This window comes from Camellia sinensis, chromosome 5, assembly GCF_055761805.1.
Source record: "Camellia sinensis isolate YWXY chromosome 5, ASM5576180v1, whole genome shotgun sequence".
NCBI lineage: Eukaryota > Viridiplantae > Streptophyta > Magnoliopsida > Ericales > Theaceae > Camellia > Camellia sinensis.
The window spans coordinates 121,157,933-121,288,549 of NC_138965.1; the positions used below are offsets into that span (position 1 = coordinate 121,157,933).

At 39.9% G+C, this 130,617-nt stretch overlaps 6 protein-coding genes across 15 annotated transcripts; 3 read left to right on the plus strand and 3 right to left on the minus strand.

The window, feature by feature from the left end:
* The first annotated feature begins 40,004 nt into the window (after window positions 1–40,004).
* LOC114295712 (uncharacterized) lies at window positions 40,005–43,198 on the plus strand. The gene is made up of 5 exons (XM_028240019.2): window positions 40,005–40,057; window positions 40,580–40,674; window positions 40,778–40,881; window positions 41,203–41,331; window positions 41,838–43,198. Exons 1-5 carry the CDS (start codon window positions 40,051–40,053, stop codon window positions 43,117–43,119), a joined length of 1,617 nt encoding a protein of 538 aa, XP_028095820.2. The 5' UTR covers window positions 40,005–40,050; the 3' UTR covers window positions 43,120–43,198.
* Window positions 43,199–46,987: 3,789 nt separating this feature from the next.
* On the plus strand, window positions 46,988–49,019 carry LOC114295701 (shaggy-related protein kinase theta-like). The gene is made up of 5 exons (XM_028240009.2): window positions 46,988–47,140; window positions 47,766–47,816; window positions 47,887–47,982; window positions 48,088–48,171; window positions 48,780–49,019. The coding sequence occupies exons 1-5, from the start codon at window positions 46,988–46,990 to the stop codon at window positions 49,017–49,019; spliced, it is 624 nt and encodes a 207-aa protein (XP_028095810.2).
* A 965-nt stretch (window positions 49,020–49,984) lies between these two features.
* LOC114295686 (Tetratricopeptide repeat (TPR)-like superfamily protein) lies at window positions 49,985–53,524 on the minus strand. Its single transcript, XM_028239984.2, has 2 exons — window positions 50,449–53,524; window positions 49,985–50,344 (listed from the first exon to the last, which is right to left on the minus strand). The coding sequence occupies exon 1, from the start codon at window positions 52,960–52,962 to the stop codon at window positions 50,533–50,535; it is 2,430 nt and encodes an 809-aa protein (XP_028095785.2). The 5' UTR covers window positions 52,963–53,524; the 3' UTR covers window positions 49,985–50,344; window positions 50,449–50,532.
* Window positions 53,525–55,721: 2,197 nt separating this feature from the next.
* LOC114295685 (elicitor-responsive protein 3) lies at window positions 55,722–71,217 on the plus strand. Its single transcript, XM_082869696.1, has 6 exons — window positions 55,722–55,940; window positions 57,337–57,402; window positions 57,629–57,755; window positions 58,498–58,612; window positions 69,838–69,907; window positions 70,851–71,217. Exons 1-5 carry the CDS (start codon window positions 55,874–55,876, stop codon window positions 69,901–69,903), a joined length of 441 nt encoding a protein of 146 aa, XP_082725822.1. The 5' UTR covers window positions 55,722–55,873; the 3' UTR covers window positions 69,904–69,907; window positions 70,851–71,217.
* A 1,993-nt stretch (window positions 71,218–73,210) lies between these two features.
* On the minus strand, window positions 73,211–121,665 carry LOC114317811 (uncharacterized). 10 transcript variants are annotated; one of them, XR_014330089.1, is made up of 8 exons: window positions 121,284–121,659; window positions 121,068–121,149; window positions 119,435–119,499; window positions 89,424–89,516; window positions 83,765–83,863; window positions 76,239–76,286; window positions 75,182–75,272; window positions 73,211–73,662 (listed from the first exon to the last, which is right to left on the minus strand). XR_014330089.1 is itself a non-coding variant. In XM_082869700.1 (8 exons), exons 1-4 carry the CDS (start codon window positions 113,166–113,168, stop codon window positions 83,845–83,847), a joined length of 753 nt encoding a protein of 250 aa, XP_082725826.1. In that variant the 5' UTR covers window positions 113,169–113,771; the 3' UTR covers window positions 73,211–73,662; window positions 75,182–75,272; window positions 76,239–76,286; window positions 77,688–77,825; window positions 83,765–83,844. The 10 variants fall into 10 exon arrangements, 3 of the variants coding, with proteins under 3 accessions (XP_082725826.1, XP_082725825.1, XP_082725827.1); XR_014330088.1 differs by having other exon boundaries at window positions 89,424–89,512; window positions 119,435–119,472; window positions 121,284–121,658; XR_014330087.1 differs by having other exon boundaries at window positions 119,435–119,472; window positions 121,284–121,658.
* On the minus strand, window positions 102,191–103,619 carry LOC145790835 (uncharacterized). The gene has a single exon (XM_082869698.1). It carries the CDS (start codon window positions 102,990–102,992, stop codon window positions 102,210–102,212), a length of 783 nt encoding a protein of 260 aa, XP_082725824.1. The 5' UTR covers window positions 102,993–103,619; the 3' UTR covers window positions 102,191–102,209.
* Window positions 121,666–130,617: the final 8,952 nt, after the last annotated feature.

Sequence of the window (130,617 nt, forward strand, 5' to 3'; positions counted from 1 at the left end):
AACCTATCTCCAAAACACCCTATAGAATGGCCCCAGCTGAACTTAAGGAACTAAAACTACAACTACAAGAATTGTTGGATAAAGGATTCATTAGGCCGAGCACTTCACCATGGGGAGCCCCGGTTCTATTTGTTAAGAAAAAGGATGGCACACTTCGCCTTTGCATTGATTACCGGGAACTTAATAAAGTAACCATTAAGAACAAGTACCCGTTGCCTAGGATTGATGATTTGCTTGATCAACTACAAGGAGCACGAGTCTTTTCCAAGATTGACCTTAGGTCGGGCTACCATCAGCTGAAAGTTAAAGCCGAGGATATTGAGAAGACTACTTTTCGGACAAGGTATGGCCACTACGAATTTTTGGTAATGCCTTTCGGAGTGACCAATGCTCCCGCAGCATTCATGGACTTGATGAACAGAGTCTTTAAGCCGTATCTAGATGAGTTCGTAGTTGTTTTTATTGACGACATATTGATCTATTCCAAGAGTACAATTGAACACGAGAATCATCTGAGACTTGCCCTGCAAATCTTGAGAGATAAGAAGTTGTATGCCAAGTTGAACAAGTGCGAGTTTTGGCTTTTCAGCATTTCATTTTTAGGGCATCTGATTAATGAAGAGGGTATATCAGTTGATCCCAGTAAGATTGAAGCCATTGTGAATTGGCCGACGCCGACCAACGTGTCCGAGGTTCGTAGTTTTCTAGGCTTGGCAAGTTATTACAAAAAGTTTGTGAAGGACTTCTCAAGGATTGTAGTACTGTTGACATAACTAACTAGGAAGGGAGCAGCATATGAATGAACAGATGATAGAGAATCAGCCTTCCAAGAGTTGAAGACGAGGTTAGTGACGACACCAGTTCTTGTACTTCCATCAGGTAATGAGGTGTAGACACTCCATTTTTGACCGTCCTCAAGACTTGGACGTCACCGCTTGAACACTCGGTGATCATCCATGTTTGTGTTCGTCTTGAGTTCCCGGAGGCCTCGGTTACGCGTCTTGCCTTAGAATCTCTCGACTCGACCGTTTTGTGTCTGGTTTTGCACCAAACACTTGTTTTTTTGCTTTGGAGGGTAGGGAATGGCTTTTGGGACATCCCTACACTCCACCGGCCATGGCTTGAGGCCACCGGCTGTGTCTTGTTGCCATCGGCCAAATGTGATGGCCGGCCGGCCAATTTGACTGCCGGTCGGCCAAATGTGGTTTTCAACAGATATTTCTACAGACAGCTGGCAACTATCATTCCAAGCCATACCCCAGCCCATGCCTGGACGTGGGACTTCTGAGGGGGGTGCAGATTGATATATCTATATCAATCAAGCTCTCTCAAAGGAGGAGAGATATACAAAAGGAAGGGGAGGAGATATACAACCTAAGGAGCAAAAATCTCCCTCTCTCTCTACATTTTTCTGTCTCTCTCTCTCTCTAAGGTTTAGGGCTTGTTTGTGCTCAAAAGTGCATTTTCTTTGCACTTTTGCATACAAACACCTAGTTCTCTACTCCCTTTATTGAGTTAACGTCCTTGAAGGTGATTTTTGGGGTGATTTGAAGCCTTTTCTTGGTCCAAAAGTTGCTGATTTGCTGCTGTGCTACAAGGGTAAGACTTTTGTCCCTTTTTACCCCTTTTTTGCAAAGCTTTTTAGCCTATCTTGCATCTATTTTTGAGCTTAGCATATAACATAGAAAAGTCTTTTTTTTGAGTGCTCTAAATAGTTTGTTAAGGGTGTTTTAAGCTTTGGCGTTGTTTGACACCTCTTAAGGCTTGTTTGGCCTTTGTTTTGTGCCATTTCGGTTGAGCTCCGGGACCATTGTGTTTGGGCCTCCTCACCACTGAAATCTTGAGGGATTTCAGAGGTGAGGATGGTGCCTTGAGGTCCTAAGAAGGAGAGGGCCACCCCCTCTCCTTGTTGTCCTTGAAAAGGGCCATTTTTAGCCTCTTGAGGGAGCATATAGTTGAGTGTGTATTGACTATGCCTTGACTGATTTTCATGCTTATTATGTCATAATATAGCATTGTTGTATGTTGGTTTTGGTACACCATGCTTGCTTAGCATACATGCCTTGTAATGCCTTGTTTTAGCCTTAACATGTCCTATGCTTTGAGCCCTTGTTCAAGCATGTTTTTGGCCTAGCTTTGTGAAGCTTTTGTGCTTGTTTTAGCATGCTTAAGTTCTGTTTTTGATTTCTTTGGTCGACCATAACATGCTTGGTATAGCCACCTTGCATTTTGGCTTGTTAGCCTTGGGTGTATGAATGTGGAGCATGCTTTACTTGCTTTGATTTAGTGAGTTGGAGCCATTTTCCATGTCATTTTAGTCCACTTAGCATGCTTGTATGCTTGCATTTCATGGCCCCTTTGATGCTCCAAGAGGTTGTGTCTTATGCTCCATGTTTGGTCATTGTGTATGCTTCCATGTGTAAGTCATTTAGATGCCATCTAAGTGGTCTTTTGGCTTTGTTTTAGCATGCTAAAACTCTGGTTTTGGTCATTTAATTCATGTCGTGTGCGGTTGCATTAAGTGTAGTTCAATCCCCCTTGGGCTTGCCTTGAATCTTGGACCATTGTTGCATGCCATGCTTACCTTGTTTACTTGGTTTAATACCATTCTTAACATGATTTTCAAAGCTTATAATGCATGCCATTAGCCCATGTTGCATCCTCTTAAGTGTGTTTGAGAGTTGTTCCTATATGTCTAGGTGTTGGTCCTTGTGTGCATGAATGCTTGCATGTCATTCGTCCTTCCATTCTTGAGCATGTTAGCCATTGTTTTGGGCCTAGTTGAGAGCTGCCTAATTCAGTTTAAATCCACCTTTTGCATGCTATTCAAATGTTGTTTCATTAATCCACGTTTGCATGTTTTGGTTGCATGTGATGTATGCTTGAAATCACTTGCATTTGGCATGCATTCCCTTGGTCAAGTTGCTAGCATGTTTGCATGTCTTGCACACTTGCATGATTATATCACATCTCGCATGCTTTATTAGCTTGCATAGTTATGACATGCTTGTTTGCCTTGTTTGCTTAGGTTGCGTACCTAGTGTACATCGCATGTTTGCATGCTCCCCTCCATACCATATAGCATACTAGTTTGCATGCCTAGGTTGCATTCCATCTAGCATGCATGCTTTGTCCCTTGATCTAGTGATAGGGATTGGGCCTTTGTTTGTGTGTGTGTGCATTGCATTTGAAATCAAAATGCATACTTGGTCTCTTGGGCCATCATGCATCGAAATGCGCGATTGATGGTCCGAGAACCAAGAAGCACACCCCTTTGAGTCATAAATATGATAAGAGGTGTGATTGGTCCATACATTGCTTGAAATGCATTGCCATGCCATGTTTTGTCCTCTGTTGCTGTCAAACCAGTTTTTGTAGGAAGATTTGGCCGGCTGGTAGTGTTGAGTGCCGACCGGCAAAGAGTGTTTGGCCGAGAGCATAATTTTTAGCCGATGACCATTCTAAATGGCCGGTGATGATATCACTCAGCCGGTAATGTCCCAAAACACTCAGAGAAGCAACCTTGGGAGTTGTGCAATTTTCAGAGAAGCAGAACAGTCAAAGCAGAGGCAAACTTGTGTATGGCGTTGGATTTCCGAGCAAACCCAAGCACGCACGCATTGGATCCTCTTCCCGAGGCCTTTACTGCTTTCTTAGCTTAGTTAATTTGCTTAATTAATTAGGTGGTCTGTAATAATTAATTAACTTATAGGTTAATTAATTTGTATTATTCTTTTGGTCCCTCCGAGCGAGGGTGAATTTGTAATAAGTGTGGGTGCGTGTGTGCTTGTCTCCTAACCCCACGTCTTTCTTCCCTTTTATTTACCCGCTTATGATGGTAGACTAGGGCATATTTAAATTAGCATACCTTATGCTATGCATGCGTGCATCATTCATTAGTCTTGCATGCACCAGGCTCGGCACATCATACTAACTGCATAAGTATTTCAAATCTAACTTGAATACGTGCTACTTGTGCATTTTCACATGTCATTTATAGACTAGCCGAGCCTACTCTAGTGACATTTCGTATGCGTTGCATTAGGCATTTAAACATGGACTTGGATCATGCATGATTGCTAACATGTTCTTGTTTTGGCTTGGAGTACTTGGTAAGTATTTATGCTTTAGCATACCGCATGCGTGCGAGTGTTGCCATAACAGCATGATTACCATGAGGCTAGCTGCTTATGTGATATAACTGCTTGAATGCCTGTGGATGGAGGTTGAATTACCTAAATTGGAATAATGCATTAAAACTGTGAGTTTTAAGCCCACTAGATAGTGGCAAAACCATCTTTTCTAAAAGCCCACTCGAGGGTGGCAAAACCTGCATTTTAGCCTACTTGCGAGTAGCAAATCATCTTCAAAACGAACATGCAATATTTTGTTCCAATTTAGGCGATTTGGTCTATACTTGTTTGCTGTGCACATAACATAGTAATTCTAGGCTAATAACCGGAATAAGAACACATAACGTTTTCAAAAATGGATATCACGGTTAGTAGAGGCCGATCTTTGGATCGGGCGAGAGAGGGTGCTCATAGCTGACCTTCCCCAATCATACCCAAGCTCCCGAGCCGAGGTAACTTTGGTGATGACGGACACATGGCCTTTGGCACTGAGTCAGGGTTTCCTAAATTCCCCCATAAAAAATATTTAGGTGACGACTCTGTATCTGGCAAAGCAGTCCATGTTTGGCACTTCTTTTCAAAAAATCTGTTTCTCAAAACGATTTGCCGGATTTGAACTCTTTGGTTCAGATTAAGGACCGTGACACAAGTTGAGTCCGAACTGTAGCGAGGCCCACGGTCGCGTCTACATGAAGAATTTCAGATTTTCAGTGATGCTTCACATAAGGGTTTGGGTTGTGTATTAATGCAAGGGGGCAAGGTCATAGCATATGCATCTCGTCAGTTGATGCTTCATGAAAAGAACTATCCAACCCATGACCTAGAGCTTGCAGCCGTAGTGTTTGCTTTGAAGATTTGGCGTCACTACTTGTATGGAGCCTCTTGCCAAGTTTTTACAGATCACAAGAGTTTGAAGTACTTGTTCACTCAAAAGGAACTAAATTTGAGGCAGAGAAGATGGCTTGAATTATTGAAGGACTACGACATGCAAATTCAGTATCACCCAGGTAAAGCAAACTCGGTAGCCGACGCATTGAGTAGAAAGTCAGTGGGAAGTTTGGCATGCTAGCTATGATTTCAGTGGAGCCGACTACTATTGGGGAAGTAAAGGCAAGGCAAATGGAGGATGAATTCCTGAAGAAGGTGGCCGACGAGATTATCACCAGGCCGAGGTCAGGTTACACCCTTGAGAATGGAGTGCTTAAGTTTGAAGAAAGATTGTGCGTGGCCGACGTCCCAGAGTTGAAAGGAAAGATTTTGCAAGACTCTCATGGATCCAGATTTGCAGTTCATCCAGGGAACACCAAGATGTATCAGGATGTAAAACAGACTTTTTGGTGGCCGAATATGAAAAGAGAGATAGCCGAGTTCGTGTCCCAGTGTTTGTATTGTCAACAAGTGAAAGCAGAACATCAGAGGCCAGCAGGACTTCTTCAACCTTTGCCGATTCCTGAATGGAAATGGGAACGCATCTCCATGGACTTTGTGATTGGTTTGCCGAAGACACAGAAAGGAATGGATTCGATCTGGGTTATAATCGACAGGTTAACTAAGTCAGCACACTTCTTGCCTGTTCAGACTACATTCAATGCTGACCGACTTGCTGTACTCTACATGAATGAGATTGTGAGACTTCATGGAGTGCCGATGTCCATTGTATCAGACCGGGATCCGAAGTTTGTTTCTAGGCTTTGGCAGAGTTTACAAAGAGCTTTGGGGACTGAGTTGAAGTTTAGCACAGCTTTTCATCCCCAGACCGATGGCCAAACAGAGAGAACAATTCAGACACTTGAGGACATGCTTAGATTATGTATATTAGACTTCAAGGGAAGCTGGGAAGTGCATTTACCATTAGTAGAATTCACTTACAACAACAGTTATCAAGCTAGCATTGGCATGGCGCCGTATGAAGCCCTGTATGGAAGAAAGTGCAGATCGCCGATATGTTGGACCGAGGTAGGGGATAAAGCTTTGATCGGCCCCGATCTAGTTCAAAGGACAACCGAAAAGATCAAGCTTATCCAACAGAGAATCAGAACCGCTCAGAGTCAATAGAAGAGCTATGCCGACCAGAGAAGAAGAGAGTTGGAATTTGAAGTTGGGGATCATGTATTCCTGAAGGTTTCACCAATGAAAGGAACTTCCAGATTTGGGAAGAAAGGTAAGTTAGCACCTCGTTACATCAGGCCGTTTGAAATACTTGAGAAGGTTAACCCAGCCGCCTATAGACTGGTTTTACCGCCGGAACTAAGTCAAGTTCACAATGTGTTCCATATTTCGATTCTGAGGAAGTATATTCGGGATCCACCGCATGTAATCGATCATTCCGGGATTGTGGTTAGTGAAGATTTAGACTACAAGGAGAAGCCGATAAAAATTATTGACAGACAAGTGAAACAGTTTAGGAACAAATCGATACCAATGGTGAAAATTGAATGGAAAGAGCATTACGGCAAGGATGCTACATGGGAAATGGAAGAAGAAATGAGAATCCGTCATCCGGGGTTATTCGTAGAGCAAGGTAATTTAAGTTTGGGGACCAAACTTCTTTAAGGAGGGTAGGATGTAACGACCCTCACTCCACCCTAGTCATGCTTGCATATATTACATGATCTTGTCTTGATATATTGCATCTTTGCAAATCTTGATTTGACTTGCTTAAGTGTTTCTCGCATGTTTTGTACCTTGCTTGGTGTGAGTTTAGCCGAGGTCATCTTCAGTCTAGAATTATCTTGGAACCACTTTGTTTGACCCCCACCTTCGCCCTGACATATTGGCCAAGATCTCATTATCTAGGCCGAGGTGTTCATCACCAAGGCCGAGATGTGTATTATCTAGGCCGAGATGTTACCTTTGCACCTAAGTGATCTTGTCCTGGAGTGGTATGACCTAGACTGAGGTGTGGCACATCTAGGCCAAGGTGTGGCACAGCTTAGTCGAGTGTTGTCCTTCCTAGCCAAGATCATTGTTCCCCTACTTGCCGATGTCTTGTTCTTAGTCGAGGTCATTACCCGCCGGAGTGCCTATGCCATTTTGCTTGTAGAGCACACTTTGTAATAGTCTTGTCTTTTCGCTCAGTCACTTTTTGAGTAGAACCAACCAGTCGCTGCCACGTGCCCCTGCAGAGGGTTAAGTCAGCCGACAGACCCAGAAAATATACATTTTTGTATTACATCTTTGCCTTGTAGAGAGAGAGGCTCTAGGAAGAAGAAGAAGTCTTAGAGTGAGAGAGTAGACTTTCGAGCTTGATTTCTAGAGATCAAACCGTTAGATTCGTGTATTGAGGTTAGATTCTTGATTCACTCTTGTCGTTCTTATTGATCATCCAGCTGCATTGCACGATCAAACCTGTTTTGCACGTCATGCATTGATTTAAATTTTGGTTTTAGAAAGAGAAAATAGTGCTCATGTGTTCTTGAAGAAAAAGCCTTGGTTGATCCAAAAACTCGCATCGAGATTCATATTTTTGTGTTCGTTTTCATAAAATCTTCAAGTATGGGTACCCAGGTCCATGTTTTTGAATTCATATCATGAAAACTCAGATTTTGTAATAATAAGGTATGATCTCCGCATCCATGTTCTTCATGTTCTTATTCTTTAAGAAAAGGGAACCCAGTTTTTCCTGACTTCATTTCCTTGAATGTGGCCATCGAGACCACACCTCGGCCAAGATCTGGTTGGTGCCCATTATGTTTTCCCGAGATCAGGAACAGTGTTTTGTTTTGGATCGCCTTAGTTTTGAAAGAATGCCGAGGTCACCTGCATTCATATAAAGCTTGTTTGATAGTGCATTCAATGGGATTTGTTATGTGCTTGTAGGACTTGGATCCTTGCTTGTAGCCCCGACGTTTGAAGAACTATGTGAGTGGTATTTTTAATAAAGCTATGTTATCAATGTTTTGATGAGCTCTGCTTTGGTTTGTTTTGAAAAGTATTTGTTAAGCATGAATGATTGTCCTTAGTTTTGTATCTTGTATTATACTTGCTTTGATGACCTCCTCGGAAAATCCGTACGTGCTAGGGGACTATAAGCATTTGTAGCATAACCTTTGAAAGTCCATACGTGCTAGGGGACTATAAGCATTTGTAGCACAACCTTTGAAAGTCTGTACGTGCTAGGGGACTATAAGCATTTGTAGCACAACCTTTGTTAATGTCATCCCTTGGAACTTGAAAGCCTTGAAAGACTTTAATTGTTGAGACTTGAAAGAATTGTTAGATAAACCTGAATTGCCCTTGGACTTTGTACAAGATGTGATGTGCCTTGATTTGATAAAGATTCCGGATGTCATTCATGTAAACCCCTTTATTATTTGTACCATTCACTGAGTATCCAAGCTCACCCCTCTCTATATATATGTAGGTGACGAGCAGGACGGCAGTGACGCCTAGATGTACTTGCTACTTGTTTTGGATCTTGCACTATTGCAGCATCTTGAAGATTATGCTTCTTAGTTGTGTTTCATTGTATTTTGTATTTGATGGCTGAGAAGCCTTTTGGTCAAGATGTATTTTTGTACTTCATTTTGTTGTATTAAAGCTACGTAAAGATGTATGCCATTCCATTAACTTATGCACTGCTCTTATGGACCACTTGTATTTTAGATTATTGCTTCCGCACTTGTGAGCCCCATATATTTATACTCTGATTGTGTGTGAATTTTTGAATGTTGGCCTTCGGTAATTCTCGGATTACTGGCCATCATGGCACCAAACTACTAGGGGCGGTTTGGGGTTGTGACAATATGTCCAGGATTTTTGCACTCATAGCAAATTATAGGCTCTTTTTTGTTATCTTTGTTGCACTCTTTCTTGAAAGGTCTTCTTTCTCCATAATTGTTTTTCTTGAAGTGCCTTTTGAGATTTCTACTAAACATGGCATAGCTTTCATCTTCACTGGAGTTTTCATGTTCTTCTTCATTTGATGAGGCTTTGAATACAATTCCACTTTTCTTTTTGTTTTCAACATCCTCTTGTCCTTTCATGGTGATCTCCTGAGTCATAAGGGAACTCGACAGCTCATCTAATTCAAGTGTGGAGAGATTTTTGGCTTCTATAATGGCCGTGACCTTTGCTTTCCAATTCTTTGGTAAACATTTAAGAATTTTTCTTACCAACTCACTGTTAGTATAAGTTTTGTTAAGAGATTTCAAAGAGTTTACCATTTCAGTAAATCTAGTAAACATACTTGAAATAGATTCATCAGAGTTCATTTTAAACAATTCATACTTATGAACAAGCATATCAATACGAGATTCCTTCACTTGATTTGTACCTTCATACGTTACCTCAAGTTTGTCCCAAATTTCTTTTGCCGAATCACAACTTGAAATTCTATTATACTCCTTAGAGTCTAATCCACAAACAAGGGTGAGTTTGACTTTAGCATTGGCTTGCAATAATTTATGATCTCTCTCATCACATTCATCTTCAGTTTTAGGTACACTAATATTGTCTACTAGTTTGGTAGGAATTTTTGGACCTTTGGTGACAATAATTCACATGGCATAATCAGTGGCTTGTAGGTATAGGGTCATCTTATCCTTCCAATGACTATAGTTGTTTTCGTCCAACAATAGTAGCCTATTTGTGGCTTGTCCTTCAGCTAATGTTGCCATGGATCGAAACTCCTAGATGGTTAAATCTAAAACAAGAGTCTAGGCTCTGATACCAATTGTTACCCAAAAGACAACCTAAGTGGGGGGTGAATTAGGTTTTAATAATTTAAATTAATAATACCCTAATAAAAATTATGACTAGCACAATAGATAAATAAAATTAATGAAATAAAAATAATTAAAACAATTGTCTTAACAACTATGTCAGTTAATGATTTTAGCATAGTAAAAATGTGAAATATAACTATGGCAATTTAAAATAAAATATAGAGATAGGGGAGAGAGAGACAAACAAATTTATAGTGGTTCGGCTTCAACTCGGCCTACATTCACTCCTCAAGCTTCACTTGAGATTTTTCACTATACTCTAGCTTCATAGGGTGCTGTAGACACCCCATTTTTGATCGACCTTGAGACTCAGACGTCACCAGTTGAGCGCTCGGTGATATTGCATATTGTGCTCGTTCAGAAGTTTCTGAGTCTCGGCTGCGAGCCTTGCCTCCGGACTTCCGGACTCTTTTGTGCTTTGCCTCGGTTTGCGAACCAGGCTCCGTTTTCTCTGTTTTCTCTTCCCGAAGGAAGGGAGAGGTCTCGTAGATCATCTTTCAGTGGCCGTAGGCTACGTTTCGTGGCCGTAGGCCATTTTGCCCGTTTGGAGTCCGGTTTCTGGTTTTTCGGAGCCGTTGGCCGTGTGCCTCGGTTCGGGACCGCTTAACCATCTCCGTTTGCTCCGGTTCTTGGCATACATCTTATTTACTCCCTTTTGAGGGACACTGCGGCCTAAGAGACCAACTTCGTGGTCAGACACCGCTTCCGGTGTCTAACAGTCAGTTTTCGGGGCCTCGGGCTGCGCGTTCCGGCCCCCTAACCTTCATTTTGCGTCGGTTTTGGTTCATTTTTGGCAGGGACCTCTGTTTCATTGCTAGGAAGGTCATAGAAGGATGAGAGGCCAGTAATTGTTCTGTCAGCCAACTTTATCCCTTCATCGCCCTCCGTCGCCCGATTTTTCTCACTTCAAAGCCAATGTTGACCACCCTTGGGCCATTTTCTTGCACCCTAAACCCCATATTTGTGATGTGCACATCTGGGAGGCCACCAATATTTGGTGGCCGGCCAGTAATTGCTTTTGAACCTTTTGAACCCCTTTGAAAAGTGGGTTGTTCTCTCTCTTGGTTCACTTTCTCTAGTTTTTTGACCACAGGGTTGTGTTGTGCACACATGGGAGGCCCTCTTTCTGTGGTGGCCGGCCACTAATCATGATTGACCCTTTTGACCCTTGGCCGGCCGGCCATGGGGAAAGCCGGCCGGCCACCTTCAACCTCAATAACTGGCCGGCCAGAATCCTTGCATCAAGTACAGTGCAGATACACCCTCATTTTCCCCCCAGATTCTGTATCTGGGGGGCTGCATTTTGGGGGGAAACTTGAATTGTTTCCCCCCCCTTTTTTCCCCTCTTTTCCACCCTTCTTTGTCTATATAACAGCAGCTCCAGCTCTGGTTTAGGGGTTAGAAAAATCACCTTTGAGCTCCCATATTGTATCTCTCTCCCTCTACACTTCCAAGCTTCAAACCTCTCAAGTCTTACACTCATTTCTTCACCAACCCATAGCCCCACCCTTCCATCCTCCATTCCAGCAACTTGAGGTTGTTCTTCAGAGCCTAGGAGTGCTGCATCTTAGTCCAAAAGGCTGTCAAAGACTAGTCTTCAAGGGTGAGTCCCTATTCTCATTTTTTGTGCTTTATTTTGTTCAATACATTAGCCATACTTGCTTGCTGTTTTGGGCTCCGACCCTAACTGGAGCTAGGCTTATTTTGAGCTATTTTTCATGTTTGTTTAAGGGCCTCTCACTGTTTGAGGCCTCCTTGTTGCACTTGCTTCATTGCCTCCCTTGTATGCCATTTTCTTGTGTAGTATTTTTGGCCAATGTATAAATTGTTTTGAGGCATGTCATAAACTGTAAAGTGGCTTATTTTGAGCCCTTATTCAAAATTGTTGAAGGGCTCATCACTGTTTGTGGCTTCCATTTGCCACTTGCCTTTATATCCCTCTTTTGGCCTCATTTTTGCATGATTTGTTAGCCCCTTGTGCTTATATTTTTGGGCCCTGGTCCGAACTATAAATGGCCTTATTTTGACCCCCTCTTCATGTTTCATTAAGGGTATTTTACTGTTTGAGGCATCCTTTTTGTACTTTGTGTTATACCTCTCTTTTTGGCCTTGTTTTGCATAGTATTTTGAGCATGCTTTTGTACTGTTTTTGGCTCGGCCACCAACTGTAGAATACCATATTTTGGGCCCCTATTAAACATTGTAGAAGGGCCCTTCTCTGTTTAGAGCCAGAAGCTGCCACTTGCTTCATTACCTCTCTTTCGGGGCCATTTTTGCATGCTAGCTTACCCCCATTTGCGTTCACTGTTTGGCCTTCCTTAACACTGTAAACATGCTTGTTTTGGGTCTGGCTTGAATCTGTATTCACATTTTATGTTCAAATAATGCATGCTTTGTATAGCTGTAGGCCATTGCGTGTGCCTAGTTTTGCATTTCGGGTCTCATTCCATGCTTCGGGTGCCATGCTTTTATGATTCGGGGCTGTTTCGGGTCATATTTTAGCACTGAAATTTTCATGCTAGTATGCCATGTTCCATGCCTTGCCATGTCTTGTTAGAATGGCATTTGGTGCCCTAGGGTCGGTCCTCGGTTTGCGTGCATGCGTGCACGCATCTCGAGTGTCTCATTTTCATCTAATGGCCTCTTATGTGAGTGTGGCTGAGGTCCACTCATGTTGGTGTAAGTCCATTATGCATTGCGTATGCCATTTCATTTCATAGCATTGCGTATGCTAGGTTGTATGTTAGTGCATTGTGTATGCCATGTTATCTCGTGCATCGTGTATGCCATTCCATAGCATTGTGTATGTTAGGTTGTATCTTAGTTGCATTTCATGCATATCATGCATATTGCATCGTGCTTGGGATAGGAGTTAGCCCGAGCACGGGAAATGAGGTACGTTTCGTACTCCGAGTGGCGGAACGTGTCTCAATTCCCAGTCGCCGACACTCCGAATTATCTATGATGGAGTTTAGGTTTTGTTTTGTTTTCATGTGCATTCATTCTATATTGAGTTACACAATTCGACTCCTCAGCCATCATGCATCGAGAAGCGTGATGGGTGGCACGAGGATCGAGACATGCATACATTTGTGAAAATACATTGCCATGCCCTTTTCCTGCTCTCTGTTGCAGCAAATCAAGAGTCAACAGTCTTCCGGGACTTGGCGTGCTTTCCAAGAAATCATCGTAAAAAGAGGCTAATTGGGGCATCGCAGTGGATTTCCGCGCAAGGCAGCCCAAACATACATTATTCATCAGAGTCGAGGCAGTCCCTGGCTTGCATGCCAGTTTATAGCTTTCTTAGATTAATTTGTAAATTAATTAGGATTTTATAATTATTTGGACTGTAATATTTATTCGGGACTGTATTATTCTTTTGGACCCTCTGCGCGAGGGCAATATTGTAATAAGTGTGTGTGTGTGATGCATGTCTTCCAACCCCACGTCTTTCTCCCTTTTATTTATCCGCTTATGATGGTTAGATTAGGGCATGTTTCAATTAGCATGCAGTATGATAGCATGTTTGCATTCATTCATCTGTTTTGCATGCACCGGGCTCTCCGCATCATACTAACTGCATCGTATTTTCAATTCCAAGTTGAATACATGTTAGCTGTAGCATTTCATATGCCATGTTTAGAATAGCCGAGCCTGCTATAGTTGCATTTTTGCATGTGTTGCATTAGGCACTTCTGTACAGTTAGGATCATGCATGGATTTCTAATTAGTTTCTGTTTTGGCTTGGAGTACTCGGTAAGTTTTCTGCTTTAGCATCCTTGCATGCGTGTGAGTGACTGCCATGAATAGCATGCTTACCATGGGGCTATATGCTTATGTGATATAACTGCCTGAGTGCCTGTGGGTGAAGGTTGGGTTATTTGAATTGGAACAATTCATTAATTGTGAGTTTTAAGCCCACTAGATAGTGGCAAAATCATGTTTTCTAAGCCCACCTGAGGGTGGCAAATCCACGTCTTAGCCTACTTGCGGGTAGCACCATCAAACCATTTTCAAAATAAACAAACATGAAATGTTTTGTTCCAATTCAGGCGATCCAGTCTATACTTGTATGTTGTGCGCATCACATAGTAATCTAGGCTAATAACCGGAATAAGAACGCATAATGTTTTCAAAAATAGATATCATGGTTAGTAGAGACCGATCTTTGATCGGGCGAGTGGGGGTGCTCACGAAGTGACCTTCCCCAATCATACCCAAGTTCCCGAGCCGAGGCAACTTTGGTGATGGCAGACACGTGGCCTTAGGCAACGATTCAGGGTTTCCTAAATTTCCCAAAATAAAATATTTAGGTGGCGACTCTGTATCTGGCAAAGCAGTCCATGTTTGGCACTTCTTTTCTAAAAATCTGTTTTCTCAAAACGATTTGCCAGATTTGGACTCTTTGGTTCAGATTAAGAACCGTGACATTTTAGAGTCCTGAACTGTAGTGAGCCCAATATCGAACGGCACGGGGGACTCGTTCCTCCTGGGGCGTTCGGGGACGTCTACAGTTTCTGGCGACTCCGCTGGGGATTTATAGAACTTGACTCGAACTCATGATATCTGGTTTTGACTACACTTGTGTGTTTCTTTGCATTGCATTTGCATTGGTGCGCCTAGGACACCGTGTTTGCCATCTGCTATTCCTGAACGGTTTGCCGGAGGCTTGTCTTGTCAAGGCATGACCATAAGGCTGACCGGTTGTGTGCTCTGCCAGTATGGGAACACAAACCCCGGTTTTACCGGGGCACCTTTTACCGGGGCACCCTTTTTGACCATTCGACCTAGTGCATATTCGGATCCATAGTGACCATTCCAAACTAGGACAGGTTGCTTACCCGTTTATAGGTTGTTTGAAACCGCTACGTACGTAGTGAAACCCTAGCTCCTGACAAAATAGGACAGGGAAAACCCTACCCCAACATAGGGGTATTTTGGCTCTCAATTATCTGTTATGTGCTGTCAGAGTGTGTCTCTACTGGAGTTACATGTATCAGTTTGCAAATTTCGGGCATCAGGCCTGCGGGCATCAGTCAGTATTTGAGAATCAGTTATCTGCGGATATCAGAGATTCAGTTTTGGGGGCAGTGATTCAGGGATAATAATCAGTGATTGAGAACAGTGTGTATTCAGCTTATCGACTGTGTGTTGTTATGCCCGGCTGTGTGTCATGCATTTACTTTAAGCTGTTATGCTGTCCGTTTATCTGTTTATTTATTTCCTTATTGCTTTATTTATCTTTTTACTAGGGCAGTTTTAGCACAATTGCTTCTAACCCAGTAGATATTCCCCAAGCACTTTGGACACAAGGTCGTCGACTCAATCGATCTGAGGATCTAATTGACGGACAGCCAGTGTTCCGTTCTCTACCCCCCGTTGTCAGAAGAAGGCCAAGAAAGCGCAGTGTGTCAGAACAGAGGTTGCCAGAACAGTGGGTTACTCCATCAGAGGACAATAGGACTGAGGTCTCAATTGTTGCTATAGAAATAGACATACCAGTTAGTCGGATGGATCAGCAAAATACATCAGGGATGGAAGCCCTGATGCGCCAAATGCAGGAGAGCATGAGACAAATGCAGGAGGATGCAGCCCGTCAAGCGGAGTTCTCCAAACAGCAGGCCGAGCTAATCACTAGACTGCAACAGCAGAATGCGGCATCTGCTTCACATCAAGTTCCTCCTCCGCCAGGGGCTCCATTACCCGAGCAGGCAACTACTGTCCAGAATGCTCTGCCAAACACCCAAAACACCGTGCCAAATGTCCAGAACATACAAGAGGACACGAACCTTCCAACGGGGCCAGCTCCGCCCCCGCTTCCGCCTCAACTGTCCAAGACCCATACACCTAACCACCCGGACTCCCCCTTCGAGTTCGAAATAGACCGTACAGCTCTGAAACTGAGCAGCTTGAGAAGCTCTTCAAGAAATCACAAGGAGTAAAGGCTATTCCGGATATCGAGGATGGATATACCGACGTGGCCGTGACATTGCCCGATAGGTTCAAGATGCCGCAAATTGACCGCTTCGACGGGTCCGGAGACCGCATGGTCCATCTTCGGCTATTCTCAGACATCCTGCGGCCAATGGGCCTAACCCGACCACAAAAGCTTTCGCTGTTCGGCCGAACCCTATTGGGTGTGGCCGTCATCTGGTACGCGAAGTTAGAGGATGAGGTAAAAAGAAGCTGGGGTGAAATGGCTAAGGCCTTTGTCGCACAGTACTCGTACAATACCCAGATTGAGATTACAACTCGTGATCTCGAAACGACGAGGCAGGAGCCCAAAGAGACTTTCTCAGATTTTGTAACTCGATGGAGGGGCGAAGGCATCAATGATGACTTTGAGGCCCACTGATAAAGACCAAATCAGGATGATTGTGCGCAATCTCCAACCGAAATTGATGCAGAAGATGATTGTACTCCCCTTTCCCACCTTCTCAGATTTACACGAGATGGGGGTACAAATCGAGGATGCGATGAAGCAAGGTCTGATTGACCAGGATAGGGAGCAACCAAGGAGGACTTTCAACCGCAACAACAATGCAGGCCCGAGTGGCGCTGCAACTACAAGAGCTTCAGAGGTGAGCATGGTCACCACCATTCCCCCTCCCCTTCCGAGACCCATGGCAGCCACACCCTTCTCCGGTGCATCCGGAAGTAATACCCAAACCACTAAATACCAGCCCAGTGGCCAAAGAACCTTCACCCCACTATACATGCCTTTGTCTAAGGCTCTGGGGGTCTTAATCAGAAAGGGGCATCTGAAACCCCTAGAGCCGAGGCCATTACCAAATCCACTTCCACCCTCTCACAACCCAGCCAAGTACTGTGCATATCACCAGCAGCACGGTCATGATACTGACCAATGTTTCAGGCTGCGTCACGAGATTCAAGACCTCGTTGACAAAAATGTGATTCTACCTCCAGAGAAACCTAACGTCACAACCAATCCACTCCCTACACACAACCAAGCTCCATCTCCCAAAAGAGTCAATCTTATCCAGACTGGGGTCGTGTCCTACGATCCTAGCATCTATATTACTCCTACCCATCTACCTAAGCCAGAGGTGCTCCTTCCCGACTGCACTGACTCTTTGTGCATGTTGGACATCTCCACAACCCAACCAGAGCCGACGGTGGTGACCATCGAAGATGGGGCAAGGCAGACTTCAGAAAATGATGGAATTGTTGAGTTTGAGATTGAACAGAGTTTTGCTGGGGAAGTCTATGATTCGAGTGAGTATATCTTGTCAACAGGCCAGATTGGGCTGGGTTTAGAATTGCCAGAAAAGGAAGAGCTGTGTGTGATCCAGGGGGATGGATTTGAGCAAGGGGCAAATAATTTGACGGCTGTGGAGGAGGACTTTGCCAACCTACAGTTTTTCGATGACCAAGAATCAGGGGGCGCGGTAGTCAACTGGTTTGATTATGAGGAATCGGCAGAGGCTACTGGATGGCTGGATGATCAGCCAGATGTGGTGGAAGAATCCCAACCAGAACAGGGCCCGGCAGAGGCGAGAGTATCAACTGTGGCCGGAAGGGCCGGAAGTCAGATTACATTGCCGGAGAGCGCCATTACAAAGAATTTCGCTCAGGACAGAAGCACTGTGAATGCGGGGGAAGTTGAGCAACAAACTGCACTGACGCAGGTAGAACAACAGGGTTCTGAGAGAACCAGGAAAGCCAAAATTCATGAGGGGATCGAAAGTGCTGTAGGCACAAGAACGGAGGATGCTGTGAGCATGCAGGCTGAGAGTGCTGTGAGTACAAACATGCCCGAGCCAGACAGGTGCCTTTTGAATGCCAACGGAATGTGGTGGGAAGACGATGACTTATGTCTTGCCCACACAGACGAAGACTGGGGAAGCAATCAACCGGATGACACCTGGTACCTCGACGGGTTGATCACATGACAAGAAGCGGGCGGTACTTCAAGCCCCCGCACCTAGACCAACCCGAGACATCTGGAAAGGACAAAGAAGCCGAGAGACAGAAAGAGAAGCAGATCAAAGAGGAGGCTGTACTGAAACAGCTGAAGAAGATACAAGCAGACATCTCCATCTGGGGGCTGCTTATGGCTTCACGAGTACACAAATAGGCTTTCTTATCTGCCATGGACAAGGCCAAACTCTCTATAGATACTACACCAGAACAGCTGGTTGGGCTGGTTTTTCCGGGAGGAGGTTCCCCGACATTGACCTTTTCAGACAAAGAACTACCGCCTGAGGGCACAAATCATAACAAACCCCTCTATGTTTCCGTGGAATGTAGAGACAAGTGGATACTGGTGGTACTTGTTGATACCGGGTCCGCCATCAATGTCTGCCCAGCCAGAACAGCGTATGCAATCGGGTTGAAGCCCGCGGACTTCGTGCCGACTATTCAGGTGATCAGGGCATATGACAATACTAGCAAGGAAGTGATGGGGACTGTCAAAATTCAGACTCAGGTTGGTCCAGGATAACACAACATTGAATTCCATGTCTTGGACGTTCCTGCAACCTTCAACCTACTCTTGGGGCGGCCGTGGTTGCACCAAGTAAAAGCAGTCTCTTCCACTTTACATCAGATGTTGAAGTACCCTCACGGGAAGGGGGTGGCTATTGTCTTCGGGAATTCATCAATCCATCCGCCGCCGGAAGTGTCCACACCAGTCTTAGAAATTGAGCACGGCACTGAGGATGTGTTCTTATCAGGGTTCACTTTGGCCGAGGCTCGAGTGGTGCAGAATATTATGGCTGTGAATGAGGGGGTGTACGTCAGTGCTCAATCCGTCTACCTCATGAACAAATTGCAACACATCCCCGGGATGGGATTGGGAAAGAACGGCCGAAAGGGCGTCGCAGCATTGGCCGAAGTGCCACATAACCCTCATACCTTTGGCTTGGGTTATCTGCCCACCAAAGAGGACTGGGTAAGGAAGGGTAATGAAATGGTCGGAAGAGCCAGAACAAAGCAGGCTGGGAAGCCTTTCGAATTAATGCATAGGCCCATTCAGGGTACCCTGAACGGACGCTTCGTCCGGGAGGGGGAGAACTTTCCGTTTTGCGGCTTCCCAGAGCCGTGGCTAAACGCAGAGAAGAAGCGCGTGCCAGGTTTCAAGATCTTCTTCGACCAGCAACTACCCAGGGATGACGTTGCCGAAGAGCAAACAGACCCATCAGCTGAATTTGAACAGAGCAACAAAGTGCAGTCTGAGGACACCGAACTTGAAATGGGGGTAGCGCTGGCAAGTCTACTCTCAGATCCTCCGATCGACCATAAGTGCTTGGGGGAAAACTTCTCGGTATACGTGATCGGGGATGAAACGGCTGCGGGCCTACCAGCAACTATTTTGGATGCATCTATCGCACCCTCTCTCACTTGGCAGTACGAGGAAGGATTTTTGTCCAACAGCACCGGGTCAGGTAGTGAGCCGGAATCTGATTCCACCGAGTCTTGTGAGTCGGAATCAGGTTCCAGCTCGACTGAGTCTGAGTCTGGTAATCCTGGGGATGATAACCCGGATGCCACAGTTATGTCCAGGTCGTCTTTTTCTTTCTCGTTTGAGTCTGTTGTAACCGAGAATTCGGACGATTTGGATGTGCTTAATGAGAATCAAGTAACTGTGGTTTCTGAGTACTTTTCTGTGCCCTTAATTTATTGCATAAACTCAGACTTTCAAAATTTTGATGAAAACGACGAGGAAGAAATTGCTCCGGTTTTGCAACGTTTAATTGAGCAGGAGCAGGAGAGATTTGTCAAACCCTTAACGGATGAAATCATTACCGTGAATATTGGTACTGAGAAGGACCTGCGACTGGTCCAGATCGGGTCCACGTTGTCTTCGGAGGAACGCGAGCGCTTAGTCGCTTTGTTAAAAGATTTCAAAGATGTTTTCGCGTGGTCCTACGAAGACATGCCTGGGATCGATCCTGAGATTGTACAGCACCAGATCCCCCTTGACCCCAAGGCCCGACCTGTCAAACAGAAACTCAGGAGGATCCGCCCGGACTGGGCTCTCAAGATTAAGGAAGAGGTCACCAAGCAAATCGATGCAGGCTTCCTGCTGGTTTCCGAATACCCGACTTGGTTGGCCAACATCGTTCCAGTGCCGAAGAAGGCTGGCAAGATCCGGGTGTGCGTGGATTTCAGGGATTTAAACAGAGCTAGTCCGAATGACGACTTTCTCTTACCGCATATCGATGAGTTGGTGGATTTCACAGCAGGGCATGCTTTGCTCTCATTCATGGATGGCTTCTCAGGGTACAATCAGATAGTAATGGCACCAGAAGACAAAGAAAAGACTGCTTTCACCACCCTGTGGGGGACATACTGTTACAGGGTAATGCCGTTTGGGTTGAAGAATGCCGGAGCTACCTATCAACGGGCCGCGACCACAATATTGCACGACATGATCCATAAAGAGGTTGAGGTGTATGTGGACGACATGATTGTCAAGTCCAAAGAAAGAGAGGGCCACTACACCGCCTTGCAAAAGTTCTTCCAAAGGATCAGGGAATTCCGGTTGCGGCTGAATCCTCAGAAGTGTACGTTCGGTGTTACAGCGGGAAAAATGCTGGGATTTCTGATTACACAAAGGGGCATCGAGGTCGACCCTTCAAAAATCAAGGCCATCTTAGAAATGCCACCACCAAGGACTGAAAAGGAGGTGTGAGGCTTTCTGGGTAAAGTGCAATTCATAAGACGGTTTATCTCGAAATTAACCTTGACTTGTGAACCACTTTTTGGTCTCCTGAAGAAAGGTAAGAAATTCCAATGGGACGGCCGATGCCAAGCTACTTTTGAACAGATCAAAGAATACTTGCAGAACCCGCCTGTGTTGTCACCGCCAGAGCCGGGGAAACCGTTGATATTGTACCTCTCAGTGACTGAGACCACAATGGGCTGCATGCTCGCACAGGAATCAGAGGATAAGGTGGAGAGGGCCATCTACTATCTGAGCAAGAAGATGTTGGATTATGAGACTCGCTACACACCATTAGAGAAGGCTTGCTTAGCTTTGGTATGGGCTACCAGGAAGCTGCGGCACTACCTGTTAGCTCACTCCGTAATGTTGGTTTCACGACTCGATCCCATCAAATATCTTTTCGAGAAACCGGCACTTACGAGTAGGCTAGCTCGTTGGCTGCTGTTGCTCTCCGAATTCGATCTGAAATATGTAACACGCAAGTCAGTCAAGGGAAGAGCAGTGGCAGACTTCTTAGCCGATCATCCAGTGGAAGGAGGTGAAGTAGTTGAGTACTTATTCCCAGATGAAGCCATTTTGCACATCGACGACGAATATTGGACGATGTACTTTGACGGAGCGTCAAATCAATACGGGTATGGGATAGGAGTGTTGCTGATAGCACCCGACAATTCCCGTATCCCTCTAGCCTTCAAACTCCAGTTCAAAGTCTCGAACAACGAAGCTGAATATGAGACATGTATTGCCGGTCTAGAAGCAGCCCTAGAACTAGGGGCAAGACGGTTGGATGTCATCGGGGATTCGAACCTTGTTGTGTCTGAAGCAAAAGGAGACTGGAAAGTCAAAGAAGAAAAGATGATGATGTATCACCAGACCTTGGACTTGTTAATTCCTAGGTTCGAGAAGCTAAACTTTGCTCATCTTCCAAGAGAGAACAACAGATTCGCAGATTCTTTAGCAACTCTATCTTCCATGATAGACATCCCGTTTGGAATCCAGATGCGTCCAGTCGTCATTGACTAGAAATTTACGCCAGCCTATGAGTCGATCGCTGCTATAGATGAGGTTTAGGATGAAAACCCCTGGTATTATGACATTTGGAATTTCTTAGAGAAAGAAGCATACCCACCAGGGGTAAATGCCAAGGATAAAAGGGCAATCAGAAGAATGGTCGTTCAATTCATCATCTGTGGGGGGTAAGCTGTATAAGAGAGGTCATCTGGGAATGCATAAGTTGTGTGTCGAAGCCGAGGAATCAAAGCGCCTGATAGAGGCCATCCATGGAGGAGAATGCGGTGCACATATGAACAGAGTAATGCTAGCACGGGAGATCCTCAGACAGGGTTACTACTGGTCCACCATGGAGGAGGATTGTATCGGTTTTGTCCGGCGATGCCACAAGTGTCAAATTCATGCAAATCGCATGAACATCCTGCCATCAAAGCTGTACAATATGACTTCGCCATGGCCATTTTCAGTTTGGGGAATTGATGTGATCGGGGCTGTCACTCCAAAGGGGTCGAATGGGCATGAGTTCATCCTGGTCGCGATAAATTACTTCACAAAGTAGGTCGAGGCCCAATCATATGCGGTGTTGAAGGCGTCGCACGTTGCGAAGTTTATCAGAAACAACATCATCTGTCACTATGGGGTCCCAAACGAGGTCATTTCAGATAATGGTTCCCACTTCAAGAAGGAAGTGATTGACTTGTTGGAGAAATACAACGTGGCTTTTCATAAGTCATCCACATACCGACCGCAAACCAACGGAGCGGTCGAGGCCGCCAACAAGAATATCAAACACATACTGCAGAAGATGGTGGAAACCTACCGGGATTGGCCAGATAAGTTGCCATTTGCTCTGTGGGGCTACAGGACTTCAATTAGAACTTCTACCGGAGCAACTCCGTATTCATTGGTTTATGGAATGGAGGCCGTTCTATCTATCGAGATTGAGGTTCCGTCATTACGAGTATTGGCTGAGTGTCAAATAGCCGAAGCAGATTGGCAGCAGAGCAGGTTTGAGGAACTCATGCTTTTTGATGAGAGGAGACTGAAAGCACTGTACCATGTTCAAGGCTATCAGCGCAGAATTGCCCGGGCTTTCAACAAGAAAGTTAAGTCTAGGAATCTAAAGGAAGGAGATTTAGTGCTCAAGGACAACCGAGCTCCCATCCATGACCCAAGGGGCAAGTTCAAACCTAATTGGACTGGTCCCTATATCATCAAAGCTATCTGGTCAGGTGGAGCTGTGGTTCTGATGAATCTAGATGGCTTGGAGTTCTCACAACCGATCAATATGGACAAGTTGAAGAAATATTACCCTTGAGAGGCTCGCTAGGCCGAAAACCCGAAAGGGCGACCTAGGAAAAAGTTAGAGCACAAAAAAATTGAAAAATATAAAAACTGAGCTCGCAAGGTTGAAAACCCGTAAAGGGCGACCTTGGCAAAAGTTAGAGCGTAAAAGGAGAGTGAAAATACCCGAGTGAACCTAAGCCTGAACTACATAAGGCTTGATTCCCATCTTTGGGATACGTAGGCAGCTTCACCCTGAAGTTCAGCCATAAACTTTCCCCCGATCAACTTTGTCCATTTTGACCATCTCAGTCATCTTTATCCATCAGCATTTATCGCAATCTCCAGTGCAGTGCTATTCAGACTAGGGGCAACTTTCCGTTGCCACACGCTGTCGCGGTACTATTCAGACTAGGGGCAACTTTCCAGTTGCTAGGATCCGGGGTTGTGCATCTCAGTGACAGATCTTAGGCGTGTCCAGTTCTGATCCATATCGAAAATGGTTTTGAAAAGTTTTAATAAAAGTTGACTTTGTTCAAATTAATCTCTTTACAACTAAGACCATTTTTGGACCAAAGCGAAAATTTTCAGTACCACAACCTTCAATTTCATTGATTTCAAAACAGAGTTCTCCTGCTCTTGCATATAATCGAAGTTGCTTTTTTACATTCATAAAGAAAACTTGAAAGTACTAGTAAAGCAATAAATCCGGGGCATGGTCAAGTCAAGTGTCCCTGCGCCCCCTCCCAGAGTTGGTCGAAGCCTCTGATGCCAAGCTAGGCCCAATCTGTGCCTCCGCATTGAACCAATCCAAGCACTCGTCAGACAAAGTGCAACTGAAAGTGGGAGCAGGGGCCAGGAGCTCTCTAGTCCTCCATGCTGTGGCATATCGGGCAAGCTGTGCACCTCGAACTGGGAAAGCAGCCGGGTACTCAATCCCCTCTGGCGGGCAAATCTGATCATGACCGAACTGGCGCAGGAACCGGAACGGAAAGTAAAACACACAGTGGGTCAGACCAATCAACTGGATCCCGACCAGCCGAGACATGCTAGAGCTCATTGCCGGGAGATTGAGCCAAGGACAACTCCAAGCAATGCGACCTGCAGACAAATTGCACATCCAGTCAAACCACCACCCTTCATCAGGGGCATCGACTAGGCGCTGTCGAAAGAAATAGCCTCGAGCTGAGTAGGCTGGGCAAGAATCCACAACCTGCAATTTGTCCATCAACCATACCTGGGGAGGGATGAAAAATGAGAGAATAAAGAATAGAGAGGTGTACGATGAGAGAAAAGTAAGACAAGGGTTTTGTGAGAAAAATCGAGCCTGAGGGCCGAGTGATGTGAGCAAATACATATGTGAGAATGGGTGGGAAACATTACCTGCAGCAGTAGTGGACTCCCAGTAAATCTAATCGTCTCCCAGCGATAGATAGCATCCAAGCCCATCAGTGTCTCGGCCAAGGTCATGGCAATGCAGCTCTTTCCTTCTTTCAACCCTTGAGCAACTTCAATCAGATGAATGCTGGATCCACCAAGGCCCGGGGAAAGCAGAAAGTGAGACAGCAGGCACAAGCAAAGGGCGTGTTGTCGGAGACCTTGCCAATAATGGTTGCTGCGTTCACCAGCGTCAGAAAAGTAATGAATCAGACCGAGGATATCCAGTTCCCCATTACAGATCAGAGACTGAGCGTCGTGTGCGGTGAGTCCACACATTCGCCCTAAAGCTTGGGCGTGGCCAAAGCGAAACTGGGCAAAATCTCTTCATGACCTTCAGATTCCATCAAAACTTGAAAATCTTCAAAAGTCGGACATACCTCTTGCCCGCCAAAGCTAAAGACATGTGTCACCGGGTTCCAAAACCTCGCCGCGGCATGGAGGAAAGGAAGGTGCAGCGAAGTGCGACTCAGGGTGAACAGTGCATTCAAGCCGAAACCTCGGAAGTTTAACTTTTCCGAGCCATCTAGAGAAGCGATCCAAGCTGTGAGATTTTCAACAAGAAACGCCTCCATTTTTGTGCAAAACTAAGATGAGTTGAATGAACCACGGAGCTAAGGCTTTTAAAGAGGAAAAGACACTATTCGGGGGGACAAGTGTCAAAAATTTGACGGTTGCTGGACTAAGTGGCCGGCCGGCCATCTTTTCTGGCAGGCCGGCCATTTCCTTTTTCAAAAACTGGCCGGCGGCCCCCCCTTGCAATAAATCTGGCCGGCGGGCTCCAAAAAGTAGCCGACCATGCTCCAATGTGTGTTTTTAGCCCTGTTTTACCCTCCAAGAGAAAGTTTCAAGCATTTCCATGCAACGGGAGTGTCGAAGGCCTCCATTTCCCTCTGTTTTGGATGCGTTCCGTTGCCCAGATCGTCCGAAGTACACTTTGTTTTATTAAGTTTTGTTTATCGAGTTGTTGTTTTGTTTATCGAGATGTTGTTTTGTTTATCGAGTTGTCGTATTGCTTACCGAGTTGTTTGTCGAGCTGTCGCGTTTCTTGTTTTTGAGTTGTTACTCTTTGTTTAAGCAATTTTTTGTTTGAGTCTTGAGTTGTCAACAGTATTGTATTTTGCTTATCGAGTTGTAAACTTACTAAGGTTTTGTTATATCTTAGGAAGTTAAGTTGTTGCGTCGGTTCACTACCTGACTGGGCAAAATGCACAATGCACATTTCCATTCAATCTCATTTTGGTGCAAAATGATGCAATATGATGCCAAGAGTTTAAAATACAACACTTTTTTCAAAAGCTGTTTCACTCCATCATGCCTCGCTTGTTACAACATTTTACAGACTAAGGCACAAGTTTAACAAAAATAAAACTGCCCGATAATGTACAAATGTGCTACAACTACTAGCAAAAAGATAAATAAAACAGGAAACAGCTGCATCTGTGCTCTCAAGAGCAGGAATAAGAGGCCCTCCTCGTCCTCTTCTGCGGAATAGACTCTCCGCCGCCATCGCCATCATCATCATCGGAATCGGAGTCGTCATCCTCGGGATCCCCCTCAGCCTCACCTCCACTCTCGGAGCCAAGACCGGAGCCGTCCTCTCTGTCGGCAGATGTCTCCGACTGACGATCTGCAACCTCCTCCTCCTCCTCCTCACCGGGCTCCTCCTCTATGATGTGTGCCCTGCGCCTACGAGACGGTCCCCCTCCAGCTCCTCGAAAAGGCCTGGATGGCCCAGCTCCTCGAAAAGGCCCGGGTGGTCCACCCCCCCGAGAAGGCCCAGGTGGCCTGGCCTGCGGCTGAGCATATACCGGGGGCATCTGAAAATAAAGAGTTCAATTCAAATACATCAGTCCAAATATGTACATCAGATGCAGATGCGAGAAAACTACATGAAGTGGGTACATATAAACACAGTGTATAAATGAGGTGTGTGTCAGATGTGCTCTACACAAGTAGCCTATCAATGCAGTAGAAATCAGCATATCATCAGAAGTATGATAAATGCCAGAAAAACTAAAGGGTACCTGGAAGCCCATGATGGACAACTGCGCCTCCCTCCGCAGGACCATCCCCTCAAGAGAAGCTACCATCTCGAGCACCTGATCCATGTACTCAACAGGGGGCTGCAGATGCAAAGGCAAGGGTATCAGTGAAGGAATGAACGTCCAAGTATCTGAACAATGAATCAAAGCTGTAAAGCATACCGGTGGTGAGTCGGGGTCTCTAACATATCGATGACCGGGCACCGGAGGCTCTATAGGGATCGGAATTGGAGAAGTAGTCCCATATTGCCACCCCATCAACTCAGTCGGCATGTCCGGCCATCCAGGATGATGATAAGTCGGAGGAATCGGGGGAACCAATCCACCCTCACCTCTAGATGTACCAGCCCTGCTGGTGGAAGGGACGTCTGTAGCCCAAGCCGGGGCTGGCTCGAAGATGGCATGCCAGCAGGCCTCATCGTCGGAGTACGAGCTCCCGTCAATGGAGGCATCAGATATATGTGGTGGTAAGTAGCGTAATCCCCCTCCTCCAAATGTAGCAAGGCATCAGTACCCAGCATAGCATTAACAACATCCTGGGAAAAGAGCATATCAGCAATCCGCATATCAACTGGGGGTGCTGAAGGAGGGTCCTGAGAAGTGTACCCCCAGACCTGACGCAAGAAGCGGTCTCCCAAAAACCAGGCCCTGCCAACTGGCCCTTCGAACAGGATCCTGTACCGGGAGGCACCCCACCCTCCGGCAAACTGGAATCGGAGACCCTCACCTAAAGGCGCCCATGGCTGCCATGTAATCTGCGGAAAACAGACGCATAAACCAAGCAGAAATCGAAAATGTACAGGACAAATCAAAGATGAAAACAGAAAGAACTGAGAGTTCTGAAATACCTCCGTCGATCGCACCGTGTCAAAATACTGCCGCAGGAAAAGGAGAGACTCCCGAGGTCTTGACTGGTGCTAGCCTTCAAATACCAGTGAGTATGGGGTCACGAGAGGTCCCTCTACCACCATCTCTGGGGCCAATGTCGGGAAATACACATAGACCCACAACTGTGGAAAACAAAGCAGAATACGAAGTGCTGAGGGCAAAGTGCACGATACAGAGTATAAATGCAAGTAATGAGGAGTAGAAATGTAAATCAAGAGGGCAGAAAGTACCTCCCAGGCTCTCCAGTAGCCGCCAAGTAAGTCCCCACATCCGCGGGAAGTCGTGCTCATATAGCAATAAAGGGTAGCCAAGCCGGCGTCACCCCAGTCGTATCGTCTGACCTGTGATAGGTCCACCAAAGCACTCAGCAGATAGAGCCCTACAGTGTTCCCCCTGTCGGCAAACAAAGTGGTCCCTAAGAGGAACATCAGGAAGCCGCGGGCATACTGTGCCGCCTCATCAGGAGTCCCGGGCTCCATCTCCACCCGCTGGAAATGGGAAGAGAACCAGGTGTATCGGACTCTCCCCGAAGCTCTATCAACAGGCGGGCGAGCCCCCAGCAAATATATCCAGGCAGCCTCCCACTGACCCATGTCCTCATCGTAAGGGATAGGCCAACCTCCCATGTCCAGGCCAGTCAGTACGGCAAAGTCAAAAGGGGTCATAGTCAAGTCCCCCGTAGTGGAAAAATGGAAGGAGTTGGTGGTGTCCCACCATCTCTCCACCAAGGCAGCCATCAGCGTCCTCCTGGCAGGGCAACGGGATAGCCCAGTACAGAAGGGCCCAAACCCCGTCAAGTCAACCAAATCCCGAACAGCCTCCGGGAGCTCGGCATACCAGTCTCTCGCCGCAGTAGAGCCATACCCCCGCACATTGCGAGAAGTCACCTGCATTCAGAAGAAATAGGTGTTTCAGCATAAAATGAATAAGCTGCGTGCAAATAAAATGAATAGGCTGCGCGCAAAGTAAAGTAAGTGAGCCATGTGTTCAGAAAATCAATATTTTGGGCTGCGTGTTCAACTCTCAATCAGTGTGTGCTGCGGGTTCACAATCAATTTGGGCTGTGCGTTCAGAAAATTAGTGTTTAGGCTGCGTGTTCAACTCTCAATCAGTGTGTGCTGCGTGTTCACAATCAATTTGGGCTGTGTGTTCAGAAAATCAGTGTGTGCTGCGTGTTCACCTTCAATTTGGGCTGCGTGTTCAGAAAATTAGTGTTTGGGCTGAGTGTTCAACTCTCAATCAGTGTGTGCTGCGTGTTCACAATCAATTTGGGTTGTGTGTTCAGAATCAGTGTTTGGGCTGCGTGTTCAACTCTTAATCAGTGTGTGCTGCGTGTTCACCATCGATTTGGGCTGCGTGTTCAGAAAATTAGTGTTTGGGCTGCGTGTTCAACTCTCAATCAGTGTGTGCTGCGTGTTCACAATCAATTTGGGCTGTGTGTTCAGAAAATCGGTGTGTGCTGCGTGTTCACCTTCAATTTGGGCTGCGTGTTCAGAAAATTAGTGTTTGGGCTGCGTGTTCAACTCTTAATCAGTGTGTGCTACGTGTTCACCATCGATTTGGCCTGCGTGTTCAGAAAATTAGTATTTTGGGCTGCGTGTTCAACTCTCAATCAATGTGTGCTGCGGGTTCACAATCAATTTGGGCTGTGCGTTCAGAAAATTAGTGTTTGGGCTACGTGTTCAACTCTCAATCAGTGTGTGCTGCGTGTTCACAATCAATTTGGGCTGTGTGTTCAGAAAATCAGTGTGTGCTGCGTGTTCACCTTCAATTTGGGCTGCGTGTTCAGAAAATTAGTGTTTGGGCTGCGTGTTCAACTCTCAATCAGTGTGTGCTGCGTGTTCACAATCAATTTGGGATGTGTGTTCAGAATCAGTGTTTGGGCTGCGTGTTCAACTCTTAATCAGTGTGTGCCGCGTGTTCACCATCGATTTGGGCTACGTGTTCAGAAAATTAGTGTTTAGGCTGCGTGTTCAACTCTCAATCAGTGTGTGCTGCGTGTTCACAATCAATTTGGGCTGTGTGTTCAGAAAATCAGTGTGTGCTGTGTGTTCACCTTCAATTTGGGCTGCGTGTTCAGAAAATTAGTGTTTGGGCTGCGTGTCCAACTCTCAATCAGTGTGTGCTGCGTGTTCACCATCAATTTGGGCTGTGTGTTCAGAAAATTAGTGTTTGGGCTGCGTGTTCAACCCTTAATCAGTGTGGGCTACGTGTTCACAATCAATTTGGGCTGTGTGTTCAGAAAATCAGTATTCGGGCTGCGTGTTCAACTCTCGATCAGTGTGTGCTGAGTGTTCACCTTAAGATCGGACTATGTATTCAGAAAATCAGTGTGTGGGCTGCGTGTTCAAAACTCAACCGATGTGTGCCGTGTGTTCACAATCAATTTATGGGCTGAGTGTTCGGGAATTCAAGTGATTGGACCGTGTGTTCAGAGTACGAACAGAATACGAGAAAAATTCATAATACGTTACAAAAAAGGTAAAAAACGAAGTAAATACCTCTCGTGCCTCATGGGAGAGATGATACTCTGGCTCCCGCAGAAGGAGATCCCCGGGGGCTCGCTCGTCGAAATCGGTGAAATGATGGAAAACAGCCCACGGAAGAACGTGTACTGGTGGGTCATACCTCTCGGGTATGAAGGGGCGAACCCTCGGAGGCAAAGACATGATGTCAGGCTCGCCTCCGGCGCCCGGAGAACCTCCGCCGTGGGGAAATTGACCCGCCATTTCCAAAAAATCTGCAAAAAGGGGCAAAAATGAGCCAAAATTGGAAAAAGTCAACAAAAGTCAACTCTCAGGAAATGAAAAAGTCAACAAAAGTCAACTCCCAAGAAAATCTTCCAAATATTGAGACAAACTCACCTCAAGTGGCGAAAATGAGAAAAGAAGCCCCGAAACCAAAATTTAATCGGTTCAAAGTGCTTAAAACTGAAAGATTTCGAGAAAACAACTTGCATGGGACGTTGGAAAACGCGTATAGAGCACAGATCTGAGGGAGAAAATGGTTTGGGAAGCTAGGGAAGAGGATTTCGGAGCTGCACTTATGAGCTCAAAGTGTTTGGATAAGTGTATTTAAAGAAAAGAGATCGAAAAGACAAAACTGCCCCCGGATTTGGCAAAGTGGCCGGCTGGCTACTTTTTCTGGCAGGCCGGCCATTCACTTTTCAAAAAGTGGTCGGTGGCCTCCCTCTCCCAATAAAACTGGCCGGTGGTGTTCCCCACATGCCCCCCAAGGTCCCTGCAAATTTTGAGGAGGATTGGAGTCCCCGGGACCTGAAAAAGTACAAGAGAAGTGCACTTCCTGTCGCGAAATCGCTCCGCCGGGACCGCAGCTTTAAATTCCAATGCGTGTCTCATCATTACTCATCAAAAGTGAGATGTATCCTTTTTGAACATGTTGTAACCTCTCCAGGAGGTGAACCGGAGGTCGCGATCAAATCGCCCTCGCCGAAATGTGAAGAACATGCATCCTGGTTTACGCTTGTTCTGCATTGTCATGCACATAACTTGCATTCTCATGCACATACTTGCATTGTTATGCACATCTCTTTGACATCACCGAGCCTCCGTGCTTGAACCCGCGTTGTCACGCGCGTTCCCTCCCGCATTGCGATGCACTTTTCCATCAACACCGCGATTGTCTGCACTCGATATCACTTTGGATATATATTGTTAGATACGCTGTGCTTGTTGAGTTTCTTTCTTTTGCAGGCACGATATTGTATGTACGGTTCATTTGAGGCTGGTGCGACCAGACGAATCGCGTAGGTATCGTATCTTCTCCGTGTGAGACGCGACGAGAATTGAATAATTCTCTGCATTCCTAACTGCATGGAATGTAATTGTTGCTTTGCATTCTTGCTTAAAACTGTTGCATCTATTTGCGAATACTTGCTTCATTACAGCTTGCTGCGTTTGCATGATCATGAGTTACCTTCGGCTTCTTGCATTGTCGGTTGCATTTTGCCCCTGCCTGCGGGCATGCCTGCGGGCACATCTGTGTTATTTTGTATGTTTGTCTAAGTCTTCGGCCTTGTCAAAAATGGGTCGTCTCTAGGCTTTGACATTCACTCCCGTCACTTATGACTTTCGAGTTCTGTCAAAGAGGGGCAACTGTAGACACCCCATTTTTGACCGACCTTGAGACTCAGACGTCACTAGTTGAGCGCTCGGTGATATTGCATATTGTGCTCGTTCAGAAGTTTCAGAGTCTCGGCTGCGAGCCTTGCCTCCAGACTTCCGGACCCTTTTGTGCTTTGCCTCAGTTTGCGAACCAGGCTCCGTTTTCTCCGTTTTCTCTTCCCGAAGGGAGGGAGAGGTCTCTTAGATCATCTCTCAATGGCCGTAGGCTACGTTTCGTGGCCGTAGGCCATTTTGCCCGTTTGGAGTCCGGTTTCCGATTTTTCAGAGCCGTTGGCCGTGTGCCTCGGTTCGGGACCGCTTAACCATCTCCGTTTGCTCTGGTTCTTGGCATACATCTTATTTGCTCCCTTTTGAGGGACACTGCGGTCCAAGAGACCAACTTCGTGGTCGGACACCGCTTCCGGTGCCTAACAGTCAGTTTTCGGGGCCTTGGGCTACCCGTTCTGGCCCCCTAACCTTCATTTTGCATCGGTTTTGGTTCATTTTTGGCAGGGACCTCTGTTTCATTGCTAGGAAGGTTATAGAAGGATGGAAGGCCAGTAATTGTTCTGTCAGCCAACTTTATCCCTTCATCGCCCTCCGTCGCTCGATTTTTCTCACTTCAAAGCCAATGTTGACCACCCTTGGGCCATTTTCTTGCACCCTAAACCCCATATTTGTGATGTACACATTTGGGAGGCCACCAATATTTGGTGGCCGGCCAGTAATTGCTTTTGAACCTTTTGAACCCCTTTGAAAAGTGGGTTGTTCTCTCTCCTGGTTCACTTTCTCCAGTTTTTGACCACAGGGTTGTGTTGTGCACACATGGGAGGCCTTCTTTCTGTGGTGGCCGGCCACTAATCATGATTGACCCTTTTGACCCTTGGCCGGCCGGCCATGGGGAAAGTCGGCCGGCCACCTTCAACCTCAATAACTGGCCGGCCAGAATCCTTGCATCAAGTACAGTGCAGATACACCCTCATTTTCCCCCTAGATTTTGTATCCGGGGGGCTACATTTTGGGGGGAAAACAGCAGCTCCAGCTCTGGTTTAGGGGTTAGAAAAATCACCTTTGAGCTCTCATATTGTATCTCTCTCCCTCTACACTTCCAAGCTTCAAACCTCTCAAGTCCTACACTCATTTCTTCACCAAACCATAGCCCCACCCTTCCATCCTCCATTCCAGCAGCTTGAGGTTGTTCTTCAGAGCCTAGGAGTGCTGCATCTTAGTCCAAAAGGCTGTCAAAGACTAGTCTTCAAGGGTGAGTTCCTATTCTCCTTTTTTGTGTTTTATTTTGTTCAATACATTAGCCATACTTGCTTACTGTTTTGGGCTCCGACCCTAACTGGAGCTAGGATTATTTTGAGTTATTTTTCATGTTTTTTTAAGGGCCTCTCACTGTTTGAGGCCTCCTTGTTGCACTTGCTTCATTGCCTCCCTTGTATGCCATTTTCTTGTATAGTATTTCTGGCCTATGTATAAATTGTTTTGAGGCATGTCATAAACTGTAAAGTGGCTTATTTTGAGCCCTTCTTCAACATTGTTGAAGGGATCATCACTTTTTGTGGCTTCCATTTGCCACTTGCCTTTATATCTCTCTTTTGGCCTCATTTTTGCATGATTTGTTAGCCCCTTGTGCTTATATTTTTGGGCCCTGGTCTGAACTATAAATGGCCTTATTTTGACCCCCTATTCATGTTTCATTAAGGGTCTTTTACTGTTTGAGGCATCCTTTTTGTACTTTGTGTTATAGCTCTCTTTTTGGCCTTGTTTTGCATAGTATTTTGAGCATGCTTGTGTACTGTTTTTGGCTCGTCCACCAACTTTAGAATACCATATTTTGGGCCCCTCTTCAACATTGTAGAAGGGTCCTTCTCTGTTTAGAGCCAGCAGCTGCCACTTGCTTCATTACCTCTCTTTCGGGGCCATTTTTGCATGCTAGCTTAGCCCCATTTGCGTTCGCTGTTTGGCCTTCCTTAAAACTGTAAACATGCTTTTTTTGGGGCTTCCTTGAATCTTTCTTCACATTTCATGTTCAAATAATGCATGCTTTGTATAGCTGTAGGCCATTGCATGTGCCTAGTTTTGCATTTCGGGTCTCATTCCATGCTTCGGGTGCCATGCTTTTATGATTCGGGGCTGTTTCGGGTCATATTTTAGCACTGAAATTTGCATGCTAGTATGCCATGTTCCATGCCTTGCCATGTCTTGTTAGAGTGGCATTTGGTGCCCTAGGGTCGGTCCTCGGTTTGCGTACATGGTGCACGCATCTCGAGTGTCTCATTTTCATCTAATGGCCTCTTATGTGAGTGTGGCTGAGGTCCACTCATGTTGGTGTAAGTCCATTATGCATTGCGTATGCCATTTCATTTCATAGCATTGCGTATGCTAGGTTGTATGTTAGTGCATTGTGTATGCCATGTTATCTCGTGCATCGTGTATGCCATTTCATAGCATTGTGTATGTTAGGTTGTATCTTAGTTGCATTTCATGCATATCATGCATATTGCATCGTGCTTGGGATAGGAGTTAGCCCGAGCACGGGAAACGAGGTACGTTTCGTACTCCGAGTGACGGAACGTGTCTCAATTCCCAGTCGCCGACACTCCGAATTATCTATGATGGAGTTTAGGTTTTGTTTTGTTTTCATGTGCATTCATTCTATATTGAGTTACACAATTCGACTCCTTGGCCATCATGCATCGAGAAGCGTGATGGGTGGCACGAGGATCGAGGCATGCATACATTTGTGAAAATACATTGCCATGCCCTTTTCCTGCTCTCTGTTGCAGCAAATCAAGAGTCAACAGTCTTCCGGGACTTGGCGTGCTTTCCAAGAAATCATCGTAAAAAGAGGCTAATTGGGGCATCGCAGTGGATTTCCGCGCAAGGCAGCCCAAACATACATTATTCATCAGAGTCGAGGCAGTCCCTGGCTTGCATGCCAGTTTATAGCTTTCTTAGATTAATTTGTAAATTAATTAGGATTTTATAATTATTTGGACTGTAATATTTATTCGGGACTGTATTATTCTTTCGGACCCTCTGCGCGAGGGCAATATTGTAATAAGTGTGTGTGTGTGTGTGTGATGCATGTCTTCCAACCCCACGTCTTTCTCCCTTTTATTTATCCGCTTATGATGGTTAGATTAGGGCATGTTTCAATTAGCATACAGTATGATAGCATGTTTGCATTCATTCATCTGTTTTGCATACACCGGGCTCGGCGCATCATACTAACTGCATCGTATTTTCAATTCCAAGTTAAATACATGTTAGCTGTAGCATTTCATATGCCATGTTTAGAATAGCCGAGCCTGCTATAGTTGCATTTTTGCATGTGTTGCATTAGGCACTTCTGTATAGTTAGGATCATGCATGGATTTCTAATTAGTTTCTGTTTTGGCTTGGAGTACTCGGTAAGTTTTATGTTTTAGCATCTTTGCATGCGTGTGAGTGATTGCCATGAATAGCATGCTTACCATGAGGCTATATGCTTATGTGATATAACTGCCTGAGTGCCTGTGGGTGAAGGTTGGGTTATTTGAATTGGAACAATTCATTAATTGTGAGTTTTAAGCCCACTAGATAGTGGCAAAATCATGTTTTCTAAGCCCACCTGAGGGTGGCAAATCCACGTCTTAGCCTACTTGCGGGTAGCACCATCAAACCATTTTCAAAATAAACAAACATGAAATGTTTTGTTCCAATTCAGGCGATCCAGTCTATACTTGTATGCTGTGCGCATCACATAGTAATCTAGGCTAATAACCGGAATAAGAACGCATAATGTTTTCAAAAATAGATATCATGGTTAGTAGAGGCCGATCTTTGATCGGGCGAGCGGGGGTGCTCACGAAGTGACCTTCCCCAATCGTACCCAAGTTCCCGAGCCGAGGCCACTTTGGTGATGACGGACACGTGGCCTTAGGCAACGAGTCAGGGTTTCCTAAATTTCCCAAAATAAAATATTTAGGTGGCGACTCTGTATCTGGCAAAGCAATCCATGTTTGGCACTTCTTTTTTAAAAATCTGTTTTCTCAAAACGATTTGCCAGATTTGGACTCTTTGGTTCAGGTTAAGAACCGTGACATTTTAGAGTCCTGAACTGTAGTGAGCCCAATATCGAACGGAACAGGGGACTCGTTCCTTCCCGGGGCGTTCGGGGACGTCTACAGGTGCTAGCAACCTTTTCACAGATGGAGTAATCCTCTACAAATTTTACACTGATTTTCTAAGTCAAGAACACTGAGTATATTACACTCTTACAAGGTTGAAAAGAAGGTGTTTTTACTTTCACAGAAAACTACAAGAATTATCTCTCAAAGATAAATATATAAAATGAAGCTCTGGATTTTCTGTAAACCTCACACAGAAAAGATGGGCTTAAAGCTATACGACTTAATGCATAATTTCTGAGAAAGGATGTAAACAAAAATTGAAGAACACTTCTCGGAGAATTTTTCAGAGAATAGATGAGAGTGATTTTAAATCAAAAAATATTTTCTGATTTTTTTTGTAACTTGTTTAAATTAGAAACTTTGGTATATATAATGAAACTTATAGCTGTTTATAGCCGTTGTAATTCATTTGAATATATAACCGTTTATAGCCGTTGTATTCATTTGAATTTATAGCCGTTTATAGCCGTTGTACTCCATCATTACTAATTTGAATATCTTCCACTCCACCATTACAAATTTGAATATCTTTCACTTGAACCTTTTGAACTGCTGATGTGCTGAGCTGTTTGAACCTCTGTTTTGGGCTATTTGAACTCCTGATTTAATCAAATATTAAATACATTCTAACAACATTTAGGATAAAGGTTTACGTGTGAAATAATGAGACAAAATAAATTTTGATTCTATTTTTCTCTTTCAAATAAATTAAAACATAATATCATCAAAATAAATGTTGATTCTATTTTTCTCTTTCAAATAAATTAAAACATAAAATCATCAAAATAAATGTTGATTCTATTTTTCTTTTTCAAATAAATTAAAAACATAATTAAATAAATCATCAAAATAACTAAGTCTAACACCCTACGTACCGTGCCTTGTATTTTTTGAAAATTTACATGTCATATCCGTGTTATGTCGTGTGTCCGTATCCAAGCTTCTTAGCATAACAATTTGTTTTCTTCTTTCCCTTTTATTGCCATTTGATTTCACAAGTTTAGTGTAAGAAAAAAAAAATCAATGTTTTCAGCAATGCCTTTTTGTGTAGATCAAACAATACACTGACAAACTTTAGGGGATTGTATTCTACTATCCTGGAAAAGGATGATGAGATCATATCTATGGCATCTGTGAGGTATATGTGCTCCATCACATCTACATTTTATGTTTATGCCTGTAGAAATATAAATCTGCATGTCTATGATTTTCTACACAATCTTGCTATAGGATTCATGTGACAAAACTTGCTGAAATGCCCTTCATCGCAACCTGTGAGAGCTACAGGAGTCAAGGGATGTGCCAGAGACTAATGGTTGCCACTGAATCTGTAAGTTATTCAAGAATGCTACAACCAATTTCCTTTATTAAAAAAAAAAAAAGATATGTAAGTTAAAATTAGAACCGAATCCGACTGATGTGTTCTGCTTGGACTGGTGAGAGTTGTGGGCTCTCACCACACTCATTTTTCTTGGAACAAATCCTCATTGATTTCATTTTCATGGCAGGCTCTTTGCTACCTCAAAGTTGAAAGCATGGTCATACCCTCCATTCGCGAGAGAATCGGAACATGAACAGAAAGATATGGTTTTCAGCGCATTGGACCCTCACAAAGCAAAGAAATAAGGCATTGAAAACCTTAGCATTCCATGATTCATGGAGATTACAGAAGATCTTAGCAGTCCCTCAAGGTTCTCTCTTTCTCTTGCAAAATGTGCATGTGAAAGGTAGTAAACTTATTAATATAACAATAAAATAATAATAATAAAAACCCAAAAAATAAATAAATAAAACTATTTTTTAAAACAACAAATTTTAAAAACACTACTTTTTAAAAATAAAAATAAAAATAAAAATACACATACAAAAACCCAAGACTGAAACATTTATAGTTAGAGAGATTTGATATACACAAAGGAAAATAATAAACATATTAATATAAAACTAAAATAATAATAATAATAACCCAAAAAACAAACAAAAAAAAGGCTTTTTTTTAATAAAAAAATAAACATACAAAAAAAATTAAGAGAAAAACAAATTTTTTTTTAAAAAAAAAAAAAAACTACAAACCCAAGGCTCTGAACAATTATAATCAAAGAGATTTGATATAGATAAGTAAAAAATAATACTAAACTATCAATAAAAAAATTAAGTATAAAGTCAAAACTCATAAAACAATAATAAGCTGTCAATTAAAAAAATTAAGTACAAAGTCAAAAAGTCAAAAGGTCATGTCAAAAAAAAAAAAACAAAAAAGACGACAAGGTACAAATTGAACAATTAAAAAGGAAATTAAAAAGAAAAAACTAATTTTTAAACAACAAATTTTAAGAATACTAATTTTTTATTTTTAAATTTTAAGCATGCTCTAAGTTCCTACAAATACAAACAAGAATCTTTTATACCATATTCTTAATTATATTATTTTTTTTCTTTAATTATGATATTATTTTAATTTTGATTTATGAAATTTTTAATTATGTCTCATGTTATATTTAAGAGTAGTTTGGAATATTCTAAATGAGTGCACTCTTTGACTTTTTATATATAAAAAAAAATATGTAGAAAAGTAGAGAAAATACTTAGAAAAATAGAAAAGATATATTAATTGATATGACCCAAATAAATATATATAGATAAAAAAAATATACTTTTTTAATTTACCCCAAACACCTACTTAGTTATGACATTTTTTTTAATTTCGAAGTACGAAATTATTTAATTTTTTCTTTAGTTATAAAGTATATATTTAAAGAATTTGTACCGTAGTATTTCATTTCACGATTATTGTTTTTATCTTCTTTTTTCACTCACTATTTACTTCATAAGCCCAAAAAAATTATTTTACAAAATATAAAATTAAAAAAATAATAATAATAATAATAAATAAATTTTTTTTAAAAAAAACTAAATCTAAAACTAACGGTCAACCCGACCCACTTGAAGTTTCCTACTAGAGTAAGAATTTTGAAAAAGGTTGGACACGTTTGAAACCGATTATATCATCTCTCTCTCTCTCCTTCCCGCGAAATTGTGTCTCATTACTCCCCGCCCCCTCGCTTTCTCTCTCCTCTAAACCCCTCTCTCTCTCTCTCTCTCTCTCTCAACTTCAAATCAAATATTTCTCTCTCTCTCTAAATACTCTTTGAAGTTTCTTCTGATGATCAAACCCTTTCGATCATCTTATACACTTTCCTTTATTTGTCTGGCTCTTTTTCAATTTGTCAGTTTTTTTTTTTTTTTTTTCTAGCCGTTACAGCCTTTCCAAATTCATCAAAACAGAGCCAACCCATAAATATATATATATTATCAAGTCTATTTGTTTCATTCTATTCTACTTTGATCTTGCCTTTTGAACTACGTTTTGGGCTTTACCGTTGCGTAATGAACTAGTTTGATTCAAAATTTTAAATTCTTTCGGTGGGTTTATAGTCGAGATTTGAACTAGGGTTTGGTTCTTCTACTCAATGCTTCATTGAATGTCAATTCATTTGGGCTTTCTTTTCATATAAAAAGCTGATTTAGAGAGAGATAGTTATGGAAGAAGTTAAGGGGTCTGATGCCGAAGCAGAAAAGGATGGTGGAGCTTTGAAGTTTGATGTGAATAGTGATAGTGCTGATCTCAAGCCAGTTTCCCTTCAAGGGTTTGTGTTTTCTGCCTTCATTTTCTTTAATATTGTCTGTTTGGCTAGTGGGAAAATTCAGGAAAAGAAAACGCAACATTTTTGTTTATGTTGTCTGCGTTTACTTTATTTCTAAATTGCCTAGAAAATTGGCCAAAGAAAATAGAACGTTAAAAAGCTGCATTAGCCTATTGGTTCCAAAGCAATTTAATATTTTGAACAAGGAAATTCTAGCTTATTTTCTTTGATGACAAAAGGAAGAAGGAATAAATTTTATTTAATCTATAAAAAAATAGCTTATACTCAGTTGAAAAGTGGAACAAAGTAAAATAAACTCCTTTTTTACTTTTTTTTTTCTTCCCTTTTTGGATTCATTATTTAAATTAAATATAACGTATTAAATTCTTGTAGTTTGTATTAATGGATATCCAGAGTGATAATTTTGTACCATATTTACAGGAGGATAACTGGTCCAACAAGACGATCTTCAATGGGACGCTGGACAGAGGAAGAGGTGGGTTGTTAATCGTTATTTTATTGTTTATTCTAGCCTCCTTTATATATATATATATATATATATATATATATATATATATTGTTTCTTTTTTTATGGGAAGATCACAATTAAAGGAAAAGAAAAGGGAAAATTACAATTCAGTGTAAAAGATCAGAAATAATTACAAATACATGGGGGCACAACTTTTTCTGTACAACAAAACCACAGCAGAAGTTGCAAAACCCCCTACTTTTGGTAAATATTTTCCCCATTTCTTACTGTCCTGTAAGCATTTGTGCTTGTGCTTGTATGTATGGCCAATGATTGAGTATGTCTCTGTTTTCTCTCCGATTTACAGGATAAAATTTTGGCCCTTTCAGTCCAAAAGTTCAAAGGAAGAACCTGGAAAATGATTGGTGAGTGTGATGTTGTTTTACTTGTTTTCAGCCTTTTGCTCATGGAAAATGCAATAGTGTTTTTTTTTCTTAGTACATCCATTTTGTTGGTCATAAAACTAGAACCAGATGTTATTCTTGATTTCAAAAAGTGTTCTGAGAAGCAAACCGGGTTCACTGTTCAAAGCAAAATCACCAGAGCTCCATACTAAATTTTTTTTATGCATTCCTGAAAAGTCCCTAAAATGGTGACCTGTTGTGTTCTAGGACATTGGGCCAAATACACTAAGGCCAACAGTAGGGGGTGGGTATTAAATTTTTTCAAAATAAAAATAAAAATCTTAGAGGGCAACCCTATATTAATTGGAAATATTCTTAACTAATGCTACTATATTAAGAGGGGGTTTTGAAACTTTTGGGAGCGGTTCTGATGCTAGTTAAGTTTTTTGAAGAAAATTTACTGTCAAATTATGTTACTCTCTCTCTCTCTCTCAATTTCTTAAATGTTGACTTGATGGATTAACAACCTGTGATCTTCCACAGCCGAAAGCATACCTAATCGAACAGATGTTCAGTGTCTTCACCGCTGGCAGAAAGTTCTTCATCCTGATCTTGTTAAAGGACCTTGGACCAAAGAGGTGCAAATCAATTGTTGTTAATTGTCTGTATTCTGATGAGAATCAGAATCTGTATTTATATGGTTCATGACTGTTGTTATGTCTTTCTTGTTGGCTTCGCCAGGAAGATGGAATTATCATTGAGCAGGTTGGGAAACAAGGGAATACAAAGTGGTCTGAGATAGCAAAATATCTGCCAGGCCGCATAGGCAAGCAATGCCGAGAAAGGTAGTTAGCAACAGCTGGTGCATTGAATCCCCAGAACGTAATGTTGAGGCTGTGTTGGATTTTGAATTCGTGGAAGGATAAAAAGGAACAGGAAAAGTGAAACAAATTTGGCTTCTACTTCATTCCCTTTTCATTTCCCGTTTCTTCTCTCTTCACAAATCCAAAATCCAAACACAAGAATATTGGACACATTTTACTTTTGAATACTGCTTAGTCCTCTCTGGTAATTCAAAGTCACTAGTTTAGCTCTAGTTCATAGTGTTTTGAGACATACATTTCTTTTATTAAGAAAAGTTAAAAAGTAAATTATTGCTTGTGCAGGTGGTACAACCATTTGAATCCAGGGATAAACAAAGGTCCATGGACTGAAAAGGAGGAATTGGAACTTATTAGAGCCCACAAAATATATGGGAACAGATGGGCAGAAATAGCAAAGATTCTACATGGAAGGTAATGGTTCATTAAAGATTGCTTTTATGTGAAAAATCTTGATGGATGGTAGCTGTATGAGCCTATCATATTTTCTTGCATAGTGTAGATTATGGGGCCAAGCAATCCATTCTCTACTGACTAACCACGTATAGTGGATTGACTGCCACAAACACAAGTTCAAGTACAATGCTAAAGCCTACCCTAATACCAATTGGTTTTAGGGTGAACTGGTGAAACTTGGGACCAACAATTGGTATCTGAGCCTTAGGTCTCGTGTTCAAGTCACCAAGGGTGGTTCCTCATGGGGGGATTGTTAGGTTCCTTGTGTTTTGGAAGTTACAGAAGGTTTTAATGGGATATTGTCATTGTACGAGTTATATGCAGTAGATCTCATTTGCATCATAAATATAGTCCCCTACATTAATGGAGAACATAATCAAAACCTGTGTGCATGTATGCTGATAGAGTGTGTAGTATAGCTAATGAGGAATTTATTTTGTCTGTTTCTTTATTGGGATTAACAGGACTGAAAATGCAATAAAAAATCATTGGAACTGCTCCATGAAGAAGAAATTGAATTTGTATTCAACATCTGGCACTGTTTCGAGTCATCCTGGATTCAATGACTGTGATAAAGAAAGCGCAAAGTTTGAGCCCATAAAACAGCAACTTGGCACACCATTCTCTTATGAGCAGAGGATTGACTATGAAAGAACGGTGGACACGTCTCTAAAATTGGTTCTTGGAAATGGTAAAGGAAGAGGGAATCATCCACAATCTTTCAAGCAAGGAGATTGTAGAATTCCTCAAGAGGGTTCATATTCAGTAACCCCTCCATTTAGGGCACATGGCTGGATTGGCGAACAACGCCAAGATGGAAATAACAACGTTAAAAACTCAGGCAACCCACATCAGATAATTGCTAACCAGCCCAATGCTCATGTGAATCCCTTGAGTTCATATAAGCATACCTGTAGTTCCTGGAGTTCATATAAGCACACCCAAAACCCCTTGAGTTCAAATCCTCACTTGGATGTGACTGGTCATATTGGGCATAACTATACTCCTTGTGAAGCTGCTCTTCCTGTCACCAGTAAAAAGTTTCTTATGTTTCCGGAAAGAACACATGGCAACATGTTGTCTGTGAATTGCTTAGGTAGTGGAGATTCTGGACTTTCTAGTCAGACTCACAATTCTCCCTCATTCAGGCCGAATTATGAAAGTAACAAGAAAAGCAGTGATCCTGAAACGCCTTCAAAATTAATTGATAAAAGTCTTGGTGGGTTGTGTTATGAGCCACTTCAGGAGGAGGATTTGAACATTTTTGTGAAGACTGGTGAATTTTTGAGTACAGATAGCTATATTCGGTTACCATTAACTCCGACTTCCTTTTGTACCCCGAAGACAAATGAGAAGCATAAGTCTACTGATTATAGCAGCCCAGAATCAATATTGAGGAGTGCAGCGATGAGTTTTAAGAACATGCCATCCATTCTAAGAAAACGGGGCCTTAGAAATTCCAATCAAGCTAGCATTACGTGTTGCAGCAATTGCACAACAGAAGAAAATGCTGATACAACTATCAACGGTTCAGTTCTTCCAAATGCGAAGCAGCCTTTTTTCTCTCCCCCAAAGGCTCAGAAGCTTGAAAACTCAGCTGCAATAAGATCTGTAGAAAAACGCCTTGAATATGCATTTGATAATGTATCTGATTCTGCCAATTGTACAGTGAATGTATCGGTTGAAGCTGATGCTTCTGGCAAAAATCAAGACTCAGATGTCTCGGTTACTTGTTTGGGAGACTGAATTTATGCTGCTTGACTCTGCAGAGAATTTTGACTCCGATTTGATTTTGGTGAGTTCTTTTAGCTTCATATGTTTTGCTTTCATGCTTAGCTACTTTCCAAGTACCTCTTAACACGTTAATCACATTCACCATAATTTTTGTTCCTAATTTATTAAGAAAACCCTCCTTATGAATGCAAGATTTTTATTTGGTTTTTGGGCATACCGTCTATTTTTCTGCATTTGTATTTGTGATCAACACATGATGTGTTGTGAAGTGGAATTGAAACAATGACAGTTAATAGGTTCTAAAACTATAATTTGACTCTCTTTTTTTTTTCACAGGTAAATTTATTACATTTCATACATGTACATAGGGTATATATCAAGGTAGCATGGATTGCTGACTCCCAAAGATTTGATTGAGGCTTCCACGATGAAGAGGGTATGTGGGTAACATATTTGGTTGAATGTCAACCATTCATGATTATAGAGAAATTATATGGTAGATGAAAATCGATGCTCAGGACATTAATACATTGATATTTTAATTTTCTCTATATAATTTTTTTAGTTTTTTAGTGTTTTTGATGCTAGATACTACTTCGCTTCCACATGGTTTGTTTGGGTGAGTTCATTATGTCTAGTGAAATTTGAAAATAAGCAAAATATGAATGTTTACACCATTTCATTTTTTATCCCAATGAATTAAGTGAATGAAATTTCAGGACCCCAAAATTGCACACTTGGGGATTTTTTTGGTTTTTTTGTATTTTTTCATCTTGAGTAAAAATAAAAATAAAAATAAAAAATTAATCATTTTTTTTTTTAAACTTTTTAGATACATTTAATCCAAATATATACTTAGAAAGTAAAATATTTGGGAAGAAATTTAGAAGAAAAAAATTTTAAATACAAAAATATACTTATTTTTTGTTTTTATATGTAAGTCGTAATAGATGGACTTATTGTTCAATAGGTCTTGTAAGAATTAATGACGTTTCTCATCAAATACTATTAAAAAATATCACTAATTGTTAATTTTCAGAGATAGTTTGACAATTGTCACAAAAAAATGTCACTAATTCTAATTTTTAACGATAATTTAAAAAAATATCACAAAAAAGGTTGCTAATTTTTAATTTTTAGTGACAGTTTAAAAAATTTGTCACAGAAAAATGTCACTAATTGTAAATTTTAGAGACAATATATAAAAACTATGACAAAAAAAATTCACTAATTGTCAATTTTTAGTGATGTATGCAAAAATTCGTCACAAAAAATTATTTTTAGCAATGATTTTATTAGGACTTATTTTCAATAAGATTTTATGGGAATTAAGTCAAATTATTAAAAATTATTGGTAGTTTACCCTTTGTTTTTTGTTTTGAGTGATTTTTATTAGATTTCTTCACAAATAAATTACTTTTTAAGTGCACCTAAATTAACTGAATTTAAAAAGTAAAAAAAAAAAAAAACTGATTCGCATATATTACAAAAAAAAAAAAAAAAAATTACTAAAGATAAAAAAATAAAAATAAAAATAAAAATAACTAAACACATAATTTGAGTCTAAAAACCAAACAGAGTGATTTGGAGTGCAAGTTCTAGTTGAAAGATTCAGTTTGAATGAATTAGAAACATTGAATCAAGAAAAATTCTCACTCATATTCAAGCTGGACAGATTTGAAGATGAACAATTGAGACATTGATGCTTGATAATACGTTAAAGATTTATTTATTTATTTTTCCATCAACACATTAGAATTTTTTTTTTTTTTTTTTTCAATTTTGTCATTTCAATCGTTGTAGAAAATTCACTTTGTTTCTATTTGTTCTTAAGATGATAATGTGCGAGGTAGAAATATAAGTATTATACAATTTGATTTTAAATATGTATAAAAAATTTGATTTGATATGAATTATTTCAATACATTTACACATCTTATTATGATCATTTTATTTATTTATTTATTTATTATAATTTGAACCGTTTATTTTTGTAGAGTTCATCAAGTACTTTATGCATGTCAAAAATCATATGGATCGGATATCAATAACCATGTGATCGAATTATATTTATCATAAAAAAATTAAACAATACGTTTTTCTTTTGAGAAATAGTATAAAAAATATGCAATTCGATAACATAACTACCGATATCATATCAATATAATTTTTGATATGCATGAAGTACTCAACGAATCTTACAAAATAAACGGTTTGAACCATAAAAATAAGCCTATAATAAGTCATCCAACATATTGAGGCATAACAATTAGTGCGATGCCCTTGGCATAACAACAACCGCATGCCCCATAAGTGTTATCAATCAAGAGAAATGCTTTTCTTTTCTTTATAAATCATCCAATCTAAACGAGTTGTAAGCAGTGGTAGAACTAGGGATTTTGTTCAAGAGGGGCTTACGTATATGTATAAAAAATATTGAATTAGTTTCAATACATTATTAATTAAACATAATTTCTTATACAAGCATTGTGAAGGAAGTGTTTCACAAGAAAACTAAATAAATCTAACAAATAGTTTTTTAATTTTTAAAAATTTTGAACTATTCATTAGATCTCAGTATAAAATCAGTTAAACCACTCTTTTAAGCTATTTTATTGATTAACATAATCTAATAAATAAAAAGTAATGATTAAGACATAACCCTCAAATTTACATTGACGTGGAATGTTACATTTTAATTGATTTATTTAGAAATCAATTAATTAAGACCCAACTCTTGCCATGTCATTGTAGATAAATTTAAGAGTGAAATTCTAAGTTCTCTAGCATTATTACTCATAAAAATGTATACTACCATTTGATTTTTAAAATTAAAACAAGAAGGACATGACCTCTCATGTTAATATAAAATGGGTAAATTACAAATACACCCTTGAGATTTTATTAAAATACGAATCGCCCTCTGTGGTTTTGAAAATTACATTCTAGCCACTGAGGTTTCTAATTTCATAGCAAATTGCTCCTTTTATTAATAAATCATCAAGTCAATTAACAGTTTTTAATGATATTAAAAATATGTTTCAATTAATAATTTAAGTAATTTTATTATTATATAAGAAAACAATTATAAATTTTATTTTTTCAGTTAATTCTATTAAATAAAAAATTCTAATAAGGGGTATTTGTAATTTTTCAAATCACATGAACCAATCTGTATTTTAAGCAAACTTCAGGGGGTGTATTTGTAATTTATCCTAATAAAATCAGCCTGATAAAATTGATGTTATTATTTTTAAATATAAAATAATTAGAGGTCATTTTATTATATATTGTAAAATACTAATGAAATAGAAAGTTATTAAGGTAATTTTTATAAAATTAAGAAATTATCTCATTATATATTTTATAAATACTAAAAATATAAAATTAATAACAAATTATCAAAAATCGGAGGGCTCCTCCTGGCCCCTACACAATTCCACCCTTGGCTGTAAGTCACGGTTCGAGTTCTAATGTCTTATTTTGCTCGATAGGCAAGTCTAGTAAGCAGTTGCATGTATGCAAATTTACACTACTCAAATGAGTTCAAAACACCATGGCTAAGCACAGTACTTAGAGAAAAAGGAAAAAAAAAAAAAAAAAGGTTTTTGTATGATCCCTCTTTTCAGTGTAAGGGATTAATAACAATTGCCAATGCCAGCTAAAAAAGAATAATTTAGTCATTCAAAAAGATATATAATCGACAGATATGATAAGAGAGTTAGAGCTGCGCAGCTCAACTGAGCTAGCAAAAAAAAGAAAAAAAAAAAAAAGGAAAAAGACAAAACACAACAAGAAAAAAAATAAATTAATGCTATTTTAGAGCTCTAAAACATCTTTCATATAATCTATAGCTGATTCAGTAGTGATGTGTTGCTAAATGCGCATAACTTCACAGACCACCGGGATTGGTGGCCCAGTGGTGAAGGCATTGTCTTCCCACAGCAGTGAATCAAGTTCGACTCCTGGGGGGCACAGAATGCTGGATTTTCCAGTGCTTCTGTTCAGAGATGTCGCGCTGTATTCAGATCCGGTTACCTTGGGGTCTGGGCCCACGGATACCATGATGACACATGATACATAAAGATATACAAGAACATAAACACTCTTCATAGCAATCATTATCAAAAGGCCTTAATTACCTCATTGAACTCCCTTGCTTGTGGAAGCATATTTAAACCAGTTGTTCCATCCAGAACTGAAAGGATCTCCTATAAAGATTAGGAAATAATTGTGGATAAAAACTGAATTACCACATGACAAAGGAAGACATAAATTTGGTGAAGTCGAAAAGGACTCTCCATCGCATGATCCAGATATGATGAATACAAAAATGTTATGCACCATCTTGTGACACCAGGAGACAAATCAAACACAACATAAAAGATACATTAATAGCAGATATAGAACTCTTTCAAGAGAAAGGTCAATGCAACTATTAAATTTAGAATTCCATTTAAGTGACTAGAAGCTAATTGCAAGCATCAAGAAGGGGAAAGGAAATAGGGTTTGGCACCAGGCAGTATATATATGATATATCTATGTTATACAAGCACACATATATAACTGTAAAATTGTTGTTGCTGAACTTCATTTGTATTTGGGAATATGTTATGGGGCTGGTTCCTGATGCATATTGAATGTGGTTTGATGTGCAGCCTCTGTTTCCGGGAGAAAGTGGGGTTGATCAGCTTGTGGAAATTATTAAGGTTCCAAGTGATTTATTTGTTTCGCGCATTCTCTTATTAACTTTTTTTTTCTTGAGTGGTTCTGCTTTAGATATTGGGGACACCAACTAGAGAGGAAATTAGATGCATGAATCCAAATTACACGGAGTTCAAATTTCCTCATATCAAAGCTCACCCATGGCACCAAGTTTGTTAGAAATTCCACATGGAGGATGCATCTTTGATTCATTTTCATCGATAATGAGTGCATTACTTTCATGACACACAAACCTAATGAACTTGCATTTTCTAGGTTTTTCACAAGCAAATGCCACCCAAAGCTGTGGATCTTGTGTCGAGGCTGCTCCAATATTCACCAAATCTACACTGCACTGCTGTAAGAAATTTGATATTTGCTTGTTATATATCAAATAGAAAAATCATTACACACAAGACATTTATTAAACAGCTCATTGTCAATTTCAGTTTCAATTTGTTCTTGAATTTCTCATGGAGATATTTTATTTGATAAATGGTTTTTACTTTTATTTTGCTTCTAGATTTTGTGAATGCTGTACGTACTTGTGCTCTGTTTGGTTCTTGAATTTGTTAAGGGAAAGGAAAAAAGAATGGAAAAAGAAATTTACGGAAAGTAAAATGAGAGAAGCTATGTTACTACTAGCTTTTGTTTTGTTGGACTGCGAAAACAAGAAGAAAATGGATAGGTGTTTCATAGAAAATCAGTATTTTCTTTTGTTTTCATAGAAAAATGAAATGCACAAGTATGTCATTCTGCGATATCCTAATATAGCATTTTTATATTATATTTTTAATTAGACATTAGCCAAATTGATAAGGAAGTTAACATTGTCTTATGATTGACTATGTAATCAATAGATTATATTGTTATTTTGTATGAATCATATAAAATTTTCTAAACTTGTCGAAGAAAGTGTAAAATGTGGTTTCAAAAGTTGTCTTTTAATCAAAATCTATGACTTTCAGTTGGAGGCAAGTGCACATCCTTTCTTTGATGATTTGAGGGAACCAACTGCAAGCTTGCCAAATGGTAGACCACTCCCTCTCTTCGATTTCACGCCTCAAGTTGAGTACCGTAACTTACATTTTCTTTTCTGGGGGGTTTTGATGGTTCTCTTGCTGATCGTGCCAAAATTTCTCACAGAGCTGGCTGGGGCATTGCATGAATTGCATCAACGTCTTATTCCCGAGCATGTGAGGAAATAAATTTGTGCCAAGAAGTGGCGGTTGTATCTGTAGGCAATGTAGATGAGTTTTTGGATGCTTAGTTACCCGCACTATGCCAAGTAATCCACGAGGCACCATTCTTTGGACTTCCACAGTATATTTCTGATGAAACCAGTGACTCAGGGTTATGGTTCGCTCGTCAAGGCAGACTTTGACAAAGAAATATGCTACAGAATCATGATGTGCTTCGCTATGTGGTTTTTTTGTTCTTTTCATCTACCGTTATAGATGAGTTGTCATGATTTTTTTGTTTTTTGTATGTCCTAGTTATATGCATTTTGTATGCGTCCACACTTGGAATGGATACTACTAACAAAACAAGGTGATCTAGATGGGTTTAGGATGCTGCCGTTCAATGTATGCTCTGTTCTCTTTTGGTGTTATCAAAGAAATTTGAGTTTCCATTTAATTTCGGGCCTGTTATTCCTTTGCTATTTTTCATTTTCCGGTGTGCTTCATCTTACTGTGGCTGGACCAGAGTTGAATTGCAAATGGATTTGTTTTCAAATGGCGATTGTAGTAGAATGTTAATTATGATTGGCTATACTGTAATATATTGTTATAGATTAGGAGTATAGAAAAGTTAAATTTAGGGTTGCAACTCAGTCAGATTTTGTCCAATCCGAGTATAATTGTGTTAGTTGTTTATCTAATGAATATGATCTAACACTTCAGATTGATGTAGCACCATACAATGATTAATATTCTAAGCATATATTTATTTTTATAATTCATGGTTTGAATATGAATTACCGAACGAAAATCCTATCAAGTACCTAACCAAGGTATAAGCCAAATTATGCATTTTTGTTCAGAGTAATAAATAACCGAATCATGAATTTTGTATAGTAGTTGATATCAAAATGAAATCCATGAAAGAATTGCTAAAGAGTAATTTGGACAATCCAATTCAAAAATTTCCTAAATCGTATCCCTAAAAGAAATTAGAAAAAGAGAAACTCCAATCTATATAATAAGAGTGAAAAAGCAGAGTTCATAAATAATTCTGAAATTGACTGATACTCTTGAGTCCCATCTGTAATTTTACAAGTGAATTGTGCAGGGGGTTTGGTAGTTGGGAGATTCAAATACTCCAGACCGGTTACTAATCTAGTATACCTATATATTAGGCCTCTTTTGCCACCACTCCACTACTGGCTCGGATCCAATACTTAACTTCCAAGTTTTCTTCCAACATGAGAGATAACGAAGACGATGAAATTACCTTCACCTGAAGTTGTGGTGTATCATCCATTCTCTTAGCTACACCAGACTTAAAGCTTACCAGCCCCTTGGTTTTTGATCTGCATTGTAACATCTAGTTTTCAATGAGAGTGAACACAACATCTTCATATACACTAAAACATTACAGGCAAAGGGAAAGAAGAAGGGTTGAGAAAGTTTAAACCTTTAAGCATTGTCGCAGTTGAAGTCACAAACTTGTCTCCAGAATGGAAGCTAGAGAGGAAAAACAAGTCAGAAGATAGACTTTCTACCAATAATCCCCACAAGAACACATTCCTTCTCTGAAATGGTGAAAACAATTTGAATCCCTTAAAATAATATGACGCTGAAAAACCCTTGAAATAAACTTCATAGCGGTATGGCAATCCCCACAGACACGAAGGTTCTTATAAATCCTAATGGGTGCCCCCTGTGGCACAAAGAGAAGCCCGAAAGCAACAGCCAACTTCTCACTGTGATAAGAAAGACCAAGTTCCTTACCCTCTTCATCTACATCATGAAGTGCAAAATTCATGTCGGGTACATACCCGGCCTCCTTAATCATTATCATAATCTCATCGATCTTCAAATAAATCTGCTCTGTCTTTGGATGACTTCGATCTTCAGACATAAACGTGTGAACCGTGCTGTTCATCTCAATCCAACTACGTCCGGGCTCCTTACAGACCCCCCTCGATTTCATCAATCTTCTTAATCTCGCAGCATCGTCCCAAAAACCAGCTGCAGAATAGATATTAGATAACAAAACGTAAGGCACAGCGTTTTGGGGCTCCAATTCAAAGAGGGCCTTCGCTGCCCTCTCAGCCAGTTCTAAATTCCCATGTACTCTACATGCACTAAGCAATGCTTTCCACACAGTAGCATCAGGTTCAACGTCCATTTGATTCAGTAACTCCTTGGCCTCATTCATCTTCCCCGAGCGCCCTAGAAGATCAATTATGCATGCATAGTGATCAGGACCCGGTTTTATCCCATAAACTTTATCCATAGATTCAAAATATTCGCGCCCCTGTTCTACAAGGCCTGCATGGCTGCAAGCAAATAGTAAGCCAATAAAAGTAATGAAGTCGGGTTTCGTGCCACTTACTATCATCTCATTGTAAAGTGCCAGAGAGTCCTTTCCTTTACCATTTTGAGCATAACCGACGATAAGAGCAGTCCAAGTAATAACATCCCGAATTCTCATCAAGTTGAAAACTTCATTAGCATCTTCTATGCAACCACATTTTGCGTACATGGCTACAAGGGAATTATCCACTGATAAGGTCGACTCAAGGCCCGATTTCATAAAGTTGGCATGAACTTGTTGCCCAAATTCCAGAACTGTCAATTCTGCACAGGCACTCAAGACACTGGCGATGACAATTTGATCAGGTTCAACCCCTACAAGTCTCATTTCACAAAACAACTTGAGAGCAATTTCGTGGGATCCGTTATATGCATAACCAGTGACTAGGGAAGTCCATGAGATTACATCTTTGTCTGTCATATGGTTAAAAACTTCAAAGGCAGAACACAAATCTTCCCCTTTTGCATACACGTCGACAAGAGCATTGCTTACAAGCTTGTAATCCTCAAACCCAGTTTTGACAATCAAACAATGGACGGATTTTGCATTTTTCATATCTTTTATGGAAGCACAAGAATTTAGAACAGAAGGGTACGTGAAATCATCAATACCCATATCTCTTGCATGCATTTTCTTGAATAACAGCAATGCTTCCTTTTCAAAGCCCTGCCTAACGCACCCAACTACCATGGAATTCCAAGAAACCACATTGTCACCTTCCATAGTCTCTAACGCTCTCCTAGCACTATTCAAGTCTCCGCATTTTGCATACATATCAACCAAAGCACTTTCAACAAACATATTGGCCTCAAAACCAGTCTGAATTATGTGACCATGCACTTGTGCCCCAAAACGACGAGCTGAAACTGCAGCACAAGCTGTCAACACACTTGGAAAAGTATACTGGTTGGATACTACCCCTTCAGCTTGCATGTCTCGGAAGCACTTAATTGCTCTAAGCCCATCGTTGCTTTGAGAGTACCCAGTAATCATGGCAGTCCACAAAACATGACTTTTCCGATCAGGTGTTGCTTCAAAAATATACTGGGCTTCTACAATGCAGCTGCATTTTGCATACATGTCAACAAGACCAGTGTTAACAAAAGCATTAGAGTTAAATTGGGTCTTTATGGCATGAGCATGAATTTGTTCCCCTCTTGAAAGCAAGGAATTTGAAGAACACATCCTGAGAAGACTGCCCAATGTGAACTGACTTGGCTTCTGCCCCTCATACTGCATTTGCCAAAACAAATAGAAAGCTTCAGTTTCGCACCCATATCGACAATACCCAGAAATGAGAGACGACCAAGTAATCGAACACTTGTTTGGAGTCTCATCAAAGAGTTGTTTAGCTTCATCAAGTCTTCCTGAATGTGCGTAAGCAGCAATCATTGTGTTCCAAGTAAAATCGTCTCGTTCATACATTTTGTCAAACATTTGGCGGGCTTCATCGAGTTGACCCGATTTCCATAACCCATTGAGATTTCTATTCAATTCATATATCGGAGGTACATTGCTAACTGAATTCAGACAGCTGTGAAAGCTATGACACAGTTCTATGCCCACATAACGCAAGGAATTCAATTGCTTCAAGTTAAATTTGTACATAACCAACCACCAACTTTTCCCCTATTTGGGCTGTTCAATACTGAACATAGCATGAACTATTTGTTCTATAAAAAAAGCTATTAATCATAAGAATCAAAAAGGTTGTTGGGTATGGGGCTAAAACAGATGAAATTACGGTGGTGGTGTCTAGTGTGAGATGCTATGAGAGGTATGAAATGTTATCACAACAACAACAACCAAAGATGCTGAACATTAATTTCAAATTAGGACAGACTTAGCTCAATTGTATTGTTGGCTAAAGAATAGTTTTGGCTCCAGGTGACATAGAATAGACAGTGAAGTTAATTTTGATTATTAGAAAATTACGTTGATAGAAGAAATGGGTGTTGTAGCGTTTGGCGTCGGTTATGGAGAACAGTGGTCGTGGCTCCGTAAACAGAGTTGGAGACAGTGCCAGAGACACAAACAGCGACTGAAAGTGGATACCGGAGGTGGCGACCAGAAAACGGAAACAGAGAGGGGGCCTGACTGAGACCAGATGCGAGAGAGAGAGAGAGAGAGAGAGAGGAGGGAAAGTGTAGAGAAAATTGTAACACAAAACGACTTGGTTAGGGTCTAAGCCGGGCTAAAGCCTATGGCCCATCGGCCTTGTTTGTTTGTTTGTTTTCTTTGTTTTACTCTCGAGTTTTTTTAAAAAAATATTCTAAAAAAAAAAATTTAAAGAATTAACTCACTTTTCAAATTATTTGGGAAACTAATTTTTTGAAATTACATTTTCAACATGCAATTTCACCTTGAAATCGCATGTTAAAAATGCAATTTATGATGACATGGTGAAATTGCGTGTTCAACATGCAATTTTAAGATGAAATTGCATGTTGAAAATGCAATTTCAATTTCAAAATCACATTTTCAAAATGCGATTTCAAAAGCAGGTTAATTTTTCAAATAGTTTAAAAAGTGGATCAATTCTCTAAATTGTTTTTTTTTTTAGAATATTAAAAAAAAAACTCCATTTACTTCATCTCTCTTTTTCTTTTTCTTTTTTCCTTTATTATTTTTTTCGGGAAATTATACCCCACACACCTTTAAAAGGGGTGCATATGATGCCCTCCTAGTTATGTTATTTTTTCTTTAGTTATAATCAATTTTTTTAAGTTATAATATTATTTTAATTATGAATCATAAGTTCTTCATTTATGTTGTATGTTGTGTTTAATTATAATAATTTTTATTTTTTTAGTTATGACTCAAAAAGTATGAAATTATATCATTTTTTTCTTTAGTTATAAAGTGCATATACACACCTTTTGATGGGTGTATACCATAGTGCTTCCTTCTCTCTTTATTTATTTATTTTTTTTATGACAATGAAGTGATGATGAAGTGATGGTGGTAACAGAAATGGTGGTAGTGGTAGAGTGGTAGCAGCATTGGTAATGTGGCAATGGTGGTGGTGGTGGTGGTGGTGGTAGAGTGGAAGTGTCGGTGGAGGTGGAAGTGGTGGTGGTGGTGCTAGTGGAATGGCGGTAGGGGTGATAAACGAACCGGACAAACCGAACGGTTAGCTGTTCAAATTTGATATGAAAATTCAAACGAGTTTTTAAATTTTTTCAAGCTTTATTCATAAAACTTTCAAGCCGATTTCAAACAAACTTTTATCGAATCAAGTTCTAGTAGTTTTGTGTTTTCATATAGTTTTAAGCTTATTAAACCGAACCGAATGAGTAATTGACTCTTCAAGTTTGTTTTGATAACTTTAACAAGTTCAAAAACGAATTTAAATTTGGCTTTATTTACTTGATGAATTAAACTTGAACGAATTTTTAACAAGCCAAATATGAGTCGAGCTCAAGTTGTTTAGTTCATTTATTATCCTAAGTGGTGGTGATAGAAAAGGAGGTGGTGGTGGAGTGGTGGTAATGGTGATGGTGGTGTAGTGGCAACAATGGTGATGGTGGTGGTGGTGGTGGTGGTGGAAGTGGAAGTGGATTAATAGTAGAAGTGGTATCCATTTAAACAAGTTTAAACGTGTATCTTTGTCTAACCCATGTAAACTCATTTATTGCTTTAGACGAATTTGTATAAATTTTAAATAGATATAGCTTTGGATTGAGTTGGATTATATTGAATTTACCACCTAAGTATTATGTCCACCTACTAAATAACATTTGGATATTAAGGATTCTCAAGAAATGTTCTATTATAAAATGTAGCAATACATTTGCCTAATGTACATATAAAGTAATTTTTATAGTAGTAAATATCCCTTTATAATTTTATAGCCAATATAAATGTCGACGAGAGAATTTAAAAAATATTATAAATAAAAAATTTATATGATTTTAAAGTTTAAAAAACAAAACATGGCATTTTCTATTTTGAGGATGAACACTGAATAGCTCAATGAAATTCATGTGGCCCATTGCTTAGATTCAAATTAGATTGAGGAGATCAAGATTTTTACTTACTTTTTATGGTTTTTTAAAATTTAGTTTTAACTTTTGATTATAAACAAATAAATAAAAAAACCATCTTAAAAATACCCTAAAAATGAAACAATAAATATTAATTAAAAATATAAATAAATAAATTATTTATCAATCCCTCATTCACAATTTAATTTATAATTTTAGGTTCAAACTGCACATAATCACACTGCGTACACCCAAATCAAATACCATATCAGTGGGATTAAAAAATATATATTTATAAAAAAGTGATAAATATTAATAATTAAAATTATAAAAGTTTTCACTTTTTTTTTTTTTAAGTCCACGAACCAACTACTTTTTTCTGTACCCGCCTGTGGAGCGGGCCAAACTGATAACAACTTGACCCGGCTTGAAAACGCTAGTTTATACACATAGAGAGCGTCCCATTTTCTGATCTCTGTTTTCTACGCTCTCTCTCTCTCTCTCTCTCTCTCTCTGCTTTTTTGGATCCAAAGATGCCTCACGGAACGCTTGAAGTTCTTCTCCTCGGTGCCAAAGACATCGAGAACACCGATTTTTTCTGTAAGTTTCTCTCTCTCTCTTTCTCTCTCTACACACACATACATTTTCATGTATATATATATATATGAATCTGCAGTGTAATTTATGGTGTAATTTTCATTATTCGTTTTCTTTCGGCTAAATATATTAGAAATCATGCGAGGTTTTGGTTTCAGACGTTCTGTATTTGCTGAAATTTGGTTTCTACCAGGATCTGATTTAGTTATATATATTATTTTTGTTTGTTTCCTGAGAAAAATAAGGATAGGAAAATGTAGAGCAGTTTTGAAGTCAGATTTTCAACGGTTTATGAGTTTTTTCACGCAATGTGAGAATCGTACGAAAGAGTTGGATCTAATGATTTGGTAAATTTCATTTAATATATATATATATATATATATATAGGATTATCATTAATAGTATTTGATGAGCTTTGAACATTCGTTGAATAATTCTCTTCTTGGAGCCTTGTTAACGTCTTTTACCATCCATACAATTTGATCAAAATTGAATGCTTGGAGTGGTCAATTTTGACTAACTTATTGAGTTTAAGCAATAGTTGATATGTAGGATAAGTTGATAATAATCCAATAATATTACAATGACCGCATCTCATCTATATATCTTCACTAATTGTTCGTTTTCTCTCAGTTGAACATATCAGCAATTATGCGAGGTTTTGGTTTCAGATGTTCTGCATTGCTCAAATTTGGTTTCTACCAGGATCTGATTTAGTTTTATAGTATATATATATATATATATATATATATATATTGTTTGTTTCCTGAGAAGATCAAGAAAATGTAGAGAAGTTTTGAAGGCATTATGTTCATCCCTTCGATGAGCCAACAGTTTATAAGATTCTTTCCCGCAATGTGAAGATCATAACAAAGAATTGGATCTAATGATTTGTTGGATCTCATTTATTAATAGATGTGACTGTAATTAAAGTACGCTAGTTTTGATTATTAATGTACTTTTATTGTTTTTAAAATTTGATCAAAGTTGAATGCTAAGACTGTTCCATTAATTTGTATATTTTTTATACCATTAATTTGTCGAAACATTTTAATGCTTCAGACCATTTAGAGAAATTGATATAATTTGACAAATCGAACGCTAAAAGTTTTGTCTTCAATTTTTTAACAAATTTGAAACCACTAATGATGATTAATTCTTTGATGGATGAATGGCAATAGATTTCCATATAAAATTGTACCTCTCACAGGAAATGGATATTCCTTTCTATGAGCCATTTCTAACATTCCCAGAATTTTTCCATTTTCATTCAAGCAATTTCTGTCGTAAAGTTATATACATTTAAATTATCTTGTTCTCTGAAGTGATTTTTTTTATTTTTATATTTTTTTCCCAATTTGTGTTTTCCTTACATATTCATTTTTGTTGGTTAATGCAGCTAACATGGACCCTTATGCCATCATCACTTGTTTGACTCAGGAGAAGAGAAGCAGTGTTGCATCAGGTGAGTTTTTCTCCCCATAAGGCATACACTCTATCTATCTTGAAGTGTGTAAATTGTGTTTGGATCCTTGAATACAAGGAAACAATGATAAATTTGTTTGTTGTGATTACATTGGTACATGCTTTTGTTTTAAAATTTCTGATGTTATAAAATATTCACTAGAATCATCGACGAAGTATATAGTGTTTACCCAGTCTTTATTTTCACTGATACGTGGTTTATGCAGGCAAGGGAACTACTCCTGAATGGAATGAGACCTTTTTGTTCACAATCTCAGATGATGTTTCAGAACTCAGGATCAAAATTATGGATAGCGATAATCTCACTCAGGATGATTTCGTTGGAGAGGCAACGTGAGTAATCTTCCTTGTCTCATTTGTATCTATTTATTTGTCAGATGTGTCAATTTTTCAAAATATCATTTTCAACTAGTTTCCACATATCAACACTAGGTGCAGTGATTGTAATATATTACACCATAATGGTAACCTGTGGTTATCACTTAAATTTTTTTTGGCATTCACACCATATATTGTCGAGACATTGAGCTTTCAATAAGCATTTCTGATTAAAGGCCAAGGAGCTGAATTTGAGTAGTAAACATTATATATGACAAGATAAAATTGGTTTATTTATTGATTACTATTATGGGAATGATAAAGTTACATTGATTTTAGGACAAATTTACCTGCAATCCCTATAATTTGTCTCTTGTCAATTTGATCTTTATTGTTTCAATTGTATCAATTTTGCCATGTTAATTTTCACGTTGTGCCAATCTAATCCAATTAACATCTATTGAGAAATTGGACATAAATCAAAGGCAAAATTGTCAATTCCAAAGACAATGGAATATTTCGAATTAGACTTCAACCTTGCAATTACTTTGAAAAGAGTGAATAGACTATTTTGCCTCTTGATTTCAATCGAATTTTTAAAAGATTATTATTAATTGTATTAACTTGACACGATGTGAAAAATTTAAGGGTAAAATTAATACAATTAGAACTACAAAAACTACATTCTCACAAGAGATAAATTGCAGGAGCTGCAGCCCTAGATTTTACTATGAATGTTTTGTAATGGTCCATGCAGGATTCCATTAGAATCATTGTTCCATGAAGGAAGCATTCCACCAACTTCATACAATGTTACCAAGGACGAGCAATATTGTGGAGAGATTAGAGTTGGTCTCACTTTCACTCGCCAGGTAATTCTTATGAAGTCGAACTATATTTATTTGCTTCATCTTTCACTCTTTTTTTTTTGCCTGTCAATTTATTGAAATTCTCAAGTAGAACTCTACAAGCTTCAATGTTATCAATCCTTTGCAGTTGACTTCATTCAGAGTCTGATTTTCCTTTAAATTCAAGGCAATCATATGCGTTAAATTTCTGGCCTTCATCATTCCCGTTTTGCACTTTAACAACCTGTTTGGTTGTGTTTACAGAAATAAATGTTGAAAAATTTGAATTTAAATTTACTCCAATGATTGTGTCTCTTGAGATGGAAGGGTGTGTCCGTTTGAAGGTTCACAACCTTTCTAAAGAGTCATGGAGGAATCTATAAATTTTATCCCCCTCACTTCAATTGATAGGGAGAATGGTCATTTCTTCTTTACTTTGCATTTTATTCTTCAAATTTCTTGAGTCTAAGTTTCCTATAAAGAGAGTAAATGCACGGCGAAGTTCACTAGGCTTGCAATAGTAGTGCTACTAGTGCAAGACATTGATCATTGTATCCTGGGAGATAGACGCCCATCGAATCCTAAGCACTGGTGGGAGGACGAATCTGTCTTAAGATTGTTGGAAAAAATAGTACCAATCTATAAGGAAAATATAATTTAAAAATAAGTAAATGGTTTTTGGGCAAAACCAAAACTGAAATAAATTGACAAAACAACGGAACCTAGAAAGCACAGATACGGGATACAGGTATGATACGATATGGATACGGCGATACGACAAAATTTGAAAAAGTAGGATACGGATATGGCGGGGATACGTTCATAAAAAATATTATTTTTACAATTTTTAGTAACGTAGCATACATAAAATAAAACTTCAACAATTTTTAGTAATGTAGCATAGATAAAAATAAAACTTAAAGCAAAAGACAACTTGATAAAAAAAGAAAGATTCCTATGAAGTTAGAGTCTTCAAGGTCAATAGTTTCAACTTGTTCCCCTTCATCAGTGAATATCACAGCTTCCATATCTAGTTCATCAAGAGAAAGACTTGCAATTTCAAGTAAGCCTGCACCCTCCAATGAATCAAAAGCATCTCCACCAACATCCCATAACTTGGATTCTCCTTCAATGTACTGTCGACTTCTCCTTGATAGGAGACGAAGATTGTTGTGCACAAAAACCAAATCTTCAGCACGTTGTGGTGTCATTTTGTTTCTTTTCATGGAGTGAATAAAGGAGTAGGTGCTCCAATTCCTTTCACAGCATGATGAGGAACATGGCTGGCCAAGCAATTTTAATGCTAAAGATTGAAGCATAGGAGTAGGAGACCCATGTGTAAACCACCAAATAAATGGATCCAATACTCCTCTATCAATCTTTGAGTCAAAATCTCCAAACATATCTAAACCTCCTGAAAACTTGGCATATTCCACATTTACAACCCGTTTCTCTTCTAAATTTGGAAAGTATCTCTTGAAGCACTTGTTTCTCATACTTGAAATTTCTTCATCCCTATGAGGAGGGAGACGATTGGGATTTTCATTGAGCCACGTTGAACTATATTACCTAGATTACAACATTAGAAAGTTTCAAAATTAAATTATGTTATTCATATTAAAAGACAAATGTCAACAAAGAAATGTAATTAGTAAAAGTATGAATTAAGCTATTACCTCGGATTCAAAGAATGTGCAAGGCAATGAAGAGGAGTGTTACTTTTGGCCCACCTCTCAACTAGTATATTGTGCACAACGGAATAAAAGATTGATTCCTCATGATCTAGCTTCCCTTCATGCCTAAAGATGCTTGCCTTCACCTTTTCAATCATGGTGTCCCACATTTCATAGACTAAGTGAAGGAATGGTTTGTCAGTGTCACAAAACCTAAGCATCTCATAGATAGGCAATGTAAAAGACAAAATGTAATCAATCTTATCCCACCACACATCATTCAATAATTTTTCCTTCACAGATGCTGCTTTCCCAACATCGTCTTCTTTGTAAGAAACCCATTGGTCACTAGTAACCATTGATTGGAGGCCACGCTTTATAAGTTTAAACCTTTTGAGCATGACAATGGCAGATGCGAAGCGTGTGTCTGCAACAGCAAGCAAGCAACTTCAAGGGTACGAATTCATTAAAAATAGCTAGCCTCATGGAATGGTTCATGATGAAGTTTTTGATAAACATCACATCATCAACACAAGGTGTGATCCAATGACATTCATCATAAGCAAAAGCAGTAACCCCCTGTTTCCTTTGGAGCACAAATGTTCTTAAGAGCAAGATTCGGTGTGTGAACTACACATGGTGTCTAAAAGATATTCGGGTACTTACTTTCAATGAGTAAACCAGCTGCACTACACATGGGAGCATTATCTGTAATGACTTGAATGACATTCTGACGTCCAACTTCTTCAATTGCTTGACTAATTAAGTTGGAAATAAAAAACTTGTCTTTATGCTCACCTTCACAATTAATAGCTTTCAAGAACACTGCCCTCGCTTCTGATGCTCCCATAAAATTAATAAGGGGCCTTCTTTGAGAATCAGTCCATCCATCTGAAACAATACTCAACCCTTTTTCCTTCCATGATGCTCTAGTTGGCTCCAACAACCTCTCTACATTAGCCCTTTCCTTTTGAAGTAATGTAGTCCTCAGCAAGTTATAACTGGGTGGTACATAACCAGGAATTGAATTGTTGGCAGCAAATTGAAATGCACTAACATAATATGGGTTCCTTTGTTAAAATCCACCTACTCTCCACCTACTTCACCCACTTAAACCTACTCCACTAAACCTAACCCACTACTTCACCCACTCTCCACCTACTTCACCCACTTAAACCTACTCCACTAAACCTAACCCACTACACCACTACCACCTCACCTACTCCACTAAACCTAACCCACTACACCACTACCACCTCCACTTCACCTACTCCTTACCTACTACACACTCACCCTCTTCTATATAGGAATCATGAATCATTGTAATAGATATCAATATAAATAATCAATAATACATACAATTCTCTATTTCTCTTTATACATTAAATTCTTACATGGTATCAGAGCTATAGGTTAAGCTCTTGGTGCTCTTCGCCTTCTGGCGGGCGGCAACTTTGCCTTAACCGCCCGCCGGACCTCAACCAATTGAAACCTCCAACACATACCTCCTCTCCAATCACCGCCAATAACCACTACAGCAACTCAAACCACTGCTAGCTCGAATTGACGCCAACTCAACTCTACCTAGAGAGAGAGGATTTCCGGCGCTAGGGTTTTGAAAAACCAGATCGGAATTGGCGGCTTTGGGTTCTTTCGTTTTTAGGGGCGGAGTTGGTTTTTGAAGATTGATAATGGCTGGCGAGAAGAAAATTGATCAGTCCGAGCCAGTTGCTGCAGTATTGAAGTCAGATCCCTCTCCTAAAGTGGCTGGGCAAGATGTGGCTTCTGGAAAAGGTGGAACACTAACTGTTTTGTCCTCTTCTATATCCTCCTCAGGAGATGCTATCTCCAGCATGAAAGTTTTTCAAACGGATAATGGTTCACTTCTCTATTATCTGCCTGGTTATGATCCTTATGCTACTGGGTCTTTTATGGGTATGGATGGGCAGCAACCATACTATTCTTCACCAGGATATCTTCAGCAGCCTGTTTCATATGGATCAGAGGCCATGCCATGTTACTCATGGGATTCTGCGTATGTTGGAGACGTAGCAAATGGGACAACCGGTTTTCCTGGGAAGCCAAAATCTGCTTTTGGCTCTAATGCTTCAATGAAGTCAAATAGTTATAACTCTGTAAAATCAGGTGCTGCTCTTGCTAGCAAATTTTCAACGTTGCCCTTGGATTCTAGGTCACGAAAATTTGCTGCCTCATCCAATATCTCTAAATCTATCATTGAAAGTCAACCTCTCAGAACTTTGGGCAAGCTAGGTTCTGGTTACCAATCAGCGAACCTTATGAAAGGATATCACCCTGTTGGTAATTTCTCACCATATGAACATTACCTTTGCAGAAGCAAGAAGGGTAGCTTCCCAGTATCAGAGGGAGGCAGAAAAATGCAATGCTGCCACAGAGACTTGTGCCCAAGTTTGTCATCTTGTTAAAGCAAACAAATTCACTCTCTCTCTATCTCATCTTTCCACTTTCAAACCCACAATCCTTTTTTTAATCAACCCACTCCCTCACTTTCTTTAAACCCCTCTTTCCCTCACATGGGCTTGTCCCCTCTCTCTCCTCCGTTTGATTTCAAAATCCATTATTTTTATTTATTTTCTCCAAACCACTTTCCTTATTTCCCCATCTTTCATTTTTGATTTTAAATATATTTTTATTATTTCTTTCTTTATTTTTCTTTCACATTATTTTTAATCTTTTTCAAATTCCATTCATACCATATAGCTTTGCACACCAAACCATAATTTATTCATCTCAGGGATCAACCCCGGTCACAATTTTACACACAAAAAAAAAAAAAAACAAACAAACAAACAAACAAACAAACATCACTCACACACCCACCCACAGGCGGGATTTTTTCCTTATCCCTTCTCTACTCTGCCGCCGGTCTTTTCTTCTTGCCTCCGTCCTGGGCGGCCCTTGCCGGTGTTGCCTCCATGTTTCCCACTCCACTGGGCATGATAACACCTCCCTGCTCCTCCACTACAGCATATGGCGGACCTCCAAATCGGAACATAACAGTTGCCTTCCGCTTCAGCTCCTTATTTTCCGCCTTTAGCACACTTAGCTCTGCCCGCGCATCCTTATACATGCGCTGGAGCAGAGCCAGTTGGGCGTTTAACTGCTGCACCTCATTTGTCCTACTCTGCAGCCGGTGCGACAAGTTTGTGACCGCAGTCATAGTTTCCACACATGACTTCAATGTATACTGATTGGCCTCAATATCCGTTTGCACTGCCATTTTTTGCTCCACCGACCGCATCGGAAAGTTCAACGGAGCAAACCAGAGGTGTTTGGTTGAGGTTCACGGGCCACCGCACCAGTTATCTCTCCTGTTGACTCGTTGAGGTCGGGAAAGAGAGTGAGCAGACCACGGGAAGAAGAGGCCATGTTCTGGGTAGCTGAACGGGAAGAAGAGGCCATGTTTTTTGGGTTGCTGAGTGTTTCAGCGAAGCAGCGATTTCCGACTGGTACTTTCAGAGAAGGATTGGTTACAAAGTGTTACAGAGTATCTCTCTCAGCAAACGAACAGAGTATCTCTCTCAGCAAACGAACAGAGTATCTCTCTCAGCAAACGAATAGTTTTTCAGAGGATTTTAGCAGTTTTTTTTTGTTTCAGCCTCTGCCTCAGCCTCAACCTCCGTCTTGGTTAAATAGCCGAGGCTGACACGCGCATCATGCGCCGCTCGGCGCTCGACGACAACTTGGGCGCGCCTTTTGATGGCACGCCTTTTGATTGGGCACGCCTTTTGATGGCTCGACGCTTTCTGTCGGGCACGTCTTTTGATGAAGTGGGCGCGCCTTTTGAGGGCGCGATTTTTGAGGGCTCGATATATATATATCTACATGTATCTCTTTTGGGCAGCCTATATACACACTCATATAGTGTCTTCTACAGCGGTCCGGCATGACCTCGTAAACTGTCCTACTATATCTGTCCGGCACACCTTTTTATGGATTGGGCACGCCTTTTCATGGATTGGGCACGCCTTTTGATGACACGCTTTTTGAAAGATTGGGCACACCTTTTGAGAGTGCGACTTTTTAGGGGTCCGACAAGACTCTGTAAACTGTTCCGACATTGATTCCGGTTAGCTCCTTCATGGGTCCGACAAGACTCTGTAAACTGTCTCGACATTGATTCCGGTTAGCTCCTTTATGGGTCCGACAAGACTCTGTAAACTGTCCCGACATTGATTCCGGTTAGCTCCTTTATGGGTCCGACAAGACTCTGTAAACTGTCCCGACATTGATTCCGGTTAGTTTCTACAAGGGTCCAGCAAGACTCTGTAAACTGTCACAACAACTGTCACAACATTGTCTGCTACAACGGTCCGACATGACCCCATAAACTGTCTTCTACATTGGTCTGACACAATCATCCAGTGTCTTCTACACCGTTATGACACCACCATACAATGTCCTCTACATGGTTATGACACCCCCATACAGTGTCCTCTACAACGTTATGACACCACCATCCAGTGTCTTCACCAATGGTCTGACACGACCATACAGTGTCTCTTATCCTCTTTTATTTTTATGTATTTTCTTGTTTTGTTACTCTCTCCAAACTCAAGTTGGTTAGTTCCTATCCCCCTTGAGTTTGCGGGGGGCTGTTAAAATCCACCTACTCTCCACCTACTTCACCCACTTAAACCTACTCCATACTCACCACCTACTTCACCCACTTAAACCTACTCCACTAAACCTAACCCACTACTTCACCCACTCTCCACCTACTTCACCCACTTAAACCTACTCTACTAAACCTAACCCACTACACCACTACCACCTCACCTACTCCACTAAACCTAACCCACTACACCACTACCACCTCCACTTCACCTACTCCTTACCTACTACACACTCACCCTCTTCTATATATAGGAATCATGAATCATTGTAATAGATATCAATATAAATAATCAATAATACATACAATTCTCTATTTCTCTTTATACATTAAATTCTTACATCCTTGATAAATGAAAATGTAACCCCGCTGAATAAAACATGCGAGCAATCTCAGAATGCAGTTGTTCCCGAATAACTGGGTTGAATGCCTTTTCTAGAGCAAAAGTTCTCGTAGCCTTTCTTTTTCTTGGCTCATACCCCTCCATCCTAAATCCTCCAGTATCTAAAGGCCCTGAACCTGTTGAAGTAGATTGGGTGGAAGGTGGTAAAGGAACTTTTTTAGGCATAGCCATCTTTAACCTCTTCTCAGCTTCTTCAATTTTCCTTTGCATTTCAGCAAGGTGTTGCGGAGTCACTTGGGGGCACACTCTAATCCCATTACCAGAAAGTTTTAACAAATGTGCCTTGACCCTAAAGTATGACCCCTTGTACTCATTTTGACAGTAATTGCATTTAAACCTAGTATTACCACCTCCTCCCATTTTTTTTAGTTTTGTAACATAACACCAAAGAGGAGCATGATCATCTTCTTCCATTGGTGTACCACTTGTTGAACCTAAACTTCCCGTACCCGAACTCATTTCCTAAAATTTATAAATTTGGTAAACAAATAAAACAAAACATTAATGTAGCATCACCCATAACAACCATAATGCATCACCCATAACAAAAAATTCATCAATTCAATTAAATTTCAACAATTTCAACAATATAGCATCACCCATAACAACCATAATGCAATTCAAATTAAGGGGAAAAAATTTACAAAGTTCATTTATTTATCAATAAGTTTATTTATTTATTGATGGCCAAGATTAAGTTTACAAAGTTTATTAATAAGTTTATTTATTTATTTATTTATTAATAAGTTTTTTTTACCTTATTTGATTTATTAATAAGTTTACAAAGTTTATTTTTAATAAGTTTTTTTACGATTTATTTTGTTTTATCAGGTAATACCAAATACATACAAAGTTTTTTTTTTTTAAATCTTATTTGATTTATTTTATTTTATTTACAAAGTATACATACAAAAAATAAAAAATAAATAAAAATAAATATGCAAAGACAGACGATATAGATAAAAGGGAGAGGGAGAGAGAGATTGACCGAGAGGGGGGGAGATGAGATCGAGATCTGTCCATCTCCACCCAGACCAGACAGATCGAGCAAGAGGGAGAGGGAGAGGGAGAGAGAGAGAGTGAGATCAAGCAAGAGGCAGACAGGGAGGGAGCGAAAGGGAAAGAGAGAGGGACGAACCTGATCGACGACCGTGGAGCTCCTGTTCGCGAACCTGATCGACGACCGTCGAGCTCCTGTTCGAGACGAGAGACGACGACGAACTCCTCCTGCTCTTCCTTCGCGGCTCGCCGCTGTTCGACCTAGGTCTAGGTAAGTTGGGTTGATTATTTTTTTTTTGTGTTTTATTTTATCTTATTTTCATATTTTATACTTTGACCCCAATTTAAGTTTTTTAAATAATTTTTTTGCCCCGCGGTATCCAAACCGTATCCTCGTGTATCCTAGACGTATCCGAAATTCAAAAATTAGAAAAAAAAAAATTGGATACTTTTTTCCCGTATCTGATACGTATCCTGCCGTATCGGGCGCGTATCCGTATCCGATACGTATTCGATACACGTACGGGGGCCATTTCGGAGTATCCGTGCTTCATAGAATGGAACAAAACTTACAGTACAAAAATAAATAAAACCTGATCGAGTCTTGTCCATGTCTAGATATGTTGTAGAGTTGACAATTAATAGCATCATTTTTTTATATGATGTCACTAATATCAATTTAGTATGTGGTGTATTATAAATGGATGTCAATTATTTATCAAAGTGTTGATAAAAATGTGAACTTATGTGTTTTCACATGAGAGGAATTCTAACTATTCTTTGGAATAATGACTAAAATTGGTGTGGTGACTGATCCATAATGAAATATTATAGGAGTTAAAATATTTTATGGGTAAAAGACACTTTGGTAATTGTCGACGTAGTCACCAATATTGGATAAAACAAATAAGATGTAAATGTAGTTATACAGTGATTTATATTCCATGTTGTGATTGGAATTAAGGGTTGCAATAAACAAAAAGAAATTAATCATGGCTAAATAAAAGTTATTTGACAAAGTGTTGTGGCCACAATCGGTATTAGTCATTTCTTCTTTGTACTGCAAAAGCAAGTTATGAAGTCTAATTGTATTTTAGACAAATTAGTATTGTGATTATATTCACAAAGCAATTTATATCTTGTTATTTAGTTCAAGCACGCCAATTAATGTAATATTCTGATTTATCTCAGAATTGTGGGGGTGTATTTATTATGCGCCAACAAAAGAAATTAAGTTTCCTTGGAATGCTTAAAATGTGGGGGTACTTGGAGGATTTTACCAAAATAATGGTTCCAATTGTAAGTCCACAAAGAATCTCAATTCTTTTTATAGAACAAATTTGGAGTAGAAGCAAATATGGTTTCATTAACTCCTAAGGAACACCTCTATGTTTATTATTTAAATTTGAAAGTAGGAGTGACATAGAGTAACGGTAAGTCTCGAAGTAATTAAAGACTTAATATTGTAAGACATTTGCTTTCAGTTGTGCATATTGTCTAAGGATAATATAGTGGATCCACAAACTACTCTGTGATATATAACTGAGAAGGTCAAACGGAAAAAAGGCGGCCGCTAAACCAAAAGTTTGACCAGAGAGCAAATGAGGGAAAGTTCATCGAGGAGAATGTGATTAAAGTCTATTACATCAGAGTCATCATAATGGTAACCCTACTTAGATGACTGGAGATCCCAAGAACTAAGTTCAAAGGAACAACTAAGTTATGTGTGGCTCGCCATAAATCACTAAAGGAGTCTAACTTTTATCCATTCCTATGATGAGAGTGCTATCTGCAACATATGTTGTATGTAGGGAACTTAGGGTAAGCTATGCTTTTAATTATCACTTATATCTTGAAAACCCTAGACGGGGGTATCTTTCAAGAGGAGTATTTAAGAGACTCAAAATAACATCACCTATATGAGTGTGAAAGGGCCGCTTCTATGAGAATTGATGAGGCAAAACTCTTTAAAGCACTCATGAAATACCAGGAGATGCCTAAAGCCAAAACGGGCACAACCGTGAAAACTAAACTGTGTCTGGAAATATTTTGGTGAATTCTATTGTCTTGGCTTACACAAACGGCTGAACAGTTCAAGGCATCACGTTCACTGATTAGCTAGTAAGTCCGATAGGCTTTCACTAGGGAAGGTTCAAAACCAAAAGCTACCTATCTCGATACAGGGTATCTCCTTAATGTACTCTTTCTTTGTCTGCATGTTGTTGCATGTCCTTTCCGTAAATTTCATTCATGTGGAGGATTGTTGGAAAATTTGAATTTAAATTTAAATTTACTCCAATAGTTGTGTCTCTTGAGATGGAAGGGTGTGTCCTTTTGAAGGGTCACAACATTTCTAAAGAGTCATGGAGGAATTTATAAATTCTATCCCCCTCACTTCAATTGATAGGGAGAATGGTCATTTCTTCTTTACTTTGCATTTTATTCTTCATATTTCTTGAGTCTAAGTTTCTTATAAAGAGAGCACATGCACATCGAAGTTCGCTGGGCTTGCAATAGTAGTGCTGCTAGTGTAAGAAATTGATCGTTGTATCCTGGGAGATAGATGTCCATTGAATCCTAAGCACCAGTGAGAGGACGAATCTGTCTTAAGGAAAAAGTGTCACGCACTCGACTCGATCAGATTTTATTTATTTATGTACTGTAAGTTTTGTTCCGTTGTTTTGTCAATTTATTTCAGTTTTGGTTTTGCCTAAAAACCATTTACATATTTTTAAATTATATTTTCCTTATAGTTGGGTACTATTTTTTCCAACAATAAAAACAACAAAAACTTTGAAAACACCTATATAATTCCCTTTTTGCACTTTTAACAACCTGTTTGGTTGTGTTTACAGAAATAAAAACAACAAAAACTTTGAAAACACCTATCATTTTCATGTTATTTTCATTTCCTTGCAAAAATAGTTTTCAAAAATTCTAAAACTACGTCTTTGGTATTTCCTAAATGTGGATTGTTTTCAGAAATTTTTTCCGTCAATCAAGTTTGTTTTTGGTTTTTTCTTTTCTTTTTTTTTTTTTTTGGTGTTCTCTGAAAAAGGAAAACACAACCAAATAGCTGTTTCTTTTGCTGTACGATTCCCATTCGCCTGACACGCAATTTACTGAAATTCTGAAACCATTTATCAATTAGAAAAAACAGAAAAAAGAAAGTACTTTCTCATCCATTTATTGAGTGTAATGCGAAAGCTGTCTGGTAAAGTTTAATCTTTAATCGAAAACTTACTATGCCTTTTTATTTCACAGTTACAACAATTGGCTAAGTGTTCATTTGGGAAGTGTATTTTTTTAGTTGTTTTTAAGGTAAAACACGAGGTGAAAAAATTGAATTGTTTGGGAATGGCTTTTTGAATTTTATGGAAAGATGTAGAAAAAGTAGAGAAAGTGGAAATGAATCTTTGACACTTTGGTATGATTTTGTCATTTTAACTTTTTATAATAGCCTAAGCCTATTGCCAAATGCACTGTCTCATGCCTAAAAATGTCGGCTCATTGGTTGCAGAGAGATCGGGGATTCAATTTAGGGGAGGAGAGCTTTGGTGGATGGAAACAATCTGCTATGGACTAATCTGGTATCTCTCTACAAACAAGTTCATTAGCATTTCTTTGATTTTTATTTATGTATTTATTTTTAATCTGTTTTGATTTTGGAATGAACAAAGAATAATTAGTTGTGTATAAACTGATAACAAATAATTTATTATTTAAGCTTTATTTATTCAATTAAATTAAATAAATTCTATTTTTTCACTATATCTCATGCAATTTCATTTATAGTGATTGTTTCACTTTTTCTTATGATTGTTTCTATCAATTTTCTTTGTACATGATTGTGGTATTTTTTTTAAAAAAATCAATAAATTAAATTGATGTGAAAATGAGCTATAGTAACTCGCCAAGAGAATTTAAGACAATTTTTTATTAATTTTTTTCGTTTCAATTTTTTATTTTTTATTTTTTGTCTTAATCACTAACACGACTTCTAAGAAAGTTATTAAGTAATTCATATGATGTGACTTTGTCAACATAGCACTCTTACAAGTGAAGAATTTCAAAACATCACATATTAGGTGAGTTATTATGGGTCAACATTATATAACAATAAAATTTTTACTAGCATTTTTTATGATCATCAGAAAATACAAATATATATATATATATATATATATAATTCAGTAATATTTTTGAAAAACAATTAAAGGAATAAAATTATTATTTTTAAAATAGTTAAACTGAGATCCTAGGTATACTTTAAAAAAATGCAGGTAAATGGCCAATTGTAAATAAGAGTTTATTATTTACAATAGTTGCAAGTAGTAGATCTACGGGAGATTCTATTTACAATATTTATGTTTAATTTCTCAATACTCTCTATTGCATTATTTAAGGTTATAATTTACTCTCAATATACTTTATATTTTCACAAATTACCTTTAAGATAAAATCATAATTTATGGTGCACCCCAATAATAAATAAATCAATTCAAATTACCTATTCTTTTTATTCACATACAGAGAACAACAGCATCAACGAAGGAGAACGACATTGGCAAACCACCCAGCCGACGTCGCTGTTGAAGAAGGAGCCAAGTTTATTCATGTATTGAGTTTGTCAGAGGAGTTTCTAGCCAAATTTATATCAAAATTTAGAGATGATGCGGCGAAACTGTTGGTGGCTTACAAGGGTGATTTTTTGGATGCTTAGAAGAGTAAGAATTGTGAACCATTATTTTGTTGCCATTGTTGGCAGTGATGGCCGGTCCGGTTGTAGTGTTTTTGCCAGAAACCTCCCTTTGGGAGCCATGGCTGCTCTAGAACCAAAACTGGAAACTAATTTTGGTTTTGATCGGGGGTTACCATAAAGTCCAAAGTGTTCATTTGAGAGCCGTCTTTGCCTACAACACATATTGTGATTTGAATACTAAAAAACAACGGTGGTACTACATGTACCAAATAACGTACTAACTAGTGTTATGCCATTATGTGATGTTATAACGTACTACATTTACCAACGGGGGTTATAACGTACCAACGGAGGTTATAACGTACTACATGTACCACATTTATTATACACATTACAAATATCCAAAACTTTTAAAATGATGCCATATCATCTTAGTACACTAGTTAGTACACTAATTGATATATGTAGCATTATTCAAGAAACAATAATGTTAATGATAACGGTAAATTTTGATAGGATGAATTAGAATTTTGGAGTAAGGAAGAAAATACAGAGAGAATAATTGATATTTTAAACCAAAAAAGAAGAGACTTAAATATAAAAAGTATGTATAAGTAATTAGGATGTAACAAGAAAAAAAAATATTTTATTTAAAAATTTAATCTATATTGTCCTTATTTATAAATTTACATTAAGATATAATAAGAAGCAAAATTTTTAAATTTTAATTAGGGGTATTGAGTTACTATTTTGGTGCAAATAAAATCAGCCGCACTTCAACAAGACGCATAACTAATTGGGCCTCCAGTAATGACGTTTTTTTTGGACCCCCCTTCAACACGCGAAGGTAAATTTTTGCAAGACTGGCTCTAGCCCACGTGGTTTTGAAAGGACACTTTAAAGTGCCATTCGAATATAGAGAGGTCGGCTTGCATTGTAATCTAACTAACTCACTAATATCTTACGTTGTGCAAACACAGATATATATAGATACACACTGATCACATATTACTTGAAAGGGATCACCCTCCATAGTATAAGATATTCTTTGATCTTCCACCCCATAGACTAATCAAAACAAAAGATCAAATTGTTGAGCACCTAAAATCCTGAAAAATCTTTGGGAGAGAATTCACAAGAGAGAAGAAGAAAAGAAGAGCACAACCAACAAGAAGCATTATTATAAATGTAGGAGAGGGTTCAAGAAAGGAGTTGGAAAATTCGAAGATCGAATTCTCTAGAATATGATGAGAGGCTTAGATTCTTCAATAATCTCAACTTAGGAACACGACAACAAAGGAGATGATGGAGATAAGAGATTGGGTGAAGAAGAAGGCAAAATGGCTAGAGAATAGAATAATGGCAAGGCTCTCCCACTTTCACTCTCAAGGTTGATAATGGAGAAGGGAAATTAGTTCTTTCCCAAGAGTTAAAAATCTCCAAAATCCATCCCCTGTAAAGCTATGGGTGGGTGCTATTTATAGGCACCTCATGATGTAGGATGGAGCCCATGTGCAAGGCACATGGGGGATATTCTCTCTAACCACCTTGTCCGAGGGGGTGACCTCTCCGAGGAGGTGACTTCTCCGAGGAGGTGACTTCTCCGAGGATGAGAAAACCCCGAAGAGGAGATCAATCCCTCGGCGAACCCTTCTTCTTAGCCACACCTAACCAATGATCCCCAATCATCCCAAAGGGTCAGGGGTAGTCCCAGAGGACGTCCTGCCGCAAAATATTGCCGAGTCTCATGGACCCCCCGTAGTCGTGCCACCTCGACCCGGGTATAGGCTAGTTTAACCGAAGAGTGAATTTATCTCCACTCACCGTCCTCGGGATCGGGTCCTTTGTTCGAACTCCATTACGCCCATGGTTCTGGTGCGTAGATCCGGGAAAGCTCCGAGCCCACAAGTGTTCTGGGACTCATTAACGGAGCGACTTCTAGATTCCGTCTGAATCCGTTCGAAGCCAAGTGTTTAGGATCTCTAGGCTTGCTTAATACCCTTTCGAGTCTGGGCCCGAGTAAGTCTCTAGGTTCGTGGATCCGAACCCTTTCGAGGCTTAGAGCCATTCAGCCCGTTTGACGGCGATAAATCCAAGCCTACCAATCTTGGACTTGCGATAAATTCGAGCCCACTAATCTTGGGCTATTGGGCCTAAATAATTTAGTGGGCTTAAATTAGCTCCTCTTACAATAAATACTATTTATTAGATTTAAACCACGTCAAGTCTTTTGAGTTTCAAAAGATGTATAGGGTGTCGTGCAAAAAGCACAAACAAACATAAAAACAATCCAAATGACTTTCAGAGTCTCACAAACTGCTATATTTATGGATTACATTTGATATTGGTTTGTTCTCCATTGTTCAGTAGTTTACCTCAGCAACTTGCCTCCTCAACACGTTGTGCAACCTCCGGCTCAAGCTTGTTGATAAGTTTGCCCCAGCTTGACCATTGATCAAAGCTGGTACATGCTTAGGCTCACAACTTCCGAGCATCTTTATTGGTAATACTTGCTTAGATGGAATTGAGCCTCCTCCTCGTCATGAGACGCAGAGGCTGAATTAGGGGCCATATCACGACAAACTTTCTTTGGAAGTTCACCTGGCAGAGATACCTCTTCTGGGTTATCGCTTTCCTCATGACCTGCATCATTCATTAGAAGGCCACATTAAGCGAGAGGAACATTGACCTGTCTCACCTATGATTGAAGAATATGGCATTGAGTATCTTTTAGCAGAGCAAACAATTCTACATGTTAAAATTAGATGTGATCATGTGGTCGTATGATTATCAAATCTGTAGTCTTATAATATTATCTTGTTTGGTTTTCAAATTTTTTAGTGTTTTTGTCTTCTAGATGCATCTAGATTACCCAAAAAAAAAAGCACATTTTTTGTACTTTATAATTTTTTTTAATTTTTAGTGAACTTTTTTTTCATATTTCTTCACAAATATTTTAGAGCAAATTACACCGATAGTCTCTACATTTTGCCCCTCATGTCATTTTGTTCCTACACTTTTAATTTGCTCAATTTTAACTCTTAGATTTAGATTTTGTATTAATTTGGTCCAATTGATGACATCATTAGGGGTTTTGATAGAAAATGATCATTGAATTGGTTAAAATTAACTAAGTTGATCAAGTTTACAATTTTGCCCATAAAAGCATGACACATGTTCATGGCCACATTTTTCATTAAAAAAAATTGCTAACATTTGTTACAATTGGGCCAACTCAAAACAAAATAAAAAATTTAGGATCAAAATTGAGCCAATTGAAATTATAAGAGAAGTATAGACACTTCTAAGAAGGTGATGTGTCCGTGTCGTGTCCATGTTGAACACTGACACTCTATAGACACTTCCCCGACACGTGTCCGACACCCTTCAAAATGTGTCATATTTTTTAATTTTAATTTTTTTAAATCCAGACACTCTTTGGACATGTGGAGAATATACGTGTCTATCACTTAAACACATGTCTATCGATTAGACACATAAGACTAATTATAAATTTGAACAAAACAACTTAAGATATAATAATAAAACAAAAATCATATAAATTCATTGAAATTAGTGTCATATTGCATTTTTTTATTATCTTTGAATGATATATTCATACATATAATATATTATAAATATATAAAATTATATATTTCATACGTATCCCCCACGTGTCATGTCTTGCATTTTTTTTAAAATTGACGTGTCAGTGTGTCGGTGTCATATCGTGTGTCGGTGTCATATCGCGTGTCGTATCACGTGTCCTTGCCCATGACCAAAATGATACAAGGGTCAAAGTAAAGAGACTACTAGTGTAATTTGTCCAATATTTTACTTTTTTAGTGCATCTAAAAAGTCCAAAAAAAAAAAAAACGAAAAAGCTTAGATGAAAAAATAAAAATACAAAACAATTTAAAAAAACTAAACCAAACCAATACTTTTAGGATTAATGCACGAGATTTTGGTTGTAAACTAGGAGTAAGGATGTTGTTGCAGCATGGTGAAAGAATTAGAAACAGACGCATCTCAATTATTTTAAACATTGTGAGAATTAATTCTCGAAAAAGCGCTGGGAAAAAATTCACAAACACATGAGAGAGAGAGAGAGAGAGAGAGAGAGAGAGAGAGACTAATCAGCAAAGTAGTGTCAGAACATTACTTTGGTTGGAAGCATGCATGAGATCTTTTGAGCATTGCTTCCCTGCTGCTGCCTTTTCAGCTTGTTTCCTTACCTTTGGGGGATTAAGTCACTGAAAGAGACAAATTGATGAGTAAAAGAAAAGATTTTAAAAGTAAATATGATAAAAGTGCTTAACAAATTTCTACTGCCAAAGCACCGAGCATGCTGTGTGGCCAACCACAACAATCATATCAAAAAGGTCCTGTTGTTTTTAGATGCTTTAAACAAGGAAACAAAGGTTATAAAATTGTGCAGATACAACTATCAGAAGAATGAGGCACCACGAGCGGAGGGGCAAACCTGAAGAACACCACTTCTGATTGAATTTGAATTTTGGGTCTTAAAATTCTAATATAATATATTTTCATCGACATGGCTACCAAGGTGGCATTTTCCGTCCCAAGTCGGACTAAAGCTGGTTTGGGGAGTAAATTTGGAAAAATTACAAAATTTAGGGCCTACGGTGGAAAATTTGTGAAACTTAAGAGGGCAAAGTGCAATTTATCAAAAAACTTAAGATAATATATTTTTCATGCCACATGGCTGCCAACATGGCATTTTCCATCCAAAATTGGACGGAAGTTGGTTTTGGGGGTAAATTTAAAAAAAAAATCACAAACATTAGGGGACAAAGTGAGAAAAAAAAAATACTTTAAAGTGAAAAATATGAAACTTAAAGTGGGTAAACTGTAATTTACCCTAGAAATAATATCTCGGAGAATTGAAGACTTCAGTACTCATCTCTATACAAGGATTTGATGTGCTGCTAATTCATAAAAAGGTATTACTAGGTACCAACTCCCGTATATTTTTATTGCACCGTCATTACAAAAGTTTCACCAGCCCAGGACAACCAGATTTTATGTAACCCACGCTTGCCTCCTAGTATTTTATTTGAAGTACCAGAACCAGATGAGCAACTTGGCAGGTATTGAAAAGGTTAATTACTTAACAAGTATGAAATAACAAGCACATTAATACTGATGAAGTAGGATATGTAAAACAAACAAACATTGGTTGTTGACGTAATGTTGACCTGTTTTTTTCTGCCTTGGGATGCACCAACAGTTAAAGGAGTATAGTTCTGCAATAAGGAAACACACGTGTAAGAACCCAGAATTCTTGCATTGTTGAAGGAAACCATTTTCAATCTGTTTGAGATTGACAATCATAATCTCCCTTTTTTATCCAGGATCTTTCCCTTCAGAAAGGGCTCTTTTGAATTGAAATGTTGAGCAAACTACAACTTTTAACAACTTAATTTCAGTGAGATTACCTATCCCTAATCTAGAATTCCAACGAGACTACTAGGAATTATCAGTGAGATTACCTAAGGGTAGTGTTTAGTTTACTGAAATGCAATGGAATGGAATTATCATTTCATCAAAAATTCTATTCCCGTGTTTGGTTGATTAAAAATTTAATGAAAAATGCATCACAAATAGAATCATTATTCACCAGTGTAGGGGAATGATCATTCCATTCCATTCCATCTCATTCAAGTGAACCAAATAGAGCATTAAAGAAACAGAAGGAAAAGCATGGAACCGCATGTAATGCATTTGCAAACCTTTTCTACATTTGAACAAAGGAAAATAAATTGTGATAATGATGCAAAAGACAGGTTTAGGGCAGGGTTGCGGGGATGGGGTTTTGACAACATTTTAAAATATTTTTTAAAACTAACCAAATTCTCATATTAAATATAGAATCTAAAATACTATCATTGATCATAAAATCACTAACGAAAAGTCTATAAAACAAACACCTATGGTTCATGGACACCAGAATAGCAACTTACTTCCCAGTTGTAGATACCACCATTACTGCCAACGTGTCATGCACATGTACGCAATGACATGTGTTTTACATTTCAGCATAAAAACTTACACATGTTACCCATGATGAGGGCATGTACAGTCCATGTGTTCAGACTAAACTGAATAAGATCAAAAGCCTTGCGACAATTTGTATCCAAGTCCTAAGAGCTCATCTCTTGAAGCCTCGCCAACTTGACATCCCACAGGATTCAGGAGATTAGGCTATCTCATGGCCATAATAGTCATAATCGCACAACTCATTGTCATAGTTGTCATAATGCGTGTCTTATTACCTTGTTCTGGTAGGTGTACCACTCAATTGCTTAGGAAGTAATAAGTATCTAGGTTGAGAGGAAAGTTTTAGGTATGCTGTAGTCCTTGGAATGCGTGTCTCTGGGTTCTTGTGGCCCAAAGGCAAGAGATGGAGCCTTGCCTTAGTGTTGTGCCCACCCCACATAAGCCAAGCTGCGTTGGGTCAGTCCTATTGAGAGACAGAAAGACCTCACAACTAGGTTCTCTAAAATTATTATGTAATCCTATCCTAATAGTCTAACTAACTTATGACAAGATCCCAAAAAATACGGCAAAAATACGGCAGACACACTAGACAATTAGTTATGACAATGTGCTTGCAACCTATATATAGAAGGTGGTACTTTCATTACATCATGGTTAGAACACATCATCTCTTGTTGAGCTCTGCTCTTTCTCTCTGTTGTACTGCTCCATCTCTCTCCGAGTCATCCTGTTTTTGTCTTTGGTGCCTCCAATGTGTTTTTGCCACTCTCTGGTGAACCTCAAACCTGCGGTCAATTCCTCCACACCAGTTTACTTGGGAAACACTATTTACAGGTCAGCTTTGTTCCAAATTATTTGGGTTATTGAATAAAATACAGTCACACTCTTATCATACCTTGAATATGACAATCTTGCTAGAGGGTCTGTTTCTGTGTCCATGAAGATGATATTGAATGAATAATTTAGCTATTTGTCATCATTCTTACATATAACATCTATATATGTTTAAAGATTTGAACCCCACGCACACAATTCATGAAGAAACACTTAAAAATGGCATGTAGTACTTTAGGTGCTTTGGAAATTTGGAAGGTTAGAACGTATTGAAATGTGTTACTATAATCAAGTAGTGAACAAAAAGACCACACTGGGAACTTTCTCCATATCTCTTCTATGGAGCCACATTGAATCAACATGCATAAGACATCTTCATAGAGAGACAGGATAAATAAACATTATATATTCTGCTGCTAAAAAAAATTGTAGTTGCATCAGGCATAAACCTTATCTTATCACTGAAGCTTGAGTAACCAGCTTAGGGTATGATAGAATATCACCCCCTATTTATAAATGAAGATTAGGGTTTACAAGAAAGTCAATTACAAGATAATCCCTGAGGGCACAAAATGATTACAGACAGACCTTAGTGAAACTTTCGGCTAATATAATATGCTAACACTCCCCCTCAAGCTGGTGCGAAGATATCTCTCATGCCCAGCTTGCCTAATATGTCATGAAATGGTTTATTCCCAATCCCCTTGGTGAGAATGTCAGCAAGTTGTTCACCAGACTGGACAAAAGGAGTACAAATGGTACCACTAGTGAGTTTCTCCTTAATGAAGTGGCGATCAATCTCAACATGTTTTGTCCTGTCATGTTGAACTGGATTGTGAGCGATGTTGATGGCGGCCTTATTATCACAGTATAACCGCATGGAGTCCGTCTGATCAATACCTAGATCACGCAACAATAATTTGATCCATAAAAGTTCACACACACCTTGTGCCATAGCTCTAAACTCAACTTCTGCACTTGAACTGGCAACCACATTCTGTTTCTTACTCCTCCAAGTAACTAGGTTGCCGCCAACAAATGTGCAATACCCTGAAGTTGATCTCCTATCAGTTACTGACCCAGCCCAGTCAGCATCTGTATAGGCTTCTACACGAAGATGATCATACTTTGAAAAATACAGACCCTTACCAGGAGCAGACTTCAAATACCTCAAGATTCTCATGACAGCATCAAAGTGAATCTGATGAGGAGCATGCATAAACTGACTAACTACACTGACAGCAACAGCAATATCAGGACGGGAGTGAGATAGGTAAATGAGCTTACCCACTAATCGTTGATAGCTCCCCCTATCCATAACTTCTCCTCCTTCATCATCCCCCAATTTCTGATTGGGTTCCAGTGGGGTGGCACATGCCTTACAGCCAAGCATCCCAGTTTCCTTCAACAGGTCAAGCACATATTTTCTCTGTGAGATAAATATCCCATCCTTAGAGCGAGCAACTTCAATTCCCAGAAAATACTTCAAGCTTCCCAAGTCTTTGATTTCAAATTCTTTAGCTAAATATTTCTTCAACAGAGGTATTTCCCCACTATCAGTGCCTGTAAGAACTATGTCATCTACATAAACAATAAGTGCTGTAGTCTTACCGTGTGAGGAATGTTTCACAAACAATGTGTGATCTGCCTGACTTTGTTTGAAGCCATATTTAAACATAGCCTGAGTGAATCTCTCAAACCAAGCCCTTGGAGACTGTTTGAGACTATATAATGACTTCCGTAGTTTGCATACTTTGCCTTCTGTTTGATGATCCTCAAAACCCGGAGGAATGTCCATATATACTTCTTCTTCGAGGTCACCATGGAGAAAAGCATTCTTGACATCAAATTGATAAAGCGGCCAATCTAGATTAGCTACTAGAGAGAGTACTTTGACTGAATTCATTTTAGCCACTGGTGCGAAGGTCTCTTGATAATCAATGCCATATGTCTGAGTAAACCCTTCACAAGTCTTGCCTTGTAACGCTTAATAGACCCATCTGCTTTGTGTTTCACAGTATATACCCATTTACATCCCACAGGTCGTTTGCCCGTAGGTAACTCAGTCAATTCCCAAGTGTCATTCTTCCTAAGTGCTTTCATTTCCTCAATCATGGCTAGTTTCCACTCAGAGGTAGCAAGAGCATCCTGAAAATGGTTAGGAATGCTAACAGAGGAAATATTGGACACAAATGCTCTATATGAGGATGACAAATGAGAGTATGATACAAACTGTGAGATAGGATGTTGAGTACAAGATCTCACACCCTTGCTCTTGGCAATAGGAACATCAAGATCAATGGACTCAAGAGATTCAAAGTTACCTAGACTCTCATCAGAAGCAGGAGATGGCAGTGGAGTAGTAGAAACGGTCCCGTGTATCCAGTTAACTTGTTTTCTATCTATGTCCCGGACATAAACATGCCCGTCCTTATTCTTGGTGCCAATGGGTTCTATAGTCCCAGTAGAAGAGGGGGGTGCAAGAACAACTGGTTCCACCATAGGAAGCACAGTAGTAGAGGGTGGTGCAAGAACAACTGGTTCCACCATAGGAGGCACAGGAACTGGTTCCACCATAGGAGGCACAGGACTCACTTCACACCAAGGCTCCCCCGGAAATGAGGACGGTGACACCGGAGAGGACAAGAAATAGGACTGGGACTCAAAGAAAGTTACGTCCATGGACACAAACCACTTACGAGAAGAAGGGTGGTAACATTTATACCCCTTTTGAGTAGGAGAGTAACCAAGGAAAACACATTTGAGGCAGCGAGGGTCCAACTTACCACGAGAGGGAGAGTGATTATGGACAAAACAGACACAACCAAATATTTTGGGAGGAATAGAAAACAAGGACGGAGAACTGAGGAGGACGTGAAGCGGAGCCTGTTTGTCCAAGACCTGGGTAGGGAGATGATTAATAAGATGGGCAGCGGTGAGAACAGCGTCGCCCCAATAGGGCCGAGGCACATTCATAAAAAAACACATGCACCGAGCCATGTCAAGAAGATGCCAATTCTTGCGTTCGGCAACCCCATTTTGTTGAGGGGTATTGGTGCAAGAGGTCTAATGGATAATGCCATGAGTAGAGAAATATTGTCCTAACCCAGAATCTATGTATTCCCCGCCATTATCAGAACGAAATATTTTGATAGTGGCCCCAAACTGAGTACAAATCATCTTATGAAAAGTGCGAAACACAGAGAAAACCTCACTCTTATCTTTCATGAGATACACCCAAGTAGCACGAGAAAAATCATCAATAAATGTAACAAACCAGCGATGACCTTTCACAGACAGAACACGAGAGGGACCCCAAACATCAGAATGTATTAATGAAAAAGGAACGAAACTTTTATTCAAACTGGGAGCAAAAGAAGCTCTATGTTGTTTTCCAAGTTGACAAGACTCACAAAGAAAGTCAGACACATGATGATTTGCGAAACTAGAAGGAAATAAATGCTTAAGTAAATGAAATGAGGGATGCCCAAGACGCCGATGCCACAGCCATAAATCAGCGGGGGTAGTAGAAGACGTGGTGGAAGAATAAGCAAGTTTGTCCGGTTGATCTAGGAAGTAGAGACCATTTTCTGCACTACCACTGCCAATCGTCCTCCCCGTGACAAGGTCCTGAAAAAGACAATGATCAGAAAAAAACGTCACACTACAATTCAAATCCTGGGTAAGACGACTTAAGGATAACAGATTAACAGAAAACTTGGGAACATGGAGAACAGAAGATAGATGTATGGTAGGAGTGGCTTGGACTAAACCTTTTCCAGAAATGGAAGAAACAGTACCATCGGCAATCCTAACTTTTTCCTGACCTAAAGAGGGCTTATAGACAGAGAAAAGATCAGAGGAGCCAGACATATGATCTGAGGCACCAGAATCAATAATCCAAGGCAAAGTTGTATGACACAGGAAAGCACAAGGAGAAGAAGCTAAGTTACCTGAGCGAGCAAAGGACGAGGAAGCGGTACTGAGAGCAGTAGAAGATCGGCGGTCCAACAATTGGCGCAAAGCATCCTCCAGCTCAGTATCAGAAGCTTGGGTAACAGAAGTAGAATTAGAATCAAGGGTATCAACGGCACTAGACTGATGAGCCCGGGAATAGGAACCACGTCCTCGAGATTGGCCTGACCGACCTCCTCGAGAACCAGACCGATCACCTCGACCCCCGGATGGAGTCCCATGAAGCTTCCAACACGTCTCACGAGTATGCCGCGGCTTCTTGCAATAATCACAGAATACAGACTCCTTAGCAACAGACGGAGGAGGCAGGCTGAGGCCATCTCGAGGAGTAGACAGTAATGCGGAACGGTCAGTAGAGACAGGGGACATCATAGCAGACCGACGACTCTCCTCATTTTGTACATAGGCAAATGCCTCCTGAAGTGAAGGAAGAGTGTCCATACTCAGAACTCGACCCCTAACTGGATCATACTCCACATTTAGGCTGGCCAAAAATTTAAAGACCCGTTCCCGTGCGATGAACTTCTTGTACCCGACAGAATCAGCAGGGCAAACGGGCTTATAGTCTTCCAGGTGGTCAAGGCGTTTCCAGCCGTTGGTGAGGAAAGTGAAGTACTGAAGAACAGTCTGCTCCCCCTGAAGTGAGCTCTCAATAGATCGGCGCATCTCAAATGCTTGTGAAAAATTTCCTTTGTGGGAATAGGTAACAGCCACAGCCTCCCAAACGTCCTGGGCAGTCTCCATAGACAAGTAGCCCTCACCAAGTTCTGGAACCATCGAATGGATAAGCCAACTCATAATCAAAGAGTTGGTAATCTCCCATTGGTCATAACCTGAGTCAGTAGTACTAGGTGCCTGTATCCTGCCATCAACATACCCCATCTTCCCTCTGCTTTTCAAAAACATAGTCAAACTTTGAGACCATGCTAGGTAGTTCTGACCATTAAATAGAGAGGTGGTGATTTTCAGACTAGGGTTGGGGTTCTCAGTCATGGTAGTAGGTAGAATGGGACTCTCACTCTTTGGTGTTTGAGAAGAAGGGGACACACTGGTGGAATCTGTCATGGATACAATACTACCAAACCCGCAACAAAACTAGTGGAAATCACAAACCCGGAAGGTGGTAGTGAGATAACAGGCACAATGACCACTATAAAGACATAACAAAATTAAGAAATCATTTTTTTATATATATATATATATATTGATTTATTTATGTATACATGTATTTATATATATATTTATATATACCAAGGCTGAGATCATACCACAGTGAGACAGAGGCTGAGGATGATGACGACGAGCGACGAATGACTGGAGGAGATCGACGAGCTGAGGAGCTGACGGCTGAGTGACGATCGACAGAGGAAGGCGAGGAGATCGACGAGGTGAGGGAGACGACAGAGGAAGGCGAGGAAGACGAGCTGAGGAGATCGACGAGGTGAGGAAGACGAGCTGACGGCTGAGTGATGATCCACCCAGGTAAGCTTCGAACCCTAGAGTGTCGTTGGTGGAAAGGTCTACCAACGAGGGTGAGCCGAAACCCTAGAGGTGCTGCTCTGATACCATGAAGCTTGAGTAACCAGCTTAGGGTATGATAGAATATCACCCCCTATTTATAAATGAAGATTAGGGTTTACAAGAAAGTCAATTACAAGATAATCCCTGAGGGCACAAAATGATTACAGAAAGACCTTAGTGAAACTTTCGGCTAATATAATATGCTAACAATCACCACCAAATACCTCGTACAAGTAATTTAGAAAAATGATAATCATAAATGATGGTAAAAACCGAAGGAGGCACACTAATGCATTCTAAACCAAAGGTGATCACATGTAAACATGGAAATAACATAGGAACGAAGTATCATCATTTTTTCAATACAAGCGCCACTTTTGCAAAGCAAACTTACCCGTGCGTAAATGGAGACCTCAGCTCTTTTAGCATAGTTTACATAACACATAAGAGCTTCCATGTTGTAGAATGTCTGGCCTATATCATTTTTATAACACTACAAAGCCACACATCAAAAGGAATAGTGAGTGTAGTTCTAGAATCAATAGATACTATGATATATAGTGCCAAAATTTCAAATTTGATCAAACTACATAAATTCTTTTTTTTTTATTTTAATTATCACTGTTTCCACCTTCATCTTTTCTTTGGTGGTTTGAGCAACATAGCTTTTGGTAGATGCCAATATGCTTAGTAAAAATGCAAATTGTTAGCACGTAACTGTTTCTTTTGGCGCCAGGGGGAAAGGAGAGAATGAGACAATAAAAAGGAAATGAATTTTGACCTAATCAAAAGGCCGTGGCTGGTTGGCTCGGAAAGGTACCACATTGAGGCCATCTAATTTGCATTGATAGTCCTTGAGGTACGGTTACTTGGCAGATATTATGTGTTTTATGTGTGTGCAGGCTTGACAAACAGTCCTTAATAAAATGGTTAACAAGTGGTGGAACTAAAGAGAAAGGGATCACAGATTTTCTCAACATGAGCAGCAAGACCTCCACACGAGCAACGAACGCATAACCACCACAACACTGTTGAGCAGCCGAACATGTGGCCAGTGCCCAAAAGCCTCCTGTTAAAGCTCCGCTCATGCGGAGCATTTTGGCCACATGAGTTGCCACACTTCAAAGTTTGTGTGCAAAAATGAGAACTGACCTGAAGAGAATTCAAGTATAAAAGGAAAAAGAAAATAAAGGAAAAGGGTTCTGATTCTTTTGGTTTGAAGATGGAGGCAACTAGGGCTAGAGGTGTATCTCCTCCATACTTAGGGTTTCATACCCTAGCCAAGTGACCAGATTTTCATCTTGAGAGATTTGTATTGTATCATTTGATTGCAATTATTGTAAACTTTTGAGTTTTTGAATAAACATATTTATATATTTTCTCTTCATTCAATTTCTGTGATTGCGAATGAATGGTTTACTTTTGTTTTCATTGTCGTTGTGTTGGGAACTTGAGACGGGCTATGCTCTCACTAGACGAGTTGTGCCACAAACCCTACTTTAGAGTGGACAATTTGTGCCGGTTGAGATAGGTCATACTCTTGCTTCAAATACAACATTACTCTCCTTTTCAATTTCCAACTTGTAGTTGAGAAATTGACCTATTCCAATCAATCAATTGTGTAATCTAAGAGAAGAATTCCAGATACGAAACTAGCGATGGATTCGGATCCCTAAGATACCATTTTTTATTCTTTAACTTGAATTTTCTTGCTTATTTAATTAGGGTTTTATTATCTAGTTCATTCTCACAAAACAATCCATTTCAACAAACTAATTTGAAAATTAATAATTGAAATAGCTAGAATTACACAATTGTCCCTGTGGATAAGAACCCCATACTCTACCGCTTCACATGTTTTAAAACCTTTACGGAAAGATTGATTGTTGATCCTGTCAATATGAAGGGGTAAACTAGGTACAAACCCCTTTTATATTGACAGGATCAGCAATCAATTATCCTGCCCTTAGTTGCACGAAGCGGAAGCGGGAGCGAAAGCGAGGAAGCGTGAGCCGATAGAAGTTTCTTAGGTTGGGAGCGCCTCGGGGAGCAGTAATATATATATATATATTTTAATACACATTAGAATTTTTTTTATAAATATTTTTATTTTAATACACATTAATTATTTTATTTATTTATTATATTTTTTAAATAATGTGTTGTTAATTTTTTTTATTATTTTACATATATGTGTATGTGTTTTTTATTAATATGTATAATATATACTCATATATATATATATTATATTTATATGTGTTAATGTTTTTTTTATGTAAATATATTATAAAGATTATATATATTAATATTTTTATATTTTTTATTATATATTTATATGTATATATATGATATATATTAAATAATAATGTCTTAATTTTTTTTTTAATTTTTTAAATATATATATATTTATTTAAAGATTATATATGTTTTATCTTATATATATATATATATATATATTACTTATATTAGATATATATCGTGACAAAAGGCCAAAGAGAGAGAGAGTGCGAGTGAGAGAAGGCAAAGACGAAGGCAGAGGAGACGATGACGATCAGCAAGAAGGAGATGATCTGCGAGAGAGAGAGAGAGACGAACTGCGATAGAGACGAAAAACACACACACACACACACACACACACAGAGACGACCTTTGAAGTGATGAAAGAAGAAGAAAAATGAAGCAAATGAGGACATACCCAGACACAACCTTCAGGTTCTTCTTCACCTTCTTTCTCCTCTCTCTTTGTTGACCAACAAGCTAGGGTTTTTGTTCATAGCCACCAATGATCCCATCTTGGACAGGATCGCGTTTCTCTCTCTACAGAAATGCGATTCTCACACGTTTCTTTTTAAGAAACGCCGAATCGCGTTTCTTACGAAGATTCGTCACCTGGTTGCACAATTCCTGCAACTAAAATCCTGCCAAAACCGCACCCGCAAACCATCACCCACCCGAAACCCTACCCACTTCCAAAACTACTCCCAACCCAACCAAATCCCTTTCCTAATGCGAGATAGAAACGGCCCCAGAGTTCCAATTCCCCCTTCCCACCCCATACTTAGAAGCCACCACCTTCCGCCAAAACCGATCAGCCTCAGATGCAAACCTCCATAACCATTTTCCAAATAAAGCTCTATTAAAAGTCACCAACCGCCTCACCCCCAAACCTCCTGTTTGCTTAGATTGACAAACCCGCCCCCAATCAACCAAATGATACCTAAAGTCATCACCCTCACTACCCCAAAGAAAATCCCGTTGAAGTTTCTCTAACCAAGATGCCACGGACATAGGAATAACATGAACCGACATGAAGTCGGAATGCTACTCAACACGCTCTTAATTAGCGTCAGCCACCCACCCTTTGACAAATACTGTCGTTTCCAGCCCGCCAAACGACTATGTTACATGGACTCGGATACGGGTGTCGGGTGCGGGTATGTATCTAGAGGTCGGACTCATCAAATCATAAATTTAAAGATACGCGGACTTGGCAAAAAAATGTCATATTTTTATATTTTTAATCTAATATGTGAGATAAAATGGTATTATATGTAACTTATAGTGTCAAAATGACATTTATAGCAATTATATAACAATATATACATATAATAATAGTGTTATATACAATTATATAAGAAGTATCCGTTGAAAAGTATCCGACACATATCCCATACCCTTGTCCGAGTGTCGGGTGTCCGACACGGGTATTTGATTTAATTTGAAGAGTCCATGTAACATAGCCAAACGACGCTGGACTCGTTCCACTACTCCATCCCATACCCTTGTTGCCTTGAATGAAGCTCCTAACGGCAAACCCAAATAAGACACTGGCAAAACGGACACCCTACAACCCAAGACTGCAGCTAGAACTGGAAGCCTATCCACCTCCCCAACCGGAATGAGCTCGGACTTCCTCAAGTTAACTAGGAGGCCCAACACTGCCTCAAAACATAACAAAGCACATCTCAAATGGCCCACCTGCTCCACGTCAGCCCCACAGAAAATCAGAGCATCATCCGCATATAATAAATGAGAGACACCCACAGAAGCCCCAGACAACGATCCCACCACAAAACCCTCCAATAAACCCCCACGCATCGCTCCAGCCAACAATCTACTCAACGCCTCCATCACTACAATAAATAACAAAGGTGACAAAGGATCCCCCTACCGAAGACCACAATGCGTCGGGAAAAACCCCGCTGGAGTCCCATTAATCAGAACGGACATCCGCACAGTCGAGACACAAAACTTGATCCAGTGACACGAAGTCTCCCCAAAACACATACGATCCAACACATACAGGAGGAAATCCCAATTAACATTATCGTATGCCTTCTCAATATCCAATTTGCAAATCAAACCTGGATGCTTTTGCCGAATCCGGGAATCCACACTCATTGGCAACCAAGACCGCATCCAAAATCTGCCTTCCCCCTACAAATCCGTTCTGAGATTCAGACACCACAGAAGGCAAAACACCTCTAAGTCTATTTGCAAGAACTTTAGCCAATAATTTATAAACACTCCCCAGCAAGCTAATAAGCCTAAAGTCCCGAACATCCTCAGCCCCCCCTTTCTTAGGGATCAAAACCAAAAAAATTGCATTAAAACTTTTCTCAAATTGACCAGACACAAAAAACGCCTCCAAAGTCCCCATCGCATCACCCTTAACCACGCCCCAACAATGCTGGAAGAAAGCCATTGAGAAACCATCTGGACCTGGGGCTTTATCCCAACTCATAGCCTGCAGAGCCCCAAACACCTCCTCCTCCATAAAAGCTCGCACCAAAACCTCCCTATCCACCTCGGCTAACATATCAAACTGAACCCCATCCAAACCAGGGCGCCAAGCCCCCTCTTAATGGCGAAACAAATGCTGGTAAAAATCCACAACCCCTTCCCGAATCTCCACATAAGTACATAGCGCGCAACCATCCACACACATCCTACTAATCTGATTAACTCGTCAATGTGCATTCACCATTTAGTGAAACAATTTCGTGTTTCGGTCCCCATCCTTCAACCACAAACATCTAGATTTTTGTCTGAAAGATACCTCCTCCATACGAGCAGTACGAACAAAATCCTATCTAGCCGCCTCCTTCCGAACACGATCATCAGGAGATAAACCCCCTTGCATCTCTAACTCATCTAAATTTTGAAGTAAAGACACCACCTCCGCCTTTTGGCCCTCTAACCGACCAAACACCTCCTTATTCCATCGCTTCAAATCTCCCTTTAGCATTTTCAATTTATAGGCCAGCACACCACTAGGAGTACCAAAAATGACATAACTACTCCACCAACCATGCACCAAATCCAGAAAACCTGTTGTTTGCAGCCACATGTTTTCAAAGCGAAATGGCAAGGGACCACGACGAATCCCCCCACTATCAAGCACAATGGGCCAATGATCAGATACTGGGCGAGGAAGACATAACTGGACAAACTCTGAGAAATGTTCTTCCCAACCCCCAGACATCAGAAAACGATCAATACGAGACAACCACTAACCATTGGACCAAGTGTAACCACCCCCCTGAATAGGTAAATCTAGGTCTGCCCCCTTCCCTTGACACTTCCCTCTACTATCACTGTATCGCATCTCTTCACTGCTGCCTCTATTGGTCTCCGTTGTATATGACCAAACTATCTCAATCTATTCTCTCTCAACTTGTCCTCTATCGGTACTACTCATACACATTCACAAATATACTCATTCCTAACTTTGTCTTTTCCAGTCTTGCCACACATCCACCTTAGTATCCTCATCTCAACAACACTCATCTTATCTACATGTCGTTTGAACTTAATCATGTTAAAAATTCAAGAGTTGAACGCAAACTTCTATAATTTTGTAACTAAATTTGGTAAATTCAAGTAAGAGGCATATTTGGGAAACCAGACATAGAAAATGGAAGTTCATAATTATGACATTAGTTCCAATAACATAAACAGAAAAATGATGACTTACAGTTAACAATACATCTGAATATCAAAAAAAAAAAAACAAAAAGCATTAAAAGAATGAGATGAAGATGCTAGATTACCTTAATTTCTTTACCATTTTTACCAATTTCATTTTCTTCATGCCAACCATCAGGAATTGAATCCGCCATTTATTGCAAAGTAACAGTTTCTGTCTATCCAAAACCAATGTAAACAAAAGCCAGAATGAGGGTAACTTCTATGAATAGTAAAAATTAATGAACAATAAAACACACATTCCAACAAATAACATCCTAAGACCAACTTTAAATGTTAAACATCATATGTATCTACATCAGATTTAATAACAAGAACTATCTTGTTTAATTAATTTTTATTTTTTTCTCTAGGTCAATACAACAAGAAATATGAAAAGCCACACCATTTAACTTCTTTGCAAAGCTTTAAAAGGCATTATTGAGGCTCCACTCGAGGTGAGCCTAAGGCAAAACGCATTGATGCTTTGACTTTTAAGCAACAGTCTCCAAATTCTTGTGCAACACATTCCAGGTGCCCCTTGTATGCCTTTTGTATACAAGGAGTACACATATAGAGAGCCTGTCTTGGGTGGTTGTTAAACTTAGTCTAATACATGGTTTAAAAAAATAAATAAATAAATAGATAATAATAATAATAATAATAATAATAATAATAATAATAACTCTTTTGTAACTATATTTCATGGGACAAATAAAGTAAATCACCAATCAAGGAAAAACAAAAAGCTAAGGTTCAAGTAAGAAACTCAATAACTAAAGCTAAGAATGTCGATTTCACATTTAGCACAGGCAAATTCCCTTCTTTGCAATGAAATGTTCAACGCTTGAAGAGAAAAAGCATTTATACTTTACCATTTAATTTTTACTATTTTAGAATATTTTATTTATTTACTAAATATAAAATTTTGAAATGCTTACGCCTCAAGGCTTACACTTCACCTCATGATGGGTAAAACACCTCCCGTTATGCATTCAACTTCAAAAACTTTGTTTCTTTGTACTGGAAGAAAGAGGGCTTCAAACATTCCAAAAGGAAGAAGAAGAAAAATATCAATTATTTTTTTATCCTTATTTCTGTGGCAATGGATTTTTTTAGCACAACCAAACAAAAGGGATAACAAGAGTTGGATGACAATGTAGAGAGGTGAGCTTTATAGCGGAATTAAGATTCTAGATTGCAGACTAGGCAAGAATTGCTTAAGACACCAAAACAAACATTGTCTGCAGTGAAAAAAAAATAAAGGTAAAGGTGAGGCATCAAAGTAACAAAAGACACGGGGCTTGTTTGGTATGTGTTTGAGAAATTTTTTTCTGAAATATGCTCTACAAACACATTTTTGGGAGTAATCAAACCAAACAGATTTTCCCTAAAAAATTCTCAAAAATGTGTTTGGTTGACTTTTTCCAAGATCACTTTTCAAAAAAAATTCTTGGAAATCCGTTTGGTTGGTGTTTTTGAAAAAAAAAAAAATACAAACACCCCCAATTAAAAAAAAGTGTGTAAAAGAAAATTCAGAATTTGGGAATCTCGTTTAAAATTCCATTTGTCCTGGATAAGTTTCACTGTATTACAGTTTCTAGTCTTTCAAAAGCCTATTCACTTGTGAACATTTCCTGATGATGCCTGCATTTCCAGATTCGTTATGCTGAGCATCTCCCATCAGTATTGAAACACATTACCTAGACATTTTCGGGAAGGAAGAAAGTTGGTGTTGTGGGACGGACAGGGAGAGGGAAATCAACCCTCATACAGGCCATTTTTCGGATTGTTGAACCATGAGAGGGGAGCATTATCATCTTTTTTTGTCGATATTTCGAAGATAGGACTTCATGATTTGAGATCAAGGCTTAGCATCATACCACAGGACCCAACGATGTTTGAGGGTACAGTTAGAGGAAACCTTGACCCACTAGAGCAATACTCTGACAACAAAATATGGGAGGTAGATATTGGCCTTGTAAACATTGCATCAGTTAGCTATAATCATATGAGTGCAAATTGTTGCACTACATTTTTATGTTGTCATTAACTACTGTATTAGTCTACCTACTCAAGGAAAAAAGAATTTCCACAAGAAAAATTATTACATTGGTCTGGCTACTAAAGGAGCTCAGTTTAATGGCATGGCTCAATGACAATGATTAAATGATCAGCTAAAGTTTTGGCATGAAACACACCGTGATTGCAAATCCAGCCAAAGAGACTACCCCATGGTTTCAAAAAACAACTGCCCCATGGTTTAAAAAAACCATAGGTAAACAAACAAACATTAAAAAAACATTCAACTATAGTATCGATACATTAGCCATACATGCAAAACAAACATTAAAAAAACCATACATCAACTAACAAACATAAAAAAAAAAAAACTACCACAATCTGTTTCAAAATGATAAAAAAACAAAATAGTACAACGTAATTAGTACCGATGGTTGAGCTACCATAATAAAACAAGTACAAGCATTGTTTCAACCACGGTTACTGACATCCTACTTAAGTAGGACGACAAACAAAAGTACCAACAAAAGAATCATAATAGTAAAACAAAGAAATGCGTCGCATCCACAACAAACCCAAAACAACCACTTCCCGCCAGTACGAGGCACTTGTGCAGGTGTAAGATGTTGTACCCCACCATCATAGTCATCTACCCAGAATAAGGAGCCCCTATGATTATCCCAATTAGGACAACGGAAAAAATGACGACCATGTTTGCTTCGGTGCGAGCCATAATCACCAACATTGGACCAGCACCACATGAACAATTTGGTGTCACCTTCATCTGCATATGGCGTCAAATTAGCAATCCCATTTGAAAATATATAAAATAAAACAATTTATAATGTGAAGTTTAGATACATAAAAAGTGTTCACTGTACAACCACATTGATTATGTGGTCCATTTTTTCCAATTACCAAAAAGCATCTACCTAGTTGTAATCTACCTATTGTTGTATGCTTCCCACATAGATGTTGCAACCTCATCTCGCCATTGTCCCCATCTGCAATAGTTGTTCACGTGACATGCTGACATGGTTGTGTTGTTGCATAGCCGGTACTCCATCTTCATTTCCGTGGACATTTTCAAGTCCGACTTCACCCTGAACTTCACTTGCACCTTCACCTCCACCTTCACCTTCATCTTTATCGTCATCTTCTTCACTTGATTCTTCCACATCGAAAAATTCATCTTGCTCTTGCACCGTCCGGATCCAATTGTGGAGAACATAACATGCCATAACAATTGGCCCTTGCCGTACCATATCATACCGTGGCATGTGTTTCAATAATGGAAACCATTGCTTCAACACTCCAAAGGTTCTTTCTATAACATTCCTCAAAGAAGAATGTCTATGGTTGAACAATTCCTTTGGACCATGATAGCGACGCCGCCTATTGAACTCCTGCAAATGGTATTTTTGGCCACGATATGGGGCTACGTACCCAGGCATGCGTGTATACCCGGCGTCAACGAGATAATACTTGTCTATAGTAAAACACTTTCAGTAAGAACAAATAATGGCATATTTGGTGATCACAAAAAGAAAATACAAAATTTAAAAAAACTACACTTACTTGGTGGCGGGTGTGGAAAATCCGCGGTAGTTGTGGTAAGTGCTTCTAAAAAAATTCTTGAATCATGTGCACTACCCTCCCAACCAGTGTATACAAATGTAAACTTCATGTCAAATGAACATGCAGCCATGACATTCTGAGTAGTATTCACTTTTCTACCTCGATATGGCATTTGGTCACCTTCTGGTGCCACAACAGCAATATGTGTGCCATTTATGGCCCCTACACAATCCTACATGACATAAATTTTGAATGCTTTTAAGGAACCAAAATTGGCCAACCTTTTGATCCTTTGGTGTAGTCATGTCATGCATGTAATGTACTGTACTTATTGTCACAGCTATATTAAATCACGAACATATTCATTTCATCATAACTTTCAATTGATTTATCAATTTAATCTTCAAGCCATATAAAATAATTCAAATCAACTGGCATTTGTGTTACCTTAAACCATGGCTAGTACCGTCTGTCATTCCGAATTTTAGGATGGGTTACAGCCATGTTCGGTGGTTGGATTACAAATGGCGCATGATTTCCCAACGCCCACATTATAAGTACGAAATGTTGATGAATTGTCTCATTTGTGTGCTGAAATCGATCTCCAGCATTTCTTGTGCCTGAACTTTGACCACAGATAAATAAAAACATTGCCAACGATTCTTCCAGTGACAATCTCATGTTCGACCAATCTACAACATTTCTACGGATAATCTGTTTAACCAATTCCATAAATGTCGTGACTTCCATACGCAATTGGTTACGGATTGATTTCGGATTTCCACTCACTAAGAATTTTATGTACTGCTCACCGGTGTATGGATAACTTCGCATCTTAGTACATAAAATTGTCCATACACCGGTGAGCAGTATATAAAATTCTTAGTGAGTGGAAATCCGAAATCAATCCGTAACCAATTGCGTATGAAAGTCATGACATTTATGGAATTGATTAAACAGATTGTCCGTAGAAATGTTGTAGACTGGTCGAACATGAGATTGTCACTGGAAGAGTCGTTGGCAATGTTTTTATTTATCTGTGGTCAAAGTTTAGGCACAAGAAATGCTGGAGATCGATTTCAGCACTCAAATGAGACAATTCATCGACATTTCGTACTTTTGATGCGGGCGTTGGGAAATCTTGCGTCATTTGTAATCCAACCACCAAACATGGCTGGAACCCATCCTAAAATTCAGAATGATAGACGGTACTGGCCATGGTTTAAGGTAACATAAATGCCAGTTGATTTGAATTATTTTATATGGCTTGAAGATTAAATTGATAAATCAATTGAAAGTTATGATGAAATCAATATGTTCGTGATCTAATATAGCTGTGACAATAAGTATAGTACATTACATGCATGACATGACTACACCAAAGGATCAAAAGGTTGGCCAATTTTGGTTCCTTAAAAGCATTCAAAATTTATGTCATGTAGGACTGTGTAGGGGCCATAGATGGCACACATATTGCTGTTGTGGCACCAAAAGGTGACCAAATGCCATATCGAGGTAGAAAAGTGAATACTACTCAGAATGTCATGGCTGCATGTTCATTTGACATGAAGTTTACATTTGTATACACTGGTTGGGAGGGTAGTGCACATAATTCAAGAATTTTTTTAGAAGCACTTACCACAACTACCGCGGATTTTCCACACCCGCCACCTAGTAAGTGTAGTTTTTTTAAATTTTGTATTTTCTTTTTGTGATCACCAAATATGCCATTATTTGTTCTTACTAAAAGTGTTTTACTATAGACAAGTATTATCTCGTTGACGCCGGGTATACACGCATGCCTGGGTACGTAGCCCCATATCGTGGCCAAAAATACCATTTGCAGGAGTTCAATAGGCGGCGTCGCTATCATGGTCCAAAGGAGTTGTTCAACCATAGACATTCTTCTTTGAGGAATGTTATAGAAAGAACCTTTGGAGTGTTGAAGCAATGGTTTCCATTATTGAAACACATGCCACGGTATGATATGGTACGGCAAGGGCCAATTGTTATGGCATGTTATGTTCTCCACAATTGGATCCGGACAGTGCAAGAGCAGGATGAATTTTTCGATGTGGAAGAATCAAGTGAAGAAGATGACGATAAAGATGAAGGTGAAGGTGGAGGTGAAGGTGCAAGTGAAGTTCAAGGTGAAGTCGGAGTTGAAAATGTCCACGGAAATGAAGATGGAGTACCAGCTATGCAACAACACAACCATGTCAGCATGTCACATGAACAACTATTGCAGATGGGACAATGGCGAGATGAGGTTGCAACATCTATGTGGGAAGCATACAACAATAGGTAGATTACAACTAGGTAGATGCTTTTTGGCAATTGGAAAAAATGGATCACATAATCAAAGTAGGTTAATCAATGTGGTTGTACAGTAAACACTTTTTATGTATCTAAACTTCACATTATAAATTGTTTTATTTTATATATTTTCAAATGGGATTGCTAATTTGACCCCATATGCAGATGAAGGTAACGCCAAATTGTTCATGTGGTGCTGGTCCAATGTTGGTGATTATGGCTCGCACCGAAGCAAACATGGTCGTTATTTTTTCCGCTGTCCTAATTGGGATAATCATAGGGGCTCCTTCTTCTGGGTAGATGACTATGATGGTGGGGTACAGCATCTTACACCTGCGCAAGTGCCTCGTACTGGCGGGAAGTGGTTGTTTTGGGTTTGTTGTGGATGCAACGCTTTTCTTTGTTTTACTATTATGATTCTTTTGTTGGTACTTTTGTTTGTCGTTGTACTTAAGTAGGATGTTAAGTAGGATGTCAATAACCGTGGTTGAAACAATGCTTGTACTTGTTTTATTATGGTAGCTCAACCATCGGTACTAATTATGTTGTACTAATTTGTTTTTTTATTATTTTGAAACAGATTGTGGTAGTTTTTTTTTTATGTTTGATAGCTGATGTACGGTTTTTTTAATGTTTGTTTTGCATGTATGGCTAATGTATCGATACTATAGTTGAATGTTTTTTAATGTTCGTTTGTTTACCTATGGTTTTTTTAAACCATGGGGCAGTTGTTTTTTGAAACCATGGGGTAGTTGTTTTTGAAACCATGGGGTAGTCTCTTTGGCTGGATTTGCAATCACGGTGTGTTTCATGCCAAAACTTTAGCTGATCATTTAATCATTGTCATTGAGCCATGCCATTAAACTGAGCTCCTTTAGTAGCCAGACCAATGTAATAATTTTTCTTGTGGAAATTCTTTTTTCCTTGAGTAGGTAGACTAATACAGTAGTTAATAACAACATAAAAATGTAGTGCAACAATTTGCACTCATATGATTATAGCTAACTGATGTAATGTTTACGAGGCCAATATCTACCTCCCATATTTTGTTGTCAGAGTATTGCTCTAGTGGGTCAAGGTTTCCTCTAACTGTACCCTCAAACATCGTTGGGTCCTGTGGTATGATGCTGAGCCTTGATCTCAAATCATGAAGTCCTATCTTCGAAATATCGACAAAAAAAGATGATAATGCTCCCCTCTCTTGGTTCAACAATCCGAAAAATGGCCTGTATGAGGGTTGATTTCCCTCTTCCTGTCAGTCCCACAACACCAACTTTCTTCCTTCCCGGAAATGTCCAGGTAATGTGTTTCAATACTGATGGGAGATGCTCAGCATAACGAATCTGGAAATGCAGGCATCATCAGGAAATGTTCACAAGTGAATAGGCTTTTGAAAGACTAGAAACCGTAATATAGTGGAACTTATCCAGGATAAATGGAATTTTAAACAAGATTCCCAAATTCTGAATTTTCTTTTACACTCTTTTTTTTTTAATTGGGGGTGTTTGTATTTTTATTTATTTTTTTTCTCAAAAAAACCAACCAAACGGATTTCTGAGAATTTTTTTTGAAAAGTGATCTTGGAAAAAGTCAACCAAACAAATTTTTGAGAATTTTTTTGGAAAAATCTGTTTGGTTTGATTACTCCCAAAAATGTGTTTGTCGAGCATATTTCAGAAAAAAAAAATTCTCAAACACAAACCAAACAAGCCCAATATTTATGGTGATTATGGCATAGCAGCAATAAATTTGATGAGATACAAAAACTATTACTTTGTCAACCTAAGCACCATTGGAACTAATTCATTGTCAGCCATCCTTGAAGTGGGTGAAAATTAATCAAGTCTTGGTGCTAGGCCCAATGCAATACTCACTCCAAGGTGGAGCTAGGTCGGACCTCAGACCTATGGCCAACACTTGCGCCGAAGCAAGACAATCATAGGAGTTCGGCCCAATGTACGAGCATCGCTCAAAAGTGGGCCGGGCAACATGGTGGACCTTCCGGATGGATAGAACCACTCCGAAGTGGGTTGAGCAACATATTGGACCTCCTGGTTGGACAATCGTTCTAGAGCAGACCAACTTAGAGAGGCCAATTCACTAAAGATCTTTCTTGGGCCCGTAAGAGACAAACAACCCTGGTCCTCCCCCTCTGTATAAACAGAACGTGGAGACATGGAGGCGCAGAGGGACAAGGTGCATATATGACAGACTTGCATCCGAATGGCAGGCGGAGTGGTCGTCCTCCTCCAATGAGAGATGTCCGCTAATGAGACAAACAAAACAAACCTACACCCGAGTGTCAGGCGGAGTGGTCGTCCTCCTCCAATAGGAGACGACCGCGAATAAGACACATTGGACAGATGGCGGAGAGAGAAAGACTTGAACGACAAACAACCTTCTCTTATAAAAGGTGAACACTATTCACTCTCTGGGGATCCGAAATCCACACACTTAACACATATACACTCTTTGTATTCTCTCCTCTCTCTTTTTCCTCTCCCTGAGTTCCTGATTTTACCATCGGATGGGTTTCCGACCAAACCCCGATCGGGCAGCCTCACCGTTTGTTATTCTGTGTAGATCTTCAATTCCCAAAGCCTGCTGTTCATCCACGAAGTTCAACCCTTCTTCATAGTGCAGAAATCACCCCCGCACAATTGGCGCCGTCTGTGGGAAAACCACTGATTGCTTCGTGACGAACTCCAGCGATGAGAATCGAAGATACACCCCACTCTGGGCTAGCAGAGAGGACTCCAATGACGGAGAGAACCAAAGATAAGGGTCTGGCATTCCCTCCAGTGCACGATGACCTTACGGACCACGATGATCAGACACCCAATGCGGCGGAGCGACGCCGTGTCATTGCCGCTGAGACGTCTCAACGCCTTTTTGTTGAGAAAGACCACCGTGACCGCATCATCGACTCAATGGGTTTGGAGATCACTGAGCTTCGCACCCAATTGATGAAGTTCATGGCGACCCCAGCGGAGCCAAGAAAATCCGTTGGTGGACCATCGCAAAGGAGACGTACCCCTTCTCTCCCTCCGCCTCGCAAAGAGCACTACAGTCGTGGTCCTACTGGTAGAGAGCGTAGCCGGCCGATTCCGGTACTTAGTGAAGGGGCCAGCAGTAGGACGAATAACCTACAAAAAAATAACCCACGAGAGAATTCTCATAAAAGGCAAAGGACCGTTAGCCGCCTATCTGAAACCTTTCATTGTCGTCGCGATGAGCAACCACACGATTTGAGAAGTTGGCTGAATGATAACAGAGAAGAGGCACGACGGCTATGCAGAGAAGGAGAACGTCGACGAGATAGGGAGCAGGAACGCCGGCTCGATAGGGAAAGAGATCAGTTAGATCGGTCCATACACCAACAAGAGCGTCGTGCTCTAGACCGGTTGGTGTCCACCCCCTTCTCCCCAGAGATAGAAGCTGTAGAACCTCCACGGAAGTATAGCCCGCCGAAATTCATTCTCTATGATGGGAAGACAGACCCTTTGACCCATATCAGCCATTATCGCCAAATGATGTCCCTCTGGAACCGCAACGACGCACTCATGTGCAAAGTCTTCCCTTCTAGCCTTGGAGAACTTGGCCTCCGATGGTTTGACAAACTCCCCAATGGCTCGATTTACGACTGGACGCAGCTCTCTGAGGCGTTCTTAGCCCGATTTGTCTCCAACAGCAGAGTCCCAAAGCAGTTAGATACTTTGTTCAATATCCGAAAGGACAGGAAAGAGACCCTACGCCAGTACGCGCGACGGTATTGGGAGGAGTATGGTGACTTGGAAGAAAATGTTTGTAGTGAACAATTGGCCGTGCTATACTTCAAGCAAGGCCTACCCCCATCGCACAAGCTAAGGCAGTCGTTGACGAAACGACCTGCCCCCACCATGAAGGATTTGAGGGCTCGAATAGAGCAACAAGCTCGTGTGGAAGATGACACTGCTTCGGTACATGTCGCGGTTGCTGAAGAAGAAGTCAGACCACCTCGACCACCTAAGATTGAGCAGCCAAGAAGGGATGAGCAGCGCAAGAACTATGGCCAAAGGAACCGCTCCACAGCAGAAAATGAGGAGGAAAGGGCCAAGTCTTATGAAGGCATCACCACCGTCTTCAAAGAGCCAATATACAGGCTCGTCGAGAAACTTAAAGGGGAAGCCTTCTTTGTTTGGCCAGCTAAGATGCCTGGAGACCCTGCTCGGCGTAATCAGACACTGCGTTGCACCTATCATCGAGAGAAGGGACATAAGACGCAAAATTGCAGAGCTCTCAAACAACACTTGGAGGACTTAGTTACTACAGGACACCTCCAACAATGGATAGACGTTGATAAGACGAGGGAAAAGCAGGGACTAGACCAAGCCCCTCCTGAAGCGAACCATGCCCCGAGGTTGGTCATCAACGTTATCCATGGAATGACTGACCCCGAAAGAGAAAACACAATTCGAGGAGAAATCCAACGAGCCACCCACATTCAACAGGTAATGTCGGTAGGACCTCCTCCTAAAAAGTCCAAGACAGAAGCCAGACCTTCTCGGTTTAACGTCGTGTTCACTGAGAAGGACCTAGAGGGAATCCAGTACCCCCACACCGATGCCCTCATCGTTACAGTTGGTGTGGCCAACAAATTCGATGTGAAGTGAGTCTTGATTGACCAAGGAAGTGCCGCAGACTGAAGCTTGAATAACCAGCTTAGGGTATGATGAGATATCACCCCTTATTTATAAATGAAGATTAAGGTTTACAAACAAGACAATTACAAGATGATCCCTGAGGGCATAACAATGATTACAGACCCTAGTGCCTTTCGGCTAATATAAAATACTAAGTGACTTTCGGTGATTATAATATGCCAACACTCCCCCTCAAGCTGGTGCGAAGATATCTCTCATGCCCAGCTTGTCTAATATGTCATGAAACGGTTTATTCCCAATTCCCTTGGTGAGAATGTCAGCAAGTTGTTCACCAGACTGAACAAAAGGAGTACAAATGGTACCACTAGTGAGTTTCTCCTTAATGAAGTGGCGATCAATCTCAACATGTTTTGTCCTGTCATGTTGAACTGGATTGTGAGCAATGTTGATGGTGGCCTTATTATCACAATATAACCGCATGGAGTCCGTCTGAGCAATACCTAGATCACTCAACAATAATTTGATCCATAAAAGTTCACACAAACCTTGTGCCATGGCTCTAAACTCAGCTTCTGCACTTGACCTGGCAACCACATTCTGTTTCTTACTCCTCCAAGTAACTAGGTTGCCGCCGACAAATGTGCAATACCCTGAAGTTGATCTCCTATCAGTTACTGACCCAGCCCAGTCAGCATCTGTATAGGCTTCTACACGAAGATGATCATACTTTGAAAAATACAGACCCTTACCAGGAGCAGACTTCAAATACCTCAAGATTCTCATGACAGCCTCAAAGTGAATCTGATGAGCAGCATGCATAAACTGACTAACTACACTGACAGCAACAGCAATATCAGGACGGGAGTGAGATAGATAAATGAGCTTACCCACCAATCGTTGATAGCTCCCCCTATCCACAACTTCTCCTCCTTCATCATCTCCCAATTTTTCATTGGGTTCCAGTGGGGTGGCACATGCCTTGCAGCCAAGCATCCCAGTTTCCTTCAACAAGTCAAGCACATATTTTCTCTGTGAGATAAATATCCCATCCTTAGAGCGAGCAACTTCAATTCCCAAAAAATACTTCAAGCTTCCCAAGTCTTTGATTTCAAACTCTTTGGCTAAATATTTCTTCAACAGAGGTATTTCCCCACTATCATTGCCTGTAAGAACTATGTCATCTACATAAACAATAAGTGCTGTAGTCTTACCGCATGAGGAATGTTTCACAAACAATGTGTGATCTGCCTAACTTTGTTTGAAACTGTAGAAATTTAATGTATAAAGAGAAATGATTGTATTATTGATTGATATAATGTTATATTGATATCTATTACAATGATTCATGATTCCTATATATAGAAGAGGGTGAGTGTGTAGTAGGTAAGGAGTAGGTGAAGTGGAGGTGGTAGTGGTGTAGTGGGTTAGGTTTAGTGGAGTAGGTGAGGTGGTAGTGGTGTAGTGGGTTAGGTTTAGTGGAGTAGGTTTAAGTGGGTGAAGTAGGTGGAGAGTAGGTGGATTTTAACAGCCCCCCGCAAACTCAAGGGGGATAGGAACTAACCAACTTGAGTTTGGAGAGAGTAACAAAACAAGAAAATACATAAAAATAAAAGAGGATAAGAGACACTGTGTGGTCGTGTCAGACCATTGGTGAAGACACTGGATGGTGGTGTCATAACGTTGTAGAGGACACTGTATGGGGGTGTCATAACGTTGTAGAGGACATTGTATGGTGGTGTCATAACGGTGTAGAGGACACTGGATGGCGGTGTTAGACCGATGTAGAAGACAGTTTATGGGGTCATGTCGGACCGTTGTAGCAGACAATGTTCTGACAGTTGTTGTGACAGTTTACGGAGTCTTGCTGGACCCTTGTAGAAACTAACCGGAATCAATGTCGGGACAGTTTACAGAGTCTTGTCGGACCCATGAAGGAGCTAACCGGAATCAATGTCGGGACAGTTTACAGAGTCTTGTCGGACCCTTGTAGAAACTAACCGGAATCAATGTCGGGACAGTTTACAGAGTCTTGTCGGACCCTTGTAGAAACCCCACTTTTTGGTTGAAATAATAAGAATAATAATAATATATAAAATAAAGTGTTGTGCCACGTCTTGGGCAGATCAAATACTTTGGAAAAAAAAGTTGAAAGAAAAGTTGAAAAGATGAGAGGAGAATGGGACAAGCCCATGTGAGTGTGAGTGAAAGTGGGGTTTAAAGAAAGTGAGGTAGTGGGTTGATTAAAAAAAAAGGATTGTGGGTTTGAAAGTGGAAAGATGAGAGAGAGAGAGAGAGAGAGTGAATTTGTTTGCTTTAACAAGATGACAAACTTGGGCACAAGTCTTCCACTGTGAGAATAAACCCATAAGTTCTCTTAAACATCTCCCGAAGACCACCATATTGTTTAACAGAAATACCACATAGAACTAACACGTAGAATGCCCACATGGATGCCCACAAGAAGAAACACACAACTGGTTTCCAAGAGAAACAAATTAGTTGCACTGGTTGATTTTTCAGTTCCTTCTGTTGACCTGTCAGTTCACAGGAATTCCTTTGCAGTAACAATTTCCTTGGGGGAGCATCTGGACCATAACCTAATAAAAGAATCACCAGTACAATCAGAATAGCAGGATAAAGGGACAAATGTGTTGCTATGACCCATCCAAAAGCTGCCAATGGAATTTTTCGTGTACAAGCTCCATAAAGTGACAGTATGATGACCAAATTTTCAATTGGAGAAGTAGACAAACCCACACAACTGACTATGGTAAAAGGATTCCATAAGTACACCAGAGCAGCCATATCCCCAGATGAAAGAATCTCTGAATTTTCCAACAGTCCAACAAGGCCTAGTGATTTCAATCTTTGAGAATATGCTTTTTGAAGATTCAGGCCAGTTGAACGAATAAGCATTGCAGTGACAAAATCTGCATAGGGAGACATCGAGGACTGTTTCAACCAGTAACCTTCAGCCAGGCGGCGGAGGGAGGTGAGAGGAGTGGAGACTTTGGGACGAGAGGACATGTCTTGTGTTCTTACATCTGAACACATACACGGCACCGAGACAGTTAGAACAGGTCGGCGGCAGCACATGTAGCTCGCATGAGCAGTGAATGAGAAGGATGATGGACGGACCAACGACGTATTGGGTAGGCGTCGTGGTCAGCAGTCAGACGCAGCAATATTGCAGGTGCTGGACACGAAGCATGCAAACCATGCGAGTTGGGATGGTCGGCGACGGTGCCTGGAGTTGCAGCAAGGCAATCTGTATCTGCAGTAGGCCGAAATGAAACACTGGTTGCGAGAAGAGTTGGCGTCAATTCGAGCTAGCAGTGGTTTGAGTTGCTGCAGTGGTTGGAGGTTTTGGTAGGTTTTAATTGGTTGAGGTCTGGCGGGCGGTTAAGGCAAAGTTGCCGCCCGCCAGAAGGCGAAGAGCACCAAGAGCTTAACCTTGCTCTGATACCATGTAGAAATTTAATGTATAAAGAGAAATGATTGTATTATTGATTGATATAATGTTATATTGATATCTATTACAATGATTCATGATTCCTATATATAGAAGAGGGTGAGTGTGTAGTAGGTAAGGAGTAGGTGAAGTGGAGGTGGTAGTGGTGTAGTGGGTTAGGTTTAGTGGAGTAGGTGAGGTGGTAGTGGTGTAGTGGGTTAGGTTTAGTGGAGTAGGTTTAAGTGGGTGAAGTAGGTGGAGAGTAGGTGGATTTTAACAGAAACCATATTTAAACATAGCCTGAGTGAATCTTTCAAACCAAGCCCTTGGAGACTGTTTGAGACCATATAATGACTTCCGAAGTTTGCATACTTTCCCTTCTGTTTGATGATCCTCAAAACCCGGAGGAATGTCCATATATACTTCTTCTTCGAGGTCACCATGGAGAAAAGCATTCTTGACATCAAACTGATAAAGCGGCCAATCTAGATTAGCTGCTAGAGAGAGAAGTACTCTGACTGAATTCATTTTAGCCACGGGTGCGAAGGTCTCCTGATAATCAATGCCATATGTCTGAGTAAACCCTTTTGCCACAAGTCTTGCCTTGTAACGCTCAATAGACCCATTTGCTTTGTGTTTCACAGTATATACCCATTTACAGCCCACAAGTCGTTTGCCCGTAGGTAACTCAGTCAATTCCCAAGTGCCATTCTTCCTAAGTGCTTTCATTTCCTCAATCATGGCTAGTTTCCACTCAGAGATAGCAAGAGCATCCTGAAAATGGTTAGGAATGCTAACAGAGGAAATATTGGACACAAACGCTCTATATGAGGATGACAAATGAGAGTATGATACAAACTGTGAGATAGGATGTTGAGTACAAGATCTCACACCCTTCCTTTTGGCAATAGGAACATCAAGATCAATGGACTCACGAGATTCAAAGTTACCTAGACTCTCATCAGAAGCAGGAGATGGCAGTGGAGTAGCAGAAACGGTCCCTTGTATCCAGTTAACTTGTTTTCTGTCGATGTCCCGGACATAAACATGCCCATCCTTATTCTTGGTGACAGTGGGTTCTATAGTTCCAGTAGAAGAGGGGGGTACAAGAACAACTGGTTCTACCATAGGAGGCACAGGACTCACTTCTACCATAGGAGACACAGGACTCACTTCACACCAAGGCTCCCCCGGAAATGAGGACGGTGACACCGGAGAGGACAAGAAATAGGACTGGGACTCAAAGAAAGTGACATCCATGGACACAAACCACTTACGAGAAGAAGGGTGGTAACATTTATACCCCTTTTGAGTAGGAGAATAACCAAGGAAAACACACCTGAGGGAGCGAGGGTCCAACTTACCATGAGAGGGAGAGTGATTATAGACAAAACAGACACAACCAAATATTTTGGGAGGAATAGAAAACAAGGACTGAGAACCGAGGAGGACGTGAAGCGGAGCCTGTTTGTCCAAGACCTAGGTAGGGAGACGATTAATAAGATGGGCAGCGGTGAGAACAGCGTCGCCCCAATAGGGTTGAGGCACGTTCATAAAAAAACACATGCACCGAGCCATGTCAAGAAGATGCCGATTCTTGCGTTCGGCCACCCCATTTTGTTGAGGGGTATTGGTGCAAGAGGTCTGATGGATAATGCCATGAGTAGAGAAATATTGTCCTAACCCAGAATCTATGTATTCCCCGCCATTATCAGAACGAAATATTTTGATAGTGGCCCCAAACTGAGTACAAATCATCTTATGAAAAGTGCGAAACACAGAGAAAACTTCACTCTTATCTTTCATGAGATACACCCAAGTAGCACGAGAAAAATCATCAATAAATGTAACAAACCAGCGATGACCTTTCACCGACAGAACACGAGAGGGACCCCAAACATCAGAATGTATTAATGAAAAAGGAACTAAGCTTTTATTCAAACTGGGAGCAAAAGAAGCTCTATGTTGTTTTCCAAGTTGACAAGACTCACAAAGAAAGTCAGACACATGATGATTTGCGAAACTAGAAGGAAATAAATGCTTAAGTAAATGAAATGAGGGATGCCCAAGACGCCGATGCCACAACCATACATCAGCGGGGGTAGTAGAAGACGTGGTGGAAGAATAAGCAAGTTTGTCCGGTTGATCTAGGAAGTAGAGACCATTTTCTGCACTACCACTGCCAATCGTCCTCCCCGTGACAAGGTCCTGAAAAAGACAATGATCAGGAAAAAACGTCACACAACAATTCAAATCCTGGGTAAGACGACTTAAGGATAACAGATTAACAGAAAACTTGGGAACATGGAGAACAGAAGATAGATGCATGATAGGAGTGACTTGGACTAAACCTTTTCCAGAAATGGAAAAAAACAGTTCCATCGGCAATCCTAACTTTGTCCTGACCTGAAGAGGGCTTATAGGCAGAGAAAAGATCAGAGGAGCCAGACATATGATCTGAGGCACCAGAATCAATAATCCAAGGCAAAGATGTATGACACAGGAAAGCACAAGGAACAGATGCTAAGTTACCTGAGCGGGCAAAGGACGAGGAAGCGGTACTGAGAGCAGTAGAAGATCGGCGGTCCAACAATTGGCGCAAAGCATCCTCCAGCTCAGTATCAGAAGCTTGGGTAACAGAAGTAGAATTAGAATCAAGGGTATCAACGGCACTAGACTGATGAGCCCGGGAATAGGAACCACGTCCTCGAGAGTGGCCTGACCGACCTCCTCGAGAACCTGACCGATCACCTCGACCCCCAGATGGAGTCCCATGAAGCTTCCAACATGTCTCACGAGTATGCCGCGGCTTCTTGCAATAATCACAGAATACAGACTCCTTAGCAGCAGACGGAGGAGGCAGGCTGAGGCCATCTCGAGGAGTAGACAGTAATGCGGAACGGTCAGTAGAGACAGGGGACATCATAGCTGACCGACGACTCTCCTCATTTTGTACATAGGCAAATGCCTCCTGTAGTGAAGGAAGGGTGTCCATACTCAGAACTCGACCCCTAACTGGATCATACTCCATATTTAGGCCGGCCAAAAATTTAAAGACCCGTTCCCGAGCAATGAACTTCTTGTACCCGACAGAATCAGTAGGGCAAACGGGCTTATAGTCTTCCAGGTGGTCAAGGCGTTTCCAGCCGTTGGTGAGGAAAGTGAAGTACTGAAGAACAGTCTGCTCCCCCTGAAGTGTGCTCTCAATAGAGCGACGCAACTCAAATGCCTGTGAAAAATTTCCTTTGCGGGAATAGGTAACAGCCACAGCCTCCCAAATGTCCTGGGCAGTCTCCATAGACAAGTAGCCCTCACCAAGTTCTGGAACCATCGAATGGATAAGCCAACTCATAATCAAAGAGTTGGTAATCTCCCATTGGTCATAACCTGAGTCAGTGGTACTAGGTGCCTGTATCCTGCCATCAACATACCCCATCTTTCCTCTGCTTTTCAAAAACAAAGTCAAACTTTGAGACCATGCTAGGTAGTTCTGACCATTAAATAGAGGTGGTGATTTTCAGACTAGGGTTGGGATTCTCAGTCATGGTAGTAGGTAGAATGAAGCTCTCACTCTTTGGTGTTTGAGACGAAGAGGACACACTAGTGGAATCTGTCATGGATACAATACTACCAAACCCGCAACAAACTAGTAGAAATCACAAACCCGGAAGGTGGTAGTGAGATAACAGGCACAATGACCACTATAAAGACATAACAAAAATTAAGAAATGATTTTTTTTTTTTTTTGAATATATATATATATATATATTATTTTATTTTATTTTATTTATTTATTTATTTTTTATTTTTTTTTTATTTTTTATTTTTTTTTTATTTTTTATTTTTTTTTAAGTTGATTTATTTATACATGTCTTTATATATAAATATATATATATATCCGCCTCTATTTATATATATATATATCAGGGTATATAGGTATATATATATATATATATTTATATACCACAGTGAGATCAAAGGCTGAGGACGACGAAGAAGACGAGCGACGAAATGGCTGGAGGAGGTCGCCGAGCTGCGGAGCTGACGGCTGAGTGACGATCGACAGAGGAGGTCGACGAGGAAGACGGCTGAGGAAGACGAGCTGAGGAGATGAGGAGATCGACTGAGGAAGACGGCTGAGGAGATCGACTGAGGAAGATCGACTGAGGAAGACGGCTGAGGAAGACGGCTGAGTGATGATCCACCCAGGTAAGCTTCGAACCCTAGAGTGTTGTTGGTGAAAAGGTCTACCAACGAGGGTGAGCCGAAACCCTATAGGTTCTGCTCTGATGCCATGAAGCTTGAATAACCAGCTTAGGGTATGATGAGATATCACCCCTTATTTATAAATGAAGATTAAGGTTTACAAACAAGACAATTACAAGATGATCCCTGAGGGCATAACAATGATTACAGACCCTAGTGCCTTTCGGCTAATATAAAATACTAAGTGACTTTCGGTGATTATAATATGCCAACACAGACATCATGTATTATGAGCTTTTCAAGAAGCTCGACCTCAGTGAGCAACACCTGACACCTGCCACCTCCCCTTTAGTTGGCTTTAACTCGCAAACAGAATGGCCGCTCGGCCGAATAACTCTGCCTGTCATAGCTAAGTCCAAGGTGGTCTCTGTTGACTTCTTGGTGGTAAACACCCCATCTCCCTACAATGCCATCCTCGGCCGACCTTGGATTCACTAGATGGAGGCAGTCCCTTCCACCTATCACCAACTCGTTCGCTTTCCAAGCAAGTATGGAGTAAAGGAGATTCGTGGAGACCAAGTGGCAGCCAAACACTGCTTCATTGCCGCCATGAAAACCAAACAAGTCTGCGGCCAAGTACAGATGGTGGAAGTGCCTGACCAGCCAGTTTTGGAAGACGTCGGCGAAGTGCCGACCGAGAAGATGGTAGAGGACCTAGAGACGGTCTTGGTAGAAGAAGGAAACCCAGATAAGTTCTTCCTGCTTGGCACTTCCCTCACTGTTGAAGAGAAAGAGCAATTACTGGCTCTGCTCCGTAAAAACATCGAAGTGTTCGCCTGGTCGGCCTATGACACTCCTGGGTTGGACCCCAACTATGCCTGTCATCGACTCAACGTCCAATTAGGAGCGCGACCGGTTATTCAGAAGAGTAGACGATCACCCGCGCAACACACCGATGCAGTGATCGAAGACGTGGACAAACTTTTGGCTGCCGGAGTCATTCGAGAAGTGCTGTACCCAAAGTGGCTATCCAACACCGTCGTGGTGAAAAAGAAGAATGGCAAATGGAGAGTCTGCGTTGATTTCACTAGCCTTAACAAAGCTTGCCCCAAGGATAGCTTCCCCCTCCCACGAATAGATCAACTTGTTGACGCAACGGCTGGACATGAGCGCATGAGCTTTCTAGACGCCTATAGTGGCTACCACCAGATCCCTATGTTCGGTCCTGACTAGGAGAAAACGGCTTTCATCAGCCCTAGAGGCATTTACTGCTACAAAGTGATGCCCTTCGGCTTGAAAAACGCTGGTGCGACCTACCAGCGAATGGTCACCAAAATGTTCAAAGACCAGCTTGGTAAAACCATGGAAGCATACATTGATGACATGGTCGTCAAAAGCAAGTTGGCCGCGCACCATCTAAGGGACCTTGAGCAAGTGTTCGGAATTCTGAAGACTCACAAGCTTCGATTGAATGCCTCAAAATGTGCCTTTGGAGTAGGATCAGGGAAGTTCTTGGGGTATATGGTGACTAGGCGGGGTATTGAAGCCAACCCCGACCAAATCAAAGCCCTCTAAGACCTTGAAGCACCTACAAAGGCTAAAGAACTCCAGAAACTTGCTGGTATGGCTGCAGCACTTAACCGTTTCATCAGCCGGTCCTCTGATCGGATGAAGCCCTTCTTCCAACTTCTAAGGAAGAAAACCAGTTTTAAGTGGGGAAGTCAGTGCTCCGAAGCGCTAGAAGATTTGAAGAAGTATTTGTCCTCTCCTCCCCTTCTATCAACACCTGTCGCCAACGAAGAGCTTTTCCTTTACTTAGCTGTTTCTGATCATGCCGTTAGTGCAATGCTAGTCAGAGAGGATGGAAAGGAGCAAAAACCAGTGTATTATGTTAGCAAGACACTCCTAGATGCCGAAACTAGATACTTGCCATTGGAGAAATTGGCATATGCACTATTAATTGCCTCTAAGAAGCTTGTTCACTACTTTCAAGGACATACCATCAACGTCCTCACTGAATTCCCCCTCAAGTCGGTGTTCAGTCGAGCAGATTTCTCAGGCCGAACAGCAAAGTGGGCGGTGGAGCTTGGAGAGTTTGATATCAAGTTCCAACCTCGAACAGCAATCAAAGCTCAAGTTCTGGCAGACTTTGTTGCAGAATTCACCCCGGGACCGGCTGTCCCCTCCGAAGGGGGCTCTGCTTTGGTCACTATGACTGCCCAGTCTAAAGGGCAATCTCCAGCCGAAGCATGGAAACTTTTTGTTGGAGACGTATGAAAGCTGTTTGTGGATGGCTCTTCTAACCAAAAAGGCTCTGGGGCAGGAGTTGTCCTTATTTCTCCTAAAGGATTCATGTGGGAGCAAGCCATTCGGTTGGGCTGGAAAGCTTCTAATAATGAAGCAGAGTATGAAGCTCTACTAGCCGGCTTGCAAAGTGCCGAACACTTCAACGCGGAGGAGCTACTCGTCTTTAGTGACTCCCAATTAGTGGTCAACCAACTCTCTGGAGTTTACGAGGCTCGCGATGAACGGATGGCCACTTATGCAGAACAGGCCAAAAATTTGATCAGAAAGTTCCAAGCCATCAGAGTCGAGAAGATTGGCCGAGAGGGAAATGGTCATGCTGATGCTTTAGCTTGCCTAGGTTCCTCGGTCGACTCCAGAGACGCCCGCAAAATATGGGTTGAATATGTACCCCAACCAAGTATTCGACTAGTCGAAATGGTCCTCTGCACAGATTTGGGCCCAAGTTGGATGGACCCACTTCTGGCCTTCTTGAAGAATGGCACCCTTCCTGAGGACAAAAAAGAAGCGCACAAGACAAGGCATAGAGCTGCTCGATTTTGGGTCTCCCCATCTGGTAAGCTTTACAAGAAGTCCTACATGGGCCCTTATCTGCTCTGTGTTCATCCAAGTCTGGTGGAAGATGTGCTCTATGAGATCCATGATGGAATCTGTGGGAGCCACACTAGTGGTCGATCCTTGGCACACCGAGCCCTAACACACGGGTATTGGTGGCCACGCATGCAAAAGGAGGCCCAACAGTATGTCCACAAGTGCGACAAGTGCCAAAAGTTTGCTCCTCTCATTCACCAGCCAGCCAAAGCTCTAACCCCCCTCACCAGTCCTTGGCCATTCGCTCAGTGGGGCTTAGACATTGTTGGACCATTAGCTAGGGGAACTGGGAATAAAAGGTTTTTCATCGCTGCAACTGACTACTTCACCAAGTGGGTGGAGGTGGAGGCCTTATGCAAGATCAAAGAAGCAGACACTAAGAGGTTTGTTTGGCGCAATGTTGTGACTCGATTTGGCATTCCCAGAGTCCTTCTCTCTGACAATGGTACACAATTTGATGGCAAGATCTTCAAAAGATTTTGCGCTGACTTGAAGATAGAGTTCCGAAACTCCACTCCGGCTTACCCACAGGGCAATGGCCAAGCTGAAGCGTCCAATAAGACAATCATTGATGGGATAAAAAAGCGTCTTGAAAAAGCCAAGGGCAAATGGGTAGAGGAGATACCGAATGTCCTCTGGGCCTACCGAACTACTCCTCATCGGTCAACCGGTGAGACACCTTACTCTCTTACCTATGGGATAGAAGCAGTCATCCCTCTAGAGGTTGGCCTTCCTACCATCCGTTCTGAGATCTTTGAGCCAGCAGACAATGATGAAGCCATCGCCCAAGCTCTGGACATGGCCGAAGAACGTATGGAAGCTGCCCTTATTCGGTTGGCGGCCTACCAGCAGCAACTCACTAAGAGCTTCAACAAGAATGTGCGTCCAAGGCAATTCCTACCAGGTGACTTGGTACTCAGGAAGGTAATGGATCACAAGAAAGTTCCTGGGGAAGGGAAACTCGGTGCTAACTGGGAGGGGCCCTACAAGGTTACTTCAGCACTTGGCAATGGCGCATACTATCTGGCTGACTTATCAGGGAAGGCAATCCCTAGACCATGGAACGTCGCCAACCTAAAGAAGTACTTCCAGTGATATGATTCTTAGGATAAAGTACTTACAGTAATGTATTTCTCAGAACATGCCTTGATATAATCAAAAGTTACGAGTATCAATGAATGAAAATTTGTTTTATAGTTTGTCCTTATTCACTTGTGTTGTACATTTATGCTCGGTGGAGCAAATTGGCCACGGGTCTTAACTCAAGCCAATCCCGGATGCTCAACCCTTTGGTTGGAGCGGGGTGCCAAGTGGTATAACTTGGTGGAATTTGTGCCAAGTATCGTTACTTAAAGCACGGTCCAAATTCACAATTCGCGCTCGAAGACGGGCAGAATTACACTCTACGAAGGGTTAAATCACGCCAAAACTTGACCAAGTTAGGTGGCGGCCGACCAACATGATAAAAAACTTTCACAATTTTTTCTCTACGAAGGCATAAAGCATGGTCTGACCGAACAGACAACCTTCCGAGCCACATAGCTCATGCTCGGCTGGGGGCATCAACAAACTCACTCAATTTTTTCTAAGGCACGAAGCCTGATCAGACCGAACAGACAGCCTGCTAGGCCACAGAGCCTCTGCTCGGCCGGGGGCAAACATGACATATAAGCAAAAATTGAAGATAAGCAGTTCAACACTTGCGAAAATAAAAGAACGAGTGCATTGAAGTGAAACTTCAATTACAAAAAAGAGTTCGGCCTTACAAAAGAAGAGGTCCACCCGACCGAACTCCAAGATAAATAAAAAAGTACAAGTTGCAAATTCAACACTTGGCGAATTTAGAAGGTACTTCATTACAAAAGGGAGCTCGGTTTGTATCATAGCTTATCCAACCGAGCGCTAAAGCAAAACTTGAAGATACTTCATTAACTTCCAAGTTTCATTACAAAAGAACTACTAAAGTAGAAGTAAAAGCAAAACCCGAGGCAACCTAATAACTTACTCCTCGCGTTGCTCCTCCTCGTAGTGTCCATCCTCGCGGTGCTCCTCTTCTGTAGGATTGACAGTCTGTCTAACCAAGGAAGAGCTCGGCAGGAAAGGAGAAAGGCCAGAAGGATCAACATCCGTAGCTCTACCTTGGCGAGGCCTTCTCATCCTAACCCTAGCAGCGGTCTTCGAAGGGACTGGGATGTCATCAATATCATAAAGAGGAGAAGCCTCTTCCACTTTAGCAGCACGCAGAGCCCCAGTCCAACCCTTAGTAAAGATCTTGTCCCTCAGCTTCAAAATCTCCTCTGAATAGGTCTTTTCGGCCTCGTCATAGCCCCTCTGTTCGGCCTCGCCCACCATCCTTTGATAATTAGCCTTTAAAGACTTCAAAGCAGCATCGGCATCTGCAGTCCTCCGCTCGGCCATGAACATCAGTGCTTCGGCCTTCTGCTTTGCATCTTCCATCTCCTTTATATCCTCTCCGGCCGCCTTCAAGGACATATCAGCATCAGCCAACATGTTGATCGTCTTAATCTTCTCTTGCTCCTCACGATGCCGCCTTTCATCCATGATGTGCATCCTCTGAATGCACTACACCAAACCAAAATGTCATATTCTCAACAACCAAATTTAAGTAAATGACAAAGACATAAAAGAAGACTTACTGCGGTTAACATCTGCACCGAACCCTTGATCAACACGTCGCTTGAAATGTTTTGCTCTGCCATATCCAAAGGTAACAGCAATGTCTTTTATAAGTCAAAGGCCAAGTCGCTTGAGTAGATTGTGCTGTCCGATGTAGTGATTGCTCGGCCGTTGTGCTCCAAGGGAGGCACCCATTCTTCAACTGAGCCCTGCTCATTAGAACCCCCAGCAACTTCTTTACCTTTAGATCTCTTCCTCTTTGAAACCCTATCAGCAGGAAGAGCAAGAGTAGCAACGGGAGGAGGAGGAATAACAACATGCTTTTTTCCACCCTTAGACCTCTCAATCGGTGGAGAAGAAACTCGTGTGTCGACCGTCGAAACAGCTAGAAGGTCCTCATCATCAGATCCAAAGACTAAGGCATCAAGATTGAGCTTTTGGCGACAAGCCATTTCGCTTGCTAAGTCTGGCGACGGAGAGTAGCCTCTACTGAGTGATCCAATTGATGAACAAACAACAGCGGAAGAGGAAGCTCCGGTAGTATGGCCAACTTGTTCTTCAGTTTCAATCTCAAGTGAGTCCCTCGCGAAGTTGTTTACTTTGGGTTTCCGTTGGATGACATGTCTGTAAGTTCGCACATAGTTAAGCAAATGTGAAGCCGATATCCCTCGGATGCTCTTTCTCTGGCCTCCTTTTTAGCTTCTTTGAACCTGCAAGTACAAACAATAACACTTTAAAAAAAAAAAAAATCACAGGCGATAAGCGAATGGATAAAAGGAAGCTACAATAAAGAATGACCTGGGTGGCCGTTCTCTCGTGGAACCCGCTTCGATCGGCCTACCTCCTCGGCCGCAAACTCCCAATTACCTCCGACTTGAAGGAAATCAGAGCAATGCTTGTCATTATCAGGAAGTTCAGTAACGAGTTGGAGGTCCAACGACCGAACTTTGACATAATAGGTTTTACCGCCTTTATTACGACACAAGGAGTAGCAATGAAGGATATCCCAAATACCCAAGTCCAAGTCTAAGAGGTCGTTTAACACCGAGACACCGTTTATCACTCTAAATGTGTTCATTGATATTTGCATTGGTGTAAGTTCAAAATAAGAAAAGAATCGACGCAACAAAGGGTTCAACGGAAACCTAACACCCCCCTCTACGATGGAGGCAATTGAGAAGGGCATTGTGGTGCTTGTACACGACCGATCCGCGTCAACCGCCGCCAATGTCAATGTGACATCATTGGGAATGTTATATCTTCGGCGGAACTCATCCATTCCTACCGGATTGGAGGTACAATGGCCGACCAAGCAACCGTGTGCTAAACGACTCTCAACGTTACACTTAACCAAAAAAGTAATGGTGAAGGTGGAAAGGAAATACATGGGTTCTACGACTTACAGTGCCAAAATCAAGGGGAACTTGATGGCGAGCCTCTCCGATGAAGCAGTCCCACTGTGGCAACCAAGAGAAAAATTATGAGTTGCAAAAAAAAAAAAAAAAAAGATTAAATAAAAAAAAAGAGCAAAAAAAAAAAGAAAAAAAAGGAAAAAAAAATTAAATAAAAAAAAAGAAATAAATAAATAAATAGATAAATAAATCACAGTGGAGGACTTACAAAACAGTGTCCACCGAAAATCAATAAGAAAAGCTTATTAAAGTAAGAGAGTTCAGAACTTACAAAATCGGAACCCAGTGAACAAAAGGCTGGACAAACAGGTTGTAAGGTAACAGAACGGCGAGGATAATTTTTTTTGCTGCAAACAACGAACGCCGACGGGTTGCCGAAAGATGAAGATCGAAGAAGGGAATACTGGGTTTGTCCCCAGACTCTGATATCTAATTCTCTAGAGTGAGAAAGTGAGGAGACCACGTCATTGATGCAAGCTCTCAATTTTCTAAGGAGGAGTTTGGAATTTATAGAAAAAGAGTTGGAGGTCAAGTTATCAGATTATTAAATTTCAAAATTGCTTACAGTTCCAAGAAAAAGAAAAATGTAAGAGCAAAACCAAAGTCAGACTCTTTTTCCGAAAATAGGTTCTGTTATTCCTGGAGTCAAAAAGTGAGGTAGGAAGGAAATGGGAAAAATGGGTCTGGAAATCCAAATTTCTAGAGGGAGAAAGTATTAAACAAAGTGGGTTTGCTTGTTTTCATTAACAAATTCTGAAATGGGCTTGCCTTTATGTCATGTTGACAGCCCCCAAACTAGTCAAATGTGGACACGTGATGGGTCGACAGTCGGAGTAAGGACGTTAGTCAGGGCCGAGCTTGAGGTCCGGTGGCAAGGCCAAGATCATGGACGACCAAGCTGCGATGCTCACGGACGGGTCGGCCGAAGCATTTTAGACCGAGCTAAAGGGCACTTGAAATAACGATAAGTGTGAAGTTAGCCCAGCTCCGAACTTTCCAGGTGAGCCGTGCAAGGAAGTTGAGTGTCCGAAGCCTCACTAGGCAACTCTGTCAAACCAGCAAGAAAACAAGTTCAGGAAGTAGTTCCCTAGTACGAAGAAGATAAGCAAACTAAGTCGTAGATGCGCCGACCAATCTAACGACAACGAAGACAACAGAACAAGAATGAATCGAGCACAAATTGGAGATCACCGAGCAGCGTGAAAGCTGGTGCGAACCAAGCTATGGAGTAACGACAACCAACCGAACTCATTCGTCGATGACAACGAATCAAGCTAGCGACCGAGCTGCGAATTTGGTGGGTTGTTCTTCTAAGGCCGACCAACGGCAAACCCATAGTCGAGCAACAATCCAGCCGGGCTGAAGTGTACGGGACTCATAAATTGGCCCAACGTTTTGATATGAACAATGGACCAAGCTCGTACCGCGCACGACCTCGGCTGACCGAACAAGCCATGGCAACTTCGAACTAGAAACGGAAGTTGCACTCTGTGATGATTAAATAACAAAAGCCACGGAAGAAATAATCTGCTGGATATGAAAAGGGATGACCACCGAACAAAAAGGTGACCGAGGAAGAAAAATACTCTGTGAAGAAAGTTGATAACCAAGCAGAGGAGATGAAAAATGAGCCGAACAATTGATTAGCCAATTATGTTCAGATAGGATGGAGCATGACCGACCATGCATTGAGCATCACTTTTTCATTTCTTAAATGGGACCGAGCAGACAAAATGTATTGTTGTCTATCCTGGTTGGAGACCGAGCAGACAAAGAAAGCTTCACTTTTTCATTGGAGCATGTTAGACAATTAGTGCAAGAGAGTGATCAGTACGTGGCCTACCAAGCATTTCCATAAGCAAACTTGCAAAATTTGATTTGGAGTATCAAGTTTGTAGGGCCCACATCTATTTCACCAAGTGCAAAACAATACCAAGTACCCAGCAAATAGTTTATGCATGTTATTACCATGCATGGCAATGGTATTGCTCGGTCCAGTTGTCCAACTTTAGGAATATATGTATATATATATATATCCCCCAAAAAAAATATATACATGTATTTTTTTTTTTTAAATAATAATAATAATAATAAAAGAAATAAAAAAAATTTCGTGTATATATATATTTAATAAAAAATAAAAAATTTGTGGGTATATATATATATATATATTTTTCAAGTCAAGCAGCGACGCTCAGCCGACTGAAGGAGCACCAAGCCAGACAATTACAAGGCTAGTGAAGACACATCTAGTTTGGGGGCACAACCGAGCTACGAAACATTGGGCAGACGCATACGTTAGACCGAACAATAATTTTTAATCCAGCTCATGGAGCTCAAATTAAGTTGTGATCACCCAAACTTCGAAGTTGGTGACAGAATTGGCTTCCGCTTCGCCAAACGTAAGCGCAAGCCAGGGGGCAAATGAAGTGGGTGAAAATTAATCAAGTCTTGGTGTTAGGCCCAATGCAATACTCACTCCAAGGTGGAGCTAGGTCGAACCTCAGACCTATGGCCAACACTTGCGCCGAAGCAAGACAATCATAGGAGTTCGGCCCAATGTACGAGCATCACTCAAAAGTGGGCCGGGCAACATGGTGGACCTTCCGGATGGATAGAACCACTCCGAAGTGGGTTAAGCAACATATTGGACCTCCTGGTTGGACAACCGTTCTAGAGCAGACCAACTTAGAGAGGCCAATTCACTAAAGATCTTTCTTGGGCCCGTAAGAGACAAACAACCCTGCTCCTCCCCCTCTGTATGAACAGAACGTGGAGACATGGAGGCGCAGAGGGACAAGGTGCATATATGACAGACTTGCATCCGAATGGCAGGCGGAGTGGTCGTCCTCCTCCAATGAGAGATGTCCGCTAATGAGACAAACAAAACAGACCTGCACCCGAGTGTCGGGCGGAGTGGTCGTCCTCCTCCAATAGGAGACGACCGCGAATAAGACACATTGGACAGATGGCGGAGAGAGAAGGACTTGAACGACAAACAACCTTCTCTTATAAAAGGTGAACACTATTCACTCTCTGAGGATCCGAAATCCACACACTTAACACATATACACTCTTTGTATTCTCTCCTCTCTCTTTTTCCTCTCCCTGAGTCCCTGACTTTACCATTGGAGGGGTTTCCGACCAAACCCCGATCAGGCAGCCTCACCGTTTGTTATTCTGTGCAGATCTTCAATTCCCAAAGCCTGCTGTTCATCCACGAAGTTCAACCCTTCTTCATAGTGCGGAAATCACCCCCGCACAATCCTCTACAAGATGACAACCTAGAGGATGGCATTGCAATAATAGATTTAATGACTTACAAAAAAAATTACTTTGTCACCCTAAGCAACTTTGGAATTAATTCATTGTCAGCCATCCTCCAGAGGTTGTCAGCTCCAAAGAACTTCAAGAATTCACATTTAAGATGCCTTGAAATTAGGTAACATATTAAGCACAAAAACTACAAAGCCAAGCTCTTGGACATCACATGGTGTTGGTTGCAAATTTAGAAAGAATCACATGTACGATGAAATATTCTCTTACATAAGTACAATTCTGCAAATGAAATCAATGTTCAAATTCTCAAAATGATAAAACCACTACATGTGCACTTATGTACACCCCACACCGACCCTACAACCATAGAGGCACAAAAGCAAACAAACTGGTTGACATCATCCTTTGAAGACTTTAACTTACAACAATTACAACCAAAAAAGGCCCCAAATCACATTATAAACATGACTAATACTAATCTAAATACCTTTTTGTTAAAAGTAAAGCAAACCATCCAAATGACTAACACTTCAAATAGTAAAATATACTAAAAAAATAATAAGAAGAATATGGGAGGAATATAGATATCTAACATTGTGGTATGGAATGAAGAAAAATAAAACAAGAGCTCAAAAACAAGCAGCAAATGCAAATCATCATTGTGTTCATTTGTGATGGTAATGTGGTGTGTGAGATGCTTATGGCAGTAGTGATAGTAATAACAGCACATACAGATGAGCCAAAAAAAGACCCCCTCATAAATCTAACTAGCACATCTCATAAGACACCCACCCGTCACTATCCAACATTAGTGATGTGGTCCTTGAATCTATGATTGATCACAAAATTTCCCCTCCATACACGATAGTTGATACCCTCCCCCTATTCCATTTAATAAAAAAGAAAAGAAAAAAAATTGAAGGCAAAAGTCAGGTAATCAAGGTTGTTAAAATCGGGATCCTAGGTTGGGAAGGATTTGTGGATTAGATCATAGAATCAAATCAAGCATCATAAAATTCTACTTTCAATGCAAAATAAAATGAAAAATTATCAATTACGATAATGTATGTTAACCAATTTTAAAATCCTTAAAAAAATAATAAATTTTATACAATGCATTTTTTATATTAACATAAATTAGAAGATATGTTTGGAAGAGTTTATAATAAAATTTCTCATACAGATATACACATATAAATACATATATAAGAAATAAATGATAAGAAAAAAATTGGTAAGATCGGGATCATAGTAGAATCTAGATTGTGGTATGATTCTACAAGATTTTATGACTAAGATCGTAGTCAGTTTAAAATCTTACTGAATTTAAGATCCTAGTGCGATCCAGATCATTTGACCCAACTAAAATCATAGAAACGTAAGATCCTATGATCCAGATCGGGATTTTGATAACCATGTCAGTAATTAGATCTGTGGCTAGATAGAAAAGGGCACTAGTCCATTATGACGACGATGACGACGATGACGACGATGATATAACAAAATCAACCAAAGCAACAAAGGGAATTGATTAAAAAAAGGAAAAAAAACAACACTTTCCAAAGCCAAAAAAAAAAAAAAAAAAAAAAAAAAAAAAAAGAAGGAAGAAAGAAAGAAGAAAATGGTCTAACAAAGATTTGCCAAAAATTCAAACTTACATCAGTATGGCACCAAGCTTGAGCGCAGGATGGCAGATCTAGAAGGATGAGAGAAGGATGAAACCCTAAAATGCATATATATAATACAGAGAATGATAGTTTTGGTATTTAAAAAAAAATAAGGGTAAATTACACTGACACCCATTAGATTCTTATGATATAATAACACTATCACCCCTTTTATTATTTGAAATTACACTAACACCCCTGTTTGTTAACATCATCCAATACCGTGATAAAAGTGATAACAATGAAATTACACTTACCTCTTCTCTAATTTATGAAATTATACTTTTTGTTCAATTAGATTATAAATTTTCAAAAAAAATCTTACAAAACAAGAGCTTTTTGTTCTTTCTTTCCTGTTATTTTCTTTTAGCTTTAAGCTAAGCTAGTTGAAGGCATGTGCTATCATTTTTCTTAATTAATCATGGAGAAATAGTTTTCTCGAAAAATTTCTTATGTGTGTATTGCGGTTTAAATAAACATTTATAATGAAATAGGTTTGAAATATTCCTAGGAGAATGAAAGAAAATTTGCTTATATGTGCATTTTGGGTTTAATAAGAAATTTATAATAAATTAGAAATAAAATATTCCTTAATAGCAGAACAAGCGTTTGGCATTTAGTAAATTTGTACGGATAGATTTAGCTAATGTTAGATTTTATCTATGAAGCATGGGTGCTCCAAAAATATTAGTGTACAAGTACTGGATACTTACACGGTACACGTACCGGTACAGTTGCATGCATACTAGGTATGCAAAATACTTGTCTGGTACCCGAAATACTTTGGGTACAGGACGGGTACAGCGTGGGTATGGCTCAGGTGCGAGACGTGTACGGCTTGCGTACTTTTATGGATACTTTAGGGCATAAATGTTTTTTTTTTTTTTTTTTTATGGATACTTTGGGTACTTCTATGTTTTTCTTTTTTATGGGTACTTTGGATACTTTCATGGATACTTTGATTTTTTGTTTTTGTTTGTGAAGTTTCAAAAAATATAACGTATTTTTAAAATTATCAAACATATGAAAAATACTAAAAATACTTAATTATTTTACATTTGATTATTTAATTATTATATATTATGTACTAGCATAAATTATAAAATAAAAAAATTATAAACATACCGGACCGTATGGCATACCTATAATGTACTCGCACCTGCGTTCGTTTCGTACCCGTACCTATGCTTCCTAGGATTTTGTTGTTGGGTCTATAAGGAGTGATGAGTTCTATCATGGTGGTCCTTCTATCCATGTATTTGAGGTTCTTATGTTCTCGAGGGGTAGTGGGGTCCAAGAATAAAATAGATATTTTTGGAAAAAAAATAAAAATAAATTCAGATTAACAATTTTCGTTAGTCAACAAACAGTTGTCTGACAGATGGGTGAAATTGATACTCAATTCCATATTTATTTCTCAAACCCATTGTTTCGGCCGCGTTTTGAAAACATGACCTGGAGCATGAATCCACAAAACAACATGAATTTCAAAATCAAGTGTTTGGTATTAAAAAAAAAAAAAAAAAAAAAATCCTGAATCCCAACAGTTAAATAGTATAAAACAATAACAGTAACCCTAATATGTAATCTGAACAAGTGTGATGTATTACAGAGTATAGATTACCGGATTTTTCTCAACTTGGGTTTCAAATCCAGAAAGCTCTGTTCTGCCATTTCTTCTGTTACTCTCTCTCTACTTTCTCCCTCTACGATGACAACACACAGTTCAATAAATCGGATGCAAGATTGATACACAATCTATACATGTATGTATGTAAAAATGAGTACATATCATATGTGAGTGTGTATAAATGAATTACAGAGAGAATTGAGTACCAACCGTCGCTGGAGACGATTTCTTGATCTGGTTTCATTAGCGCTTTTTCATTTGATTTGCAAAAAAAGTGATAGAAAGTGATATAGGCCAGACATTCTACAGCATGAATGCCTTAAGTAAAGGCTATGCTAAAAAAGCTGAGGTCTCCATTTATGCACCGAACTATATTGATTCACCTGCTGGTGGATCTCCCCAGGGCAGACCCAAAAACAGTGACCTAATCCTTCGAAACAAGCTGCAAAGGCAGCAGTAGGGAAGCAACCCTCAAGGGGGGCTGATGGGGACGATGGCCCTGCAAGGCTTTGAAATTTGTATGCAAATGTACTCACTGCATTTTATATTTGGTCTGCGAACTCTATAGAGTGGCCCCTGCCATCTAAAGCGATTTGAGGATTCGCATGGACATGTTTGGAAAGTGTCATATTAATATATTTTTTAATTTTTATGAAAAAAGAATGAAATATGAATTAAATTTAAAATAATGTGATAAAAAAGTGATATAATTTAAATAAAATGATTGTAATTTAAATAGGATAATTTGCTAAAATAATATTTTAGCACATGTCAAACAAATACTTAATATTCTTTTTATTATTTATAAAAAGATGTGAAAAAAATTAATACAAATTTAAGTGTTAAATTGAAAACAAATTATTTTATAGGTATAACATCAAATAATTTAAAAATTATTATTTTTTAACTTTTATATTGTGATGGTAATGGTAGTGGTAGTAATAGTAGAGATAATGGTGGTGGTAATGGTAATGGTAGCGTTAGCGGTAGTGGTGGTTGTAGTGATGGTGATAATGATAGCAGTGATGATAACGGTGATAGTGGTGGTAATAAGTTTATAAAGTGTACATCAATACCTATATTTACTATTTATAAATTCAGTCAGAATTAAATTTAAAGAGGTACTTAAATTTTTAATTGATGTCGATTGTAATTATTAAACAGACTTAATTAATTATCACTTAATATATTAAGCTTTAAGTGCTAAATCAAATTATCAAACACTCCCAAGTTAGTGTTTGATAAAATTGAATGCTGGATTTTTTTAATTGAAAAACTACTTAATAAAAATTTAATTGTTGAACTAAATAAGTTATTTGATATGTATAATATCAAATTTAAAATTTTTAAATTATATTTTTCAAATTTTATATTATAGTGGTGGTAGTGGCGGATGAGGAGGTGGCGTTAGTTATGACGCTAATGTTAGTGGTGGTGGAGAGATATGGATAGTGGTTGCGGTGATAGTAGAATGGTGATGTCGTGGAGATAAAAAAAAACAATTGGCGACGACAGTATAATGATTGTGGCTGTTGTAGTGATGGTTATGACAATGGTTATAGAAGTGAAGGGTTGTTGTAGTTGTTGTAGAGGTAGTAATTAATAGCAATGGTGACTAGACATGATCAAGGGCCGGGTTTGGGGTGAGTTTATAAAAAATCGTCCCCGCCCTGTATCATATCGAGGGCGGGAAAAATCAGGAGGTGAGGCAGGTTAATTTTTTACGTTAAAAAATGAAAATATTAATAAAAATTTATAGATAATATAATATATTATGAATAATAATTTATACTAAATGAAAATTATATTATATAAGATAGAAAATAAATGAATAAAAATTTAATATTAAAGTATACTATTTTAGTGTTTTAACTTTATTAAAATAAAAAAATAATATATATTATATATATAAATATATTTAATAAAAATATAATCAGGGCGAGGTTCTGGTGAAATGGGGCAGGGGAAGCAAAATTCATCCCCACCCCATTTCTTATTTGGGGCGGGGAAAATTTGTGAGGGTCAAGCCAGGAGATACGGGATGCAGAGCAAAGCTGAAGAAAATGGCTATTTTTTATGGTGACTGTGGTGCTGGTGTGGTGGTGGTAATAAAATTATGGTGGTGATTATGACAACAATGGCAATAGTAATGAAGGTGGTAGTATTAATAGTGGTAGTAGCAATAGCGATGGCAGTAGCGATGGTGATGGTGGTGGTGGCAGATGGTTGTGGTGTTAACAATGGCATAATGATGTTGGAGGTGGTAATAACTATAACTGTAGCAGAGATGGTGGTGGTGGTGGTAGCAATAGCATGATGGTAGTGGTTGTTTTGGTGGTAATAGCAGTAGCAGTAACGGTAGGGGTAGCGACAATAGTGGTAAATTTATAATAATGTATATTGATATCTATGTTTAGTATTTATAAATTTAATCATAATTAAATAAATTTTATATGACTTTAAATGTTCTTAACTTTTAGCTTACATGTTAAGAATCATTTAAATTTTTAAGTGATATCAATTATGATTATCAAACAAGCTATAGTAATATTTTCATTTATAGTGATTGGTCCATGTAATATTTTTGTTTAAATTTTTAAGTATATCAATTTGTTCCATGCAATATTTTTATTTATGGTGATTGCTGAATTAGTTTTGAGCTATGGTAACTCGCAATGACTAGTGAGACAATTTTTTATTAATTTTTTCTCTCTCTTCTTCTTCTTCTTTTTTTTTTTTTTTTTTTTTTTTTTTTTTTTTTTTTTTGGGGTCTTCTTAACCACTTTTAAGAAAATTGTTACGTAATGTGATTGTCAACATAGCACTCTTTACAAATTAAGAATTCCAAAACATCATTTGGAATTACAAATTAAGAATTCCAAAGCCACTGCCATTTTTTATAAGTCAATATTATTTAACAAAAAAGTTTTCACTAACATTTTTCATGATCATTAGAAAATAGGAATTATAATTCAATGATACTTTCGGTAAATAATTACAGGATTTATAATAAAAAAATGGAATAAATATTTTCCCTAAAACATATGACTGTTGAAAATATATAATCGTTGAATGTATATATTACATAAACATTGTAATATTTGAACAAAAATGGAATAAAATTGTTCACATTATTTGGTTTTAGAAAATTGAGCTCACTTTTCAAAAAATTGAGTTTTTTATTGTGAAACCCTGTATTTTTATATAAAAAATAATAATATATATATATATATATTTATTTATTTATTTAATTTTCTTAAATAATTATTCTCAATATTTTGAATTTAATAATCTGTATAATTTTATACTGAAAATTTATTCAAAATAAAATAAAATATTTTTGACTTTATATTATTACTCAATATTAATTTTTGAACCGTATGATATTTTTATTATATTTTTCTCTATATTTTTTTGTAATCAAATTACACTGGAACCTAATATTTTCTGTACTAAAACCCAATAAAAAACCATGGGTTTGCTCCCCAGGTTTTCTCGCTTTCCACCTTCAACGTGTAATCATCTTATGTATCAGAAGACAACGTGGTGAACATGCTGACCAGGTGTTCAATTTCTTTTTTTTTTTTTATTTCTTTTCATTTTCTTTTATCTTCTTTTACTCTTCCTCATTTTGCTTCTCTTCCAATTGCATAGCTCTCTCTCTATCCGTTTCATCTCTCTCTCCCTCCACCTCTCATTCTCAAAACTCTCTTTCTCCTTCTTTATCTATGTTTTTCCTCCTTCCCCAACCTCCATAGCCACGGCCTTAACCCACACTATCACCAACCCGCGACCTTTTCCACCACCGGTACTGTAGCAACCCACATTTATGTCATAGTCATATTCATGTTCATTTACATAACTTTGTCTTGTTAAGTTTGCATTCATGAATCTTGTCTTGTTTGCTTAAGTGTTGTGTACATGCTTTGTTCCTTCCTTGCTATGCCAAGCCTAAGTTATGTTAAGCCTAGATCATTCTAAGCCGAGGTCATCTTCAGTCTAGAATTTATCTTGGAACCAGTTTGTTTGACTTCCACCTTCGCCCTGACATATTGGCCGAGATGTCATTATCTAGGCCGAGATGTTACCTTTACACCTAAGTGATCTTATCCTGGAGTGGTATGACCTAGACCGAGGTGTGGCACATCTAGGCCAAGGTGTGGCACAGCTTAGTCAAGTGTTGTCCTTCCTAGCCGAGGTCATTGTCACCTTAGTTGCCGAAGCTTTGTCCTTAGCCGATGTCATCACTTGCAGGAGTGCCTTACCGGGTAGCTTGTTAGATACACTTTGTCATAATCTTGTCTTGTCAATCTATCACCTTTTTTAGGAGAGCCAACCAGTCGTTGCCACGTGTCCGATCTAAGTGTTAAGTCAACCGGCAGAGGGAGATTTTTGTAATAAAGAAGTTGTGATTTTAGCATTCATATTCTTCATGTTCATGTTCTTCATGTTTTTCACGGGTGGAAACCCAGATCTCCAGACCTCACTTCCCTAAGTGTAGTCGCCGAGATCACTCTTACCTAGACTTCACACTTAGGCCAAGCATCGTATCTCACCTTGGCCTACCTTGCATGATCACTTACACCTTTAGTTTGTCTTGTGCGCACCTCGGCATGCAGCCGCACGCCGAAGCCTAGGTAACCACACCTCGGCCAGGAGGAGTAGGACCTCGGCAAAGACCTGGTTGGTAGCCAGCATGTCTTCTTGACATGTAAAACAGTGTTTTGACTTCCAGCATGTTTTCCTAAGATCATTTGCATATATGTAAGACTTATTTTGAGAAGTACATTCAGTAGACTGTGCCATGTGTTTGTAGGACTTGGACCTTTGCCTTGATCCCGACGTCCCAAGAACTATGTGTGTGGTATTTTTAATAAAGTTATGTTATAAAGATTTGATAAAGCCTTGTTGCGTTTTGATAAAAGCATTTGATCAAGCATGAATGATTACCCCTATTTTTTTATGTATGAAGTAAGCTTTGTTTTGATGACATTCTCGAAAAGTCCTTAGTGCTAGGGGACTATAATGCAACTGCACATCTTGTTTTGAAAGTCCTTAGTGCTAGGGGACTATAATGCAACTGCACATCTTGTTTTAAAAGTCCCTTGTGCTGGAGGACTCTAAACTTTCGTAGTACTCTCGTGTTAGGGGGCTACGGGCCTTTGTAACATAGGTCATTTGTGTTAGAGGACTCTAAACTTTTGTAGCACCCTTGTTTGAGATATCTCCCTTGCTTTGTCTTGTTTTGCCACTGATGGTTTACCGCGTGGGTCTTGTAAGTCCGGAATGTCATCCCTTGTATTATGTAGATGCTATTAACATCCAAAGTAAGTAAGTAAGTAAGTTTTGTAAGATCAAGTTGATGAACTAGATTCATCCCATGTTTTGAACAAGCTATGATATATGTATTGTTTTGACAAGGACCTCGGGAATCATTCATTTAAAACCTTTATTATTCGTACCATTCACTGAGTATCTAAGCTCACCCTCCCTATGTATATATGTAGGTAACAAGCAAGAAGTCGGCTACGCCGAGATGTGTGTTTTGTATGCATGATGTCGGCAGTGAGGATGTCGGCAATTTTGAAGCTTATGTATTTTGAACATGTCGGCTCGAGAAGCCTTTTATCAAGATGTAATATGTATTTTATTTTGGTTGTATTCAAGTTTTAAAACTGTGTAAAGATGTATGCCATTCCATTTGACTTATGCACGGCTCTTATGGACTAATTAGATTTGTATGTATTGCTTTCGCACATGTTAGCCCATATATTTATACTTTGATTGTGTGTGAATTTTTGAAAGTGGCCTTCGGTAACCTCAGATTACTGGCCATCGCGGCACCATCCTACTAGGGGTGGTTTGGGGTCGTGACAGGCACACCGTCGGACCGCCACCACCACCATCACCTATTTCCATTATCATCTAGAACCACCATTCACAAAGTGTTGTATGTGAAGAAAGAGAAGAAGAAGGAAGATAGAGGAGAAAGAAACAAAGTTAGAAAAGTTTATTTTGAATTTCAAAAGTTGGTTTTCGGCTTACTTTCGGCATGCCAAAACCATTCATTTTGGAAAGAAGTGAGAAAAATAGGTTATGTAAGATGAAGTACGAAATAAGTTGAAGAGATTGACGAAAGAATGAAGTAAAACCGTTAAGAATTAAGAAAGTTATGGAGTCCGAAAGATGGTTCGAAAAAAATGTCCGAGACGGAAGGAAAATAATCTTATTTTTCGTCAAATTTTGGAGATCCGATGGCATGCAAAAAGAGACGGAACGAGGCGTGTGAGTAGTGAACCAAAAACTAGGCCGTGAGGTAAATCCAATGACAGAAAAATAAGATAAAACGGAGTTACGATGAAGAAGATACAAGTATTTGAGCTGGTGACATTGAAACTAAATTTCTGGGTCTTTCTATGGTGCATGTTGCGGCTGTTGGAGAAGATGAACTAAATTTTATCCAGCGTTTCTTGGCTCATGGTGCTACAGTGCATCCTAGTACATTCAGGTTAATCGAGTGGTCCTATGACTTTGGGGATGACCACCCTTAGGTTTTTCGACGTGTAGAATCCATTTTTGGGGTTAGATCTTGCAAACTCTGAGTCTAAGATGATGATCAACAACTAAAAGTTCTAAGAGAATCCAATGGAAGATCAACGGTGAGATCGCGTCCGATTGATGTGAAATTTCAGCAAGACGATCATCGAGCCAGGATGGTCATATCTTACGATCAGAATCATAAATCAAATTCGGACGATAAATCGTTAGCAACTTAACATAATAAGAAAACTCTCATAACCCTCTCATTCTTTTTAATTGTTAAATTTTTAGATTTGTGTTCATATGTTAAAATAGATAAAAATTTAGATAAAATTTTGTTTATAGTTAAATGTAAATTTGTAATTTGTATGTTAAATATTTGAAGGTTATTTTTTTATTAGTAGCCTTAAAATCATGATAACAGTAAACAGTAGGTGCTAAGGATGCCACAGTACAGTTCAGAAATAAAGGACATACATTCATTCAGTTAACAGTAATCAGTTCAGAAAACAGTACAGTTCAGTTGTTCAGAAAATAATCATTTGTGAACATATCTTTACACAATCGTTACTCACAGAGTTCTGGGCTACAGTATGCTAGAGCGTGTCTCTCCAGTCGCCAACCCTACACAGTTAACAGATTGAACACACACTAAGCTACACAGCTGGGAAAGATGATAACTTAATCCCTAATTTGCCTTGGTGTGTTCTACATCTATATCCTCATTAAGATGTCTTAAACTAGGCCTAAGAATGCCTAGAATGGGATGAGGATGCAAAGATGTACATTGAAAAGTATTTTCAGGAAACAGAGTTCCGCTCGAGCTCAGGTTTCCCCGCTCGAGCGTACATGAAACAAAGGTACCCGCTCGAGCGTAAACTTTCCCGCTCGAGCGTACCATGAAAGTACTGGATGGGTGAAATCTCCGCTCGATGCCCGCTCGAGCGTGAGACCTGACTCCGCTCGAGCGCCCAATCCTCCGCTCGAGCGGACTGCAGAACAGTGCAGAGATACTGGATGCTCGAATTCTACGCTCGAGCGGTACTTCATCCGCTCGAGCGGAAGTGCAAAATCTGGAAAACCCAGATTGCACCTCCAAGCTCAAAACCAAGTTGTTAACAACTCAAAACCGATCCTCTTGGGCTCATTTTCTGGAAAACTCTTATAAACACATGGAATAACATGATTCAAGCTCAATTTTGAGAAATCAAAGCCCAAGGGTGTTTAATTCAAACCCAATTTCAAACCAATTTCAAATCATTTTCAAGAACAATCTTCAAACATGACATGCATGATCTTAAATCATTTTCAAAGCTTCGATGCTGTTTCAAAAGAGCTCAAACCTTCAAAAATAAGATGAACTCATGGAGTATGACCAAAAGATGGACATGCATGTGATGAAACATGGACTACAACCTCCATACTCATCAATACTAACATGCATGCAAAGATTGAGCTTCAAATCAACAACAATGAGCCAAAATATGACTTAGTTCTACAATGAAGCATGAATCATGCAAGAATCAACTCAAAACATGAACAAGAAGACAATGGAGCTACCTTAAGTCTTGTAGTTCAAGAAGGGAGCTCAACCATGCAATCTCTTCAACAATTTCTTCAATTTCCAAACAATTCACAAGCAAAATTGAGATGAAATCAACTCCTCAAGTCTCTCTCTCTCTAAGGTCGGCTAGACAAGAAGAAATGGCTGAAGAAATGTTCTACAAGTGTGTACATAAGGCTCAAGTGTGTGTATTTGAGTGGACCACTAAGGGTGGCAATTCGGTAATTAAGTCCAACTCTTTAATTAGCTTATTTAATCTAATTTAATCATACCTAATCAATTTTCAGATAATTGTACTATAAAATCACATAAATTATGAGGGTCATAGAACACTAATCGGTTTCGGATTCGGCCGCCGATAAGGCCTTCAATTAGCAGTTTAAACATATGAACATGAACAGATAATCATACTGTTAAACAGATAGAATGCAATTTAACTAACATGTACACAATCAATTCGGTTTCCAATTTCAGTCAGTCAGTTCAGTACTTAAATCAGTTCAATTATCAGTCAGTTATCAGTCATCATCAGTTCCGTTTAGCAATAATCGGTGATTATCGGTAATCAATCAGTCCCTAATCAGTAAACAGTATGAGGGTTGTTACATTACGTACCCTTGGCAGACCGTTTTCTTGGGGTAGACCACGGATGCCACTACTTGGGTATATAACTCCGGACGTGGGCATCCCTGGTAGTTACGGCTGGTAACACTTAAATATTTGACCAATGGAGGGTTTCAAATTAACCGTTGCCATGCTTAGTGGTTGGTAAGTTAAATCTCTTTGGTGAGATTTCGAGTGTCACCTAATTTATTAAAATTATTAAAATTATTTTAATGGTTGTAATTTATGTTTACAATTATATTGTTATCTTATGCTTATAATCTCATTATTTTTCTCTTAAAATGAATGGTAGGTTGGTTATGTTTTGTTACTGTGTTGCAAAACTCATGGCATATATTTTTGTTGCCCTGGCGTTTTATGCCAGGTTTTGGCGAGGAAATAATTGAAGCTGAAATGGAGTTGACGCTAACGTAAAGCCTTAGCTGACTTGAAATCATGACTAAAGTCGAATAACTTTATTATCTTATATATTAGCTATTAAGGACCTTATAATTTCATTTGATGTTGTATTTGGATAATTTTAAGTTTGTATTTAATATTATTTGAACCTTTGGTTATGTACGAGAATTGGAATGTCCTATTAAGATGTCAACCTTTTAGTTTATTAACTCTTTTTATTTATTTAATTTCCCTTGATGTTCCAAAAATTTGGGGCGTCACATTTATTTTTCATATTTTTTTGTTTTCAATAAAAATTTTAATATATTTTTTTTAATTTTTTAGATACACCTAACCTAGATACACTTAAAAAGTATAATATTTATGAAAAAAATTCATCAAATACAAAAATTACAAAAATTAAGTACATTTTCTTTT

Excerpts from the sequence above, each read along its gene's own strand:
- LOC145790835 (XM_082869698.1), bottom strand. The coding sequence starts at position 102,992 with ATGTGCTGCCGCCGACCTGTTCTAACTGTCTCGGTGCCGTGTATGTGT.
- LOC114295686 (XM_028239984.2), bottom strand. The coding sequence starts at position 52,962 with ATGTACAAATTTAACTTGAAGCAATTGAATTCCTTGCGTTATGTGGGC.
- LOC114295712 (XM_028240019.2), top strand. Across the intron at positions 40,675-40,777 it reads AAGGACCTTGGACCAAAGAG|GAAGATGGAATTATCATTGA; the intron begins GTGCAAATCAAT and ends TGGCTTCGCCAG. Across the intron at positions 41,332-41,837 it reads GCAAAGATTCTACATGGAAG|GACTGAAAATGCAATAAAAA; the intron begins GTAATGGTTCAT and ends TGGGATTAACAG.
- LOC114295685 (XM_082869696.1), top strand. The coding sequence starts at position 55,874 with ATGCCTCACGGAACGCTTGAAGTTCTTCTCCTCGGTGCCAAAGACATC. Across the intron at positions 57,403-57,628 it reads GAGAAGCAGTGTTGCATCAG|GCAAGGGAACTACTCCTGAA; the intron begins GTGAGTTTTTCT and ends TGGTTTATGCAG. Across the intron at positions 57,756-58,497 it reads GATTTCGTTGGAGAGGCAAC|GATTCCATTAGAATCATTGT; the intron begins GTGAGTAATCTT and ends TGGTCCATGCAG.
- LOC114295701 (XM_028240009.2), top strand. The coding sequence starts at position 46,988 with ATGCGCATAACTTCACAGACCACCGGGATTGGTGGCCCAGTGGTGAAG. Across the intron at positions 47,141-47,765 it reads TCGCGCTGTATTCAGATCCG|CCTCTGTTTCCGGGAGAAAG; the intron begins GTTACCTTGGGG and ends TTTGATGTGCAG. Across the intron at positions 47,983-48,087 it reads AAGCTCACCCATGGCACCAA|GTTTTTCACAAGCAAATGCC; the intron begins GTTTGTTAGAAA and ends TGCATTTTCTAG.
- LOC114317811 (XM_082869700.1), bottom strand. The coding sequence starts at position 113,168 with ATGGCAGAGCAAAACATTTCAAGCGACGTGTTGATCAAGGGTTCGGTG. Across the intron at positions 113,032-113,105 it reads CGGTGCAGATGTTAACCGCA|TGCATTCAGAGGATGCACAT; the intron begins GTAAGTCTTCTT and ends GGTTTGGTGTAG. Across the intron at positions 89,517-112,453 it reads GAGGAGGAGCAACGCGAGGA|ACAGAAACTGTTACTTTGCA; the intron begins GTAAGTTATTAG and ends GGTTTTGGATAG.